General features: G+C 39.1%; 4 protein-coding genes across 7 annotated transcripts; 1 reads left to right on the top strand and 3 right to left on the bottom strand.

The window, feature by feature from the left end:
- Positions 1-6723: 6723 nt before the first annotated feature.
- On the bottom strand, positions 6724-28788 carry LOC149300797 (uncharacterized). Its single transcript, XM_089484807.1, has 17 exons — positions 28587-28788; positions 27049-27164; positions 24813-24914; positions 24184-24228; positions 23716-23742; positions 22534-22605; positions 22127-22180; positions 20485-20511; positions 19511-19555; positions 19316-19351; positions 18139-18219; positions 10894-11005; positions 10532-10662; positions 9566-9685; positions 8543-8645; positions 7474-7576; positions 6724-6793 (listed from the first exon to the last, which is right to left on the bottom strand). The coding sequence occupies exons 1-17, from the start codon at positions 28786-28788 to the stop codon at positions 6724-6726; spliced, it is 1446 nt and encodes a 481-aa protein (XP_089340933.1).
- Positions 28789-55605: 26817 nt separating this feature from the next.
- LOC149300796 (2-hydroxyacyl-CoA lyase 1-like) lies at positions 55606-67825 on the bottom strand. Its single transcript, XM_089484902.1, has 17 exons — positions 67748-67825; positions 65703-65807; positions 65430-65470; positions 65112-65192; positions 64090-64162; positions 63620-63697; positions 63197-63291; positions 62028-62140; positions 61576-61711; positions 60772-60877; positions 60140-60223; positions 59736-59837; positions 58545-58699; positions 58145-58303; positions 57072-57179; positions 56314-56500; positions 55606-55638 (listed from the first exon to the last, which is right to left on the bottom strand). Exons 1-17 carry the CDS (start codon positions 67823-67825, stop codon positions 55606-55608), a joined length of 1734 nt encoding a protein of 577 aa, XP_089341028.1.
- Positions 67826-73348: 5523 nt separating this feature from the next.
- LOC149300795 (biotinidase-like) lies at positions 73349-80287 on the top strand. The gene is made up of 4 exons (XM_089484806.1): positions 73349-73358; positions 75876-76108; positions 77487-77636; positions 79103-80287. Exons 1-4 carry the CDS (start codon positions 73349-73351, stop codon positions 80285-80287), a joined length of 1578 nt encoding a protein of 525 aa, XP_089340932.1.
- A 5675-nt stretch (positions 80288-85962) lies between these two features.
- LOC149300794 (serine/threonine-protein phosphatase 6 regulatory ankyrin repeat subunit A-like) lies at positions 85963-121905 on the bottom strand. 4 transcript variants are annotated; one of them, XM_089484951.1, is made up of 29 exons: positions 121792-121905; positions 121129-121137; positions 120087-120170; positions 110071-110149; positions 107020-107090; positions 106298-106498; positions 105743-105830; positions 103865-104007; positions 102792-103004; positions 101108-101186; positions 100671-100785; positions 100203-100285; positions 99389-99452; positions 96831-96899; positions 96377-96517; positions 95058-95169; positions 93974-94000; positions 93577-93651; positions 93162-93363; positions 92825-92912; positions 91808-91925; positions 90745-90964; positions 90125-90212; positions 89958-90041; positions 89533-89678; positions 89021-89103; positions 87137-87219; positions 86687-86778; positions 85963-86249 (listed from the first exon to the last, which is right to left on the bottom strand). In XM_089484951.1, the coding sequence occupies exons 1-29, from the start codon at positions 121903-121905 to the stop codon at positions 85963-85965; spliced, it is 3258 nt and encodes a 1085-aa protein (XP_089341077.1). The 4 variants fall into 4 exon arrangements, with proteins under 4 accessions (XP_089341077.1, XP_089341076.1, XP_089341078.1 ...); XM_089484950.1 differs by lacking the exon at positions 121129-121137 and adding an exon at positions 109403-109417 and having other exon boundaries at positions 107020-107096; XM_089484952.1 differs by lacking the exon at positions 121129-121137.
- Between the last annotated feature and the right edge of the window lie 18414 nt (positions 121906-140319).

The following is a 140319-nucleotide window of genomic DNA, read 5'->3' as shown; positions in this document are numbered from 1 at the left end:
ATTAGTTGGTATAATTTGGGTGGAAATTCACACTCGTAGCTTACTTCTCAGCAATATAGATCAATATGACACAAGTAAAGTTCTTTTGTTGTTTTACAACTGTTAATCCCACTGGGGCTATATTTATATTGCTTTGGATAATACTTCCATTCCATCAATGGATTGTAGCTGTAAACTATAAAACTTACAATAGAAGCAAATGAAGAATGACTACATAAAGAAACCTTTCTAACCAATCTATACGTCATAGTCATAACTTTACTTTATAATAATGCCTCTCTAAAGCCCACTAGGACACTGAGGGGGTCCAGGGCACAACTCATAGCTGAGCCGCCATTATTTTGGAGTAAAGTGGGATGTATGGTCATTCTCAGCAAAAAGCCTAATGATGAATCACTCATTGGGGCTGCAAATATGCATTACATGGTTCCTAACACCGAGGTCTGCCCTTGGTTTTCTATTTTCTTATGTCTCTGATTTCCTCTCTCCTGAATGCACTGGATTGCAGTGACCCTAATAACAATAACTTTTTTTTGTAACAAGTGTCGCCTATTCATCTCATCTACACCTAATATTATACTTTATTCATGTAGCGCCAACAATTTAGGCAGCGCCTCATAGAGTACATACATTCAAAGGATCTGACAAAACTAGAAGCGCTAAGATTAACCATTACATTAGATAAAGCGTACAACCTAGAGGGACTACTAGTGATAAACAGAAACTTGACAGGTACATATTTTCTCTATAAAAATGATTATTTAGCTGTATACATTCTTTCAGTTTTATACCAAAAATCGACTGTAACATGACTTCTTAAAAAGATTACATTACTTTTCATTTCCTGCAATGTATATCTTTTATTTTTATCCTGCTGTTTGGCTAAGGTAAACAATCATGATGAGTTGAACTACTTTTTATAGCCAGACAATCTATTTTAAACTCACTCAGAGTACATGGGTCACATTCTTCAGTACCACTTGTGCCCAGCAGGTGGCGGATATGTGCTGACTGACAAGTACAATAATTAAGCAGAGGTTAGAAAAACATGGATGGGAATGGAAAGAACAATCTCTTCCCCTCTGGAAAAAAAAGTTTGCTGTGTAGGCATCAAAAATAGCACATAGGAAATGTAATAACACATTATCCAACATATAACTAATATATTGTATTCATTAGAATATATATATATATATATATATATATATATATATATATATATATATATATATATATATATATATATATACATATATATATACACACAGTACTTCTATGGGATACAAATATCTCTCTTCCCGCTAAAGGGAGCCAATTAGTCAGTTATACATCTTCCATATTGCATATGGGCTAGTCAGCAATATGTGAATATTATACATGTGTGCAGGAAAACATGGCTGATGTGGTCAGCCTAATGTATGGGTCCCTGGGTGCCCAAAGTGGGTTTGCAGGGTTCAGTCTTTGATGGAGCCTACATCAGGTGCTGGACATTAAAACCCCCTGGAAACTCTCAATCACAGAGGCTTTTGTGGGAAGAGGAAGTTCCCCAGTGCTCCCAGCACAAGAAAAAGATCCCAGAGCCAAGCATGGCAAGCCTGCCTGGTCTCGTGCATTTTGTGTGTCGGGGGGTGTCCAGAGCCTGGCTTAACTCGGTCAGGCAGGGAAATGAGTAGTTGGGCTGGCCAGCCTGGGCCAGATAAGCATGACTGGGAACTCTCTGGGTTTGGCCCAGAGAACTCTGAGAGAAGCGCTGCTTCCTTCGGTCAACACCTGAATCCTCCGGGTTACGGGGTCTTGACATGCTCCGCTCCCTGCCCATTTCCCCTTTAAATGGGGGTGTTTCCTGACATGTCAGTGGGAACGTCGGCAGGATAGCCCACTAACATCAGCGGTAACACCTCCAATGTAAGCAAGAACACCCACTGATATCATCAGAACTGGCCACTAACATCAGTGGGCAGTCCTGGCCGCGTCCCGCAAGGGAAGGCTCCGGGTATCGAATCAGGTTTGCAAAGCTTTTTGTTTTGGGGTGTTTGCACTTGCAAATAAATCACACAGTTTGCTGCAAATCAGTGTTCCTGAGCTTTATTGCCCTACAGGACCTTGCTTAAGATCCCTAAAAGTGAGATTTATGACCCTCAGCTACGTGGTTTGTCACACAATATATAAGTGATATTGAATTAATTGACTATCAATGTAGTTGCCAAATATCTGAGTGGGTAAAATGATATAGGCAGAGTACGACATAATACTACAATGCAGCAACATATCCACAATCTTTTCCAAAAGAAGAGAATGTTAACAACCATGTCCATGTTAATTATAAAATTACCTAAAAGTGTCCCTGGATATCATCACCTTTTTAAATGCAGAACCGAGGGTAACGATAAAGAATACGTCAGAAAGCTTATATTTCTAGGTATCTTCCTGCATGGGTATTTTAACATTTAAAATAAAGGACAACTACCACCATGCAAGGAATTAACAATACACCAGAAATGAAAACTTCTACCAAGGGTTTCTTCACCAAACATCACCAAGTTGTAATGTGAAGAAATCATATGGTTAAAGGTTATATCTATTCACTATACTCTATGAAGATATTAAGCTGATGGTAAAAAAAAATATCGTCTCCGGGGTATTTTTGGGCCAACTCCTCACTTCGTGAATATACCCCTATGTGAACACAGCTGCTTTTCTCTGTGTCTAGTGTACTAATTCGGTGGTTCTGACAGCACATTACAGCACTGGGCAAAGTTGGGTTTGCAAGTTGCAGCTAGACTACAACTCCCATTATTCCCAGACAATTCTATGGTGGGGGATGTATTCGTAAATTGGCCTGAGAACCTCAGGTGGCCTTTCCCTTGATCAATATGACGAGAAGGTTAATGTTTCTTCATGGGAGGACACATTCTTAAGTATGGAATGCAATAGCATTTCCTAATTAGTTTAATGTTGCGGCACATTTTACTAACATCATCTGAACAGGTTAATGTTCTTCTGCATATTGGCTGCCGATCATTCTTTCAGACTCGGAAACTGCAAATGCAATCACAAATGCCCCAATCTTGCTTTTCCTCTGGCCCAGTCCACCCTGGATCCCAGCCAGCCGTCAATATCTAAATTAAAGGAGGAGTAAGGACCCTTCTAGAAATTAGACAATAATTGAAAGCATTAAGGTCTCAGTCGAGGAAGAGGACCTGTGGTGTTCCTGACAAGGATTAGTTAGTATCACTGAGCTAGATCTATTTGGATACTCTGTAGCCCCTAATGGATTTACCGGTCCACGACTATTTTGATTTAGGAAGCTTGGCAGTTGGTTTACCTGTTCTTTTACATTTGCCGTAAAATGCTCCATTTAATTTGCGTGTGTTGCCAGCAGTGCCTTTAACTAGCCCTAGATCAGAATAGTCAATAAGCCATAACTCAATGCCATTAGCATGATTAAATGGATCTCTGGGAAGTGGACAATCACTTTATATAATGACTCCTTAAAAGTGCTGTCATAGCTTTAATTTCTTAAGGCAGTGAAGAGAAGCCTTGCAACAGAGGGATTTGGCAATGTGGGTTAATGCTCTGGCCATCTTTTGGCTACAGAACATTACAGGAAAATTTTAACAGGAACTATAGTTCTGTTAGTTAGAAACATAGATTTTGATAGCATTTTTGACTATTGAACTGCTTTGACCGTTATCCTGGCTGATGTTTCTACTTTCTTCTCATTTATGATTGATGGTGATACATTTGTATCCAGCGAGTACCTACTCCTCTGTTTCCCCTGTCTCTCTCACTGAGACCTTTTTTGTATATTTATTGTTGACCTACAGAGTGGTGTTCACATTTATAAGCAGCTCCAGAGATTCTTTGCTATATATGAATATCTTGTATATTACCTTATATATACCTTAAATAACATTTACTGAACAGATATGGTACAGCATAACTCCTATTACAATATACTGAGCCAGACATTGACGGTAGTGCAGCATAACCTCTATAACTATATGGTAAGCCTGACTTTAACGTGTCCCTCTGCCCCTAAAGCAGCCTCCCGGTGCCACAGCTGCCCCTACAAGAGCCTCCTCCTGCCACCACTGCCCCTAAAACAGCCTGCCTGTGCCACCACTGCCCCTAAAAAAGCATGCCTGTTCCACCGCTGCCCCTGAAACAGCCTGGCTGTGGCACCGCTGGCCCTGAAACAGCCTGGCTATGCCACCACTGCCACTGTAGCAGCCTGGCTGTGCCACTGCTGCCCTTGAAGCAGCCTGTATGTGCCACCTCTGCCCCTGATACAGTGTGCCAGTGCCAACTCTGCCCCTGCCTAGTCCCCTCCTATTCTGTTCAATCACTGTCTACTTCCTGTCTGCACAGTCCTCACCAATTTCATATGGTCCGGGTAGGGAAATAGAAAAATAGAATGTGATTGGGAAGAGCTAAGGCCTCTTTTTCTGCAATCCTTTGCTTTTGATGCAAGTATATGTTATTGACGTAAAGCGTTTCCCCACCATTATCACCTTCGTAACACAATACTGTTCCAATGAAGTAGATATAATGACTACAGATACGATAGGAAGAGAGCAGACATTACTTGTTTATTGTCATCTGTGAATTCCAGGGTCAGGGCATGCAGAGGGAAAGGAAAATTCTAGTGTCACACTAAAATACATACATATTCGTACATTAAAGTATTCATTATGTCATGGCATATCAAATTTTTGTCTTTTAAGGCGTGTACTACTAAATCTGATGGGAAAGGTAAGTCATGCATATCAAATCTTTATCTGCTATTATTTAAGAACATGTACAAAATAATTTCAAACATTCTCGTTACCATCTGTGATTCATTGTTTTTCAGAATTAGAAAGTGATTAACATACCGCTTGGTTAACAAACAATAATAGACTAAACATCATCAACATTACATCTGTTAAAAGCATATGCATAATACATATAGAGCTTGCAGTCCATATACTTGTTGGTATTAAATAAATAAAAAGTATTTTTATGCTGAACAAGCAGCACATACATCAAAACACTTAATGCAAAATACAAATATATTTGGAACCTGCCCAAACAGACGCGGAACCAGGACAGCTACCGACACTGAACAGTCTAAACGCCAGAACATCAATGTAGGTATGTCAGATTTTTATGGGAGTTAAGATCAAGAGGAAAAACAGGTATTTGAGAAGGTAAAGAGGTAAAAAAATAGAATTGAATAGAAGTCCCTTGCCACCATTCTTTTTTTTATGTAAACTCTTGTTATCATTTATCATTTCTTTATAATTATATTGCGATAGCACTGCATGAAAATGGTCATTTTAACAGGTTTACCATTGTTATAATGTAAATATCCATCTGCAAAATACCTCCATGCAATTGTATTATAGAATGGATGAGCATTTTCTCAATTGAGAACCGTGCTGGTGCCAGAAAACCAAGATGGCTGCCCCCCTAAACTCATTTGATCACACGGTGGAACTGCATGAAGAAAAAGGATAATCATATGAGAATCTATATATATTTTTGTTATAAAAGAACCCACTTATTCATAGTTTGCTATCTATTGAGAAAGGGCTAAAATATTTAATGGCAGATAATGTTGCTATTCGCTCCCTACATGTCGAAAGAAGGTTTGAGTTTTAAAACGTAGACAAGAAGGTTGTGTTCACAATATGTTATCTGCTTTTTTTGTCATATATCTTCTAGTGACTTGGATATCTCCTTCCTTTTCAAAGCCTATCTGCAATGTTAAAGCATATTTCATTATCACAACACAGTGCCAGAGTTTGTTTTAGTTTAGGTCGTGTTTTCAATATATAAGATATTGACTGCCTTATCCAAATATCAGTACTCCCCCTCTAAATGTGTTCTCTCCGCTCAAACACTTGGAATAATTTATGATAGGATTTCATAGCATCTTTAAGCCATCCTGAAAATGTTCACAGAATCATGCCATTAGATTTATTAAAAAGGTTAAGAAAACATTCACATCAGCACAATTGTTTTTAAACTTATGTTCCACTTATTACAGTCTTTGGTCGGCAACATTATCATCAACTTAGATTGTGTATATTTGTAAATAGTAAAATTCTGTGTTCTTCCTTGTTTGATGTTGATTTTTCCATAGATTTCCTGGCTGCTTGCACTTGATCAATAGAATTCACAGACAGAACCACTTAGTAGAACGTTTTTCATAACGCTGAAGCTATAATAAAACGCAGGTACAATACAGTACATTAACTTTTCACATTGTATTAAGAAGTTAAACTTTCTTGGAAAACACCACAACCCAGCATTCGCTAGGTGCTTAGTTAGTAAAAGTCTACAGAAAACCAAAATAATAAACCTGAAGAGTTTCATTTGCATGTATAACAGTGCTAAGTCGAGGTAATGTTGTCTTGTTAACACAATTTTCCTGTAGAGTGAAAATCTTATTTTGTGATGGTTTTGCGTTTGCCCTGTAAGAAATCTCCATACATCGGCATATAAAGACCGCGAGTCGCTGGCAAATACTGATCAGCGCGGTTTGTTAAGACAGGATGCAGTGGTCCTATTTCTTCCAGTTGGACATTAAAACAATTCTCAAAAAGCCATCAGCGGCATAGAGTCACATCTTTCACCCGTACATTAATTTTAGTATATTGCCCAATCTTGTTGAACATTGTTACGATAGCACCTGGTGTTAATTGTGACATCGCGTTTCACATGTCGGCTGACTTCTCATGTGAAATATCGACACTGTGTAGAGTCAATGTAGCAATAGGTAGTGCATCGTAATTGTCCATAAGACCTATTATAGAAAAACACATAATTAGTTTGTACACATGGCCTCTCTCTGAGTGCTATTTAAAGAAGAGGGCAATATTACAAGGCTAACTAATGTAACTGGAGCTCTGTTGGTTAGCAATTACCCATGACTGCCAAGAAATGGTAGGTGCTACTAAAGACTAGATGTTCATGATAGTAAAGGGCTAACACATTTGGCCAACTCCAATTATCTAGGATCTGACAATGATAAAAAAAATGTAGTCCAACACAAGCTGCCATTCAAATAAAAATCTGAAGGGGTGAATGTAACATTTCCAACGTCAGCATTACACACGCTCAAATACTATGAATTATTATTATTATTAATATATTTTATTTAAATAGTGCCAAAAATTACGCAGCACTTCTTTCAATACAAATATTCAAGGGGTATGACAAGACTAAAATTGACAGACTAAGACAAACCCATACATTAGGTACTAAAGAGGTCCCTGTCTGCAAGCTTAAAATCTAGAGATAATACATAATATGTTTTGTATGTATTGTGACATCCATTAAGTAGAATCATCTTTGTTATTACTAGTTCCCACTGACACAGAGTCAAGTAAGGTTGATGCAGAAATTCTAGTTTTATCTGAAAATACCTGATATAAATAACTCTGATACAAACCATAATCTTCCGAATTAGTCTTTGGTACATACCCTGGAAGATATGTCCTACATGACTGGAATCCAAAGTCTTCTCCATCGCATTCTTCAACCCCTTCATGCCGGTAGCCATCTCCGCAGTAGGCTCGCTTGCATTCTAGCAGTAAACATGGTTATTATATGTTATTATACAGCTTTTCCTAGTCCAGTGCAAAAACCTGACATGTTTATACGCGATTCTTAAAAAAACAAAAAATGGTATGTCAAATTACGAAATATTAATGGAGATTTTTACTGTGAATTTGTTCCATATTATTTGTAATAATACCAATATATTTTTAAAATGTTCTTGGCTTTTGGTTGGTGGTGGTCTATAGCTACCATCATTAGGTTTTATTTGCCACCATGAATTATTACAACAAGAAGCAGCATGGCAATCAAAGACAAGATATGTCCTTGAATGTCCATTCTTCAGCTAAAGTTGAAAATATGATGAAGAATTCAGAACTAAAATCAGGGTTGGATACTCTACAATGCAGATTAGACATTTAAACTTAATTTCAGTGTTAATTTAATACTACCAAGGTAAATTATCATTCCAAAATTTGAAACGGCCAAAGAGGGACACTTTTGTTTAGGCTGTGTTTTTGGAGGTTTGGTGAGTTAGATGTAGCAAGAGCACTGAGATTTTTCATGGGCATCAATACACATTTGCTAGCGATTGGGCTTACGTGTTACTGCCAGGAGCTTTCACAGAATGTGATTAGCTAATCTTTCTTTGTATTTTAAACACAGCACCCACTTTACGCTCCACATCGAGTTGCCATATATCAGCTTCCCTTGACAAGTACGTTTTCCTTCTTTTATTTATAACTAGCTGTTGAGTTATCAGCACTACACACCAATTCAATGTTGTTATTTTACAACATAAGCTTTCAGAACCTCAGAGGCCTCTTCTACTTTTCCAACTGAAAAAGATACCTCTTAGGTCATTTATGTGACATATTTTTTCTATATCGACCCAAAAAAAATTACTAGATTCTATTGTATTAAAATGGCTGGATTCCTTAATAACAAGATTAAGGCATGAGTATTCCAGGGAATCAGTAAGGCACAAACTTACTTATACAGTTATCAGTGAAGATTTTATTGCCATCATCACATTCCTCCCCAGGCTGGACAATTCCATCCCCACAAGTGCTGCTGGGGTGAATAAATGGTGTGAGCTGTAAAGAAACATGGTAGGTTTTAATGCCACTCTGTGCATTTCATGAACTGCTGGTCTACAACATCAAAAGCATATGAGCATCCAAAGTTGTCTAATCACCGCAGGATTAGCCCTTGTTTTACTTGGACTGTATGTTGGACGCATAAAACATAAGTGAAGGTGTTTGCTGTGCAGTAGCTGTAGATGCGAGTTATCATATGATGAGAAGAATGGGAGGCTTTTGTGGACATACTCTACCAGATGACCAAGTGAGGGCCAATATAGAAAGATCTATGAACTGGCTAGCAGTTCACAGTTCCTGCACCCTAGTTTAGGAGATAATTTTTTGGGAGAGACCCAACTGTCATAGATAATTACTGTATATTCAAGATTGGTTGCTCAAAAGCATTTTTGCTGACCTCTTTTAGCAAAAGCAATTAAAACATGATTTTGACCTGTTTTTCTTAAAAATTAAATGAATTGAATACTAATGATGCTATAACCTATGTAGTCACTTCCAGAACATAAATGAAAACATTTTATTTGTGCGGACCAGCTCTCATGAAGTTTTATGTCTACCTCTCACGGAGCCTATTCATGTACTTCCATAGGCATGTGGTACCCAAAACATTTTATTATGACCTTCTACAATAAAATATTATTGCACACCATCCAAAGTAGTAATCAACTCTACTGCTTGGCAGCCAAATATGTTCTGGCATAGAAAAAAAAGAGTTATCTATAAAGTAATGTAACCAATGAATAGATCGTACCGTTCGCTCCACTTTTCAACCACCTGTTCTGCATACATAGTTTAATTAACCAAATGCCTACCCACTTCATTTTGTTATGTGCGGAGGTCATTCCAAGTTGATATTTTACATCAATAAGATATATGTCTGCGTGTGTGTGGCCTGCCATGATTTATAAACTGCTTACCTGAATAGGAAGCCATCCATTTGTGTCCTTGTAATACAGAGACTTAAGGTCTTTCCGAAAAGCTAATGCATTGTCAGCATTCAATCCATCCAGCTCCTCCTGGCTATCAACCAAGAATATCTTGGAAGACAAATATCACGTTAGTGCCAATAAAAAAAGTACTGGAAAACAATATATTTTTCTGACTTACACTAAATTTGTGTGATAATACCTAAAACACAGTATAAATAATATAAATTCTATTGTTTAAAGCAATTCATTTTTAATTTGGCTTTAGCTACTTAAAAAGAAATGAACCTTTAAATATTGAATGCTTATGTGGCATTACACCTTACTCATCCACTAAAAGGCATCATAAACATCCTTAGACAGGCTATAAAAAGCAAAGCATATTTCTCGTAGTGTCTTTATGTGGACGGATGGAATGTCTTCAGATGATTTGGCTATTTCAAAACTACAGGGACATTTGTGTTAATCTCAATGCAAGTTTCAATGTTTGATCCAATTAAGTAGTAAAAGTCACAATTTAAGCCTTTTGCTCTATGAGAGCTACCTGTCCAGCCTCACCACACCTTAGGAATTATTACTGCCCAAGCCAACTCCCCACCAGGCACTGTCCTCAAAGCATTTCACATTAACACAAAGCATTAGTATTCCAATATGCATAGCCATCATTCCACGTGCGTCAGTGTATCATGTATAACATGGTTTTAAGGTTATTTTCTTTAAAGGTGTTTTTTGTTTCCCTCTTTTTGTCTGCGAGACGAGTGTTCAGAGATCATGTTTATGTAAAATGTGCTATTTATGTCTTAGGTCAAATAATCCATAGAATATAAGGAAATAAGATACTTAATTATTGACTGAATAAATACAATGTTGTTTTCAAATGTCAGTAGTTGAGCATATCAGATATATAACCTGTATAACCCAACGTACCTGGGGGGGGGGGGAAGTCACCATTCTTACCTTGGCATAATTGTATCCATTGAAAGATTCATCATAATGCGGGTTATACCCAGTCTGTGGGTGTTTACAAAGACATCTTCCTGGAGGACCAGGAACACCTCTTTCTCCTTTTTGTCCAGACATTAGATGTGCTGTCAATGGAACAGGTTATCACAACACATTCTTTCTGCACTATTATATCAAGCTTACTGATTGGACAATGAGAAACAAAAAAGCCTTAATTGGTACAAATTAAATTTGGTTTGTGAGCAGGGTCTCATTGCAGAAATACGATTCTGAATTATGATAACCTCAACCAACTCCAAATTACATTATAACGTAAGAAGCACATTGTTTGTACCCATTTAAAATGTGATTGTTACCTTCTGCATTTGATGACATCATACCTGGTCCTGGGGGTCCTGGAGCTCCAGTGGCACCTGGTCTTCCAGGGGGTCCCATAATCCCCATTGGACCTGTTGCCCCATTTTCTCCCTAAAGTTGAGTAAGAAGCAATGTCATTTACACATATCACCGACTGCAGATATAAATAGACTTGCCCATTGTGCCTGTTATCAATATAAATCGTTACAGTATAACGGAACCTATGGTTAGTTAGATTAAAGGTTGGAATTAAGTAAAATGGGTAGATTTACTTGGGTTTTTTGTATTAGCTATGATGATCTTAGTGTTATCTTAAACATCTGTTTAGAACGGGCTCTTTATATTCAAATAATGATAGAAAGAAACAGGAGAGAAAAAACACAAACAGGTATATATATATATATATATATATATATATATATATATATATATATATATACACATTTAATATAATCTATACATCAGAAACTCTTGTTCTGAAAATACTAATTCTGTGTTATATCACTGTGGGTCAATATATAGTTAAATATAAATAAAAAAATATTCATCTTTGTAGAAGCCAACAATGAATGTGACACAGACACATGCATACTGAATATAAATAACATATTGGCATGAACATTGAAGTGCCCTCTTGATGCCTATGGGCTTGGTAAGGAATTCACTCTTACCATGTTATTTGGGCACCTACACACAAAGATAGTTCGCAGCAACCACTGTATCAACCAAGGCAGAGCACAACACTAACCGGCAGATACTAAATACCCAATGGCGATGAAAAATGTACTTTTTACCCTATAGCTTGTTGCTAATATGTTCTATGATCCATACCATCTGACTTTCCCAATGGCCAAGGAGATACATTTTGCTTTAAAAGTGTGGTTCAGAGGCAGGACTAGGTTCAAAGTTGTGCCAAGACATTTTATGTGACTTTATGACCTATTTATACACGTTTATGTTACTGTGTAAGGCATTGAGAAGAATATATCTACATTATACATTAGCATTTTTAAACAGATTTTCTATTGTTTTTATGCACATTACTATGACTTTTAGGGTTAAAGAACACTGATACACTCATACCCAGCAAACATTTCGAGCTGCTAGAAAAAAGAGACATCGAGGGGGGGCAACGGGATTGGGTCCCAAGGAGTGACCTAAACAGGAATACCTGGGAGAGTATAATATATAAAATCTCATCTGTTAGATTTAAGGTATATGTTATTGAAGGTATATAAATGAAAGAACTGCCAAATTAGTCAATATATGGAACTTATATGGAAAAAAGTTAATTAGAGACATGTATTAAGTTGTTTTACCTACCTATAATATATATAATTCTAGAATGTTTTCCATAATTTTCACAGAATTCTAGAATGCCGCAGTACTTTTACACCAAATACAATCAGTCGGTAATGGGAAAATGACCCTTGCTGTAGTTTGATGTACATACACGGCATTGGTATTATGTTGCCCTCACAAAATATGTCCTAAATAATAAGGAAGGTACTCTACGTACTGATGAATTCGATTTCAGTCCATCCTGCTCTTATGTGGTAATTAATATGTGTCATCAACAAGATACTTAACAACCTGAAGTGCATAGTGTGGTGTTTCATTCATCACTTGAGCAATCCTGTTTGCAAACAGCGAACAAACCCAAGAGAATGATGAAACGTTGTACCATATATCTCCAAAAACACTGTCTGAATCTATTGATTCCTCTATTGGTCGTCCTCCCCCAAGAGAAGCGAGGCAGTATTCCCATGGACCACCTTATCCCCACTCTGGAGGGATACAGTACATTCATAGTTATTACCACAAGACCATTGGGAGTCAATAAGTGACAAAACTACACATTTGTCTTATTAATGAAAGACTACAATCAGTTTTCGATACATCTCAATACTTAAAGCATCATCTGTAAAAATGAAGAAATAGACAGCTATGTCTACAGGGAAAAACAAGTATAAAAAAGTTATTGTTTGGATCTGCATGAGTTGGACATTGTATTAGGTATAAGGATCAATGTTCACCTGCCATTTCTGTTTCTCCCCAGCTGTCTTCACTTGGCCAGAAGAGAATTCTATAGGATTAAAATGTGGCTGAAAAAGCCAGATCTAAAAATATGATCTGATATTACACCATAACGTGTGATTTTCAGGGACTCAATTCTTAAGAAAACCTTTATGAAAATAAAGGTTTTTACATGATCTCATGTTGAGTAGTTAAGTAAAATAACATGCCCATGCAGGAAAGAATTTCACCATTCTTAATAAATTTGCTATAACAGAAAAAAAATCTACTTGCGCTGGATAAAAATCCACAGAAAGGCACCTTTATTTGGAACTGGGCCACTTTCCAGTTTAAAAAGCGGCTAGATGTCGCATAAGATGATTCTTAAAGTGGAAAAGGAAGTAGCACCTTCTTAATTTAGATGGCGTTTCAGAAGGGATATTTATATAGGGATGTCTGCTGCTGATACACAGCAAGTGGTAATTTGCACAGTAAGAGAAAAAGCCAGTCGCTACACTGATAAAACATGTAAAGACCTACAAAAAACACAATAATCACACAGAAACATATGTGCTTACTCAACGTATGTGTAAACTGCAGCCACTTTTTGTGGATTTTATCCCAGTTCCTAGATCCAGAAATGTTCCTCATGGGCTATAGAAGCAAATGATCTCATCAGCAGCTTTGAAGATGCACTTTACTTCTGCCCTCAGCATACCTAGGAGATATCTGATTTGCCTGGCTGTATCCATAAATCACTGCTAATTGGGCCTTTGGTGGTATTTGGAATGCCCTACTTCCTTCTGCCCACTCCATGCCACTTTGCCAGTTCAACTAGCCCTATCCTCATGCATGGATAGACCCACCTCAATGCATGTGCCATAAAGACCAGGAGTGGGAGGCTTTAGAATACCATCCCTGAGAAATCTCCAGCAATGTTCATGAAAATAACTTCATAGAGAAGCAGCGAGGACATCAGCAATCTCCAGTAGACTTGTGCATTCGTCTTCGGGCGAACATGGAAACGAACACGAAGAGTGCGTTTTCGTGTTCGTTCCGAAGACACGCCGAAGAGAAGACGGCGGCGGTAAAACGTAGGCGAAGACGAAGACACACACCACGAAGATCTTCGTGATTGTCTTCGTCTTCGTCTACCATTCCCCCCCTTCATCTTACCTTGTCTTGGCTTCGCGGCATCGCGGCAGTTCCCGGAAGTGGAAATCCGCAGGTTCGCCGTCACGGGTTACAGGGCAGTGCGAATGAGCCTATTGGTCGCCTACAGGGACCTCCTCTGGCATCAACCAATTGGTTGATGCCAGAGAAAGACCCTGCAGGTGACCAATAGGCTCACTCGCACGGTCTTTGTAGCCCCTGACAGCGAACCTATGGATTTCCGCTCCCGTTAACCCCTTCGATGCTGCGTTAACACAGCATCGAAGGGGTTAACGGGAGCAGAAATCCATAGGTTAAAGGGCCGTGCAAGCGACCAATAGGCTCACTTGCACGGCCCCTTAACCCTTTAAAAAAAAGTTAACCCCTAACTAATTGAACAGGGATGGAGACCAGTGGCATCGGCAGTGCCGATGCCACTGGTCTCCCTCCCTGTTCAATTAGTTAAATGTCCGTACGAGCGACTTTATTGGTCGCTCGTACTGACATTTAACCCGGCACAGACTAACTAATTGAACAGGGAGGGAGACCAGTGGCATCGGTCTCCCTCCCTGTTCAATTAGTTAAAGACCAGTGGCATCGGCAGGGCAAGTTGCAGCATTGGGGTTTTAAAACCCCAATGCTGCAACTTACCCTGCCGATGCCACTGGTCTCCCTCCCTGTACAGAGTTAAATGTCCATACGAGCGACTTTATTGGTCGCTCGTACGGACATTTAACCCGGCACGGACTAACTAATTGAACAGGGAGGGAGACCAGTGGCATCGGTCTCCCTCCCTGTTCAATTAGTTAAAGACCAGTGGCATCGGCAGGGCAAGTTGCAGCATTGGGGTTTTAAAACCCCAATGCTGCAACTTACCCTGCCGATGCCACTGGTCTCCCTCCCTGTACAGAGTTAAATGTCCGTACGAGCGACTTTATTGGTCGCTCGTACGGACATTTAACCCGGCACGGACTAACTAATTGAACAGGGAGGGAGACCAGTGGCATCGGTCTCCCTCCCTGTTCAATTAGTTAAAGACCAGTGGCATCGGCAGGGCAAGTTGCAGCATTGGGGTTTTAAAACCCCAATGCTGCAACTTACCCTGCCGATGCCACTGGTCTCCCTCCCTGTACAGAGTTAAATGTCCGTACGAGCGACTTTATTGGTCGCTCGTACGGACATTTAACCCGGCACGGACTAACTAATTGAACAGGGAGGGAGACCAGTGGCATCGGTCTCCCTCCCTGTTCAATTAGTTAAAGACCAGTGGCATCGGCAGGGCAAGTTGCAGCATTGGGGTTTTAAAACCCCAATGCTGCAACTTACCCTGCCGATGCCACTGGTCTCCCTCCCTGTACAGAGTTAAATGTCCGTACGAGCGACTTTATTGTTCGCTCGTACGGACATTTAATTAATTGAACAGGGAGGGAGACCAGTGGGATGTGCCGGGTAAGTTGTAGCATTGGGGTTTTAAAAGTCTGCACGAGCGACCAACAGAGTCGCTCGTGCAGACTTTTAAAACCCCAATGCTGTAACTTACCCGGCAGATCCCACTGGTCTCCCTGTTCTATCAGTTAATAAATTATAGAACAGGGAGACCAGCGGGATCTGCCGGACAATTACGGCACCAGGAGTATAACAGTCTGTACGAGCGACCCTATTGGTCGCCAGCAGGGGGCTCGTCTGCCATCAACCAATGGCAGACGAGCCCCCTGCTGACGACCAATAGAGTTGCTCATACGGACATTTAAACTCCTGGCGCCAGAGCGGCTTTAACCCCGTTTTAACCCCTTAACCGGGGAAAACGAAGAAAACCCGAGCACGAAGAATGTCCGCGAATATTCACCCGAAGAGAAGACAGGACCAGGCGAATATTCGCGGAATACGAAGTTTTTTTTTTTGCCGAAGACGAGCACGAAGACGAACACGAAGAGCCCCCTGGTGCCCAAGTCTAATCTCCAGTGCTTAAGGCTCACTTGGAGGAACCACTTCCCAACTTAGTACTTGATTAGACAAAAGTATCCTAAAGGATCAAGAGGGACCATATAAAATGAAAGAAAATTGGCATGAAGTGCCCTGGCTAATCCTTTGAATGATATCAGAGGAAGAACATATACATATGAATAACTCAAACAAAGGAACATTAACAACCTATACAGTTGCTGAATTGTATGAGGGCTCCTATATAATGAAAGATTGTTGGATGATGGAATAGATGATGAAATGAACTCCATGGCAGGGAACCACTAGTAGCTTATGCACCCTTGTACTAATAATTACATGAGACGTGCTTATATAATATATCATGGATGATATCTACTACAATGCTGTTTCACTAGTCTCATGGAGTCAGACAATTGCTGGTGTAAGCACATGGATTTATATAAAGACCAAAAAACAATTGGGTAGTAAGGCTATAGTCTATAAGAAAGCCTAAATAAATCAGCTTCACAAAAGATCTGAGAACAAAAGGCAAAGACGGCTGCTCCCAGTGGGTTACTGATAGGTATACATTGATTTTCTTTTAATGTAAACACAATTTACTGAACTTCAACCTGCAATGTTTGAGAAAGGGACAGATTATTTTACTCACATAACCTGTATGGGAACTAAACACTCCCCACTGCCTCTGACTGCGGGCTATGATGTCATATTTAGCTTGTGCTGAACCAGCAGAGTCACAAGTGCGCATATAAATCAGCTGACATTGGTAAGTATATCATTTTACTAGTTTGGAACATCAGAATAGCAAGTTACACAGTTGACTGAATTTTTTTATGGACGAAGTACGTCATATAAGACTCCCGAGAGGCTCGACCACTGGCAAACATTGATTTAGTAACATAATGAGCCTGTTTATCTTTTAATCCAACGCACTACAACAACTGCACATTCAGCACATTAATACAATGTACATAAATCATTGTATAAAACAATAAATTTTCACCTATTAGTCCCTATGTCCTATTTATAATTATTTGCGGTTATGTAGACCATCAAACTATAATCCTCCTTTTCAGATATAATTGCAAATATCACTAGAACAAAACAATACCAGTCTGTAGACACTCTTCATTCTCTAGTAACTGGAGTATGAGGCCTGTTGACAGTACTGTGTTGACCTAGAACCTTTTAATGAAGTTTATTGAAGCTGTCCTGAGCCGGCATAGCGTCCAAAGCGTAAATAGGCCAGCCCTTGTAATCAGCCCACTGTCTGGAGGGTTTGATCGCTGGAGAGGGAGATTTGTGCCAAGGAGACTGCGGCCCCCCTTGGCCTAGTCGGCTTAGGCCAGAATATGTCACTGCCCATCCAGGCACAACTCAAAAGAGGGGAGCATGTATTTTTGGATACCTTATCTTGACTACAGGCATCTCAATTAAACGATACTAATGCAATATTTGTTTTCAGGCAAGGATACACAGGCAATCCCCACATATTTCCTAAGTGATCTACTCTTTGCTTAACCTGAAAGTGTGAGATGGCAGACTAAAGACAGTGATCCTCCACAGCACAGACCAAGATCAATCCCGTGTAATGAGAGAACACAATATCATTTGCATCTGGAGCATCTCACCTTTCTAGAATGAATGTACCACTGTAGCAATATAGCTAATATTTTACCAACATACTGCATGTAGATAGATGATAGAAGGGAAATGTACTCAAAACCACACAGGACATTTCAACCCAAGATGCCTAAACAGAGAATTTCTTTGAGTGCGACACTTACTGTTTTTTGCCTATCCTTCATATTGTGTGCCGATTTTCATAAAAAGAAAATTAAAGATAAAACTTTGTATCAAACTTTTAATAGGCTTTTGTTTGCCATCAGTCTGAATGCAATATGGTTCAGAAAGTCCCAACAACAACAGAATGGAAGGGGAGGACTGGAGAGTGACATGATGGGGTCATGTTCCTACTGGTGGGTCTTTCCATTGGTGACAATCCACATGGATTGCTCTTTAAAAATAACTATAAAGTGTACCATGTAGTATAGTTAATTAACCCTATACTTGATACCCACTTTTATTTCAGCAGACATTTCCAAATACTTAAAGGATCTTTATTTATGTACCTGTTTTCCACGCTTTCCTGGCCTCCCAGTTGGTCCCCTGTTACCGGGAGTTCCTGGCTCTCCTTTTGGACCCATTTCTCCCTTTTGCAAAAATTGAGGAAATGCATATTAATACAGCCTAAATATACACAATGTAAAGCAGGTATTCACAGTTGTCCCAGGAACAGAAAATACTTCTTAAAAGTGGAACAGCACCTTTAATATATTTCCCCACAGACTTAACTTATTCCTATTGAAGTAACAACAGAACCAAAGTGACTGTCCCCGGGTATTTTTTTCTAGTGTATTCCTTTGATTTTTATGACTATGTGAACAAACCTACTATCTGATTTCTGTCTCTAGAGACAATATTAATTACATTCTATTAATTGCATGATGTTTACCTCTAAGGGCTTTCTCTAAATTAAAAATAAAAAAATACAAAAGAAAAAATGTTCAGTACTATTCTTATTTAAAAATGATATGATTATCACCGCTAGGAAAATTGCTTCCAGAAAGCATTGCTATATTTAGCCTGGATAATAAGAATTATAAGACAGCTGATTCCAATACAAGGGTCATTCTCCAGTACAAGGCCAAAAATAAATACAACGCAGCCTACAAAGGTAACATCAGTTGATTCAGCAATCGTGACCTAATCTAACATGATAATAGAAAGCAGACCTACAATTGTCTAAATAATAATATTCACTGTATGTTTAAAAATTCAAAAGCAATGTCAATAAAAAATTTTCAGCTCTATATATACGAAATTTAGGAGACTGATAAAAACTGCATGGACCTTTGATTCCATTGAATAACTATCAATTATCTTTTTAATTATTTATGTGCCTCTGTGTAATATTTGCATTTTATTTCTCACGCAGTCAGATCTGCATACATGGGAACTTGTCTGCTCTGGCTACCCGGAGCCTATCCTTACAGGACGTGCCAAGGACTGCCCACTGATGCCCACTGGCCTCAGGGGGCATTCCCGCTGATGTCGGGGGACGTTTCCACCGATGTTGGGGGGAGTTCCTGCTGACATTGTGGGAAACACCCCCACTTAAAGGGGTACATGGGCGTGGAGTGGGGGCGTGTCAGGACCCCGCTCCCGCGACCCAGAGGATTCGGGTGTTGACCCGGAGAAGAGGTGCTTAAATGGTGAATACTTGATCCAATATCATATCAACCTTACCTTTTGGCCAAGCATTCCTGGCAGCCCCATAAAACCCTGAAAAAAAAAACAAAAACCAGTGATTTAGGATAAATATGCTAAGGATATCTGTTGCTGACGGTATATTATTTACAGGAAAACATTTGGACTGATCACCAATAATTTAGAATCTTAGAGAAACTGAATAATAATAACCCGGGCAAGCAGGATACCTACCTGTTCGCCCTTGGGACCCCTTTCACCCATGTCTCCTTTCATTCCCTGGCAAGAAGGGAATAAGGAAGAAAAATTAGTTTGTTAGTTTAGCTATCTTTACTGAGAATTATATATTCCAGTAGATTAAGGGAAATGCGCATTTTTCAAATAGTTTTCATAGAATTGCAATCTCCATTCGCTCAGAAAACAAGTTATTTATTGAAATCTTTATATATGTTTTAAGGATAATAAACGTAAATATGACATTGTACTGTAACATCAGCAGAATGCATATCTCTGATCTATAGAGTAATAAGAACTATAATCTTACACGATCTATTCCACATATACCGGTTGCTAGCCACCTAGAAACCATTGTCAAATACAGATAGGCTATGAATGAAAATGTAAGCTATGTAAATGGCATAAAGTCATAAAATTTCATATTTGCAAATGGTAATGTTGCCTTAACCTCGATTACACACATTCTCAAAAAAAAATGTACTAATAAGTTGTTGCTCGTCTCGTAATGGTATGGCTTCCAAAAACTGATATAAAACAGGCTTAATAAAATGCCGGTTGAGTGTTGAGAATTCAATGATTTCTCATTATAAATATCTTTATACACAGAACTATGAGGTGATCATAAAAGATGGCTCTGATAAGATGTGCTACAAAGAGCTTTCCGCCTCAATAGATTATAAACTCCTCTCCTCATCCTCTCCTCACCATTACAAATTGTGTGGCCATTTTGCATTTTGTCGTTTCTTCCAGGTTATTTGTCAGTGGGAAAATTCTCAGTGAAATGTATTGTTTCAGACAGACAAACCGAATATGAAATGATGTCACAAGACTGCCAAGTAACAATTTCTATCATTGAATGTAACCATCAAGATTGACACAGCAATTATTTTGTAGGCCACAAACCCTAAAACTCCACTTCAATCTTTATCACAGCATTCTGTGGTTAGTACAAACGAGCCAGATCTACTGACCTTTTCTCCTTTAGTGCCAGGGAAACCCTTAAAAAAATTGCAGAAATATTAACTAAATGTCCTGAGCAGTGTAAAACGGTGAAATTCAGTAGGGCATCAAAAGCTCAATTTTTAAGTCACATCAATATCAGACTTAAATATATCTGGCATCTGTAACAGCCATAAAAATATGTTCTTATTCTACTCAAAGCCAACTGTACTAAATGACATTCAGGTAATTAGCCAGTTGATATATAGGGCTGCTACTATAACGTTGGCTCTGGCATCTAACTCTCTAATTAATACTCCCACAAGGATGCTATTAGTGAATAACAACATGATAAATGAATGTTTCTAAAGAATCACACAAGACATCTAAGCCGCTCCGGCTAAGTTATTCTACATCGGGCTATGTTAGATTTACCCTTAGAATGCCGTCTATGTCCGAGTAGGTTGTTAAATAAAAACAACCATAGCAACCCTACAACTCCAATGGTGGGAGGATGTAGGCTAACAAAGGACCTCTAAGAGGCCCAGAATTACTACTGCCTTAGTAGTAAAGACATTACTGGATGAGCAGATCATCAAGGCAATATTCTTAAATCTTGGTTTGTCTGTAGGACCTTATGTTTATATACTGGTGCCAGTTGGTTAACTGAAGGGGTGCCTGTTAACCAAAGTTCCAAACTATGGGTACAGTTAACAAAAAGTTTTAACAAGGACTACAGGGTAAGGAATGATCTGGAATGACATGATTAAAATGGCTTGATAATGACATGCAAGAATGGCTGTTTGGGTTTGAAATGGAAACCTGAGTGTAATTTCTCTGGTAAAGGTAATGTGTAACATCCAGCTGTTTTATGAGTTTTGGTTCCAGAAAAATTCCACAAGCCATATTATGATTGATAATATAAAAAATAGCTAAAAAACATACTAAAACAGAAAATTGTTAACAAGTAACTGACACTCAACTAAATAAAAACAACAAAAAAATAGCTTTTCTCATGTTTCTCCTTTAAAACTATTTCTATATTTGTAATATTTGGTTAAAATTATTATTACTACATTTTATTTATATAGCTCTTTCAGTTTATGCAGCACTGAAAATAAGTGATTAATTAATAACATCACAAGATCAATATTTTAAAAAATCTTTCCGCATTAAGCCAAGTGTATATTTTCAATTACATAGTTAATGAGGTGATACATTTTTAACCCTAAAATGTAAGATTTGGGAAAGCGCCCACTCTAAACAGCAATCTTACAATTTCATACATGGTTGTTGAGATTAAACACTAACAACATATTATACACCAAATAAAGAAAGGTACCAGTGATTTTGATAAAAGCAATGCTTGCATGCAAATTATTATTATTTTCTTTTGCAAAATTATAATAATGCTAGCATATTTTAAAGCTATGCCAAGAAATAGTGTTGCATTTCACTTGGTAGTTTGTGATATAATTTCAACCCCAAAATAATCAATTTTAGTGAAAAGTATAGTGCATTCACTCAATTACATTTGACAATTGGTCATTTAAAGTTCTCATGTCCTTTTCAAATGCGTTATGGACCCTACTAGGTTGAAACGATTTATAGAATAAAAATCTGATAACGGAAAAAAACAAAAAACTAAAGCGTGCAGTAGCCATGTTTACAAACCTTGGAGCCCATTGGTCCTCTTAAGCCAAAAGCTGCTGAATCCCCCTTTTCTCCCTAAAATATATAACAAGGAAGTCACAAGATGAGTGATCAAAATTAAACATGATTATCAACAATGGTTAGACAAATGTTTTATCTGCCTTTGGCCTGAAGATCATGACAGGCAGGACTGTATCCTGGAGCTTAGGGGCCTAACACCACCAACCACCGATGGTCCTCTTTCATGTGGCGGCATCCTTATTTAAACTCATTAGGTGTGTAGTCTTTACCCAGCAGTCTGCATGAAGTAATGCAGTTTGGGACAGTGGGCCATAAAGTTGGCTTATAGACAGCTGACATACAGATGCTAATGGGTCTTCTTCTGAGGCTGAAAGGATTAACAGGTCTACAAGCTAATTGACTCCTACCTTTTGTCCCATTGGTCCTAGAGGCCCTATAGGCCCTGGCATTCCAGGAACACCAGGAGGACCAGGCCTTCCCTGGGAAATGAACACAACAGTTAGCTTCATACCTGTACATCAATATGTAATAACATGCAACACGAAAGCAATATTTTGTGTGTATGCATGAGACCTTTTCCTCTATAATTGGAACTGTAGATTTTCCACAGTCTGTTGAAACATTCGTAGGCATGTATGCATAAATCCTATGTTTTCTCCCTTGCTCTGATTCAGAGAACTTCCGAGGCAGGATGTGTATGATGTTCTAGTGTCTTCGGCCTCAAGATTAAATGCTTAGCATGTGCTGGGCCCATGCTATTTGTAGCTTGTTGGTATGGGAATCGCCATGTGAACTTCTAGAATCCAGACAGACTTGCAGAGCTTGCACAGAGTATTTTTATGGTAGACTGAAACAAAATGACATCTTGCTTAGTGGTGCCATAAAGTCTTGGATATTTTGTGTTCCTTTACATGTGACGAGAGGCACAAACCACTGCAAGAATAGAATCCACGAGATTCCCACGTAGAAGACACGCTTTAACCTACTTTGTGGCTCAAGGTGTAGAAAAATAACACAAAATGCGTAGGCTTCCCTGTAACTTTACCAACAGAACTATTCTAGAAGACAGCTCAAACTCCTTTTGTAAAAGATCGGTTAAGACAAGACCTAAATAAAAATATGAAATTTACTATAGCTGATTTTTAAAATGTATATTAAATTATAAAGAGGCCACGTATAAATAAAACATAGCCCTAATTTTAATTTTTACTCCATTTTCTTGTCCGATCTGATAATATGTTACAATGGTCCTTTGCATTGAATTATTGACTTAACTAAGAAATTTGAAGATATTGGACTACCGTTTTTACCTGAACAGGCTGAATACAATAAATAAATTAGGATTGAAAATGAATAATGGAATGACCCTTAGGATTATCAGACAGGTTGGCACACCACAGGTGCTTGGGCTGTACAACTCCATTTTAATATTAAAGTGGGATATGCAAAAATTGTAGCATGTTTGTACACTTTTCTTCCAGATTACATCAGTGAAAAAAAAAAAAGAATTCCCTATTTTGTAGAGTCTGACATTAAACAAACAACCATGCAGACAAACTGGTTTTAATAAAAGCATAATCATACCATACCTTCCTCCCTGGCCTGCCGATTTCACCCTGTGAGATCAAAGAACGTTTAGTCGCATTTTAGGACAGGCACATATACATTCAAAATATTAACTCTAAACAGTCAAAATCAGATTGACATTTGCAAGGTGTCCTCCTGTGGGATGACATTGTAGGAGCTCCCAGATGTGATATCATGTTCACTTTGACTAGATTAGCCACCACCGCAGTGCAGCTATACGGGTTCTGGTGCATAAATGAAGGATTGAGGTTGATGGTCCTTGTCAGGAGGATTCATTACTAATGACTGCACAGCCAGTACCGTGGATGCATAAAGGGAGCACTTAATTATAGTCTGCAGAGAACACATGCACACCAAAACTCAGGAATATGAATTAAACAGGTCACCATGCATTCCTAAATACAAAAAAATTAATAATTTAACGAGTTCTCTAAATACAGTAGCTGTAAAAGTGCTCACAAGAAACATACTTTATCTCCTTTTGGTCCAGCTGTCCCTGGAAAGCCTTGAGAACCCTAATAAAAAAGACAAAAGGTAAGGTACATGCATACTCCACATTAACGTACACAATGGGGTCCACACCATGTATGTAAAATAAAAATGTACTTAAAGTGAAGCACTACCTTCTTTTACTTATCAATGCATGTACTGCACTGCAATTGTCAGGTCATTTCCGACATGAAAAGCTTAAGACCCTCAAAAAACGCCCGAAGAACTGACTGGTGCACTGGCGTCATGCAGTTATTTGTCCGTTCTCATGAAGCAAGTGTACATAAACAAGGCAATGGTTGTGCTGCCACTATGTCCTTACTCGCCTTAAAGTGTTTTACAACACATCTTAATACTTAGGGGAAAATGTATCAAAATGCGAACATTTGGAGAGTAAGCACCCTGGCCATTCTTGGGAGCCTATTTGTCTTCTAAAATTGGGTTCTCTAGAATATATTCATAAAGATCTAGACTCTACTATATTACAACCTAAACTCCTCTAACGTAACTTCTTGTATTACTCACCATTAGGTGGAACAGCACATTGACCATGAGGCAGGGTACATTCCGCATGGACTGTTTGAGCCATTGTTATCAATGAGGCACTAACCTGTGGACCAGGAGGTCCCTCCGGTCCTGGTGGGCCAGGTACACATATAGGTATTGTTGGGTTATACTCCAGTGGTGAGTTTTTATAATCCTCATCATATTCCTTTTTAGAAATAAACATAAGAAACAGTATACATTGGTGAATATAGGCAGTGGCTGTGCATGGTGATAATTCATTCAATTATTCAAAAATATTCTTATCATTGGCTTATTTATTCCCCTGCCATGAGCTATGACACATCTGTGATGACCAAATAATAAAAAAATTCAGATTTTCTGTATTTATATATTTATGATTAGAATTACTTGTATTTTTCAATTGCTGTTGATATTATTTGATATTAATTATATATATATATATATTATGAATATGGTTTACACGGTTTAAACGTTATCTTCTTAACCAAGAAGAGATGTGGCTAAGGCAGAGGCATCACCACAGGGGGGGCCATGACTTTTTGCTGCCCTGGGGTATGTTTTTAGGTAAAAGGGGGACTTTAAAAATTCAGCAAATAGAGATAGATGATAGATCGAAAAATACATTTTAGATAGCTGGTTTAATAGATAGATAGGTAGACCGACAGACAGTAAGATATAGTGAAGAGCTGTATTATTTTAGTATAAATCTCTCGGTGTTGCCTGTACAATAATCAGTAACCATAGCACGTTCACTTAATGAAATTCAGTCGTTTATATTAGGCAGTGGTCTTATGCTTCAAGGGCAAGTTCCCCTGAGTAATTGTTTTGAAGAATAGAACGAATATTCTATAAAAAGAAGACTTACTGACTCCAAGTGTCATTGACTGAAATGATGATGGTTACTCTTGATGTTTTCCATGAATTATTTTAAACCTCTCTGTGCCAATGACTATTGGGTTTGTTTTCTACATGTTATTTATCTTGTAGTAAAAAATGCAGTTTGCCATAATTAAACAATAAGTGATACAAATGTTAATACAGACATTGGAGAACTAACAAATGTCCCTTTTCTGACATGTTTATGTTCAATGGTAAAGATATGAACTGTTTTCTGAAAAGACGAGGGAACCATTTCCCTTTGACTCTTTAAACTGTTCTTCCACCTAAAAGAGGGATTGTCTAAAAACCCCTTTTTCAGCCCTGTTGACTTATTTTTAACCCTTTTGAATGGTAGACCTCTGCAAGTTTCATTCAAACAGGTTACATTTATAAATAATATATCATTTTCTTTCACTCCTCGGGATACAAATGTCATCACAATGTTCTGTTTCACCACAGTATTTGTAGATGCCTAGAGGAGCATAATATCTAAATTTATTAAGAGGCATGAAGTTGGACAATAAAAATTCATGTTACTCTACAGCGTACTTGATGGCCATTCTTGGAGGCCTCCCCCCTAAGGACATTTATGCATCTACATCTAATTCTTATGTGCATCTGCAGACAGTGCCCACAGTGTAGGATGGAGAATGAGGCATTCTTTCACTTGGTCCTGGAGATCAAAATCTCGGGAGAAATCAACTATGTTACCACCCTGTACTTTAAGGACTCGTTACAGGTTAATTATTGTAAATGCTTGGCACCTTATGCACAACAGAGTGCACTACCGGATTTCTTTCATACTTCAGATCAGTTCCCAGTAAATTTTAATATTTTAGTCCAGTGGTAGCTACGAAAAAAGTTACATGTTCTGCAATCAGTAGTTGTTCTTTGTATGTAGGAGGAGTCTTTTAAGTATAAACCCGTAAAAATCTTCAATATAAAAAGAGAAAAGGTTATAAAAAAAGCAGAGGCTGGAGGCACATTTTGAACTTATTGTGGTCAATTACCAACTTACAACAATGTATCTGGAATGCTAAAGGTGTGACATATCTGTGGCTACACTCATATGGACAGTGTAAAGGAGAACGACTATGCCCACTGGCCTCTTGGCCCACTGGCCTCTTCTTAATTACCCCATCTCGCCCAAAGCCCACACCCCATACCTACCCCTGTGACAGCCTCCCCCCATTTCCCCAGGTCTGTCTCTAACATGTCAAACTACAGTATATCTACAGCATTGCCTGGAAATGTAATTGTAATATGGTATAACTGTAATTTTGACTTTAACATAAAAAATGGAGTTTGTACTGCACATGAAAATATTTTCAATACCAGTTTTAGTGTTGTCTTTCGTAATGAGGTAATACTCCATAGCATTAACTTTGGAATGTTCCTTATATAATTAATCTCCCCTCCATAGGATTTTAGATACTCACTGAATTTCTCCGCTCTCTGTAGAATGGTGGCGGTGGGAATATAGGTGGGGGAGGAGGTGTAAAAATGCAGCATCCCCGGCTACTGCTCCGTTTCTTCTGCTCAAACGATGGAAACGCTGTTAAAGTAAATTTCAAATTGTATGAAGTGAATTCTGGACAGGACATTCTGCTTCTGAATGAAAATGTTTATCATCATCTAAAACAAGATAAGTAATTTGTCTTCTTTTTACAAAAAAAGTTTAGACAAAAACTCCCATATAGCTTATTAAATATCATGGACATTGCTGTTCAGTAATGCAAGGAAAGTCAAGGTTGCCTATTTCTATGTATGTATCCTAAACATGACATCAAACTGATATCAAATGTATCAATATTCTCAACAAACATACTAACATAACATCATTACAAATGCTCTTTGTGAAGTCTTAATCTTTAAGCCATTGCTCCAGACGCGCTTAGATATTTAGATATTTGGATATTTGGGAGGAATGTCACAGTGTTATGGAGCCAGGAACATGTGGGCAGCTTATTACCCATATGCTGCTGTCTATGACTATATTTTTTATTGTTTGATATAGCGTCATGATATTTAGCAGCGCTAGAAAACCTCTGGATGATGGTGGTCATTGGCCGTAGATACATACTACCAAAAGCTACAGTAAACTTCTAGATATCATGCCTTACTGTTTCACATATCAATATAAAATGTATATCTTTCCTATAAACTAATTAATATTCATTAAGGTCTGAGTTAGGTAAAAGTCAAGAAACCTTGTCAGACTAGTTGGGCTGAATGGTTCTTACCCCCTTTCATGGGGAAATGATTCTTCTCTTAGACTTATTAAAGCCTGATACTTAAGTCTGCCTACAAGTGCCCCATCACAAAAAAGCAAAGATTCTTAGTTTCTTTATCAAGGAACACAAGAGCCTCTAGACTACTGCCCATGCTCTCTTAGGCACTAAGCAACCCCTAACATTTGCTTTATACAATGAGCCGTTGCCCTTCTAAGCTATACTTGTTCTAGCTTAAGCAAGCTACCTCTAAATGTATCCTATACTAGAGGGAAAACTGGGTTGCTTCAGCACTTAAACTTACACAACAAATACTCTTTTTGAATAGATAAGCCTCACATACAGCACACCATCTCAACCAACCGAGCCTCATCACCTGGTTTAACATTCAACTCCTTTAGGACATAGGACATTAGTAAGAAACTGTGTCTCTTCTACCACTGACAACATGACTATTGATTTATGACACTTAAATACATTTTAGTGGCTAGTTAAATACATATTTTCCTATATCATTACAAAATATTAAACAACAAAGACCACATTCCTTTTACCCTATAAAGCATTAGGCAACAACCCCCATGGCTTTGTGTTCATGGAACCGATGGAAGCTTTTGTGTCATCCTTATGAACATTTGATATCTCCATTTTCCAAAAGGTGCCTTTCAGGTATAACACTGTTTGTGACCAAAATAGATAAGGCCACAAAACAGTTGTGACACTTGTGCAGTGTCATTTGAACCCACAGAGAGTAAGTGCTTTATCAAGTACTCTGTCATTGATAGCAATAGCAAACACCCCAAATGCATTGCATTTATTCAGCAAACTGGTGCTGTTGTTCCGATGACCATCATATGTAGATAGGTATACCAAATAAATGCTGTTTGTTCTGGAAATTGTGGTAATTCCACAGCATGTGGAGACAAGGCTCTGAAGGGGAATGAACATTGCGTGTTATAGTGTTATAGTGAGTGTTTGTGTGTAAGTGTTTGAATGTGTGTTTGTTACAGTTGGCTTTACATATGCCGTAGGCCAAAAGGGGTCCGTCCTGCCTAGGTCATCAGACTGTCCCTTGAATTGTATGCAACTCGTTTCCACAATATTTCAAAATTATCACTGATATTACTCCTGTTATTCATAATCTTATTAAAGATAAGTAAATAACGGTGCCCCCAAAGTGGTTCAAAGCCTATCACATTTTTTCAGCGTATTTACTTATTCAAACTAAATCAATTTCCATCACAGATAAAGCTTTTCATTTGTAGATTAGGCCATGGAGAAACAGAGGAAATTAGTTGGATTTTAGGTCCCTGGGTTATTAAGACTTTTGGCAGAGAATGTAAATAGAATATTTCTTATGTTACATCTTTTCAACTTCGGGTAATCATTCTGTAGGGCTCTGCAGTGCTGTGTCTGACATGAATGAATTATTTAATCAAGTCTGAAATTTATGGCTGTGAAAATCCACCTCCATTATTCAGTCTTGTTTACTGTGAAGAATTAACAGAGATTCTAATACAATTTGTTTATTGCATGCAGTATATTATTCTGTATAATTGCAGTCTGTATGGAGCTCCAGGATAATATATGTCAAATAATTTTTCCTTTAATTTGCTCCTTTTATTAGATAGAGTCTGAAAGACCTCCTCGTTTATATGAGACGCTAACTAAAAAAGATTCTAGCGTCATACTTTCAAAGTATGTAAGTTACAGTGTTTACATGGAAAATAATATAATTATATATATTTAAAAACATAGCATTACGTTGTTTTGTATTTTGAAACTTATTTTTTAAATATTGTATTATTTCAGACAGCTTCATTTGTCATGCGTTTATGGGTTAGCCCAATCTACTAAACAAACACACTGACTCCTAACTGACATACTAATGGAAAACAATAGAATGCCTCAGCCCTAATCACCCAGCCAGATAATCTGACTAATATAGGTCTATGCAAGAGCGGACTTGATTAGCATTGTCAAAAATAATCAGGGCAGTGTGCTGTTTGAGTAGGAAAAGCTACCTAAAATATCAGATAAAGGAAGTTTTTTGGAATAAAATAAAAAACACCATGTTTTCTTCAATGCTGAACTACGCTTCTGTACACAGCACTGTATCTATGGCTCAACTCAAATATTTATTTTTCCATGAGATTTTTCCATCAATTTGAACTGAATAAATTAAAATGTGTGAATGAATGTGCAAATTCTACTTGTAAGGCCATTACAACGCTCCATAGGAGCATTCCATATTATATGATTTATGACATTACAATAGTGCAGATATAGATTATAAAGGCGACTGTCCTGTATTTGCAAATTGCATCAACTTAGTTCTTACATTTATGATAAATAGAATATGCCTAAACACCAATAAGCAGTTGTGTCTTCATGAAGCCAATATTAGGGAAAGACAGAGAAAACTCATCTGATGGCTAAATTATCAGGCGGTAGAATAGCCCCAACATATGTGATAACACACTTATTGATTAGTATTCAATCCTATGCAACACAAACCCCTTAAAGGAGCACAGGGAGGATGCAGACAGGGAATCAAAAGTCTACATTCCTTGTTATTGGAGATACCTCAGTAGTTATGTCCATTCTTAGGATGCCCATGCTTTTGGTAATGGGCCTAAACCTTAAAACAAATCAGAAAAGCATAGGGCCCCAGTCTCCCTATGGAGCCTCAGCCCCAACCCCTAAGGATTCTAGGGTGTTGCAATATTATATATAAGCATTATTTGTTTTACATTCTACAGCCCTGTGTCAGATGTCTTATTTAGTAAGCTAAGGAAGCACTAGGCCTGAATATGAGTTTCAGTCTGCTAATCAGTCACGGCCCCATGTAGGTAGGTAAAGAGTATGATCTTTTTCAGCAACACTTCATAAAACATTTGTACAGTTTGAAATTAATGTATTTTTAATGAAATACAGTATTTTAAGATTTAAATTTACACATATAAGGACCAATAAAATTATGATGCATTTACACAATATCTGCAACATTTCTGTGCGTGTGATCATGAAACCAGCATGTATGACTAGCAATATCTTCACTTGTTTCTTAAGAGCGTACAACATGTACCCCAGAAAGACAAACAATTATGTCTCCACGTTTTTTACATCCCCCCCAAAAATATACCACAAACATTTAAACAATGAAACACTAAAGTAAAATTAACTTTTAAAAGTTTCTAAGTACACAAACTATAAAACAAGTTATAGGACTAACGTTCTTTTGTATTTTATCTACAACAGTCTTAGGGGACGCACAAAGAGGAATTGTGGTACAAAATAGTAAAACTGGTGAAATTACCATAACAACCAAGTAGATGGCCTTGCTGATTTTTTGGCAACTTTGCACCAAAAAAAATCTGTCTGTCTCTTCAAAAAACATGTACGTTTCAGTCTTTGGCTAAGGTCAAGTGAGTACCTGTGAGAAGGTGAAAACCTGATGCTCTGCCCATAAGGCTGAGGATGCAGTAAACCCAAGGTGATTTCGGAGCCCCCCAGTAAAGCTCCAATCTGTGCGTGCATCACATGAGTGCAAATGCACTTTTTATGTTTTGTGCACATGTTCACCATTTGGAAAAAAAAATTGACACACTATACAACAATCCAAAGTATATGTATTTTTTCAGTACACTGAAAATGTCACAGTGGGCATTTTATCCAACAGCTGCTCACTTAAAATGCCAGAATCTAAATAATCCATAGTCCACAAACTGGGCACTTTGATACAATCTAAGAAAATAATCTTTGGTGGTTATATTATGACTTTAACAAAGTTCTTTAGATCAGCTTGTTTGATTTTTCGAGTTCAGTGCCCGTTCTTTGTTTGTTTATACCGAGGGGTTCATACTCGGAGCAGACACAAATCACTGGCATAATCATGTGCCCTGCACCAGCTGTCCTGAAGGCTTGCCCTGAATCCAAGTGACTCATTGGCTTCTGTAAGTATTGATTGACTGGTACAAGCCATGCTAAGGAACAGTCTCTGACATATCATCACAGGTGTTTCTCCTACTAAGGAGTAAATCAAAACTAATAAACAAGCAGCATGATACACATTACGCATTTTATACTAACACTGCCCAAGTGTGTCCATTCATCATTTTCTCACGCTCCCATGAATTAAATCACTCTGCTTCCGCTAAGATCTTATTACTGTTAAACTACTGGAGAAACTGTGAAATGTATTAAAGAAATGTATTATCTGTAATAATATTACATAGAATAGTTTAGAAGATTCAAATTAATTATGATTTTAAGTTAGCCTCTTCTTTTATTTAAAACAGGGTTTTTGATTAAGTTTTTTCCCTACATTTATACATATCATTTTATTTAATTAACGTTTAATCCGCAGAATAAAACATGTTGAAATTGAGCACTTGTTAACACACCAAAACACTACTAACATTTCTTTATATACATACCTGGGAACTTCTGGGCTCCGGCTACCCAGAGCCTTCCCTTGCGGGACGTGGCCAAGACCTCCCACCGATGGCACGGGACCTCCCACTGACATCACGGGACCGCCCGCTGACATCAGTGGGAGGTCCCGTGCCGTCGGTGGGAGGTCCAGCTGACATTAGGGGTATTCCCGTCAACGTCAGTGGGAAACACCCCCATTTAAATGAAAAAAGGGGGGGCGGGGTGTGTCATACCTGGGAGAGTTCCTAGGTATGTTTATATAGCATGAAAACCATTCATCTTTACTGCTTGGATTAGGAGAGGAGCTGTCACTCATAATACGGTTCAATGCAATTAGATGTTTTATTTTCTTAACGTTCTGCAAAATGTAACGTGTAGAGAGAGAGAGGTAAAAGAAACCTATGTGTCTTTCTTTGGCTCCTTAGTGTTCCCTGTAACTTAAAAAGAGTGCTTAAAAGTAGACTTGGGCACCAGGGGGCTCTTCGTGTTCGTCTTCGTGCTCGTCTTCGGCAAAAAAAACAACTTTGTATTCCGCGAATATTCGCCTGGTCCTGTCTTCTCTTCGGGTGAATATTCGCGGACATTCTTCGTGTTCGGGTTTTCTTCGTTTTCCCCGGTTAAGGGGTTAAAACGGGGTTAAAGCCGCTCTGGCGCCAGGAGTTTAAACGTCCGTATGAGCAACTCTATTGGTCGTCAGCAGGGGGCTCGTCTGCCATTTGTTGATGGCAGACGAGCCCCCTGCTGGCGACCAATAGGGTCGCTCGTTCAGACTGTTAAACTCCTGGTGCCGTAATTGTCCGGCAGATCCCGTTGGTCTCCCTGTTCTATAATTTATTAACTGATAGAACAGGGAGACCAGTGGGATCTGCCGGGTAAGTTGCAGCATTGAGGTTTTAAAACCCCAATGCTGCAACTTGCCCTGCAGATGCCACTGGTCTTTAACTAATTGAACAGGCAGGGAGACCAGTGGCATCTGCAGGGTAAGTTGCAGCATTGGGATTTTAAAACCCCAATGCTGCAACTTACCCGGCACATCCCACTGGTCTCCCTCCCTGTTTAATTCATTAAATGTCCGTACGAGCGAACAATAAAGTCGCTCGTACGGACATTTAACTAATTGAACAGGGAGGGAGATCAGTGGCATCGGCAGGGTAAGTTGCAGCATTGGGGTTTTAAAACCCCAATGCTGCAACTTACCCGGCACATCCCACTGGTCTCCCTCCTTGTTCAATTAATTAAATGTCCGTACGAGCGAACAATAAAGTCGCTCGTACGGACATTTAACTAATTGAACAGGGAGGGAGATCAGTGGCATCGGCAGGGTAAGTTGCAGCATTGGGGTTTTAAAACCTCAATGCTGCAACTTACCCGGCAGATCCCACTGGTCTCCCTCCCTGTTCAATTAGTTAGGGGTTAACTTTGTTTTTTAAAGGGTTAAGGGGCCGTGCAAGTGAGCCTATTGGTCGCTTGCACGGCCCTTTAACCTATGGATTTCCGCTCCCGTTAACCCCTTCGATGCTGTGTTAGATAACGCAGCATCGAAGGGGTTAACGGGAGCGGAAATCCATAGGTTCGCTGTCAGGGGTTACAAAGACCGTGCGAGTGAGCCTATTGGTCACCTGCAGGGTCTTCCTCTGGCATCAACCAATTGGTTGATGCCAGAGGAGGTCCCTGTAGGCGACCAATAAGCTCATTCGCACTGCCCTGTAACCCGTGACGGCGAACCTGCGGATTTCCACTTCCGGGAACTGCCGCGAAGCCGCGAAGACAAGGTAAGTTAGAAGAGGGGGGGAGAATGGTAGACGAAGACGAAGACAATCACGAAGATCTTCGTGGTGTGTGTCTTCGTCTTCGCCTACGTTTTACCGCCGCCGTCTTCTCTTCGGCGTGTCTTCGGAACGAACACGAAAACGTACTCTTCGTGTTCGTTTCCATGTTCGCCCGAAGACGAATGCACAAGTCTACTTAAAAGTTTATTGACATACCACAGTTGCCTAGAAACAGAGTCTTGTCATTCCTCCAAGCCCTCCTCCATGTATTACGTCACAGCAGTCTGACCACCTGCAGCCACGCCCACCTGCCATTTCATGCCCATGCACGTACAACAGCAAAGCTTTACAGATCCTAATACACAGAAACTGCCACAATGGGAAGTGACTGTTATTGAGTGAGGTGTTTTGTGTTATAGGTGTGATGGGAATAATGTGTGAGATATGTAATGGGAGTGATGTGTGATAGCTGTGAGGTGTTTTGCGTGATTGGTGTGATGGGTGTGGTAGGTGTGACTTTTGTGTGATAAGTGTGATGGGAGTGCAGTGTGATAGGTGTGATGGCAGTGATGCCCCTATAAACTAGAAAACCTTAGGTTTATGTGATGTCAGAGATGGGCAGGCTGAGCAGTAAAGACAGACAGGATTTAAGTGGCTTCAATGAAATGTTTTCAACAAGAAAATGAGAGAGAGGGCAAAAAAGAGAGAAATCTAACTAGGAGAGGTGAGAGAAGCCAAGAAACATTACTGCCCCAAGGCATCTTACAATCTCATTAGATTGCTGCAGCACATGGAATTTTGAAAGTTTAATGGTAAATAATTTGCAAAAACATTGCCTTGTTATTTGGTTGCAAATATTTGTATATTATTCTGTAGAAAAAGTGTAGAAATATATTAGTTATAGCTCTTAAAATATGAATATGATAATATAAAGCCACAAAACTGTGGGCATTCTACATGGAACATTGCACATAGCAATGTGATTTCATTTAATTTGGATAGCGAATATGATTTGAGCAATATTTCTAAATGTTCTATGGGAAAAGGAATGCCATTCTAATAGATATTGAATACTAGATGGCATTTGCCTGCAGCTGGTCTGTTGAAAAAGTGCTAAATGGCAAATTCTCTGAATAGCATAGTATATGGAATAACGTGGGACACAATACGCATAGAATAAGCAGTAAGCATACTTTTTATAGCGAAGTACACCAAATTCTAAAAAATTAGTAACTGCAGCAACGGCTGGCTAGGATCAGCCGATTACATTAAACGATTCTCTTAATTAAAAATAAACTGTATATAATCATATATTTTATGTAAGCATTCCTGATAAATATGTTTAGAACAATTAGACGTTCCCCATTAACTTTGCGTTAATCAACACTTTATAAATTAAAAAGGTAACATATTTAGGCATGATATACATAGTAAAGGTTAATATACATTTGTGTATTATAAAATTGAATCATAATTTTGTACATAATACATTTTAGTATATAGCACTGAATATAATGTAAAGCAAATGTAATCTGGAATGATGAATGGATGATGAATAAGAAATACAGATGCATTAAAGCATTGTGTATGTATATCATTGTACGTAGGAACAAGAAAACTCCACAAAAGTGATAAAAAGTAATATAAAACTCACCATTTTATGCCTAAAAATTTGTCTCATTTTATATTAGTTAATATTTGCAAATCATATCATTAGTAGTGCCACATAATAAAATTCATATATCTTGTTTAAGAATTAGATAACAAATTTGTTCCCACATAAACTAACTTTAGTTACATACTGAAAAGATAAAGAATACGGTACAATTGTTAGTCACTAAGGATATTTAATCATGATCTTAACTGGCAGCCCTGAAAAAAATCATTACATTTGGAGGTTTGGTTATTGGGTTAATAATGACTAAACTAAGAAAATACAGTTCAAATGAAACATTGAGAAAAAAATAAAAAAAATGTAAAATGCACCAACTGTAGCAATTGACACAAGTATAATAAACAACCACAATGTGTTTAACTATCGAGGACTGATTACAAAGGACGTAGAACAAACTGCATATTTTTTCCTTTACTGTGTCATGTACACAATCTATTTTACTTAAAAATACATAACATTCATTAAACACCATAATTACAGCATACATTTATTTTAAGATGTATTATAGCTATATATATATGCATAAACATATTAAATTGCATTATTAATAATGTTTAATTACCAAGAATTTAAAAAGATATTTCCATCAACCAAATAGTTTGGGGTTATTTATTTTTGCATTGTAAAAAAAAGTGCAAAATTAATAGCATGACTACTTTTTTTTTTTTGAAAAAAAATATACTATTATTACATTTTAATGGATTATGCTACCTTACTAAAATGTGAAGAATAAAAAAGTATATGGATGAAATAAACCTATGCCTTACACCCGTATTAATTAACCCAAATTAGCGATAGTTACTTAAATTGCTCCTAAGCATTGAATCATTTGAAATTCGTAAAACTATTTCTCGCCACAATGTTTATCTCTGATTCCTAGTTACTGTCTTGTGACCCTGTAACACCTATACAATATTTGTATACATATGTTGCCATGGAAAGACATGTGATGACATAAATAAAAGGTGTCCTAAGGCCACAGAATTTCAAGCAGAATTGGATATAATCCAAATGTATTTTTATATAATGGAAAAACAAGTCATCATTCAAGAATGGTATCACTATTAGATTAATGCTTTACAAGACAGGAGTTTTCCTTTCATAAAATATGTTGCTTACTTTATAGAGGCATAACTGTCTAAAAATAATAGCACTGATACTCTGTGAGTTCAAATGGAGTCACCAGCCCCCAAGAGATTGCAATTACTGGATTTCCGAGCATGCACCGCATTTTAAAAGGCAGCTGTCTCCTTCATTGTTTTTAATAAAGAATAATATATCAAAATTGCCTACATTTTTTTTCTTTGGCAACCAGATTATCTTTTTTTCTGAGTTATTTGGTTTACAAATAGGATGCTGTTTTAACCTATGGAAATTATGAAATGTGGCAAAAGGTGGCAAAACTAGCACATCGAATGAATTTCCTATATTGAAGTGATCTTCCTGAGATAGGTTTCAAATATATTTATATATTGCTTAATTTCATGTGTAAACACCATTCCATGGGTTAATTTAGTGTATACAACTGTAAAATGTAGGATTTTGAAAAAGTGACTGATCCACTTTTTTCCTAAATGAGACGACAAAATTATTAAAAACTGTTAAAAATAGTATTCTCTTTTATGTACATAACATTGATAAAAATAAAACTTCATTAAAATAAAAGAAACTTTGTCCAGGTGGAGGATATTAATGAAATTCCTCACATATAAATTAGGTATATTTTTAAAGCATGGGTCCTTACATCAGAACATATATTTCCCATGGAGTCAAAACACTTACCCTAAATGCTATATGGGAATAATTACGGGATTCCAGCTATAATTTCACTACCTCTATGAAATGGTTAAAACCACAAAAGTAGATGTTCTTGCTCTAATATAAATCTGTATCAATTAAATATTGTAAATTAAATTTGCTTAGTTTCTGAGGTTCTGTATAATTAAGGTAAACATACATGTTGACTGATGATTTCTTGATGAATGTGTCTGACATTTTTCTAATTAACCCATTAGAAAAGAACACAATTAATCATTGTTTTCACAATCTCATGGCAATTGTATTCAACTTTCCAAAATTCCAGTTTCAACCCTGCAATATTATAGGGTATTATGAACTATAGTCAAGGTTAACCTTGCATTAAGGTCAACCAGGTCCCTTTCCCACCAAGGGCTTTAGAATTCTTTGCTGGAGCTTGGTAAGGGATATAGAGAAAAAAAAAATGAAAAGCAGAAAAACGAAAAGTGGCTTAAAAGGGTAGCAGCTTACTCAGTGAACGTTGTGGGGGGGTTGTCTAAGGATATCAATGGGATGGCTATGTTGCCATTTGTTGGCTACTTGAAGTAGCCAATCAGTGGTAAGAATCATTGGCTAAAGCATGGTCTACAGCTTCTACCTCAGTTAAGTCCTTTTTTTGATTATTTTTTTTACGTTTTTAAAGAATGCATATTAAAGTACTCACAAAGTACTCTAATTTGCATTCTCTGTGGTAAGGCTGTCAGGGACACTGAACTGTCTCTTTTACATGCGAGAATGGTGATAAAACGTGACTAGCAGACAAAAACCTACTCTACTTAGACTCAGAGAGGATAGCAACTGTAATGAAATATAATGCAACTGAGAACGATAGCAAGTATAATGGACGGAAAGCACCCACTACATTTTGCTAATTCAAATTACCTTTACTGCAATCTGAGAGTTGCTGGCTATAAAATCTCACATATAATATTCACAAAGTTTCCCTTTCTATAACCTTTAGAGACTGTACATTATACCCAACTACAGAAACAAGTATTACCCATGTTACCCAAGTGCTGTCTTACTGCATTGTGAGCAGCTAAACTACTGGAATAAGATTAAGTTAAGGAGAAAGACTAGACCAAAATGGCATACATGCGTCCAATTACTTAACATAAATATATTCATGTTCAATACAAATTATGTGTGTGTCTTTGGTTGAAAATAATTACAGAAGACACAAGGTCATCATTGAGATAGGACAAAATTAAGTTTTAGTGCTTAAGAGAAGCAGGGTCTTCTCCATACAACCACTACTGACATGTAATTTATTTTTTCCCTTAATTATATTTATTATTGATTTAGGGTGTGCTCGTTGTTGTGGATGGATTGCTTTACCTTTTTTACATAACAAAGACATACAAGGCTATACAGTTAATTGAAGAGGCTAATTTAGTGATGAAATGTAAACATGCATGGGATAGGTATAAAGCTACCCTGAAACTAAGGTAAAACCAAGGACTGAAGGTCTGATTCTTTACATCAGGAAAAAAACGGAATGGTTTTCACGTACCAGTTTTCACGTATCAGTGTAATAGGAGTAACTTATAATGTTGGCGAAAAAATCCTACTGCCATATAGATGGGGAAAGTTAGCAGATCTTTGAGAAACAAATGTGAGTGTCATAATCGGACATGTGTCCCAATGGCCAGCTATCTCCACCAGAGTTCTCAGCTGGCTTTTCCCAACAAAACACACATCTACTTTGATAAAATACGTACTTCTATCTTTAATCGAGGAGGCACTTTAATGTGTACTGGTGTGTTTGTGCAACACAACAGCATCCACAAGGAGCATGCAGACTCTACATGTTGCGTCAAAACCAGTATGCATGTCCACGGTATGAATGTGATCCAGTAAGTACACATCTGCTTCTCTGCAATTATTTCAGAATGCTTAAGCAAGATGGACCAGTGGAATGTTATCTAATTTCAAGGTCTATGGTTCTGTGTAGAGCTTTGTAGACGATAGATCATGGCGCGCATAAACATATGGGAAAAATAAAAATAAACAACAATAGTGTAATATGTACACACAAGTAGTGTATTGATATGGTAGCGTATCAACTCACAAACGGGCTGAATAAACCAGGCTCATCAAAGGAATCAGTGGAAAAGGTCCTTTAATATTCTCTTGATGAGCCTGGTTTATTCAGCCCGTTTGTGAGTTGATACGCTACCATATCAATACACTACTTGTGTGTACATATTACACTATTGTTGTTTATTTTTCTTTTTCCCATATGTTTATGCGCGCCATGATCTATCGTCTATTTGTTTAAAAAACTTGAAGGAAGAGTGTTGTTGGCTGCTGCTTTTCATTTGGGTATTATTATCATCTTTATTTATTTATTTCACGTAGAAATCCAGTATTCTATATTTCCACTTCTAGAGCTTTGTAAACTATACAACTTTCAGCCAAAAAAAATTTGTTTATTTTGCCTTTTGCTTTTTCAATAAGGGCAACAAACTATTTTACGGTAGTGAAGTTAAGCTCAGACGCAGATGGTGGTCTGTAATGAATTAATTCCCTGAACTAAACTCACCTTTTTCATTACGCTAACCTTCTGAGGCTGATCGAGCCAATCAGCTTCCACCAAAGAAGGAGAACATTTATAGGGAGGAATAATCATAAAGATCCAACGAGTTAAGATGACTGTCTTTCAATGGTTTCAAAGGCAAATTCTTTATATTGATCTACAAATGTTGATATAAATATCAGTTTTGCTGAAATAGTTTGGGATAATATGTACATCTCTATATTTCTCTTGTATTTTAAACTAAAATAACAAAACATGCAATTTGTAAGACTATATCTGCCAAGGTATAGATACTTTCAAACACATGTGAAGGTTACAAAATGCTATATAATAATAATGAATAAACATAGCTGTAATTTTAATTTATATACTTCTTCTTCTTCTATAGCGTCTTTGCACACAGGAAATGTATAAAAATATATAAAATAATGTCAGGTATGGTTTTTTTTAATGATTCTCATTTTTATGAAAGTAACTGTTTTAAATATCAAAACAACCTTTCTAATGTGCAAAAAGGCACTGCAGTGTGACCAATTATGTAAAAACTTCATGTTCTAGCACAGTGATATGACAGCGTGTGAGCTATCCTATATTAACAAAGGCTTAATAATCCAGACATTTTAATTGTACCACTCAACCACACTGATCATAACCAGCCTCACTAAGAACATATAAAAAACATTCACCGATGCATGGAACCAACATATAAAAACCTTTAGTTGATTTCTCAAGCCAGTGAAGGCCTATGCTCTGCAGTCTAAAAAAAATCAATGCTGCCAGTCTAAATTAAACTAATATAATGACCATCAACCCATTCCCTGCCAATGTTCAAAAGGATATTGTACACCAACGTGAATTATATCTATCTATCTATCTATCTATCTATCTATCTATCTATCTATCTATCTATATCTACCTACCTATCTATACACCAATCCATTGAGTGCCAGAGAAATGACCAATTCATATTTATACATTCAGTTCATATATATGATATATTTGGTGGTATGATATATATAACACACCGCCAAATATTATATATATATATATATTTCATATATGAATAGGGCACTTCTCTTACACTTAATGGATTGGTGTGTATATATACACCGTATATATACACCGTATATATATATATATATATATATATATGTTTATATATATATTAATATATATAATATATTTGGTGGTATGTTTGTTATATGTTTTTTTTCATTCATAGAATTATACTAAATCATACAGAGTTCAGTATCAGTATACTGCTATTTATCGACTGGAGGAGAAGCTTTAAAAATAATGAAACTGTTTCAGGGCAGCCCGTTAATTTAATGTAAAAACTCCAGCTGTTTGATGTGTCATAAATATCTTTGATGAACGGTTAATGTCAAATTCCAGATTCTTTTAAAATCACTGGTGAATGTTTCCATTTATCAAAGTCATCAGCTGGAGATGAAGAAATCCTGCAGTGATCAAGCCACACCTATCAGTGCCTTCATTCAGGCAAAAGAAGCATAATGGATTGCATATTACTGGTATCTTCACTGATGTATACAAACGTAATAAAATGTACACAGATTCCATGAACAAATATACTTATATTTATAATGGCATTTAAAAAAAATGATAGGTTTCATGTTAAGAACCAACTATTGTCTAATATCAATAGAGTATGTGCACACACGCCAACATGGTGCACTGCATTTAATATCTGGAAAAGCAGAGATAATGTGTTTTAATATGTGGCTGAATCTTTTTTGTGATTTTTTTTTTTAGTAATTGTAGATAACTATTGATTGTACTAAACCACGACTCAGCACCCTGTACTGCACTATACAAAAACTCTTTCATTTTATATATTTAAATGACCTAACTGGAAAACAAAACAAAACAAACAAAATAATACATAATTAAATAATACATTTAAAAAATGAGACTAGAGAATGAATAATGAAACAACCATTGACTATCATAAATTGTTTTTAATCTAGTGTATATTTTAATTTCAAATATTTACATCTAAGAGACATGGTGAAATATTATATAGGTGGAAAGTCAGGGTAAAATCTGAAAACTTTAGGGAAAACTGCTATGGAGAAGTGGCTTTGGAGAAAATTACAGAATAGACAACCTTAATTATCTGGATGCTTGGTCTTATGATGCATTGCTAAGAAATGGCTTTTAACACAACATTATTACAAATCGGGGCATTTACATATATTTCGGATAGATACTGGATATATATTAAACACCCATGTTACTTGGAGTAGTTGGGTTTTCTTGATCCATTGATTATCACCACCCAAACAAGATATTACATTATTGTTTAAATCATTGGTACAGTAAATAAATATTCCATATTACACAATATAAATTGTACATTTTCAGAATATGCATATCATTATTTACTGTTAATAATACATAATCCACGATGATCCATAAAACAAAGTTTATCATATATGTAATATGGTATATATTTGAAAAATGTAGGGTTGTGACACTTTAAACTTAAACACATTAGGTATTATACTAATTATGTCACTTAAAAAATATTATATAGATACAAATTAGTGCAATAAAAAGCGTGATAAACATTTTGGATTTTTTTGGTTTGTATTGTGTCACCTCAAAAATAAAATACATTGTTTCCCACCATTATCATTGCATAAGCTATACTTGGGCTTACTACAAAATCAAAGCACACCACTGAGTATATGATAAATATTAAGGGCTCTGAGTTCCCCTAAAGTCCCAGACAAGGGAGGATTTTTGGACTATATTTAATAATAATTTAGAATAATCAGCACCATGTTTACTTCACTGGGATCCAGAGTCCTGCTTGCAGGAATGAATGAGGTCAGTCAAGGGTGTATTAATAGACTCACATTTACAATTTGGTACTGACTTTCTAGTCTCTTTCTCAGCTTCTACACCCTGGCTATCCCCTGACCAAAATAGAAAGAAACATGCAGGGCAAGTGCTGCAGCTCCTGGTGCCAGGAGCAGGAAATCCCAAAAGGAAATGGAGAAAGCTCTAGGGGGATGCCACTGACCATGCTATCCACACAGTCCCACCATATATGCACAGCATGTACATGGGTCAGCAGATAGAATGACTGCAGCCCCTGCACAACCTGTACCAACCATGCAGCTGGTGTAGCATTGACACAAAAATGCAGCATTTACCTGCAGGGATTGGGAAGACACTGTCCAGGAAGGAAGCCTGAGAAAGGACAAGACAGAAAAAGAGCTGGAGGTAAAATCCCATTGCGATCAGGTTGAAGGCAATCATGTTAGCAGCAGTGAGGGAAGCCCCCTGACTCAGTGTGTGCTAGTGCATGTGTAAACGTGTGTGTGTGTGTCAGTGAGAGCACCCTCCCATTGCCACCACCCAGAGGGTGGGTGTGTGTGTCTGAATGCTGGCTTCTGTGTCTGCCACCTTGAGTGTGCCTGTGTCCACCCTCTATGTGTGGTATCTGCCCCCTCCTATACTCTCTCTGCCAGGCTGCAGTGTGTCTGTGTGCTCCCAGTCCATTTTCCTGGGCTTTAAGTCGATTTGACTCTTTCTTTTTCCCACTGTAAGAATTTCTCTTCCATGCTGTGTCCTTAAGCAATGAGAAATTCTAATCATTCTCAATAGCTGTGCTCCTTGCTGCAGACCAGTTATATTTAACTCTGACTGCACAGAGCATGTTATTACACTGAGCAGAGAAAAAGGAGCATTTCAATGCATCCATATCTTATATATGTGTATATATACAAACACTCACATTATATATATACATTAGACACACACTGTATGGACAAAAATATTGGGACACCTGACCATTACAGCATCAGGGACTTTTATGACACTGCATTCTAACTACATAGACATTCATTTGTAGTTGGTCACCTTTTGCACCTATAAAAGCTCCCACTCTTCTGGGAAGACTTTCCACAACATTTTGGAGTGTTTCTGTGGGAATCCCAAAGGTGGTCGATGGGGTTGAGGTAAGGGCTCTGTGCGGCCAGTCAAGTTCTTCCACACCAAACTCATCCAACCATGTCTTTCTGGACCTTGCTTTGCACCCTGTGGCACAGTCATACTGGAATAGAAAGGGGCCTTCTTCAAACTATTCACGCAAAGTTGGAAACAGCATTGCTCAAAATGTCTTAGTATGTCCCCTTTTGGGGGCAAAATGGGAAAGATAAGGGCAATTTATTTTCAGAATAGGAACTGTAGACATTGAATCACCCTTTCCTCCTGTAGCAGCCTTAAATCAGTGCAAAACATAGGTGCAATTAATTTGACCTTCTTAATAGCTTGTAGCCCCTTGGAAGTATCTGAGAATTTTTTTGCTTACAAAACATTATGGAGGACCACATCCATCAGTACGTCTAAATGATCCTCAACAAAGAGATGGACCGCAGGACAGGTTTCTCAGCAGTTGGCATACTTTGACAAAAATGTACAAAAAGAATGGACAATGCTTATAGGGACAGTCCAGTGTTCCAGGCAGTATCCTCAACAAAGAATGTATATAAAAGTTCTTTGTAATATGTATTCCCTAAAGAATAAAAAATTAAATCAGTGACTTACCTTTAGGAGAAGCTACAGCTCCAGAGGCCCATTGTGATGTTTCACATTTATATATTGCACCTATGAGGCAAACGACAGCAGGAACTAATGGTTGTGTCCTCATTTTTGGAGATGAGTGAAAGATTTTGTCAATCTCCAATTCTAAGGCTTTATGTACAGCAAGATATAAAGCATTGCCCGTTCTCAGTCAAACTGCTTTTCTGCATCCATAAAAAGGGCATATTATGCCTTGTATGAAATTCAAATGGACATTTACCTATGAAAAAATGCTTGCATGGATTGATAACATATTAAATGTTACGGTACTATTTTAATTTTTGTAGGTGAACGAAGCAGGCAGGAAACTGGCAATAGAGTCATAGAGTATAAAATGATTCCAGGGAAAAAGCGGGAAGAAATAGCTAATGAGGGCAATTTTTTCCAATTAGTTTTTGGTATCGAGGCAGCATTTAGCTGTCAAGCAAAGCTGGCTGATTATCTTCTGGCTGGCCTTATTAATCTGTATGTTCAAGGCTCACGCTTGTACTTACAAGTGAAAAAGGAATACAGAAGAGCTCTCTCCAAAAGCTAAACGAATTAACAAACTCCCACCATGTATGGAAGGAGGTGCGCTTGTCACTGCAGGAAAAAAAATGTCAATGTTAAAGGGTGTATGAATCATCTGAAATAAAACCCTGACTGAGACTTACTGAAAGCTATTTAGCATTTGCATTATTATCGATCAGTTTTATCATTGTGTTTTTAAGTCGGAATTATTTTTTTGAACTCTGACGCCCATCAAAAAGCATAGCAAGGGCACTTCAAGCAAATGTAAATTTATTTCCTATATTCCCACAGCAAAGATGGCAATAGAATCCTATTGTCAGCTGGACTGTACCTGCGTTATTTACATAATAGCGCGAGTCTCTAGTGTTTGAACCTGTGACCTCCAAGCATACTACAGCGAATCAGCAATATAAAATGTAATCCTGGAACAAAATGGCTGTCCTTATATTACTCAAATTGGGAAAGAAACAAAGAATGGAAGATATCTTTATGATCCCATATTATATCAACATGTCACAATATGATATTGTGGCTAATATGAAAGTACTTTAGACTACCCATGCATTGATTCAACTGTTTGCTAAGCTCAACAATCAGAGCCTCCAGCCATCATATTTCTGTTCCTCCCTTACATTTACCTTGCTAAAGGGGGGTTCATGGCCTAAAATGGGAGATTCTAGAATTATTTTCTAGAATTGGCTTCTATGGTGTGTGCTTCTTCTTCTGCACAGTACAAAGCTCAGCAGCATGATAGAGCAAAAAAGTTCTCAGACTGGAGAATTTGATGTTTATTTTCCAAACTGGTGTGTTTTTCACTGTAATATTAAAGTTTAAATCTAATTTGAGAACATTTTTAACATCCATCAGGATTGTATTTTTTCATAAGGCCAATTGTTAGAATCATTGTTTTCCACCATTATTAGCAAATCACTACAATATAATGTCTTTGATTTTATATTCCCTGGCATACACCTGGTCTATTTACACAGAGACCGAAAAACATATTTGCCCCAAAGAACTTCTGACAATGTACCATGGCAAGCATGTTTTGATATACACTATGATATATAAAAATGGGATACATAAAGGGAATATACAATGTAACCGGTATTGGACAAAATGGTGCCTGAAACCTGTGAACATAATGCAATTGGGGGAAATGCAAATTAGGGACTCTAAATGTTTGAAACCAGGGCATTGCAGTGGATCACTGGCATTAGGTCAGAGCTCTAGCCTGGATGATATGACTTAAAGCCTTTCCAGAAGTCTTTTCTCTGTTTTCTAGAAAACCAAGCTGACCAAAAAGATAGAGGTCATCTTAGAAAATGTGCTGAGAGTTGTCTGTTCCAGAGGCTGTAAATAGGTCTTTTATTAAAAGACACATTGTTTTCTCATGGTATGAGTCAGAGATATCTATTTTAGTGAATAAATTCCACAACATGGGAATTAAATCTAGAGAGGTTAAATATAAAGCAGACTACACAGGGATGCATTATACCATTAAATATAAAAGGACAGAGCTTCCCTGTTTAGTCATGTAAACCACTATTTATGATTATTTATGGAACAAAAGGTCTGTAAGTGGGAAATCTGTGTTGAAAGTCTCTTATTGTAAAATCAATTTCTAAATATGTTAATTATAGATACATATCGTGTTAAAAATCCGCCAGAAATGAAAAATCAGGGATACATTTTGACTTTGTCACAGGCTGAGTGGCTAATTGTCATACTTAAGTAAAAAAAAAAGTGTTGGGTGTATGCACAGTGTACCAAGTTACAAGTAACTTTATTATGGGTGATATGACCACTTCAAGTGAAGGTTCTGCATGGTACTCAGGGGCACAAATGCGTGACCCCTGTACATATGTTCAGGCGGTGTACTTTTGCACAAGTGCAAAGTACAAGTTACGGCTTTACACATCGGCTAGATCCACCCTTCCTATATTTTTATCGTAGTCAATGATGCACTGGGCCTTGTTGACTTGTGAATCACCCTTTCCTCTGACATGCACTGGCCTACCCGCTAGTCCCTATTGCGATACACCAACTGCTTGGGAAATCGTCTCCTATTTTTTATTTTGGTGCCAGAGGCTAGGGTGTCAAACATGTATGAACACCTAAATAGTTCTGGGCTGCTGTAGTATTTGTCTACCTAGAGGCGGTGGTCCTTGTTTACAAAGAGCAAGGAGAGGTCTCAAAAAAGCTTTAGCTAACTCTTCTTTCCTTCATAGATTCCAAAAGACAATCTATGTATTCTGTACTGCTTTCACACAGTTTATGTAATTTGACCCCATAAGGTGACCGCTTAGAAGGGATATTTGTGGCTGAAGAGCAAAAGGGACTTATCTATGCAGACATTTTGTTCTGGGGTATATATATATATATATAAGAAAAAAAATAGCCTATCAAATTGTGGGTCATCTTTGGGGGGGCATCACTGAAATGCAGGAATCTAAGCAGGTCCAGTGAACACGCTCATGATTCAGTCGAAAAGGGGGGTTGAAAGTATGGGGTTTGTGCTCCAGTATGACTAAATTGTGTTTTTTTTTCTATAATACCCATCATTACGTTCAATGCTCCAAATGGTTTATTTTCATATGGGTCAGTAACCCAGCTTTGATGTTTGGGTAAGCTGGAGTAGGCAGCCAAATACTGGGCAGCATAAATATTTGTCTTCAAAATATCTTTTGAGAAAGTAAGGTAAACAAAATTCACTGGCATCAATATTGCTTGTGATCCCAGGAGTCTCCACAAATAGGGGTATTTCAGGGACCACCATGTTTGGAGGTAACCAGCAATCCTCCACAACAGGCACAGTGCACCTCATTTTGTGGGGTGGACTATATGGACCTTGTGTGACGGATTAATGTCAGAAATAAATAATCATTATCTGATGCCACTAAGTGTGGCATCATCTGAATTTGATGCCAAAATAGTGTAAGCTTCTTTGGCAGTGAATGAATGAAGTGTTTTTAGTTTTTTTTTATGCCCCTCTGTCGACCCACCAAACTAAGTTAAAATGCAATGCTGCATGTACACCGTGTAATGCACTGTGCGTAGGCAATGCTTAATGCCGGGACAGACCCGAATTTGATAGGAGAAGACCCAAAAAATGGGACAGTCCCAGGACATTTGGGACTGTTGGCATGTATGTTATCACAATACTCAAATTGCCTTGCTGATTGCCTCTCGCAGAACTGCTTTGTATGGGAGGCAGCATCGTTTTGTTCAGGACGTACCGGTTTGTCTCAATGTTTGTGCTCTGTGATGTGACGCAGCATGCATTGTAAATTCTATGTGCATTCTTTCTTTGAATAAACTCCACCAAGCGCGCTCTTGACCTGCCTTCTAACTCATAAATGGAGAATACAAGTGAGGTTTCTGGATCCACTTTAACATAACTCACATAGAAGGTTGTGGGGTTGCATAATTATTCTTGGAACACTCTTCAACAATCATACCTAAAATAACAAAAGTATTTTACATTCACCATTTAATATGTTGAAAGGTATATGGTAACATTCTGTAGTTGTAAAGACAGCAGTGTGTTCTCCCATTTGTAGGATCACTATAGCACCATTTGAATGAGGTCCATCAAAGAATCCAAATACCACAAGCTTGTGGAATGTAACTATGCAATTTGCAGATATTGTTTATTACAGAATGGAGAGTACATACAGAAGAACCGTATGCTTTGGGTACTTCCTGGAATTTTTAAGAACATGTGTTTCTATGTAAAACGAGAACATCCTAATAGGTTAAAAATTGGTACACCATTAGTGACGGCGGGCAGCAATGCAATGCTTGAAAAACAAATGTTACATAAGGAGAACTGTATTAAAGGTACTGCTCTACCTGCCCTTCTGAATTTAGCACTGTGAATGAATCAGAAACATCATTCATGGTTTTGTGTAATGCAAAACCCCTTCGCGATGTCAATCATTTAAAGAGTGGAAATACATGTGTAATTTAACTTAATATGGAATCATTTTCTTATGGGTTGTACGGTTGGGATCTTCTGCTTTTTCAGTTCTAGGAGAATTAGACAGCGAGCTTCTATGGGTAATTTGTTATATGTTGAGTTTGTCCCAAGTGTGCCTTTTTTTGGTGGGACCATGCCTCCTTGAAACCTAAACCCTTCTGTTCTGCTTTCCTCTCCTGATGGCCTATTTAACGCCGTGGCCATGCTTTTAAGTTCTTCTTTAAAATGAAATCTGACTCTTTTGGACTGATATTGGTTAATATGTAAACTTTTATGTATTTCTGAATGTTACAATAGGTTCTTTCATGTGGGAGAAATTCATATTCAACTGCAATTCTTACTTCCTGCTCTGATTTGAACGTTTTGGGCCACTTCCAGCTGCCTTTTTTGTGTGTTTCACCCGTAGCGCAACACAGAATGGTCTAGAGACACAAGGGATTTAATGCAGCATTTACATCATGTCTGGGCCTTTTTCAGGCTTCTGTTGTGGGACCCCCATTTTGTGCAGCCAACATTTTGTGCATTTGTATTCACTGTGTTGGGCCTTTTAGCTGGGTTTCCTCCCAGCCAAATGATCAGCCCTACTTCCCCCTACTTCCTCAGAATAAGAGAGCGGTGTGTGAGGCTATGCTTACTCCATGTCTCTGTCGCGCCTACTTACCACCCACTACCCTCTGCTCCCTGCCCAGTTCCCTGGGGCTAGTCCTGCCCCTATGTGTGGTTAGCCCCTGAAGATAGCACTGCCCCTATATAAAGGCAATCGCCATGGAGAGGGAGAGTACCGGCTGGTCTACTTTGAGGAGTGTGCCAGGTATGTGAATGATGGCCGCCATCCTCTTTCTCTTTAACAGCCAACTAGTAGACTAGTTTTTGAGTTGGATGCTTCAACAGAACCAATAGCCGTAAACAATAACTTTGTTGCTACAATTATTTCATTCTAAGAAGCTTAAATGCATGCAAATTATGGTTAAAGATTTGCTCTTCACCGTTCTGCAATCCTAACCTATAGGTACTGAAAATAGTTTCTCCCCACCAGCGACACAAATATGAACCCTTGGCGACTAGCAGGTTAAACAGATGTATATTTATTTTCCACTGGGACTTATTAAAAGATTATAAAAGTAATACACGCTATTAAAAATAACATAATGTGCCCCTCATTGTGAAGAGCCCTGGAAAATACCAAAATGAAGCCGGATTAGCGTCAGCTGTTCTCCTCTACTTGGCGTGCAAGCACGAGTAGCCAACTGCAGTCCACTTCTAAATACCTTTACAATAGGAGCTGTCCTGAAAATGTCTAAAAGGTTCTAAAAAAAAGAGGTTCCTACAACGTTTTACTATGTTTTTGTACAAGGGATGCTTTCCTAAAGGAGTCATTCAGTCACCCTAATGAAATGAGTTTAATACTTGGCGAGTGAGAACTCTAAATTCACTTCATGGTGATCACATGACTCTTCTAACTGGGGACGTATTAAAAGTGTAGCAATGTGTAAAACATGTTAACACCCCGATCTTACATGTGGCCCTCAAGCTGCTTTATCTAAATCTAATTTCAAATATAATAACATGCACCCAGAGCTCTTTCTCTTCAGGCGTGTGGCTTGGCGAGGGGCAGGATAGTTATGTACGCTGGGTGCTAGCTGCGCGAGAGGTGGGGCTAGTCATCTATAAGGGTGGGGTCAGCCTCAGATAGCTTACATTTCTATTGGAGTCTGCAGGGGAAAGGGGCTGGGAGTGGGTGTGTCTAATTGCGTCTCCTGTGACCTGAAGACTAAGTACCGTGACCTGGAGAACCAAAGAAGTGTAGCTTCACCCAGAGACACCCAGGAGTGTCCCCAGGTGTAATACGAGACATTTACATGTTTTCATATGTGTGGAAAATTAATCATTAGTTAAAATGTACACCGGGTGAGGCTAGTTTTTGTAAAATGCTAAATATTTTATAAAATATTAACTGTATTTCATATTCACTAATAAATTGATGCCATGAGATCACATGTTGGCACCAAGACAAGACTATTCATCTATGGAAGAATACAACTGACTGAATTTAAGATGGAATTTTCCCATTTATTGATAAAACTCCAGAAAAAAACTGGCAGAATAGACAGACTGATTGTTTCATATTTGACTTCAAATGATTTGCTTCTAATTTATGTTAATAGTCTTAGATCCAACTGTATCATGAAACAGAGATGTTTAGAAGCCTGGACCATGGATCTTTATATACATTATACATTTTTCAGCAGTGAATCATTATTTTTCCTTCTTACTAAAATATATGATCTACAAAGAAGAGATCTGGTAGATGTTTGAAGGACAACTGAGCTCAGTGCATTATGATGTCATCAGAATCCAGCAATGTCATAATACAGCACTAGTAAAACACTGTCACTTACTGGGTACTGGGGACAATCTATTTTAAAATGTTAACCGCAATACAGTAACAAGAAAAATCAGCTTGAGTTAAAGCATTTTTAGATACATATAATGAATGGTCAAGCAAAAGATTGATTATTTAATTATTTATTAGTAGTTGGTACCAGTTATTAACCACACAAAGCTCCTTTCTTCTTGCTTAAGGGGATCACGTTGATTCATAAATACAAAATATATTTGATTAAAATGATTGTTATAATTTTGAATTTTATTTTCATAGAAATAGCTGTACTGAGAGAACGAGGCCTTAGCATCACCCTCTAAAACACGTACCATGCACTGGGTTTTTTCCTCTGTTCCAGTACATGAGTTTCGGTAAGAAGCTGAACACATGGCTAGTAATAGATAGGAATAAATAAGCTAATCTAACCACATTATCACTGTCAATTACATGCTCTCTATTGATGTGAAAACAACGGCGTGGGCTCGGGAAGACAATGTAAAGCACGCAATGCTTTTGGATCACTGCTTGTAATGGCACGTCAGTGGTTAAAGAATAGGCACATCACATTATTTAATACAAAGCAGGACTGGCAAACTGGTTCACTTCTCCAAATGCATGTATGTTGTGCCAACGTTGGGAACCGTGCAGGCACCAAGATTAAGGGGGCCCCATGCTCTTGTTTTTAGGGGCTCGCCTACCGATTCAGACTCCTTTCGTCTCTGGAATTTTTCCCTGAAAACTTCCTACATCAAAGATGATTTATCAATAACGTAAAGTGGACCTCTTCTCCCAAGATCAAATTGTTAGGATTACCCTTTATTTATAATGGATAGATCTTTTCCTTTCCACTAATTACAGCGCATAGTTTCTGCTGCTTTGCGTGTTGCTGAATAAAGCATTAAATATATTTTGTGTTTAAAATAGTTGGCTTACGCTGAAAAAAGTATTGCTAGGACAGAACACCACAACATTCTCACATAATGTAGATGGGGTGTTACATGATGTCATACGTGTTCTTGTAATGTATTAATTTGGATTAAGGACAAACAATTTAGTAGAGACTGGGGGAAGAAAGGGGTAACATGGGGTAGAAACGTGGTATGCTGCATCCTGCGTAGCAGGGTGAGACCTGATATTAGTTAAGATCAGCTGACATGTAAAAGAGTATGCGTGTGTCATGCCTTCCGCAATAAAAAAATGGCCACTAAGCTGAGTTTCCGAAAGTAACCAACAGATGCCAGCCATCCTCTGGACTGAATTCAGTTTCCATCTGTTTTAGCTTCAAATTTACATACAAAAAGGTTTGAGAACAACTTCCACTGCTCAAAGGAACCAACAACTTCAGATGTACGTCTCAATCTTCATGGGCCTCATAAGTAAGGTGAAGTTTCTATCCACAAAAAGGTGTGGGAAAAACTCAACAGATAACGGTCAGCAGCTTAATAGCCCGAGACGCTCCCAAACTGGGGCGATTTCTCAATTGTTCTCAAACCTATCTGTAAGTAATTTCACCCTTCTGAGATCTCTTGACATACACCTAAACCATAAAAGTGAGTCCAGACATCCTCCTTGCTCACTAGTGCCCAGAAGGGATACAAACTGCACTCCACTAACAACCCACTAAAATGTGCAACTGGGGTTGTTGGTTTCCTCGTACCGAGGAGATTTGCCTAGCGTTTTGGTTCTGGTCCGCCATTATAGACTGGATCAGACTGACATGTTGATGGAGATTTTTGCCCTGCAATGATACAAGTGAGCTAAAACATGAGATGCCCGAGTGCAAATACACCATAGGGCAGGCTATTAAGCCTGCTGCTGTCCCTTCTTGGTTGTGTTCCCAATCCTTTTATTATGTAATTGACGATGATTGTCCATTCCAACCACATAATAGTTTCCAAATGTGACCTAATGTGCTCTGAGCTGTGATGTGACTCGGGGATCTTTGACTTCAATAATAGCTGTATGGATCTAGTGAACTCTGGTGGCCTCTCTAATTACCTTCCAACCCTTTTATCTCTTTCTTCTAATACCTCTTCGTGACTGGTCGATTTCACCTTTCTATTCTTTCAAAGCCAAATCCTACACATCTGAATAAAAACCAAAATGCCTTGTCAGATTGTATTTATATATTTTATGACCTCTTTGTGATTTTTTTGTCTAAATCCTACATGCTGGAATAAACAAGAATTCACAAAAAAGGTTACTTTAATTTATTGCTATTTTTATTATATATTTTTTTTTACCTTTTGGTGTGGGAAGCAAAAAGTCCTGTTAAAGTTCTGGAATCAGTTACAAATATTTGCAACATCAAGGAGACTTATTTCCCCGATAAAACTGATCTGAACACTGATGTTTAGCCAGCATAGAACAGAAACCAAGGATATTCTAAAAGTTGTTAAAGCCCTTTAGGAAAGTGATATATATATATATATACACACCGTATTGGCTCAAATATAGGCCGCACTTTTTTCCCCCACTTTAAGTCTTTAAAGTGGGGGTGCGGCCTATATTCGAGGTCTAGCGCCCGACGCCCGGGACATGCAGTTCCGGGCGCCGGGCAGGCAGCAGGGTTAGGATGCAGATCCCCCGCAGCGGTGCAGGGGACCTGCATCCTACTCTCTGATACACTCGGACAGCCTCCCCTGCCAGCACTTTCAATGGGGGGAGTGCCGGCACGGGATGTTTTCTAAGCGCATCGCGCAGATGTTCACCGGCAGCGGCGATGTGCGTAAACTGCCCCCGCTGCCGGCACATCTGCACGATGTGCTTTAACAATCTCCCTTGCCGGGAATTCCCACGGGGGGGTCCCGGCAAGGGAGATTGTTAAAGCACATCGTGCAGACGTGCCAGCAGCGAGAGGTTGTTAACGCTTGCATTGCCGCAGCCGGTGAACGTCTGCGCGATGTACGCTAACAATCTTCCTTGCCGGCTCTTCCCACGGCGGAAGTGCCAGCACCGGAAGTTAAATATGCGTACTGCGTAGCTGTCCCCCCCCGGCCCTGCAAGACCCCGGGAAGTCTGCACCGGTAAGTCTAGGGGGGGGGACAGAGTGGCAACATATCTCAGGGGGGCAGAGTGGCAGCATATCTGTTCCACTAAGTGTTGTGTTTTTTTTTTTTTAAAAAGCACCTAACTTTTAGGGTGCGGCCTATATTCGGGTGCGGCCTATATCCGAGCCAATACGGTATATATATATATATATATATATATATATATATATATATATATATCCACAGATAAATATATATATATATATCCACAGATAAAGCTTATATCCATTTCTGTTGCTATGCAATATTATTTGGCTTGTTATGCATTTAGTACAATAAAAAGAAAAATATTTAAAACAGTTTTTTCGACTCGGAGTTGCATGACATTTAAATTTAAGCTGTTTAGTACTGACCTCTAGTGGCCACCTTTAATACAGCAGAAATATAGCAAATCTATTTTGAAGATTTTTTCATCCCTACTTTGGAAAATGTTTTGGATTTTTCCTCATGAACCAATGTCCTCAAACAGGTTTTGGGATGCAAAAAAAGCTTTTTTTATGACCCCTGACTTGAGAAACGTTTCCCAAGGGGCAAAAACAAATGGAGCAGATCCTCCATTTCTAGCTTTAAAGCACATTTTGTATACTAGCATACCGAATCGTCATGTTCAGCACACATTTGCACTCCCGAAATATTACTGCATAGGTACAACGTGATGGCATTTACTCCACATTCTAGAGAAACACGTGCATCCTAAAACATAGCAGCAACGCTGCAAGACACTTAAGTAAAAAGAAAAATCCACACGCATTGTTTCGAATTTACAAAAAATTTAATTAATTTTGTTCCATAATTTTCTAAAAGCTAATGTTATCAGCTTGGAGGTTCAGCATGAGAAATCACCGTTAAAACATTGTGTGGTTACTTGTCGCTCCGAAGACAAAGTTATTTACATTTTGAAAACAAAAAGCAAGTGCGCCGCCAAATTTCTTTCTTGGTTTTGTAATTCAGCAATGGATTATCTAATATCTTCTTGTGTTACAGAAATTCTTTTTGGAGATATCGTCAATTACAGATTGGAACGAGTCAGCCAGTGGAATTCCTGATAAAAAAGAACACGTGTACAATATAAATCCTGTTAAGAAGAGAAATCCTTAATATAACACTGTAAAAAGCATGCCACATGCAGACGGGCCACACTGTGATATATCATCACTTATAGCACATAGGAAAGCAGAAATATATATATATATCTTATAGCCTTGTCACTGTGGAAATTGTCTTACATTACATCTAAACCTCCGAGGTTGGAGGTTCAGCACGTGAAATCACAGTCAAACATTGTGTTACTTGTTTGCTCTGATAATAACAACTTATTTGTAGAGAGAAGGGGAGAAAAAGAGTAGCAGGAGAGAAAGAAGGGGGAAAGAGAAAGATTTTTGGCCATATTATTCCAATGATGTGCACATACACTATATAAATATATATATATATATATATATATATATATATATATATATATATATATATACACATATTACACACACACATACATACATACACACACACATATAATAAAGTGTAGTAATATAACTTGAAGAATGGATGTACGTATTTAATTTTTTTTTTTTTTTTAAATAACTAGGAAGATTTGAGTAATCTACAAATTATTCCACAACTAAAATATTTGTAACTTGAACTTATATTATAAAACTGTTTACACGATAAACACAAAGCACAAAAAGTGTTATATCTTGCAGTCCAATTTTAAAATTACCTGCTTCTTTCTATCTGACTGCGGGTCGATCATGACATTGATGAGCGACGGTAAACGCTTTTCCGCAAAGCTGGCTTTTAGCGCTTGCTGTAACTCTTCAGGGGTACGAACAAAGTATCCCTTTCCTCCAAAGGCAGTCATCACCTGCTCATAGCGAGCGTTCGGTTTAAGAGACAAAGGAGGCGCACTGGAAAGAAGCGAATGGAAAAGTAAACGAGAGGCTATGGCTGTCGCGGAAAAGCACACGTGAAGCAGCGATGCATCAATATTTCAAAGCTGAAAATGTTCTAAATGAGTTATTCCCTGCCTGTCAGCGGCGACATTTCTGACTGTATATAGTCGAACTACGAAGTCCCATGGAAAATTGATGAATTCCTTACAAAAATGGACATTTAACCGGTCAGCGTGATCTCAAATGTCCTGTCTGTTCCTTTCATTATGGAGTGGGGTGTTTCCCCCATGCGTCTTCACCTATTCACGTACCAATTACAGCCCAATTCTGCTGCTAAACCATTGCACATTCAATGTTATTATTATTGGTGTTATTATTACGCTAGTAGATATGCGCTCTGCTATAAAAATACATTTAAGCTGTGGGTTTAAGTTGAAAATGTATATAGCGGTGTACATTCTGACAAAACATGTTTTTAGTGAATACATCTAGTAGTTCAATGCAGACTTTGTTAATTGTTTAAGAGCTGTGGGGGGAAAAAAAGGATTCTTAACATTTTTCCAAACCGAGAATGTTAAGTACTTACATTGATGCCGGATCCCCTGATTTTAACATTTCTGCCCACGTATCCTCATCATATCCATTGTAAATTCCATTGTTATTGACAACGATGATAATGATGGGCAGGTTATGCCTGGAAGGCAAAGATCTCTTTAGAAGCACTGTGATCAGTAGCATCAGTGGGTAAATACACAGCAAAAACATTTTCTTGCGATGACTATTCCTATGAGCAGGTCTACATTTACAGCAGGGAAAAAGGAGCAGGTGCCCAGGGCAAACGTTTCATGGGGGCCCACAAGAGCCGATCCTTGTAGCCAACTAAAGCGGTCGGAGCGAAGGCACAGGGGAACAACAGGGAGATGATAGGCTATAACAGAGTGGGAGAAGGCCTTACTTCATTGCAAAAGGCAACCAAGGTCGGAAAATTGTCTGTAAATCTTATTTATTACAGGCTCTCTAGATTTATATAGCATCTGTCCAGCTATTCCTCCCCCATTGGTTTTAAGCAATGACAGATTTTCCCGTACCAAGCTGTTATACTTCATTTCTGGGAATAATTATGGAATTACCATAAAAGTGCTATTTCCACCATCAATACCAGCTACCTACTTTGTACATTTTTTAAATCTGCATCTTCCAAGTTTATTTTTTAACCGCTTTTCTAACCAGTCTTCTAATTTCCTGCAGATACTAATATCTACCTACAATATTGCCAAGTGTGTAACTAAAACAGGTCATCTATTGTGCGACTGTAATAAGTTGATGTTTTGTATAAATCCTCCTGCAAAGAAATACAAAGTTGTGCCCAGGCAAGAATATCCAACTGGTTTATTTGGGGGTTTCCACCAGAATGACTTTTTGCAATTTCAGTTATTACATTTTGGTAATTAAGATGTTTTTTCTATTACATTTTAAATTGCATTTTTAGGTAATATGTATTAATATTATATATATATATATATATATATATATATATATATATATATATATATATATATACTCAGTTTCTAACTGAGTGGTGTACATGGCTTTTACCATGTACACCACACTTGTAACAGTAAAAGCAACTATATAAAATTACTTATAAAGGACTCTTACCTGCATATGGTTTCCACTTCCATGCCAGAAAAGCCAAAAGCACTGTCCCCTTCCACGCAGACCACTCTCTGGTCAGGGCTCTGCTCCCTGGCTACCATCGCTGCTGCTATGGCAAACCCCAGGCCAACTCCCATCGTGCCAAATGTGCCAGCATCTAATCTGTAGAGCATCACAATATACAAAACTAAACAAGCGAAATAGCATTCACAATGCGCCAAGAAATCAGATAAAGGAGGGTTTTTTAAACTTTTTTCATTAAAAAAATGTAATAATCGTTATAGAGTCATCACTGTCAGATTAAAATACTTTGACATTATATGTATGGGTAATTAGATTAATTATTAGAATATGGGATATTTTGTGCAAATCAAACAGGAATAGCCATGAAAACACTGTTTACCGGTGACGTGGATAATAGTTCTGTAGCACGGTCCGGCCAATGTCCATCGTGTTGGCTCCTTCACTCACGATGATGCAGTTATTAGGCAGGGACTCTTTCACATAGCCAAACACGGTGTAATAATTCATTGGAAGCTTTGTCTGAGCAGCCAAAACCTGGTGTCAAATAGGATTGTTGTATATGTTAATCAATCGGATTATATTTTACCAATCTTTTTTCACAGCAGCCATGAGCTGAGCCAAATTAGTACAAAAATGCCTTTTTGTGAATCCTCTGATTAGAATTTGAACCATTATGATGGCAGGGTCCTTCTTAACAAAGTTGGCTTTTAAAGATTAAAGTTCCCCTACATGAAGGGGTAATAACATCAGAACTCTGGGTGCCACCAAAAAAACCCCAAAAAAATGGGTATATTTCTGGGGACAAGTATTAACCAATGACATGTATGGTTTGTATGTTTGGATTAGTATCTTGAAAACAAGGACTAAAAGAAATGTGGGACCCCAAAAAACTATGACAATAGATAAACGTATGCCAATCAACAGTTCTCCCTATGGAAACCAGTGAAGTTAACAGAGGTAGCCTTATGAGATAAAGAGAAGAAAAAAAAAAAACTTGTTCCAGTTCAACTAGATGTGTTTTTTTTAATTGAGTCCTTTCTTGATCACGAACAAGGATAACTAGTTGGCCCCTTTCACACATGGGTTTCTACCTCCCTAAGGGATGCTCCAGGCAAATGCCTTATGGATGCAGTTCCCAAACTACACCCGGTCAATCTCTTTATGGGCAAGGGAGAAACCAAAAGGTTTGGTGGCTAATGGTGTCTGTGATGTAGATATGGTCCCGGACTCTAGGATATTTTTTTTTTCTAAATACAAGACACAAGCCTTTAATCATCGGCGTGTTCTGTTCTAGAGCGGCAGCTCTTGGACTGCTCTACCAGGTGCTGATCACCTCTTTAAGAGATTGACCTTTCTAGTGCTCTGCAGCCCCAGATGAGATGGTTGGGGGTATCAAAGATCTCCCTTGAAATAGTAACATTTATACAGCAGAGGTCTGTGGATCAGAGTATAAGGTCTGGGTGCAACAACACAAAAAAGAAATAATAATAGTTATTTTATATATGCAACACAATACTTTCCCCTTTGATATTTCTTAAGAAATGCAGGATATTGGTGGTGTATCCATTACCTTTGTGTTTTCCTCATTGGATTTAATCTTCGCCCTGAGTTTTTCCCACCAAGCAGAATTGGATGGGTACTTCCAGGAAGTTTTTCTCGTGTGTTCCAAAAGCTAAAGGAAAGAATACAGTTTTGTGTCTAGCTCTCCTTCAGACAGAAATATCTAACCAAGAGCCAACTCTCGTTAAAGAACAAAAAAAGTTCCAAATTGGTTCCAAATGTGATTATTTGCCCTAGAATTGTTATTTTTTTATATGAACCCCTTTACTAAAGTTAGATTACTCCTCTGTTTAAGAATAGCCACATTTATTGCCTTTCAGATCTGGCTGTGATGAGTTATTACGTGCAAAAAAGTGGTGTTACAATATATTACTATACAATGCTATTTACTATTCTCACGCCATTCCTTATTACCTGTTGAGTCACTGCATCAATATCACCCAGAAGGGAAGCTGCAGGCCTGACATTATTACCGAGCTCTTCTGCACAAATATCAACCTGTGGGAGAAAATAAAAAATCGCTAACACAGAACGGACTGCTAAGGAACATTATACTAATTATTATTTATTCATTTGTATAGCACCATCATATTCCGCAGTGCTGTACAATGGGTAAACAAGACCCAACAAGTATTGCATCACATTACAATTTAAAAAGTGAGATGGGACCTGCTCATACAAGCTTACAATCGAGAATTCCTCCAGGGTGTTCTGCAATAGTTTATTCTCCACATTAGGAAGATACTAAGGGCTGAGAACTAGTTTTACAACTATATTTAGGAAGTTGGTGCTTGCTTTTAAAATGTCAATGTTTCTATGCAAAAACACCAAATACTTTGAAAGGCAGAATAAAAGGTATAGCAAACTACGCACTAAACATTTATGTAAAAGCAACACATACCTTATGTGTGGGGTTTTTTATGTAAAATTAATATAAAACATAAATTAAAAATGTTACTATGTTTTCTTAATGGTTTCCTACGTGGTAAATGATGCAGGCAGTTTTTTGTCTCTGTCCATCGAATGCATGTTATAATAAATCGTACCTGAATAATCTTCACATCTGGATGAAACCGAGGTGGGAGACCGAAGTGCAAAATCCAGTTGAGCCGCGCACCCAGCAACAATATAACATCTGCATGCTGCAGAGCACTGGTGAGACAAGATCAGTCTTTGTCATATAATTTCTCCCCAAAAACGTGTTCAAAAGGAGTTACACCATAGGTTTGTGTAATGCAAAAGAGGGCGACAAAACTAAAGGGGATTGGAAGATCTTAGTTAGAGACTAAAAAAGTTGCATCTATATCCGCTACAAAAATGGTGTCTTAGAGGGGATATTATAACATATTATAACATTGAATAACTATGCGCAGGGCCGATATAAAGTGCTCTCCGGTGACCTGTTCATTAACAAAAATGTACAAAGAACAAGCAAGTTCACCCTGAAATATGGGCTAAGCTGGCTCCACATTCCAAATCCCATCCTGTTATCAAAGCATTGTGCAGGGTCAACACAGCTCACTCTCACAGAAGGAATAATAATAATAATAAATAACGGGCAACTATAAATCATGGAGGGTCAACTCAAATCCTCCATGCATTGTTAAGTCAGTTAACTGAAACCATCAGAAGAAACTTGTCCCTTTGTATCAAGTTGAATCAAGTTGGCCCTAAAGAGGCTCTAGTGAACACCACAAGATAATAATCCTTAGAAAAATGTGATCCCTGGGTTTATCGATCCTTACTCTATACATACCTTAACCTACATTCTAGAGTGTTTCATCTTTCATTTTATTTACAATGACCAGAACACAATTTAAGAGCTAAAGAAAACAGGTTATTAATAATACCTGGACCTTGCTGCCGCGGCACAGTTCGGATGGTTGTCGGGCACAACCCCTTTACCCATAGGAGTTGGCAGAAACGGAAGCCCACATTCTTCCACAAACTGCCCGATGCTGTTTTCTGCTCGTGCAAAGGCCGCACCTTTAAAAATAACGTAAAAATGTAAATACTCAATTATAGGAGATAAACATATTAAGTTACATAAAACAATGCTAGAGTGTGTTCAGGGGTGTACTAAGGCCGGTAACCAAGGCAATCAGCGGGCATGTTTATATGTTAGTGTGAGTGTGTATATGCTTAAGAATATGGCATTAGCCCCAGTGTGTGTTACTGTATGATGTTAGTGTATGTTTTTACCCTGTGTCAGTTTATTTGGGAAGCATCTCTACTAGGGTCTTAACTGGACATATCCTTAAACACTTACATATAACATCGATAGCTGCATACAGTAACTGACCTTTTCCTATAATTACAAGCGGTTGGCGAGCATTCTTTAACACTGACACGGCTTTGTGTACTTCAGATGGATTCGCCAAACTGACTGGAGGCGGCAGACAGGACTCAATGTACCTGGAATTCAGACCATGCTCATGTAATGCAATAAGTAAGGGCCATTAACATGTAATATCATAAAAAAACACGTTTGAGATGAACATACTGAGGACAGGCTGCATAATAGCCTATCCTACAGTGCATCCCCCACTGAGATCATCTCGGGTTTTAACTCTCTTGTACCATTACAGAGAAAAAATGCCAGTCCAGAATAGAAACGCGAGACAAACTTCCCTGCATAAGAGAACCAGATGTACTTTTCAGCAATCATGGGCTTTGTCAGTGGGGTCCACTTGGTATCCCTCTAGGCACAAGAAAGCAAGGCGCTCCATGTCAGGACTCACATAGGAGATGCTCCTGTGTGTATATGCACCACAGGACAGGCTATGAAGCAGCTTTCCGTCGTTGGCGAGTTCATCTAAAACTTTGTACGCCATATGTGGACCTCCCTGCTTTATTGCGCCTAGAGGGATATCAACTGGACCCCACTGACGAGGCCCATGAGGGCTGAAACGTGTGTCAGCCTTAGTGCAGGGGAAATTTTTTGTTCTGGACTGCCCTAGTAGCAGGATGAGACTTTCTCCTCTGTAATGGTACAAGAGACCTAAATACACTGTAGGACAGCGGCTGTGTGGCCCTGGTGAATTCATCTCAAACCTGTTTTGTATGCCATTAACATGTAACCAACAAACAATGCACAGAAAGACACATATAGCCAATGCAGCCAACATATAGTGCTGTCACATAATATGCATTGTTTTGTTTTGTTTTTTACTTTTATTAAACATACAATAACAAGTTTATTTGGCTAATTTAAGCTCAACTTTTTTACCCAACAGCAAAAGGCTCACATTTAAAAGGATGATACGCTACTTAAAGACACAATGCAATATATAGCAGTTCTAAATATATTTATTGCAGCGTATCTGAACATTAGGCACTAAAAATGTTATACTAGCAAAAGGTTCAGTTGCATTTCAAGTTAAGTAATATATCAACACTTTCTGATTACACTACCCCTCCTAATCAGTTTAATTCTTAAGGAAATATCCCGTTTTGAAAATGTTAATTTACCGAACATCACTCTTCTCAATAAGCTTGTTTACAAAGTCTCCAGGTATATCTACATAACACGCTCCAGGTCGGCCATACATACTTGTCCTTACAGCCTACGTTAAAGAAAAGAAATAGTCAATTAAAAAAAATGGTACCATAAAAATATCAGATGTTATTCTCTATGAAGGGCAGTCTTTCTTTGAGATCCTAATTCTCCTTATTTTTTTATTAGGAGTGTGTATCAGGACATGGCCCTAAGAGTCACAATAATAGTGTATATAAACAGTAGAAAATGTTTTATATAGTGTTATATATATATATATATATATATCTATGTACACACCGATCAGCCATAACATTATGACCACCTGCCTAATATTGTGTAGGTCCCCTTTTGCTGCATACTTTTAATAAATATAGTGTAATTTCATTAGAAAATACCTTTTCGATGACGGCGGGAATAGCTTCCAAGCTACCTGGTCTGGCTGAAAATTTACTGTATAGTCTACAGGCTTCAACCTAAAACATCAAATTCCAATATTTGATTGCATCACACGTTAGTCATTATGCTTCAAGTTCACCTACGTGCGAATAAGAGGAGGTTACCATGTGTTCAAACATCCTAAAGGGATATAACAAGGTTTCTGTATGCATTTAATAGGAAAACAGGGCTGGAGAGGACCTTTAATAAAATGGAAAAATGTGTTTATTGAAGAGTGTGTGTTAATTCATATCATTTTTTAAATAAAATAAAACACCATCATTACATGTTTCTGTGAGTTGAACTGAAAAGATGTCATATGTGATTTCAATGCACAGGAGATCACATTAGTAGACAATTATCTATATACTTTATATAAACACACTACATGCATACATACAGGAATTTGTTATGAAAGCACATGCCGTACCTGCGGAAACTCTTGAAAAGCCCCCATCGTTTCTTGATTGGTGTCAGAAGATCCTCCCAACACTATGAGTGGCCTACAAAAAAAAATACATGAATTTGGCCATTTGCAAATCATGATTGTGCCCATAAACTCTTTGGTGTGCCTCAAGCCTGGTTATAGGCATTGTTATTGCATATTATTACATATACAACAATTTAGAATCTAGAAACATCTCCAGAGTAATCTCTTAGAAAAATCTACAGTTTGGGGTGATTATGTGAAGCATACACATGCTGCAGACACTATTTTTTATGTTTTGGCTAATTAAAGTCAAAATATTGTCAATTCTACCTCTACTATATTCAAAAAGAAGAACAGCACAGTAAGCAAGCAACTAAGACCATTTCAGCAACAACCACAGTTAGCGTACAAAATGATAAGATGAAAAATATGTTGGATGTGAACTTTCCATACGAAACATCACACTAAAAAATATGTTTGCTGGCACAAACTTTGTAACACGTTAATGCCATACTCATGCCAAAATCTGGATTTATTGGTTCTGCCTTATTATATCTTATTCTAGCTACTTGGGGGGCCAAGATGGCACAGGCGAGCTGTTTGGGGGGCCAAGATGGCACAGGCGAGCTGTTTGGGGGGGCCAAGATGGCACAGGCGAGCTGTTTGGGGAAGCCAAGTTGGCACAGGCGAGCTGTTTGGGGGGGCCAAGATGGCACAGGCAAGCTGTTTGGGGGGGCCAAGATGGCACAGGCAAGCTGTTTGGGGGGCCAAGATGGCACAGGCAAGCTGTTTGGGGGGGCAAGATGGCACAGGCAAGCTGTTTGGTGGCAAGGCTGGCACTGTGTGACATAATGCTTGGTGAAGTAGGGGAGGATCAATTTTTGCACCTGAGCCCTGTGGTATCTAGTTACACCCCTGATTTTAAGAACCAATTCTTATATCCATTCACGAAAAAGGGTACTAAATTTGAATGCACAATTTTTAAAGATAGATAGCCCATCAAGACAATCTAAAAGAATTACCAGCAGTTCATATTAGAGTTTGCCATGCCACTGAGAGCATTGATGAGGCCTGGTCCTGATACCGCAAGACATGCACCTGGTCTAAAAACAAAATAAAAACAAATTCATTTAATCACGGAATACATTTTAAAAAGTGCTCAAAGCAAGGGATTAGTAGAATGTTGGGTACCACACAGTTATTTACACCACTCATATACAATCTATTCTCCACTGTGGTCTTTGTGACAGGTGGTTTATTTATCGAGTTAGACCGTTCTGTCCTCTTTGTGCTCCTTCCAAAAAAGTAATTTTTTAAGTTAAGTGGCCCTTTTTACTTACCTGCCTGTCAGAAATCCCACGGCAGAGGCAGCATAGCAGGCCTACAAGAAAGAGTTTTGCTATTTACTTCTGTAGTAGAAGACTACTTCAAACTCAATGCTGGCTTTCATCATTAACGTCCAACTGGAGGTCCACAGCCTGAAGCTTCCAGCTGGGGTTTGTGCTGAGCACTTTATGATTATGACATAATTAGCCCATATTACCCCCCCCCCCCAAAAAAAGGGGAAAACAGAAGTTAGGTTACCCTTATTAGCTTTGGTTTTGGGTACTCACGGCTTGTTCATTCCTCATGCCCACATACTTGATTCCAGCTACCTGAGCAGCGATAGCCACTTCAATAATTGGGATGCCAACGATACCAAACATATACTTTACATTCTGAAAAGAAAAAGAAGGATCAAAACAGGAATCTAACTGTGCCAGATTCCCGTTAAGGCATTTATTCGTATTATCAGAGATGCAAACAATGTTTGTTCATAAGGATAGCAGGTAAATATGGAGCCACTCTAGTCTCACTCTCTGATCATCCTACATTGAAGGATAGAGTGCCAGGGTATGGAGGAGGGAGAGCATGGCACAGATATGCCATAGCAATGCCCATATGTCTTTAAGTGGCTTCTGAAATTGAATTGCTGTGTAGGATATATTCATTTTAAAATGAAAAAAAATCACAGCTGCTAGATTAAATAATAAACTACTACTGTAGAATGAGTGAATATATATATATATATATATAACTCCGGGCACCAGGTCGCCATGGAGACTATAAATCACTTGGCTCCCGAGAAGCAGGGAAACTGCCCCCTGCTTGGTTACAGAGAGTGCTAAGGTGGGTGCCACGGGTGCATGGCATTCATGTGCCACGTTATGTGACCCCGCAGCGGTAGAGAGGCAGCAGCAGGCAGCTCGGGCGCTGGGCAGAGAGGTCTCTAGAAGATAGTGTGAGTAGTGTGTGTGAGTATAGGGATAGAGTCAACGCGTATGTGTCTTTATATATAGTGCTAGAGTCCCCAATATGTATGCCTTATTTTTTTTTTTTATAATATCCACTGAATTCATGGTCTGATTTGTGTACTTGTTTGTCATTGTTATTCTAGAAGCGACCTGGGAATCTGAATTTTTTTTTTTTGGTGCTAGGCATATTTGCAGGTTCTGACTTAAGGTTGAGCAGCCTTCCTGGCATATGGGTGCCTCATTAATGGTGCCCAGAGAAGCCTTTAAATTGGTTGAGAGTATCTTTTGGGTTAAAATGCAGTGAAATCCCACTGACACAGCTCCTTGGTAACCAATATAGCCCCAAAATTAGAAAAGACTCACCGAATTTGGGGTACATTGACATAGTGGCAGGCTAGCCAACATATGGCCGTGTAGTGTGCCGGAATCCCCAATATTTATGCCTCGGATAGGTTTTTTTTGAATGGACTTCACTGGGCATGCGCTGAATTCTTGCTTTTTTGTGTAGTGTTAGAGTCAGTGTGTATGTTTGTGTATGTATAGCGCCAAAGTGTGCGCGTGTATGTATTTTGTCACAGTCAGTGTGTGTACTGTAGTGATAGTCAATGTGTGTGTATACTGTTAGACAGCCCGTATGTGTGTATGCATAGTGTATGTTGATAGATACTGTGTGCATGTGTGTAACAGTGTGGTGTTAGCATATGGTGTCATGTGTGCTACTGTATGGCACTAGTGTGAGTGTATGCCAGCATATGGTGTTAGTGTGTGTATATTAGTGCATGGTGTTGGCATGCGTGTGCACAAGCGTATGATTTAGCATGTGACTGTGCGGTGTGTGTTTGTTTAACGTCTGTGCTGTGTTTCTGATCAATTTCATGTGACATTTTCTTTAAAATACAAGGACATTTCTAAGAGACCCAGACACAGATTATGAGAATATGTAATTATACAATAGTAATGTATTATTTCATCTAACAGGGGTGATTATGAGATAACTCTAGTGAGAATCACATGTCGTATAACGAAATCACTAGTGGGATTATCACTGATAGGTGGGTTAGTTGCCTTGGTGGGCAAATTGCTACTGGGCTGGTATGATTCGAGTTATAGGAGCACATTTGGCCATGATCGAGGACAACGTTAAAGAACCAGGACATTGCCAACAGCAAGATAAGAGCTGTCAATCCCTTATTTTCAACAGCAGCCAAGACTCTATACCGTGCCAACTGGACCAATGGCTGAGATCAAGTAAGTGAAAAGGTTATTTACACTCCATACCCTCCGCCCCTGACATGTGTACTCAGTCTTACAGACAGGAGGGACCTGGTACGGCAATCCTATGACACAATCACAAGCCCCCTTACTTGTTCCACCAAAGCTTCTGCAATGATCTGTGCCCCAGTAATGGGCTCCCTGGCATCGATGTCCCGCTCAGATGCCATCTCTCATCCAGTCTGGACTCTAACCCAGACTTCAGCACCAGCGAACACTTCCTGACCAGCCCCCAGCCGTGCCCACCGTGACGTCACTACAGCAGGGATTTGTTCAACGTTAGGAGAACTTTGCCAGGAGGCGTGGTCGAGTTTCCTGGCCACGAATCACATGCTGAGCTGGGCGATGCCCCGCCTCTCCGTGTGCCCGTAGCAGGAGGGGGGCGGTGTGTGGGTAAGGGCAGTAAAAGCGTTACTGTATCAGAGGTGAGTTGTTTTCATGTTCGATCTGTCGCGCGCTGCAATATGTTCATGAGTGATTCTTTTAGTAAATCCCTCGATCAGCAAACTATTAACGGCTGCAACCTTTAGTCATGTGACCTTATACAGGACAGTATCATTATCGTGTGTTATCTGAACTTCTGATTATTTAATTGCTATTTAATACACCATACATGTGAGGGGGGAGGGGCTAATGTATCCTGGGCCACTCTGATTCTGGGCTGCTACATGCAGTTCAACACATGAGTGTCTTGATTCAATAGGATTTTCTGCAGCACCATGTCTGGATCCTTTCTGTGCTTCCTCTGTTCTATTGAGCTGCCCTTTGGTGATCTGACGGTGTTCCCACTTGGCTGGGTTTCCCCGTAGGCCAGATGATACATGACACATATATGATACCCCTTCCTACCAGCGTATACTATGATTAATGGGCTGCTCACCCAACTGGCGCTGGATGGGTTAAGCCCCTTAATGGCGTAGATTGCATTCTGGAGTTCTGGTTCCTTTCGCCTGTTTCTAGAAATCATTCAGACCGTTACAATTCTATAAACGGCGTAAAAGAAGCCAGTGTCCCGGTCATATAAAGCGCTGGAGACCCGCAGCCGTTCCCGTTATCTTATGCTCAAAGTGCAAAGAGAGGCTGCAGAGTCCAGTGTTTTATGCTGATGGCAGAATTCCGGCTCTGTATCTTAAGATCATTGGAACGAGCTACTGAAAAAGGTTTCCCTGTCCCCTTTGGCACAAATGCAAGCGCTATACTGTAATTACGTTTTTGGTGACAAGAGGACATAATCTACAGCTAGAGGATCAGAGGCTTAAATGCAATGTAAGGAAGATTTACTGAGATGGTGGTAGATAAGTGGAACAGCTTCCCAGCACAAGAGATTAACACATTAAGTAAATGTACACATACATGGCGCAGGTATATGGTGACCCTATATCTATACGCTGCTTAGTGCCATGAGTGCCGCGGCGTTCTCCTCTAGGAAATTAACTATAATTACGCCGGGTCACGGCAGAACGTTTCACACAGAGATGATCTGCAGGGTGCTGGGTGAGCATTAATTTATCATGTAAGACAAATGGTGTGATTGCACCAAAGATCTCTTTCGCCGCTTATTAATACCCCGCTGATTAATTTAAGATATTTCAGGTTTTTTCTTCTGCCACAATACCTGATTTTAATTCAATCTGATGCCTCTGCTTTCTGGGAATCACTTTTTCGAGATTATTTTGCTATTGCTGAGCGCTTTAACCCTGACAGGAACAAACAAATGACGCGAATAGGAAAATCCAGACCATACCAACTAAACACATGCATACATACATACATAAATTATTCGTTATTTTTTATATATATATATAGCGCCATCATATTCTGTGGCGCTGTACAATGTATATACATTTACTGAGGTTTTATTAACAATTCAAAACAAAACTTATCAAAGCACTACATATAATAATTGACAATGTGTATAAAATAAGACAAATAAAACAACATAAATAGCTTGGATTTTTACACAGGGACGTTTTTGCCACCTAATGCCACACATCAGAGCTTAACAGTTATATGTCCGCAATCTCATTGTTGTCCATAAGTTGCTGAAGGTTGCTGTACTTGGAGTCTGCGTTGGTTCTCGGGTCATTGACAAGCTTATCCTTGGGGCCGGGGTTAATCATGTGAGTGCCTCTCCCAGTGATGTAAGATTTCAAAAACTTGAAAAACTAAATAAAAACAACATTTAAAATTTTTTTTCAAAAAAAGTAAACCTTTATAGACAAATAGCAGACAATCTGTATCTCAGTTGAGTGGCATACTGTCCATCGATTACATTGAATAAGCAATAACAATAAGCAACACCGTTATTCAGCGTACCTAGACCTGAAACAATAGAAGAAAGAAAGGTGCAAAAAAGTTCCATAGAATGGAATCATCCAAAACATTCCATTGGTTGCTATGGTGATAAGACCAGCTTTTACAATTTTGAAACATACCGTATTTGCTCGATTATAAGACGAGGTTTTTTTCAGAGCAAATGCTCTGAAAAATACCCCTCGTCTTCTAATCGGGGTCGTCTTCTAATCAGACCTCAAATAGAGGTCTGATTATGAGACTAAGATCCAGATCCCCCGCACCGCTGCAGGGGACCTGGATCCTCCTGTCTCCCCCCCCCCACACTTACTTACCGGTGCTTCCTGCTGTATTGCCGGGGCAGCGGGTTGACGTCTACGCGATCCGCGTAGACAACGTCCGCTGCAGCCGGAAGGAGGTGTGGCTAGCAGCGGGGGTTGTCTGCGTCCGTCGCGGATACCTTCCCCGACTGTCAGAAATCAGAGTTCCCCGCACAGGTGCCGGAACTCTGATCTCTGACAGCCGGGAAAGGTATCCGCGACGGACGCAGACAAACCCCCGCTGCCAACTCCACCTCCTTCCGGCTGCAGCGGAAGGAGACGTCAACCCGCTGCCCCGGCAATACAGCAGGAATTTGGAAGCACCGGTAAGTGTGTGTGCGTGTGTGTGTTAAATGGGGGACATAGGGCATTTCTGGAATGCCTTATACCCCTATATGCCACTCTGGCACTTAGGGGGTTAAAAGGCATATTATGGGGCAGAGTGGCATATAGGGAGTTATAAGGCATTTCAGGAAGCAGAGTGGCGTTAAGGGGGCATTTAATAGAGCACTCTGCCTCCTGAAATGCCTTATAGAGTGCTCTATACAATGCCTTTTAACTCCCTTAATGCCACTGCCTCCTGGAATGCCTTATACCTCCCTATATGCCACTCTGCCCCATAATATGCATTTTAACCCCCTAAATGCCAGAATGGGATATAGGGGTATAAGGCATTTCTGGAGGCAGAGTGGCACATAGGGGGTCAAAAGGCATACCATGGGGCACAGTGGCATATAGAGGGTTAAAAGGCATATCATGGGCCACAGTGCCATATTGGTGTGGCAAGCCTGGGGGCAGATGTGCGTAACTGGGGGACAGGTTGGAAAATACAAGGAAATAAAAACAAAAAAAATATTTTTCTCAATCATAGCTTTTATTTAAAAAAATAGTTTACATGAATTAACATTTACTGGTAAAACTTTTTTCCTTTAGGGTCGTCTTATATTCAGGCTTTTTCTTTTTTTCCTAAGTTAATATTCAGATTTTGGGGGGTCGTCTTATAATCAGGGTCGTCTTATAATCGAGCAAATACGGTAATTGCCCAGGCCAGTGGAAGCCTGGATGGCCATTGCCCTATTTGTGGCTATGATGTGAAGAATTTGGACCACTAGCTTTGCACGCATGAGTGAGTGACAGAGCTTTTTTATGCTTCAGGACCAATTTTCTGTGTACTGTGTGTATATATATATATATATATATATATATATATATATATATATATATATATATATATATATATATATATATATATATATATATATATACATATATTAAACCATATTCGCATGTGTAAGACATTACCGTATATTGTTATTTGTTTATGAGTTAAATTAAAAACAATTGGATTTTTTTAAAGAACTGATGTATTCACAATTTTAAAGGTATATGAATCATTCACTAGCTAGGGTAAATGTGAAAAAATACCAAAAATATATTTAACTTCACTGATAAATAAACATATATTCATATAGAATTTTTATTTTGAGTTTTCATTTTTTAAGGATTTATTTTAACCCCTACCTAACCCAAACCCTATCTCACTGATTTGCCACAATCCTTACCACACTAATTACCCACTATACATTAAAAAATACACCTTTAAAAAATGAAAAGTTTATTTTTCATAAAACCCAGGGAATTACTGTTTTTTACTCTTCTCTGTCCGGCTCACGATCACAGAGGGAGAGAGACAAAAGCAGTGCTTGCAAGCATTACCTTTGTTATTTAACTGTTTCTGTGCATGAGATTTGGCTGTATAAGCGATCAAATGCATGGAAGTGCAGTGGATCTGCCCTGGTCATGGAGCGGTCAGCAACAGTGTTGACTCCATGATGGCAGCGACGTGGGACCGTTTTTATTTTTTACCAATGACGTGATCGTACGTCATTGGTCGTGAAGAGGGTAATTATTCTTGTACTAAAAAAGAATATCTAACTTGTTGTACTTATAAATAGCTTTTCATTTTTACAAATTTAAATTGCATTTTATCTACATGATATGTGATGCCCCCTGAAACAAACTCTTGGCTCACCAGATCTGATTCAGTATTTTTTACTGAGATGATAAAATGTTTCACAGGTTGCTAGCAATTATTTTTGAACATTATATTTATACCTTTTTAACAGTGTGTTAAGAGTACCTTATGATGAATATACGGTTTCTTTTTGCACATCAGGGTAGATGTTTATCAGAAAATTAAAAAAAATGCAATTTTTGGCAGAAATGTATAGTTGGGATGTCTTGCTTTTTAAAGTTTACTTTAGTCCACTGAATAAATCAGTATACACCAGCTGATTTTCTCTCCAAAATATGAACATTAAGAAATAAGTAAATGTGCAATAAAAAAAGAAATTGGAACAAAAATCTCAGGAAGAATATTGGTAATAAACATTTGGGGTAAAATTAAATTATTTAATTTAATTAGTAACATTTATGATTGCTTAAACAAATAAAACATAATTACAATTTACATGAGAAAGCACAAATCTTATTAAATTGCATTTAATATTTTAGTAAACCTTGCTTTTCCTATATAATGCTATTCATTTCTCTCCCCCATTCAATTAACGGAGTAGGGTTAAGACTTAACTTCTACAACACTGAGCATATACTGTCCGTGCAGAATTCAGGGGGGTTAAGATTAAACATACCCCGGCCACACGGGTGCCAATCACAATATGAAAGGAAAGAAGTGGAAGAAGTTACCAGGTCTCTGTTGTATGGGTTTCCCAAAGACTTCCATTCTCCTTCTCTTGAGGATTGTGCAGCCACACATGCAATAAATAGGGATATTATAGCAGCTACTGCAAACTGTGTCTCTTTCATCCTGGCAAAAAGCAAGGCAGATGTCTGTAAATAAGTACACACTACATACAGACCTTAATATGTAACACGTGAGAAGAGTCCCCTGTTTGGTTGTTTCCAACGTCAAACGATTTCTTACCTTGAGAATAATAATTGTTCGTTGGCAGCTCTGTCCACCGCTGTGTTCTTGTCATCCGATAAGCAGAGTGACAGCCAGGTTTCGGCTTCAATTTATACATCTTAATGACAATACACTTCCCACACTGAGTTCGTGCGATGATGAGCGGTATGAATTGACCTGCTTTGTTCACCCACAAATGGAGAAGCAATTAGAGTCCTTCTGAGGTTGTCGTGAGTAAGAGTGTGCTCAAAAAAGGCTGAGCATGAAAAGAAGTTTCATGAAATTCCTTGTTTGATGAAACTTGAAGAGGCCCTTGTGCTTGGAGAGATGCTTCGCTCCTACGTCATAGATGATGTCCCCTGAGATCTTCTCTCTTTGTTTTATACCCTTAGGATTTAAAGTGTAGTTATAATTTCAGTAATTTTCCTGTAGAGGAAATGTCTACCCATGTACTTAACCCCCACGGGGCAGTAAATGAAAAGGGAGGAATACATAGAATACAGAGGGAGACATGTCTGTGTAGGGTAATGTTGGGTGGCTAAGAAGCTCTTTGATAACGGGACATTCCAGTGCTCTACCAACTTATGGTTTTGTCCTAAATATGTTGATGAGGCCGTTAAATAAAAACACTTTAAGCTAATGTGTTGTCTAAAAAGAAACAATGTAAAAAAAAATATGTAGTGTCAGCATTTTTGGAAACGCCACGTACTAGTTTTGAAGATATTAGTAATAGATCTCCGTTTCCCATTGGGGAATTCAGTAGGCTTTGGGCATTTTGAGAACTCATCCAAATCACCTCCCATTTCCGGTTTTCTCAAACAGTTTCTATACTGAGAAAACATGTCAGTATGGGGGAAGAGGAGCCAAAATATTTATTTATATAATATTTCTTTATATTACACAGCCTGGGAGAAGGGGGCAAATTTAACATCCAATTCCAATAGATACGATATAATAATAAAATACAGACAATAAAAAGAAAGGAGGACTGTTGTAATAAGTATGTGTATAAGCTGTCGTTATTCACACAAAGTAACATACTATTGCTATGTTCCTCAACCTAGGGCATGTGTTTAGCAGCTTATGTGCCACAAGGTTTTGGGACCCCCTAGGACCTGGGACCACCCATGCAACATAGGGGCTGTTGGGACCTATGTTATTCCTCTGATATCATAATGTTGAACGCTTGGGTAATGTGCTTGCCTCTTACACGCAGTCAGAAAACTACTCTGAAAAGTGTGTGGGGCTCTTATATAACAGATACATTCGAACCATTTCTATTCTTGCTGTATTAACACAGTGGAAATGTTGAACTGTATAAAGATAACTGCCTTTTTTAAAGGCCATTCTGACATTTTCCATCAGAATATGGTGAATGTGATTCTGATTGCACTGTGATTATGAGCAATAAGATAAATCACTTAATAATGGAAGCCACATAATGGGCAATTCTAGCTTATTGTGTTGGGAAAGTGGCTTTCAGGTCATATTAATTCAGACCTCTTTATACGATAGACAGGCGTTTCCAGACCAAGTTTCATTCATCATAGAAAATGCCCCTGTGTCTCATTCAAACAGCTAAATAAATGGAACAATTACAGTAATGATCAACATATTGGGGCTAATGTGTTTTCATGCACCATAACCTGGGCCTTTCTGACACCCAACACTGTTTGTTTCTTCTATGTTTTGTATTTTAACCTTAGTTCTTAAGAAAAAGACACACAATAGTATATCAAACAGAAAAGCCTTTTATTTGCTTAATATGTAATTATTAGTATTGAGGAACAAAGCACCATAAATATGAGCTACATCATTTACATTATACACTCTCAAAACAATGTGTTATTCTGTCTGGCATGCACAGAGGACCTGTTTACCATGTTATATGTTTCTGAGTTTAACACTTTTTTTGGGGGGGGGAAAGGCAACTTTAGAAACATCTCTAGTACTGTTGAACGCTCCAACCCTTCCCAAAAATACCTTCGTAATCATGTATCATTTTGCATCATTCATATTTTTTGTTGGACACTTAATTAATAGACATACGATAGTGTACCTGTTACTTTCCCAAATCCTACATTTTATAGCTTAGTGTACTTAGTATGTAGGGTAATTGTTGAAGATAATTATATGTTATATATGAAATATATATTATATCTGTAGGTCAGTAAGAGCAGCCAACATACCTAAATGTTATATGTTTTTATTATTAACCTGGCATTCTCACGTGATGGAAACTGGTTCTGATAGTTTGATGAAGAGTCTGGGATGGGTAATTATTTATGAAGGCTTTATCGTGTGCACAAAAATAGCCCTATAACCCTAAATAATTATGGACAATACAACAAGTATGGCTTTGATGTGTCTTGGGTAACCAGTAACATATAAGTTGGCACCACCAGTCCATGCAGCATTGTTACTACATCATATCCCAGAGCGACGTCTCTTAAACACGTGGTGCTGGGCAGAAGTAAACTAGGCAGGCTGTTCCAACTCAGCACAGTCTAACATTAGTGTTAGTGGGCTGGTTGGGAGATCAATGGTCGTCTTTTTATTAACTGGCACATTGAGCTGTGGCACTACAGGAAGCCTGATAGCCCAGTGGGGGTGGTATCATTTAATCTTCATTTGAATTTGCTTCTTCTAAAGTCAGTTAACATTGTCCTTCTTCTCATTCAGTTACAGTGCTTAAGATGTTACCAACAAGTTACAATCTCATCATTTGGATTCTGTGCAGCAACTTTCTATCCTGTAAAGTCCGTGGAATGGAATATTATGTGGCAGCTGTCTATGAACACCATGTGTTCCTGAATCCCAATGCTACAGCTCTGTCTGACCGTAACTCTGCGTTAGAATTTATGTCCAAAAATCTAGATATTTATGAAAAACAAGTGAAGACTGCTGCAAAAAAAGTAAGAAAACATTTATCAGCAGGGATCATACAAGGGGAATCAGGGATCACTTTAAAACGATAAAACAAGATATTTTTCTGCCATAGTTTACAGCAGGTAAAATGGAATTATGTTTTGTTGATGTTGACATCACATTTCTATGGAGACTTTGCTTTAATCATCAAATGTCGTATAGCTGAAACTCAGGGGTAGAACACGGATGTCTCACAGCGACACTCGAATTGGTGCTTGGAGGGGGTTGGCAATGTTGCATTTTACGCATGGAATTGGCTCTCATTAAAAGTTAGAATATAGAAAATGTCTTGTTTTCTCAACTGAAGAAACAACTAATATGCTGGTGACTACACGTCAAAGTGGAACATAAAGTAGGCGGCTGCAGCCCTTATGGGCCAAAGTCTTCTTGGTGCACTAGTGGGTCCTTTAATGTTGGTATTAATGATATCTGCTGCTAATGATTTTTTGATTACAATGGCATGTGCACGGTGAAGTGCTTCATTGAAAAAAAGGTCCATAGGTAAATGGTAAATAGGTGAAAAACTGTTCAGTAGAGTTTCTTAGAGAGGTGGGCCTGCTCTCAGTGGCGGGTAAATAGCTGAATTTAGCCTAGCCAGACTAGTGCTTGGGTTACCAAGCCTACACAAAGCAGAGCCAAGCAGATATTCGGCTCAGCGTGTGTTTCTGGGTACAGGGAAGGACCCAAAATCTGAGGGGGACAAGTAATTTTTAGCAAGCAAACACACTCAGCTCTAGTTTAATGTACTTCAAGAAAATAGGATCAGTCAATTTTTGTCAGACCCAAAATAATTAGACATTTAAGCTCAAGTCAGGAGAAATTTAAAAAACTCTGTGTGTTGTAGACCTGGATCTTTCAGCGCTAGTTTCTCTAGCTCAGTGAAAGCCTGTACTGCCAACTTTTGAGACATGCAACATATCCACATTTGACTCATGTGCTGACATTTTCTGGCTCCAGCTGTGTTTTCTTGGCTGTTGCATACATACACATAGCACAAGATTATGACAAAGCTAAAATATTTGTCATCAAGAGATGTTCTGTACGGTTATGAAATGAATCCTAACTATAATACAACACTGTAGAAAAACAGAATCCAGGTTCTGCTAATACTGTTTGACTTGAGAAAAAGTGTAAATTCTAATAAATCCTTAAAGTAACAGACACCATATTGTGCAGTTACCAAGTGCTAGTGAAGTCCAAGAAAGTCCTGCCTTGTGTCCAGTAGACTTGCTTTACATGGTGAAAGCTTAGCATACATTTTTACTTAATATGCTTAAAGGGACAGTCATGTCCTTTTTTCAGGCACTAGTGTTTCATGATGTGACTTTCATTAATTTGTAAAATTGTGCTTTCTCTTTTATTAAGGGAGCCCAGATTATTGTCTTTCCGGAAGATGGGATACATGGATTTAACTATACGAGACAATCTATTTACCCCTACTTGGACTATGTTCCTCCTCCACATTTACTGCCATGGAATCCATGTCTGGAGCCTCACAAGTTCCCTGATACAGAGGTAAGAACCTGAGTCCCGACAACTCCATAATGCGGGAAACCTGATCTCGGTGTTATGGTTTAGATCCGATGGTCAGTAGCTAAGCTCCTTCACAGCATCTAAATTGTGTACTGGAATGTAGCTATTCCATAGTTTATTCTGACACTATCCATTAAAACTAGTTCTGGAGGAAGAATAGAATAAGATGTTCAGGCAGACATAAATGGCACTGAAATTACTGAGATATCTGTTCAGTAACAGAGTTCAATGTGATATGCATATAATATTATTTTTTTAGATCACTAGGCTTTACTAGCCGGACCTCGTGTTAGGTCTATGTAAATCCAGACCTGTTTCTCTAATTTACTGGATTTTAAATATGTAGCAATAGGATACTAATTGTTTACCCATGTTAACAATTATTGTGGTTTCTTGGAGGATGGTACTACAGTTTTTTAGTAGTTGAATAATATTAAAGATGAAAGATTGTGATCTAAAGATATGAGATACTTGCCTGTTACTAACATCAAAAGAGAACAAAGCACTCTGTTACCAGTATGCTAAATAGCACGCTCTGCTTATGTCCTTAGCTCTGTATGTCTAAGCGAAGATGAAAGTTAAGTAAAAAGTCCTACGATAGCTATTTTGTTGATCAAGTGGATATTTAGAGCTTCCCATAACATTTATTCCAAAATTTGTATTATGTGAACACCTCTGACGGGTCCAAACACCAATTCTTTGGAATTGATAATTAATAGCTACCAGTTCTTGGTATCATTTTGCAAATCTGCAATTTTGTTTTTCTTTTACAATAATTGCTTTATTTAATTTCTTTAATAGCGGGTTGATGGATTTGTATTGCTGTTGATTTGATTTTGCATATGGATGCTGTACTACGAACCTACATTTTATATTAGACTGTTAAAGTACAAGCGGTCATTTGGAGAGGGAATATTGACCCAGCTCATTAGCTGCACAGAGTTCTGATTTGAAACACTGGCACGCAGAGACAGATTCTTCCTACCCTTTACTATGTACGTTTTTATACCAGAACGTCCCCTATTGTTGTAGTTCAAATTATATATCGTGACAATAACCAACAAACCTTCACCTGTTACAGCATTATAAATTCTATCATCTCAAGCTGATCATTGGGCTTTTTTATTTTCCGAAGTGATAGCTGTAGTGCAACTGTATGCAAAATAATAAATAAATCTGTCCCTCCCGAGAAACGTTAATGCATTCTGTCTGTATATGGGTTAGGTACTAAAATATAGGCTATTTTTATCTTTAGGTTAAGCACAGAATTGAAATAATGACAGCGTTGCTATTATTACAGCCTAAGAAGTATAACGTACATGAGTGATGCAGTATGTAATGTGCACTTAGTTGATAATAACGAAGAAGAAGAAGAAAAGAATACTAATGGATGACTTTGTGCTGTTCATGTACTTAAAGCCTGTTGATGTATCATACCACTATTTTAGGTTCTGCAGCGACTGAGCTGTATGGCAAAAGAGGGCAGAATGTATCTGACTGCCAACTTAGGAACCAAGATGCCTTGTCAGCCTCTGATCGCTCAGTGTCCATCAGATGGAAGATTCCAGTTTAATACAAACGTTGTGTTTGATGACAATGGCCAGCTGGTAGCCACTTACTTCAAACAAAATTTGTATTTCGAATTTGGTTTTGACACACCTCCTGAGGTCCAGCATGTAGTATTTGATACACCTTTTGCCAACAAATTTGCCCTGTTTACATGCTTTGATATCCTCTTCCACGAGCCTACGGTGAGTCTGGTCGAGAAGTATAAGGTGAAGCACGTGTTGTATCCGACAGCATGGATGAATCAATTACCACTCTTGTCAGCCATTCAGATACAAAGAGGCTTTGCAACAGCCTTCAACATTAACGTGTTGGCAGCAAACATTCACCACACAACTCTTGGTATGACTGGCAGTGGGATATTTAGTCCTTCAACGTCTTCATATCACTATGACATGACAAATGAACATGGGACACTTATTATAGCAAAGGTACCTGTGGACCCATCTGAGGATGCTTCCACATACCATGATGGCCAGAATTTATTGTTGAACAGTGAGATGGGTCCAACCATTCTACTAAATGAGCTTCAAAATTCACAGGTTTGTGAAAAAGATGAGAGAGCTGTTCTCTGTAAGTCATCTGTGACAACTAAGCAGATGCCAACTTCTTTCTTCTACTCTGAGATGATGTATGATAATTTCACTTTCACTCCACTCACATCGAGTGAAGGGATTGCAGAAGTATGCGCCGGAACCTTATGCTGCTTTTTAAACTACAGGAAAGCCATTTTATCTGATGAGTTTTATGCTCTGGGTGTATTTGATGGGCTTCACACAGTACACGGAACATACTCTTTACAGATATGTGCATTGGTAAAATGTGGTGGCCTGGAGCCCCAAACCTGTGGACATGAAGTAACTGATGCCGAAAGTGTCATACATTTCCAACTGCGGGGGAATTTCACTACTAGGCACATATTTCCTTTGTTGCTAACATCAGGTGTAACATTACAATTACCTGACTCCTGGGGCTGGAAAAGCAATTACTGCGATATGAATGCAAGCAACATGTCATCTGGCTTAGTGACTGCTGCTTTGTATGGCAGGTACTACGACCGGGACTAACAACAATCAAGTCATTTGTAAAGTGAGCACCCTTGGTCGCAACGGAAAGTTTGTCCTCGGGACAACTGCTAGAGATGTCCTGTAGAAGTTGAGAGTTCTTTTTTATATTCACAAATTAGTCCTTTATACTATAGAGGAATACAACTCAATGTGTTGCCTCCTTACTCATCTTGGGAGAATGATTTAGTGGGTAGATACAATTCTAAACAGAATTTATCATTTTCCTATTTGGTACTTGAATAATGTTCTTTGCAGTATGTACTTCTCCACTACAATTAAATAATCCATTTAAAGTGGATTTACCTACCAATCATAACTTTAGAAAAATGACCCCCCCCCTCACTTAAGTGAATAATATGCAAATAGAATATGGCACCCAAATGATGTACTAATGGATATTTTTGTCTACATTTCTATATTATTTCTTTAAAAAGTGATGTAATATTTTCATTACTGTACTTAAGTTATGATCATCTACCATTTTACAGCGGTTTTGTAAATTGTTTTTTTTATATGTTGTTTACAAAATAGAGTGGTAAAATATTGTAACCTAATTGTATATATATACATTTTACTGCCTTTGCTAATATTAATAATTATGATTAACCTAATCCTAGATTGTCTTTCCCCTAATTGGGGCACACATTTTCTTAACAATTCTACCTAATCGAGCACTGGCTTCCTTTCTTTCAGTTTTATCCAATGTCCAAATTAAAAAAAGTAACAGACTTCATTGGTTTATAATAAAATTGTATCATATTTTGAGTAACTATGTTCTTAATTAGTATGAGAATAATTAGGTTAAAAATAACACTGGAGATGTCTGCCGCTCTTGAAGATGGAGGAGAGTGCTTCAGAACTACATCTAATAGTTATAGTATGTGTGGGCAAAAATTATAATTAGAAATAGTTTGCAGCCAAACAACATAAATTTGATAATTATCAATTAATGGTGAATATAATTCTTATAATAATATAATAATGATGTGCGTAAGTGTAAGCACTTCAACTCATTGGAAAGTAAGTAACCTACGCAATTAACATTAATAGTACAAGCAACCTACCTCTCTTCTGTGTTAAGATGTTTTGGAATAAAATATTTGCTCTGACATTTTCTGTCTCTTCTGCTAGGAAAATGATCCATCCCAGCATGCAACGGACCTCACTTTCATGGTTAGCTTTTGATTTTTTGTAGGCTTGTGAACCTAGTCATATTTAAAAAAAAAAAAAAAAAAAAGACATTACCAACCTTCAAATCCATACATTTACAATGCTGTTCAGGTCATCATTTTAATATAAGAATGTGAAAAATGTAAAATGCAGCTTTTAAATGATTTCATTTATTGAAGGTAAAGAGTTCATCTTAACCTATATCGCCCATTTGAGAAAGTAATTGCCCCTTAACTTAACTGGTTGTACCAGCCTTGGCAGCAAAACTGCAATCAAACATTTTTAATAACAGTTAAAGAGCCTTTTACATCGCTGTGAAGGAATTTTGCCCCACTCTTCTTGGCAGAATTGTTTTAATTCAGCCACATAGGAGAGTTTTTGAGCATGGACTTCCTTTGTAAAGTCATGCCACAGCATGTCAATCCGAAGCCTATCCGAAACCTTACCACTCTTCCATGGATGTCATTTTGCAGTCTTTTTGTGGAATTGTAAACACTGACCTTAACTAAGGCAAGTGAGGCCAAGTATGAATGTCAGAATGAGAATGTATGTGTATATGAGCTTGAATTAGCACGTGTACTTGGGTAGGCGGTTTTTTGTGAGTAAGCATGAATCTAAGTTTATGGGTGCAAATATGTCACAGGAAGGCTGTTTGGGGCACTGGCAAGCTTTTTTCATAGCAAAGATGGCAATGACAGGCTCTTTGGAGTCAAAGGTGGCACATCCAGATTGTAAGCCTGTTTGAGCAGGGCCCTCTTTACTCCTTGTTTCTGTAGAATTATGTTAAATACTACTTATGTCCTGTTTACTCACTGTAGAGTGCAGCGGGATACAATGGCACTATATAAAACAATAATTATAATGTTGCTTGTTAAGTCTCGAGTGGGCCCTGTGGGTTCTAGTAACACCCTTGTGACGGTCTCTTCAGCACCTGGCAGCCCTGCTCCAGGAGTGTATGGAGGTTACCGTTTGGTGGCTGATGCTACTACTAAACGTTTGAACTTTATAATAACAGCACTTCCAGCGGACTGTGGCAGATACTGCAGGACAAACTTCACAAACTGACTTGCGGCAAAGCTCTTTTTTACGACCCAGTCTGCTGGCAATGTTTGTCTATCGAGACCGCCTATGTGTTTGATTTTATACACCTGTTAGCAATGGGTGTCTGAAACACCTAAACTCAATAATTAGAAGGGGTGTCCCAATACTTTTGTACATATGGTATATGTTTCTATAGCAGTCCATTACAATTCTATTTAGTTGATCTCTTAGTGCTTAACTCAGGGAACATTACCGGCCAGTTAGAGTAGCAATGTAGGCGTTTGTTCGAAGGCCGATGTTTTGGTTTGCTTTAAACTCACAAGCTGTTGCAATCATGTTGCAATCACTTAGGGAGATTACTAACTCATCAAATCATAATATATGCCATGCTGATTGAGTCACTATTTTTAAATTTGCATTAAATATCACGATACAAAGACTTTGGGTTTTTTCACTAAACGGGGAGCTGACGTAAGAGCTTGGTTGGCCCTATGTAATGTATAGTGAAATTAAATTTATTAAAAGCCTCCCAATTCATTGAATTATGCATTATCCAGGGCCTGCTCACACCTTCTTGCCTGAGAAACTTGCCCGTGTTGGCCCTGACAATGGATTGTTAAATGAGGGCATTTAAACCACAACACCTCTGATCTTAGCAAATAAAACAGGATGTCATCCTCAAGAACAAAAACAAAAGCTTGTGGGAAGTACGTCAGCACAACATGGCAAATCCATTTAAGCCATATTCACTTGTTTCTCACGGTACCCCTGAAGAGACGAGGATGCGATGGCTTTGGACACTATTACATTTTTTGGAGGATTTGGTGCTAATTACCGTTACCACCAACTAACAAGCAACTCATCAGTTGGGCCAATCAGCAAGAACAATCCAAGTTCGCTATGGTGAAAAGACTCTTTTTGTGTTGGCTTTAGTTAAAGAATTGTTGACGGTTTCAGTGATGGTTTACTTCTAAGAAATACCATTACCAACAATACATATCTCGTACCTTTTTTATGTTTAATTTGTTATCCCTTTACACATTAGTCATCACGTCATGCAGAAAGATGGATTTTAAAATAACCACACGTGTGTGAAGCATCTTCTCTATGACATTAAGTGTAATCTTTATTGTGCCTGTTTATGGAGACATTTTAACATAACTGTCCCTATTGCAATTCCTACTTGTGCTTCATGCAAAAATGTCCTGTATGAAAGTACTAGGAAAGCATAGGGAGCCAGGTTTCAGTGTTTGCCGATGACCAACTTAAGTAGGGTAATAAAGGCTGAACTAGAAGTGTCTTCACTGCAAGAGGATTTGGATAAATTGGGTAACTGGGCTGATAAATGGCAAATGAGATTTAATGTAGACAAATATATAATTATGCATTTTGGGCATAATAAAAATACAAAGTATAATTTAAATGGTGTTCCCTTGGGGAAATCTACTAATGAAGAAGATTTGGAAGTAATTGTAGACAATAGACTTAGCAGTAGTGCACAGTGCCAGCTAGCAGATGCAAAGGCAAATAAGATATTGGCATGTATTAAAAGGAGTATTGATTCACGGGAGGAAGATTGGATTCCTGGTCAGATATTGAGTTTGTGTTCAAAATCAGAAGCCCCATTTAACTCTGTCACAATAAAACCTTGGTGTGCGTGTGTGGGCATTGGCAATTATCACAATGGATGCAACGATTAATTAAACATAACTCACATTTTTATTATACTCCATAAAATATACAGGAATTTCAACGTACTTAAAGAGTGCAGGTAGATACAGTATCCAAGCAGTCACTATTCCTATGTACATGCCGATATGGTCTTAGAAAACTCACAAAATAATCAAATAGATCAGAATACTGTCCTGTCTTCTCAAAACCAGTAGATCATTTTTCAAGATTTCCAGTTTCACAATTTAAAGAAAAAAAAAGAAATCAATGTTTCACCAAGACACTAATTTTAGTGTTAAAAGTAAGCAATTTCACTTGAAAAGGAAGAGAGAAAACTGGTCATTGAGGGCAAAGCTAAGAAACGTACAAGTCTTAGGACTAGAATCTCCTTACCTGCTCTGCCTCATCACTGATATGGGAAGGCTCTTAATACAGTTTTGATGTCTTGAACACCTTCTCTTCAATAATAATATATAGATATATATATATAAAAAAAGTATGTTTTCTGCTCTGCAGGAAACCTTTGCCAATTTGGGTATAAATATATAACATAACAAAAAAAGTATCTGCATGGGCTTTAAAAATGCACCAGGAACATTTTAAATATCATTGTCTGCCCCCCCCCCCCATAGAGTGAATTCTGTGGTTATCGGTTGACGTAAATCTATAAATAAGCATTGACAGATTTTACATTTTTGTGCTGTGCAGTCTTAGTGAAAGTGTTTTATAACCCAGAGGACATTATTACTAATATATTAAAAGCCAACTCTATAGGAACCCAAATGTAGCTTTTACAGACTGCCACTTTTTCAGCAATTCACAATCAAGCCTTCATTTCGTTTAATCAGATTATTCATAAAGATGAACAAATAGGTAAAAATGAAGGAAGCCCTCTTTATCCCTAGTGTTATGTTGGAAATGGCAAGACACCATTTCTGCAGGAAAAATGCCATTTGGGCCCTGGTTACTGTATGAGAATTTTGTTCGATACCAAAAAGGTATCCAGAATGAATACAGGGAGGAGAAAAACAACCCTTTTCTCCCAGAAATTGCATGCAAAAATTAAAAATGATAATTCTTTATGCAACAATGGGATGAATGCCATACAGTACTCTTTCGAACGTGTCTAGAAAGGAAGATTCAAAAGGTCTAGATTTAGCTCAGTTTTCCAGTTTTTCACATTAAAAGAAAACAATAGAAAAAAAAAAAAGGAAATCCTATTTGGTCCTTTGGCAAATTGATACACACAATGCCAGATGTACTAAATTAATTTATTGCCACCAAAAATGTTCCATTTTATTTATACAATTTTCACTATACTGTTTGCTGTACAATGGTTTGAGTTCTCAGCTGAACTAAATTTCTGTGCCCTGCCATATAAAAATTCTCTTGACACAGACAATAAAATATTAAATAAAACAGTATGGACTGCTTAAATGCTCTTTGACAGATATCAATATATCTCTTTCCCATGAAGACGTCATGCCACGGGCATAAAATCTCTACTGAACACTGAAATTCAGCAGTAGAAAAGTTAGGAAATAAGAGCTTCTTATCCAACAAAAGTGGTCAAATTTAAAACTTTTCTAAAGTCATTCGATAAATCAGTGTAATCAGTTTAAAAAGGGGAAAAACAAACAAAACAAGATTAGACAAAAAAAACAAACTACTTCTTCTTTGAACTTGACAAAGAAACCTCTGCGTGTCCAGCCGTTCGGACAGCACAGAGATAGGATTCCAATTTTTCATTTTCACAAACTGAAACTACTTAAAACCAGGGCTGTTACAGAACGTCAGTAGGTCTCGGAGTCAGAGTCATTAAGCTCGTCGTCTTCGTTATACGGGTATCCATCTTCCCTGCCGATGTTGTTGAAACTGCAGTAAGAACTGTGCTCATTTCTCACGAGGGGCAAGGAGTCAAACGTGACAGTTTTTGAGGTGTTGGTGTAGTGGTTAATGGAATTTAAAGTCAGGGATGGCAATGAGCTGCTGGATGACACCGGCATCATCGTTGCCAATATAAGAGCCAGACAGTCAGCAACGTCTTTATTTGGGGCGCATGCCAGCGCTGGAGTATAACCTGCGGGTAATTACAGAAGAACTCTTGTTAAATTAAACACACACAAAAAGATTGTTATTTTTTGCAAAGTCATTTGTGGAAGAAGATAAGTAGAACATGGAACAAACAAGTTGAGTAACTACATAAAATGTCGGGGGTAGCAGAGGCATTATTATCTACACCCACCAGACAAGCCAGAAGGCTGCCACAGCCACAAGGGATTCTGGGTAGGCACATGCAAATGCAGTTAACAATGATCACCTTTTGCCTCTATCTCCACTTTATACATGGATTCCTTGAGAGCAAAATGCCCGCTTGTACACAGCCTTTAGACAAAGCTCAAGAAAGGTGCAGTAGCCAGATCACCACTCATGACAACTGCTTCGGCAGCATGAGGTTGTGATACTGGCTTAATACGCGAGGCATAAAATGTCTACACGACACTGAAAAGGTCTTACCATTTGCATCCACAGCCAATACGCTGGCACCCTTTCCTAAAAGTTCCTGAACTACAACTGTAAGTCCGTTTCGAGCAGCGACATGAAGAGGTCTGCAAAACAAAGACAACTACGTGATTGCAGACAATGGACCGGAGGACAGCTCTGCTTTATGCTGGACAAAGATAAAAGCTTCAGAGGAAAAGAGAAGAGAAGAGAGGCTGGTTAAGAGCCAAGCTCTTTTACAGATTCCATGTCCCCCAAAAAAAAAATAAAAAACAAAAAAAAAAAAAGAATATAGTTTCTGTGTTTGCACAGACCAGCAGTATATGAGATTTCCGAGCAGGTTCTTTATCCCTTATTCTCTGTGTCTGTTACTGTAGTGTCTACAATATATATATATATATATATATATATATATATATATATATATATATTCTATTTTTCAGATATTCTCAACAAGGAACTTACGTCTGTAACGCTGTGTTTGTTGCATTTATGAGGTTCCGATCCGTGATTTGCTCTAATATTAACAAGGCACTGGTTTCGTGACCCTAGGGAGGAAATACAAATAAATGAGCTCTACTGTGTAAAACACCATCTTCTAAAAGGTTTTACACAAGCTATATTTATATGAAATTATGAGCACATAATGAAATCTTAGGCACACTGGACACTTTTCCCAAACAGTAGAGGGAAGGCTGTGCATTGCTAAATAGTAACTATTCTGTTCCACCATCCTCCTTCACCATGTTTCACCTATACCAAGCCATTGTCCCAACCAGGCCAGGACTCGCCATCGGGCCAGGCCGTGGCCGGATTGACTTAGGTGCCTGGAGCTGCAGCTCCATCAGCCCCTACCTTAAAATAGGCCCAGTCAGAACCGGACTGACTGGGCCTATGCGGCCTCTACGGCCGCATTAACGCAGGGCATAAGGGGCACCTGCCCCTTCAGCCCGCCACAACTGCGACCGGTTAGCCCCCCCGCCAGGGCCGGCCTTACGGGTGTGCAGCCGCACAGGGTTTGAATTAAAACATCGGGCGTTTTTTGTTTTTACTTTATTTAACATCCTCCATGTTAAATAAAGTTTTTTTTAACTTTATTTAACATGGAGGATGTTAAATAAAGTTAAAAAACCCCCCCGATGTTTTAATTTAAGCCCTGTGCGGCCGCAGACCCCTAAGGCCGGCCCTGGTGGGGGCTTCCCAGCCCCTTGGAGTGGCGGACACGGTCGCAGTTGCGGCGGGCTTAAGGGGCCCTGCATAGAGGCCGCATTTTAAGGTAGAGGCCGCATTTTAAGGTAGGGGCCTGGAGCTGCAGCTCCATCAGCCCCTAAGTCAATCTGGCCCTGCCGCGGGCCCGGTCGCAGTTGGTGCTTGCTCCGGCAAAAAGGTAAGTAGGGTGAGGGAGGGGGTGCAGTGAGAAGGGGGAGAGGGGGGTTAGATAGTGAAAGGGGGTACATAGTGAAAAGGGAGTACATAGTGAGAAGAGGCAGATAAGATGGGGAGAGGGGGTAGTGTGAATGCGTATGAGAATGAATGAATAAATGTGTAGATGAATTGTGTGAATGCGTATGACAATGAATTCATGTGTGGATGAATTGCTTGAATGATTTGTGAGACTGCATTAATGAATGTGTTAATGATTTGTGTGAATGAGTAAATGCAAAGATGGTACATGAAGGGTGGGCTTTAACAATAAATAAATAAAAATGGGCTGCTCAGGCTTAAATGCCCGGGCCTATTTTTTGTCCCAGTCCGAGCCTGGTCCCAACTATGCCATAACCTCCATGCCATCATATGTGGCTGAGTGGGTTTTACCTTGGTACATTGGGGTAAAAAAATGCCTTTGCATAAAGATGTTCATCACGATAGAAAATGTCCGGCTTTGTTTGTTGTGATATGAGTATGTATATACTGTGTAAGAATGCACTCATTGGAGTGAAGGCTCAGAACTGTAGGAAGATTACAGAAGTGGCACACCAAAAAAATTTAGTTAACAGCCTGACAATCGCATTGTAGACATTCATCTTGCCAAAGCCCACTGCATTATTATTGGGGTGTGAGGTAAAGGCATGGGTGTTAGAAAGCAGAGCGAGCCTAACTGAAGTAGGTGTAGAGCCTAAGCCCTTTGCCAAAAAATAATTTGATATCTTCAGACCCTGGTTAGTCTAAGTAAAACTCAGTGGCAGCCCTGGCGTGTTTGAGGCCCAAGACAAACAGTATGGATATTGTCCTCCATACTGTATAGCTACAATTAACATGTGTCATTTGGCTGAAACGCCCAAGAAAATTTAAATTCAACTCTGCTGCATGAATATCCAAAAGAAGATGGCATGCACAAATGCAACTTACCTTACTGCATGCCAAATGTAGTGCAGTATTTTTATTGTTATCTTGCAATGTCAAATCTGCTTTCGCACTGCTAACCAACACCTCTGAAAAAGCCAAAATAAACAAAAATGACATAAGAAAAGCAGATTATCTTTGCAGAATTCATGTTAATGTAATATTACTTAGCATGTAATCAAACTAAATGTACGGCTGCACAAGGCATTCTGGGCTCAGATGCACAACTATATGCTTCAACACCGGCATTTTAAAATGCCTGGCCAAGAGCATTTAGGTGAAAACTGCAAATTTTAACATAAAATCACTCACAAAAGTCCCCGAACAAAGTGGATTTGGAGAATGGACTCCAAACCCCTGGTTGCTCTTTGGAGAGCACAGGTAGACCCCCTTGCTGCAGAGGTACTGAAAACCTCAAATGCTGATGGGCCATGAGGGCTAGATTTAGGTGCACACTGCTGTATGGCAATAAATAAGTAAAGGAAAAAAACTATAAAAAGCACTACCGTCTACCGTACCTACTGCATTAGTTTGGCCGTTTTCAGCAGCCATCATTAGTGGTGTCTTCCCAGAAGAGTCTACAGCATTGACTTGTGCGTTGTGACTGAGCAACAACTGCAAACATTCGACGTGGTCTGTAAAAGCAGCTGCGTGGAGCGGCGTCCTGCAAACAAGTACATTATTCTTTAAGCACGCTGGTTGTTGTACATTTACATTTCAGTTTCTTGTGCTGTTACAGAAGGTCCCCTTGAAAAGCAAGCATGGAAGATCGTATGTCTCATGAAACCACACTGCAAGCGTCTTCCTTTGGCTCCAGATTATTATTGATTTCCAAAGCACCGTCTTCCCACAACAGGATACATAATTCAGTCTTATACCACAGGACAAGCGCAATTTCCAAATTCAAAATGTAAATTGCTAGATATATCGGTTGTATTCATACCTTCCTTTTGAGTCCACTGAGTTCACAATACTGGTACCAAGTGTATCTATTAACATTTCGGCAGCACCTTCATTGTCATTTATACTAGAAAGAAAAAAAGGAACTGTCAAAACCAGAAAGGAGCATCGGCCACAGAAAAAAACCCAACATCTTTGTCATTTACTTACACTGCACAATGCAGAGGACTAAAGGAATTTCCCTCCATCTTCTGGAAAACCTCCTGTTCCAACAGCAGCTCTACACACGCATCATGACCTTCACAAGGGCACGAAACACAAAGATTCCCGGTCATTCACAGCAAACAACACTTTAGAAAATGCCAATAAACAAAAGGGAGGTATCGGGAACAGTATTTTTTTTTTTGGAAAGTACTACATTTCATAAATACTTCTCGAACATACGGTATCTTGAATAAGTAGAAAGAAAGAAAGAGGGAGGCTGGCTCTAACGTTTGAATGTTTAAATTATTTGAAGAGCGGAGGATTATTTTATTTTTTTAACTCCGTAAACCCAGTTTGGTGAGGGAGATCATGCAGCCCATGGGATGAGGATAGAATGCTGCACCTTTATTGTATACAATCATTTTTTATTATTTGCTTCTGGAGGAAAAACCAAGCAGCAAACATCTAGAAAAGCAATTTACCAGTCTGATTGTGCAAGTCCAGAAGATACAGTAGCCTCTGTCAGAAATAACTAATGCAGACATCTAAACTGTATTCATTTAAGACACACTTTGACCTGGGGTCAAACATGTAGAACATGGGAACAATTCAGGAATAAAGCCCACCATTGTAGCAGGCCCAGTGAAGAGACGTGTATCCGTGATTGTCTGCTATTGCTGGGACAACATCAACCGACACTGCCGTCTGAAGGAGAGCCCCCAGAACACCTATGTGGCCACAGGCGGCTGCTAAATGAATGGGGGTCCGGCCTCTGCAGTCCCGGAGCAAGAAGTTAGCGTTGTGCTGTAACAAGGCTTCTACACACTCCTCGTGCCCAGTCACTGCCTAAAAGATAAAAAAAATGCTACAGTTAACCATTTCGTTTTATGGGAATGTTGCTTTGTTAGAGACCTGTGGCAGGAGACAGTCAATCTATTGTCAGGTATATTTCAGGCCCCATTACCACAAACGTAGCCCTATCAACAACCCCTGGTGTTAGGCTCTGAAAGTACCTATCTAGTCACTGTATCTACACTAAGAAGAGGGACAACATCCATGGGACTTCTGTAGTGACATAATGAGGCAATCTAATTTAATTTACAATAGGTTTCAGATTATGAAACACGGGTCCTGGTATTACAGTTACAGGGTAGCCCTAGTGTGATGCATCAGTGGCCACACAATTAAGCTTAAAGTAGTATCAAACAGGCACGCTATATATATATTATATACACACATACATATATACATACACACACATAACTACTGTCATGTACATAATATATAGGTCCAAGACACATATCGGTGCTTTACAACATCAACATTTCCGTATTACTATGCACATTCAGAAAATCTTTTTTTGGGCAATAAAACTGCAATATCAGTTATTAATTTTTCCTTCAACGTTTGCGATGTACATTTTATTTAACGCATAAAGAAATAGCAGTTATTAATAAGGACGACTTTACATTAAAAGCTTAGCACATAATCTTGCGTAACGGTGCAGAGAAGCCCCACCTAATCTATGCAGGCTGTGGGATAAACTTCCTAACAGTAGTAGGTGACTTCTTGCTTCTACCAACGGTCTAAATTGAACATCACTTACTAAACAAAGTCCTATACATAGCAGATGAAATACGCACGACTGGACCGGCTTGGAAAGAAGGGCATATTAGAGGAAATGCTTACCCCTCTGTGTAATGCAGTCCTTCCCCATTTATCTTTGGCATCTACGTTGGCTCCTTTGTTTAGCAGTGAATAAACACATTCTGTATGCCCGTTCAGAACAGAGAGCATCAGCGGAGTCCTAAGAACGCGCAGAGCAAGAATGGACACGTTTTACTGGAAACTGCATCAGCCAGCTCAGTTATTCTCTTGTGGCTATTATCCAGAAAGGCACTTAAACAGCGAACGGAAGTGCATCGCAGGCCCTAGACAGACAACTTACAAGGCAAGTATCGGAAAGAGCAGAAAACGGCTACGGAAACACTTGGAATACAAAATCACAAACTCTTAGTCTGACATATTTTAGTCTAATGCATGCAGCATGTGCCATACCACTATCCACGTTCTTTGTAGTAGCCCAAAGGCAACATGTAGCAAGGTGAACCATTTTGCAGCCAGAGATAGACTTTAATTTAGATTCAAGTTATTTTGTACTTGTGCTTAATACCAAGCCCTTCTAAAACAGGAACAATTTCATTTCACAGGGATATGTACAGTATGTCAATGCTCCCTGGTTCCTGGGGTATGTCAAGCCTCAATTACTAGCCACTAAGTATCTCAGCATGCAGGAGGTGCCGTCTTCAGATAAAAATACAGTCCATATATCTGTACCGTCTGAAGTGGAGATGGTCACTCCTATGACCATATAGTCCTCCATGTCCCCATATAGAACTTTACCACATATCAGCATTAAAATGTTAGCAAATTATTAATATATTAGAAATGCTAATATTTAATATCACAGGTGTACAATCTTAACTATTTTCATGCTAAACAGCCTATTAACTATAATGGACTATACTATAGTCCCCCCCGTTTACTTTTAAAATAGCCAAGACGCAGAATAAGACAAATACAGCAATTTCATGTATGATCCCCCCTACTATAAGCACTAAAAACGTATACTAATGAGATGGAAAGCATAATCCGAATGCTTGTGTGCTCTTGAGAAGAAAAGTGCTACTTGAGCAATTCACGTACTGTCCATTCCCATCGTGAATATCCACCGCTGTCTGTACATCTGCATTACCAATAAGAAGCCTCAAGCACTCCGAATGGCCATTAATAGCTGTGAAATGAAAAAGAAAATACAAGGCTCAATTATAACTCGCTATCTGGCAGATGCATAGGAAGCCTCTGAAGACTAACTAGTTCATGCGGTGTACAATGTAGCCAATTAGTGGACTCTTCCTTGTGTAATTAAATCAGATAAATCAAAATAGGTGCATACATCCCATCTTTCATACCAGGGATTTACAGAGAAGGCTCAGATTTATTCATCAAACGACTAATTCCCAACATCAGCCGCGAGACATACCTGCAGAATGAATGGGTGTTCTCTTGACTACGTAATCCTTAACTAGTATGGATGCTCCTTGGTTGATGAGAACATCTACACATTCAACGTGTCCTTTGTAAGCAGCAAGGTCCAAGGGTGTCCTTCCAGTACTGTTCCTTACGTCAAGGTCCAGTAAAGACTGCACCAGCACTTCCAGTGCTTGGTGATGCCCATGATATGCCTGGTAAACAGGAGCATAACTTTAAAATACATAAGGATTAATATGACCATGTAATTACTATGTAGAAATCGGGTTGTATTAAAAAAAAAAAAACTATTTTGAAAGCTCAACTGTTATGGCACCTGAAAGTGCCAAGAATGCTGGTGGATTTGAATATGGTTGGCATGTTAATCAAAATAATTGCATTAATAAAAACAATCCCAAGGTACTTACTGCTAAGTGCAGCGGACTTATTGGTGCCCGGGTATCGGCATCATTCAGCATGTCAGTACCTGAAGTTTCCATGAGCTACAACAAGAATGCTTGGTGTTACACAAGATTAGAAATGTCCATTATTATAACAGGTGGAACATCACCTACACCTAAATATACACAGCAAGTATATCTGACGGCCTTCATGTATTTTACTGAAACACACATTCGATATTGTTAAAACTTTAGATTTTGTTAAGTAAACAAGAGAAATCCCTCCCTCCTGATTTCATTATATACATATTAGCAAATCCTTATAATTTCCACCGGTACAGCGGAATTCCTGCAGAAGTTACAAAAGTTCCGGACAATAGAAACAATAGAACAATCTAGAAACTTCTGAAGGGAAAGCACTTACGACATCGAGGGGGGTTTCTCTTGCAATCTGCAAAAATAAAGAAAAGCATAACAGGACTAAGTCTAGGAAAGTATTTTAAAAAGTTCAAACAGTCCAACATAGCTACACGTCAATATTGATTTTTATGAGGTTAGCCGAAAGGGCCTAGGTAAAGAGTGCACATTTCACAACAGTTACCATAACTGAACGAGAATATCACACGCAGGCAAGTGGTTAATTAACGGCAGAAAGAACTATTCGGAACAGCCACGCCGGACCATTATGAAAAATATTTTTAACGATAATTTTTATGCGTCTGGAATTATACTGGCTGGATAAAAAAAAAAAACCTCAAAAACCACATTTCATAGCTATTAGTGCCTCAGTAAGAAGATTGCATATATTGTCACGTATTAAAAGATGCTTACTTTGCCCTTATGTCAGAGGCATAACAGAGTCTATTCACTAAAGAGGAAGTTTGCAAGAGTGTTTCGGATTTGAATTGCAGGCATCTTCTCTAAAATAAATATATGGGGGGTGATAAAGTCCTGTGTAATGCACAGGTAGATTAGTAAGTAGTGTTAAAAAAACACTTTTGCATTACACAGGGCCAACTCAGACCATTTGTTGTTGAAGCTCACTAGGGTTTGCCTACTAACTTCATCTTTAGTAAGTAAGAGGCAGCTCAAATGTTTGTCAACACATAGTTTTACGTGACAGTTAACATTCGTCCTACCACACATAAGATCTCACCTTACATAGTTACATATAGTCACATAGTACATAAGGTTAAAAAAAGACCCAAGTCCATCAAGTTCAAGCCTTCTACCTAACCTTCCTACTCTTGATCCAAAAGAAGGCAAAAAAACACTAATTAAGCCACTTTGAATTCTGCCATCAGGGGGAAAAATTCCTTCTTGACTCCCAAAGGCAATCTAAATTCTCCTTGGATCAAGAAGCTCTAAAATATTAATATTATATTTATAGCCCTGTATGTCGTCTTTCTAGAAATAATATATCCAGACCCCTTTTGAAGGCATCTAATGTAAAACCTTGAATATAACATACAGCTAATCCTATAGGCACGGTTTCAGGTAACACTTACCAATTCAAGACACAAACGGTGACCGTAGGCAGCTGCATAATGAACTGCGTTGTATCCGTGTCTGTCCCTGATCCCTGGGTTTGCATCATTTCTGAGTAAGTATTCCAGACACCTGTCGGAAAAGGTATGGTCAGACATGAATAGGTCAATTAATTCACAGCATAAAATGATTGAAAAATATATAAATAGCCCTTCTAGGGAGATTCTTTGTACAAAACATTTATTTATACTGTTACCCATCTTTAAACGTCACTGCATTTAACCTAACCGCCGATGTCCTTCACAGATGTTCATCAGTATTTAAGAATGCTCATATCGGCTATAAAGGGAACACGGCTTTGACCTCATCTCATTGTTGGCTTGGGCCTATGCACAAAAAACGCCATCATTACCCTAGTTGGTTCCCATTTTTTTCAGAGACGTGTATAATACACACTAAATTACACGTTCTTCCCACTAGGAGGCACGGCAGTCCCGTTTATGGATGAGCTCTGGCGCGTGACTGATAATTATCTACAAAGTACAACAGTTGGGTAGTGTTGACAGGAGGGTTATGGTCTCAGCTCCCTGACCAATATATTATGGTGGGTCAAACCCCAGCGAGCTTGGCTGGCCCTGCATAGATATATCTGCAAGGTTTCTTTTAAGTCTCATTACCCTTAGAATTATGCATTACACAGGGTCGGCTCAGCTCCTGATCTGACGAATGCACATCATAATGAATAGTGACGTGAGGAAGAGCTCTCTCTTTAGTAAATAAACCCTATCATTGTATAATACAAATTTTGTACAGACAACCCTGCAGCTGACAATATACATCCACAGTGGGTTTAAACAGGATCACACTAACAAAACCACTTCCCCTTAATAAAAAAATGAAGAAAAAAATCCAGTTGCATTAGAAAATTAAGAGCCATACATAGCAAAGCCCCTGAAACACAGAACTTCAGTATTTTCTAAATGTTCATTCCATTCCAGATGATCAGTGTTCGTTATACTCCCCCCACCCAAAAAAAAAAAAAAAAAAAAAAAAAGGATAATTATTTGACATAGGAAACTTCAATTATTTTCTTCTGGAATGCATTGGCACCACCCTTTTAATTAGATACTAACTACTCGAGTCATAAAAAAATGGATCTAAAAAGAGGGGCGTATGTGCGGAAATAAATGGGCCCTTTGTGTAGACCGTAGACTGCGTGGCAATCAGCAGTGCTCTGTGGAATCTTAAGAGAACATTTTCCCCCAATCGTTTTTTGGTGATCTAAGGGGGTTTTTGTGTGTGAAGAATTCCAGAAGTGTAGGATATGCACACAACTTACTTGCCGTCGGTATCTGAAGTAGCTGCGTAGTGCAATGGTGAACAGCCCCTCTCATCCAGGTCATTTACACTAGCACCAGATCCCACCAGTGCAAACAGGCACTGATAATTACAATTCGCTGCAGCATAGTGGAGCGGAGTCCTTCATCACGTGTAGTAAACGGGAAAAAGAAAGATTTACACACACATTATTTATGTTATTTCCACTTATAAAATACTTTGACATTACGGATTCATTAAATGGAAGCATGATATTCTGCACAGCTAGTCATCATTTTAACGTAGAAGTGGCTTAATTCATCAACTAAGTATTCCTGAGATATTTATCTGTAAGCGCCAGTGCTTGCCGATATCACATGCCGTAAACATTAAGTGGCCAACAAGGAAGGCAGGGCTGTCTAAACCCTCCTTAAAATAAAGCCATGCCGGTTTATCGGTGCCGGCCTCTGTCGTACCTTCCAAACTTGTCTTTTTTGTTGAAGTCTGCACCTGTGTTTAGCAACAAGTTTAGACACTCCAGGTTCCTAGAAAGAGACAAGATATCAAACAGGCAGCATTTGGACTGAGATTTAAATTTCAAAACCACTTTTAGAATCACAATATGCGATCAGTCTGTATACCTGGGGTGTGGGAACTAACAAAAAAAACTACTCGTCCAAGGGACTAAAATGGTAGCCCAATCTACTTGTCCTGATACAAAAACTAATTTTAATCAAACAATTGTATTTAAAAAGAATCTATGTATTAAATAAATTAAATAAGGCATAAGTATTTATTATTAGTTATATTAACACCACGTCAGCAGATGTCAACCAGCATGACCTCATGAGTTTCTCCTCACATCCACTAAAATGCATAAGATCTGCTCCCCGGACTACCTCCTCCTCCAAGCTCCGGTGCCCGCAGCCAGAAACAATCATGGCTGCGTGATGACATCGTGCCGCATGTGAAATGACATCATATCCAGCGCAGCCACAACACATGCATGTTCCAACATTTGATCTTGTGACTTTATATTGCTGTGCCATATAATCAAATAGTTTGATACATGGGAATATTTTGCCAGTAGTCTATGAATTAACAAATGACATCCAAAAGACAGCACGGTCTCGGAGGGATTTATTATTTATAAAATGGCCCGTCATCCAACGTTTTATTAAACCCGGCATGAAGCAATTCTATCTTAAAGTAAATGGCTTCAGATTGATTTTGAGCTGTTTTAACGCATAAACAGATTAAATGATTTCCAGACATTCTATGCAACACGATTCTAAAAGTTTTTAGTAGTTATTAGTTTCCCCTACTGTAGGGAGATATATGGAGAAATAGTTTCATGGGAATTGGACACTTTCACTTCTATAGAAGAGATGTGCATTTTGTAGCCAGAGGGATATTTAGGGGTTTAAAAATAAACATTTAGATCTATTTTGGGTGTCAGAGCTGCACTGGGATCTTCCGTCTCATCACACGCTGTCACTTGGAGGGTATTTCTGTACCGTGACAAACTCACAGCTAAAGTACATTGGAATTATGTAAATCAAAGTACCATTGTTGGATGCAGTTAACATAAGTAGGATGAAATTAAACTCTAAAATGTTTGGATCGCTATTTAAAGTAGCATGGGCGCATGTTTACAGAAATGAATGCAGCTCCGGTTGATACTTAACCCCTTAATGGCAAAGTACATGTACGGGCTCAAAATGCATTGCTTTCAATGGGTTTAGGGACTGCCCATTGTCCTTAAGGGGTTAAAGCCGTTTTATTTTTTCCTATTTTTGTACCCTTTGTGACAATGGCTGTTTTAACATTATTGCGGGGTTTGTGTTTAGATCTAACTTTCTTCTTTCTGATCGCCTCTTAAGCTCTTTTAAAGCAGACAGCCGCAGCATTGAATATGGCTCATGTTGCCGCTCCAGGAGCGATCAGATAGGGCCCTTGGAGCAGTTTTCGGTGTTGCTGAACGAGCCACATTTTGGGAGAAGAAAGCGAACCTGCTTCCTAAACCCCAAAGCAGCCCCAACATTTGCATTCATGTGTTATATACATTCCAAGGAATTGGAATTACGCACCCTTTGGGTTAAGCAAGAATAGCATTTTATGAACATAAACAATGTAAAAGAACAATACCGTATTGGCTCGAATATAGGCCGCACTTTTCCCCCCCACTTTAAGTCTTTAAAGTGGGGGTGCGGCCTATATTCGGGGTCTAGCGCCGGGCAGGGTTAGGATACAGATCCCCCGCAGCGGTGCAGGGGACCTGCATCCTACTCCCCGATACGCTCAGACAGCCTCCCCTGCCAGCACGGGAGGTTGTCTAAGCGCATCGTGCGGATGGTCACCGGCTGCGGAGGTTGTTTACCCGCATCGCCGCAGCCGGTGACCGTCCGCACGATGCGTTTTACCTCTGCCCAAGACTTACCAGAGGAGACTCCCGGGTGTCTTGCGGGGGACATCTACGCAATACGCGGAAGTTGTGTACACGTATTGCGTAGATGTCCCCCGCATGACACCCGGGAGTCTCCTCTGGTAAGTCGGGGGGGGGGGGGCACAGTGGCAGCATATCCCGGGGGGGGGAGACAGAGTGGCAGCATATCTCGGGGGGGGGGGGGGGGGGGATGGAGACAGAGTGCCAGCATGTTTTTTTGGGGGCGGCCTATATACGGGGGCGGCCTATATCCGAGCCAATACGGTATTAACAAACCAGCCAATAATTATACTGCCCATAAACGGTTCTCTCTCATCCTGGACACGTCGTGCTGTAAATCCGATAGTGGGAACATAACATTTATATATATATATATTTATATATGTTATAACATTTATCTCTCTGATAATTCTCTCTAGTCCCACATAGTGTGTGTGTATTTATATATATATATATATATATATATATATATATATATATATATATATAAATAAAATGTGGAACTAAATACGTTGAATTCACTACCCAACATTAAGCGGTTAAGCTATGTTTAGATATAAATTCTCTAGTAACGCAGAGAATGCATACCCTCCAGCTGCTGCTGCATGAAGACAGGTCCTGCCGAAATCATCTGGGGTATCGACATCAAAACCTATAATACAAAATGGAAACACAAGGTGATTTAATCCTCCTCTAATATGGGCTTAAAGACACAATCTTAAGGAGTCTAAACTTTGCGTTTGGATGGTTTTGCACACAACATTTGCAATGCACAATGGCCTAAACGTTCCCCGAGAAAACTATTTTGCCTGACTGACTATATATATATATATATATATATATATATATATACACAAAATCACAGGGAGTTGCGGATTACAACAACAAGATCACATGCGTTGCTGTGGAAAGAAAACTGATGTTACTGAACATTTGGTTTACATATCTACACTGCTGGCCATCAATTGTTAAACAATATTTCTTAATATTTATGTGCACAGCGTAACACAGGGACAATATAGTTTTCTATTGATGTAAAAATCACTGTTTAAGCATGTTTTGCATTCTTGTGCCTCAGGTGACCGTCAATCATAACTCCCCCAACCGCTAGACAAGAGGGAGCCACTTGTAATCCAACAAGGATCGACAGATCAAGGGTGACTTCTGCACTGAGCTATGTCTAGTACTCGGTGCAAGCTCATAAATTACCACGATCAGGGCCTTTTTCCTGCTAAACAGTTAATGATCTCATCTACAGCAGCCAAATGCTAGGAAAATATATTAGTAGGAAGTCTTGTTACATTCATACATCTTTCATTACTGCGGGGGCAATTCAATTTACATTTCACTTTGCTCAGAGACCACGTAATGACATAAATCATTTCTCAGTAACCTGACAAACCTGAAGATAGGAGTTTTCTGCAGCAATCCGAGAAGCCGCTCAAGGCAGCCAAATGAAGAGGAAACATTCCATGGATGCCTCTCCTAGGATACAGAACAGAGATCGGGTTATATGTTCTACGACAGCATAAAGATATTACAAGTAACGCAGACCAACTGCCAACTAAATTGCCGTATCTTTTTATAGGCAAAAACTAACTGCAACTAAGCAAAGGCTGGAGAAGACTGTTTACCATCACAGCCATATAGAGAAAAAGTGTGTTGATTTCATACAGCCTGGCGGCAATCTGATTCAAAGCTACTCTAGGCTGCATAAAGTGGTTCAAACACACAGTGCAGGTATTTCTAAAGATTACGTTTAAATAAGAATTCAGGGGAAGGCTGAAAGCAACCTTTAAATATAATTCTGATGCCATTATTACAAGGTTGCATTACAATGCTCAATGGCTGGGTAGTGCTGGGCACTTACTTTGCGGTGTCTGCACCACTGGTGATTAACGTGTTAATGAGAAGCTCATGGCCATATCTGGCAGCTATGTGCAATGGTGTGTTTCCATTCTTATCTTCACAATCGATCTCCGCTCCTGCGATAAGACAATTCCAGATAAGTACAAAAAACAGAAATAAAACTCACTTTTTACCTGTTTTGCCCTCTAGTTTTGCTGGAGGTAACATTTTGCCTATACACTGCAGTAGCCAACTGGCTAGCAAATGTAAGGATGAAAAGTTATCGAACACATATACAACCCCGACTAAACTAGAGCCGGAGGTTCATGTGCTTCTTATGACTGACAGAACTTGCTTCTCCAATCCCATTTCTTTTACCCACGGCTCTGCCAATCGGCTGATCAACAGAGCACAACATTGCTTATTACTAAGTTATTAGCATTCATAAGACGTATTTACCATTCTGGATTATTGTTTGGGATCTCGAGAAGCGACCATGGATAGCGGTCATGTGTAGCGGTGTCTTCCCGTCCTTACTCTAAACACACAAAAAAGAATCAAATCTGACGTTTAACACAATATGTGGCTAAACTTGTAAATTAACTTATCTTCAACACATAAAAACATTAACTGCAGACACATGTCCAAAACATAGTATGTTATTTTTCAAGAGACCATTTTTTATAGCACGATAACTTTTTCAGCTTGTTTAATGACTATAGGGATTGTTTGTATAAGGCGACATGTAGGACAGTGGTTCCCAAACCAGTACTCAAGGTGCTGAACATGATGGGATTTAGTAAATACTACAGTCTTTTCTGAGGAAGATTCACAGAAGCTGTTGGTGCGCCTCGGAAGGTGGATGGAGAACCACTCAGGTAGGATATGTACACTTCTTATCTCATCTCTTCATAATATGCAGAACACACAGAAATTGATGGTGATAAGACCATATAGTCATTCTTCCTGCTGTAAAACCTTATTTGGTTTTTGGGTCCAACTTACATTCAGCTTTATGTCTATTCCACAAGGGAGTAAACTCCCTTTTCTATAAACCTACATACACTCCTGTTCCTAGCATTTACCGATAGCCCAGATTTACAGATCTAAGGGATCTGTAAATCTGAGAATAAATGGGATTTTAATGTAGGTTTAGTTTACCTTTTATTTCACCATCTCTTTTACTTTTGCCTTACTCCGTTCTGCTGAATCCTCAATGACCCAGAAGACGACACATGCAACCATTTATTCGGTTGATCAAATGATAATAAAATTGGACGGATAATGGATGTACTAAAAGGCATGACCATCACGCATGAGTTTCATAATGGAATGGAGAAAGTGATTTGAAAACCCCCCAATATTCTGACATGCATATTACAGGCACTTAGCTACATAATACACTTCAAAATGTCCACAGACTGCCCCATGACTTCCAAAAGTACCACAATTGAAAAGTACTGACAATTGAAACTTGAGTATTCCTTTACCAAAAACTCCATTCAAAATCTAGACGTGACAGAGCAAGCAAATGGATGTCTGGTTAAGTTTTACCACTAAAACTGTGATAAGAAATACAGCCTCTGTGCTCATCAGTCAATCAACTTAACTAAAAAATCCTTATCTGTTTACCATGGGCCCAGAATGATGTTAAGCGATTTATTTTAATGTTTAAGATTTCTGTGGTGATCAAATAAACACATTTGTATGTGATGCGCAAGTCTTGATGCTGAACTAAATGAATGCCTTATAAGTGATCTGAAGACATCTTGTTGAACGGTAATAAATGTGTAATATTTTAAGACTTTCCAAATACATATTTAAGGCGGCGAACCGTGTGAGCTGCCAAGAAAGTAGGTCAGGCTGCTTTCATCTTAAACACATTCAGGATCAGACCCTACGCTTCAAAACCGATATGGTTATGTGTTGATGGAGATGGGAATTTCCATGAGCAATTGCAGAGACGGCAATCAAAAGGTTAAGTTTAGTGGAATATCAGCTTTAATATTTAATGAAGGATTAGGCTGAATATAGGGCTTTTTTGTCCTTTGAGGTCTCTCACGGCAATGAACAGACGTAAAAAAAATTACAGCTGTTAATAGTAAGGTAGCAATGAAAGGGGATGGAAGAAGTATAAATTTACCTTAATGTTCACATCTGCTCCATTACAGACAAGGAGCTCCAGGCAAAGCGCTCCATGAGTTGACGCGGCAGCAAAGTGCAATGGCGTAAACCCTCGCTCGTTTACTTGGTTCACATTAGCACCGCAGTCAATGAGTTCATTCACAACTACGTCTTGCCCGTTGTAGCAGGCCACGTGCAGAGGTGTGTTCCCGTAAGCGTTGGATTCATTCATCTATTTAAAGAGGGGAAAAAATATGGATTATTTGTAAGATTGTGTTGCATATATTGTGAATAGCAGGCTAACGCTTCTACGTGTGGCCTTTGTACCGTGGAAGAGTCTATACAGCAATGAAAAGGACAAACAAGCAACATGTATCATCTACACAATGGGGCAGTTTTATTATTGTAGCTGCAAAAACATCACTGATTGGCTGCTTAAAGCAACCAATGGCAGAAAAGGACTCCAGAAATCACAGCGCACAAGGGGGTCTCGTTAGACTCCCCCGGGACCCTCACTGAAACACTGGAGCTGACTGGATGCGGGAGGCAGCAGCAGAAATTTGAAGCTGAACACATTGTCTCGAAATCAAGTATCGGGGAGTGAGGAAAGAAATGAACAGAGGAGGATTCTGGAGAACCTCTCCATGCATTTACAAAGGGGACACCGAGACATTTAAAAGAGCCACCTGGTTATTATATGCATTAAAGAGCATATGATAGCTGGAGTGCACCTTTAAAACAAAGCATCAGAGGTTATTAAATAAAATGGGTAATCCATTACTGAAAGTCGGTGTGCTTTTCATAAAAAATACAGCATGATGCTCTGTATTCCTGTACTGTGAATATTCTCCTTGCCAATAAGCCTAAAACCGATAAAACAGACGGAAAAAAAAACAACAATTATATATATATATATATATATATATACTCCGTCATTACAAGGCTCATAATACATTTTAACTATTAAAAACCTTAGTCTGTCAATTCTCGTCTTGTCATACCCCTTGAATATATGTATTGTAAGAAGCGCTGCGTAAATTGTTGGCGTTATATAAATAAAATAAAGTACATTAACAACCAATTTTCACTTACATCAACCCCAAGGTCTAAGAGGTACTTCACTACGCTGATCATCCCGCTAGAGGCGGCTGCATGCAGCGGTGTGTACGATTTCTTGTCTTTGCACATGACTTCAGCTCCATGAGTCACAAGTAACTTAACAACTTCAATGTGACCTGAGAAAAGAAAAATACAGCTGATGTTTACCTTCTCAGCCACGTGAACTCCTGTATAGGGCTGAAACAAGAAAAGCCTTGGTGGCGATTCCAGCAGACACAGAGTACCCTTACAATTAATTATATTTAAAATGTTCCATTAAAAAAACACCAAAATGAAAGATCTTCGCTTGCGACACAAAGGAATCACTTTTTATAGATTCGCTTGAGATAATGCATTTAACAAGTAAGGAGCTTGTCACAAGGGGTTAATGTTTGCTGAAAAATAAAGCATCTGCACTACAACCTTTCAGTATTTACTTCCGGGGGTCTACCTGACCCAAACATTCTGTCTCAAAATTCGACACAATTCGGTTCAATTTTGTACATTAGCATTTCGTACTCTTATTTCACGGCATGATTAAACGTATTTTCATAACTTGATCACTGTGATGTGCGCACTGCTTAACAAATATCAACAGGTTTTTCATCTCCTTTGATGTAAAATCCAAACACAGTTGCCCAGCGTTACCAACATACCGTGTTTGAGCTAGCGATTCAGGGGGAGATTGGCTTCCTGGTACGGTAATGGAACATTATTCACCCCTCCTGGAAGGAACCTTTAGAATGTCTTATCCTAATCTGTCTCCCAGTACTAACTACCGGTGTTCTCATTAAAGAGGTAGAGGAGCCATCAAGGACAAAAGGCACACAATTCCCTGCCACCGCGGGGCACGGGCAGCTTAACTACCCTCTTTGCATCAAACCGAGCAATTAGAAAACAGAAACAAGTCTACGGATGGATCGAGGCTGCGACATGTGCTTTCATTTAACATAATTGAAAAAGGATGTGGCAGGCCAGTGTAAGGAAACGGCTGTATTCTCATGGAACAATCAGAACATGGAATGGTATTAACGTTGTGTGCCTGTGGGAATATATATTTTTAAAGTGTAGACACACGTATACATACACATAGCACTGCACGAAAGTTATATGCTATGCATATTTGCAGGTCCTGACCAAACCTTGAGCATCTCGTCTTGCCAGGCATATACCTCATTGATGGTGTGCAGAGAAGGCTTTAAATTGTTTATGTTAAAATGCAGTGCAGTCCCACTGATTCAGCTCCTTGGTAATCAATAAAGCCATGAAAGCTTAGATGGGACTTGCCAACTTTATTACGGTATTTAACGTAGCGGCAGGCTAAGCAGTATATGGCTACATAGTAGGGATGCACCGATATATTGGTGGCCAAAATATATCGGACAAAAAGGGCATTATCGGGAAAATACCGGAAAAAAAACAGGCTGCTTACCTGCGTTAGTCGCGCAGTGTGCGGCCAGGAGAAGCAGGAACCCAGCAGAACCATGTGAATGTATGTCACATGACTGCTCCGTTCCTTATCATGCTGGGCATGATAGGAGTGTGATTGCTGTTAGCAATATATATATATAAATAGTTATTTAATTTTTTTTTATGCTTTTATTAAAAGCAAGGGTTTTTTTTGTTTTGTTTTTTTAAACGTGGGGGGTCATTTTCGGTTTCGCCCCAGTGAATGCTGAATTTTCGGTTCATATTCTTCATTTAGATGCATCCCTACTACGGTATGTCAGAATTCCCAATATTTATGCCTCAGGCGTTTTCTGAATAGTATTAACTGAGCATGCAATGAATTCTTTTTGCTCAGTACTGCAGAAACTAATCATTTCACAGTGCCGATTCCCAAGAGCTATTAGCTGGTGAAGAAAAACTTACCCATATAAGCAGCCCAGTGTATTGCTCGTCTGTCTTTCTTGTCAAATGCATTAATGTTGGCACCTCGAGACAGAAGTAAACTGACCATCTGTGATTATACCAAAAGAAAAGCCATTAATGCTGCTGAAAGCTGTTGTAGCGTACCATATTTTGTAAGGTATGAGATGTGACTAAAGAGATGACACGTGCTCTTTTTTTCATTCCAAAGTGTTATTGCTGGCAAATTAAACTATTCCATCCTGTTAAATCTATCCAATTGGTAGCACAGCAGTGCAGAATATAATGGCGCCTTACACTCCGTAAAAGTATAATAGACAAACTTGTTGCCATTCACCTTTAAATGCTATGACATTGGGATAGTCAGCCTACCTATTAACGGTTTCCTTTACATACAATAGATTTCTGTAGTGCGCAGCAGAGTTTTAGCAGAGATTTGTTATGCTACATGGGTAAACCTTTATATTAGTTGCAGGTAGCTATCAGATATATCGGATGCCTCTAAAGCGCCTAAGAGCAGACGTTTGACAACTTTTCTGATACGTTTGCCTTCCGTACCTCAACATGGCCACTGAAGGCCGCATGGTGTAAGGCTGTTCTCCCTGCTCGGTCGGACACGTTAACATTGCTCAGCAGAGGCACCAGTGCTTCGGCACACTTCACAGCTTTGTTTGCCGCCGCTATGTGTAAAGGGGTCTGCCAATTTTTGTCACGAGCATTGACATCGGCTGAATGTTTCAGCAACACCTGAACAGCATCCTAGAAAAAGTCAAAAGAAAAGAGAAAATGCAGCAAAATAACATTACATTCGCCTTTAAGCACTCGAATCCCCGCTGTAATTGAACATCAGTGCCTACTAAAATACTTGTAACAGTTCATTTATGAAGAATACGCAGTTGTAAAAACCATGAATGTGATTTTCAAATATAGATTCAATAAAAATTCAACGCCAGAGGTAATGTGCCCAAAATTACAGCCCGAGATGAAAGGGAAAGCCGTAGAGCATAAAACTTCACACATCCATGTTACACAGAACATGTGGCATTTGAAAGCACTGGCTTTGTATCACTATTAATCCGTCCAGCGTGAGAAACACCACTGTGGCACGGAGCCCTCGACTGCCAGGCTTGTTAACCATTCACTTGTTTCTGTTTTAAAAGAATAGACAAGTTTTAAGCTTTGTGACATGTTGCATCACGGTGACCTAACCCACGTATCATGTATCGATATACATCGCACACGGAAGCACGCTAACCAGGTCATGAAATATTGATATATACCTCACTGCAGGATGCCACCGCTCGGTGCAGAGGGGTTAACCATTTGCCATCTTTGGCATTCACTCGAGCTCCTGAAAGAAAAGAGGGAAAGGGTAACAGTTTATAACAAAGAGCTGCAGCTTTAAAACACACCACAATATGATGGAGCGGAGCCTTTAACGGGTTATACTTACACCTACAAGATGATCAATAACCAAAATGAACACGTTATACAAATAGTAATCATCATACGCCGCTATTATTTCTAATAAAGGCAGCCTTTAGATTCCATGGTTTACTAAATAATTTCTTAAAATGCCTAGTATGGATGAATTATTTATTTTTGGACTCTTTTTACTATGAGACTTTTTTTTTTTATTTTATTTTTTTTTTAACTGAAGTGACCATTGAATGCATTCTGCAAAATAGTTTTGTGTTCTCTTAATCTTAATAAAGAAATCAAACCAGGATCCAAACCCCCATACTGGACAAGAGAGCGCGGAAATATCTAGTTTCCATGAAATAAATCTAAATTTGCCATACAATGCATGACTCATTGTTAACAGATAAAGCCATGAGATCGGGTAACCACAGCAACAAGCGGGATTGCGTACAATGGTATTAGTCACATTATTTTAGAAAATAAAAAAGGTACTAAGAAAAAAAAAAATAATATCGGGAAGTCTGTGGCCGTCTTCCGCCAGGCTGCCTTGTATAACCAGTCTGGCTCTAAAAACACTTCCTTCCTCAGAGAAAAGCACGCTTCCCGACGACCTTTAATCCGTTTCCAAACCCAGAACCGCATCAGAACTCTGAGCTGAAGCGTACCGTGCTTCTTAAGAGCTTCCAGGTAACTAAAGTCTGCAATCAACGTTTTATATTGAACACATACATCAGCGAATATGAATGTAAAAAGAACAGATATGTATTAGAAAGTGTGCTTGTGGGCGCCAGAGAACATTGTGTAGGATCCGGCGCAGCGCCGGTACACTGTAGGCTAGGTAAGAGTGCAGTGTTGTGCACAAAGGTGTAAAAAGATCAGATCCCTGCAGGGAAAATCAGGAAACGTAGGTTTAAGGTGAGGTGGGAGGCATTACTATAATGCGCCTAAAACAAGTTATACACAACCCACCTTAGAAACCTCATCCTCCATTTTACCGACAGCTCTGGATTGTTTATCCACCATTTCCTTCAAGACATAAATGTTAACATTTGTTTCCCTAATCCAGAAGTTGGTTCATGTTCCAAAGTGGCCAAGAAAGAGCAGCAGCTGGATTCCATCTCTGTAATACCAGTTTCACTACCCAGCGTACACATTTTCGTTACACGGATTACCAATCGCTTCAACAGCTATACTTGTACTTGGACGTGTTTAGGTTTTCACATGGATTCCACTTTCCCATCACCTCGGATACTGATTTCTTTAGGCAACAATCATGCAAATAAGCAAACCGGTCCAAAACTCCACTTCTAAAAAATAGTTATGTCGTTTTACAACAGTAACCGGATGATCAAGCAGGTTGCCCACATGTATGGGGGGGGGGGGGGGCGGATTTCTCAGAATACCCACTTGGTTCCATTCTATCTTGATAGAGTACTAATCAAACAAAAGGCATTGTCCCAAATCCATACCAGGCATTTCCTGAGTTCTTCTCACGTGTTGTGTGAATGTTACCATAGTGAGCTCTTCTATAGGAAACGTCTGCATCAGCTGTAACAAGTCAGCAATGCTTTAGCTAGAAAGGGGTTAGTGTGCTGATGCTGGAAAAGCAGAGCCTACTTAGTATTCAGGTGCTGCCAACAGAACCGAGAAGATCTAAAACAAACATCACTTTCAGACTGCCTCCTCTCTTCATCGTCTCCTTCCTCTCACAATTTAATAAAATGTGCTGCTCATTAGCCAGTGGAATAAAACAAAATCCTGAAACCTCCTGCAAGCAAAGCATGTACCCCAATATTATTGCACAGAAGTCAATAACATGTTAAACCCTTCGTGACCTTGGGACGTATTATATCCTATAGAAAGTGGTCTAGATGAACACAAGACTTAATATACCCTACTGTTTTGGCACCAGCGAGACGTTTCCTGACTGGTACATGGAAGATCAGGCCGTAAGTGTAACAGAACGGGTTCAACGCTGAATGCAGGCACTATTGGAACATACATGGGGAACATATGAATGCAGGCACTATTGGAACATACATGGGGAACATATGAATGCAGGCACTATTGGAACATACATGGGGAACATATGAATGCAGGCACTATTGGAATATAAATGGGTAACATATGAATGCAGGCACTATTGGAAGATACATTTGAGACATGATTGTTGGCAGATAAGTTCACACATAATATTTGTCATACGTGCGTGTTCTGCCTGTTATCTTGGTCTAATCTACTAGATAAACATACTGACTTACCATACCGACTTGGGGTAAACAGAATATCCCACACTTAAAACACATTACCGTTTATTAACAAAAACTAGTCTTATTTCATTTTGGTCCAATAACCTTTCATTTTTCAGACATGGAGGTTGCCCAATATTTTTGAGAACATATTTTTAATCTGATACTAGTAATAACAAAAAAATCTAATGTTGGCGGGAGATCTTATTACACAGAGGGACCTTCCCTCTCAAAGTCTTCATTAACTGAACAGGACTTTATTTGCATTGCTATTAAGAATTAACTCAAGGTATTACTTGAGCAGGGATAGTCTCCCAAAATACTGCCTACAATGGTCAGGTCAGGTCTGCAGACCAACAAATTGGAACAAAATTAAATGAAAGTTTTCTTCAATGCTAAGCATTATATGTATGGCACTGTTCAACGAAAGCGTAATTCATCTTTCTTTTACTATTTACTTACATTGACATATTATCTAAAATTACGCCACCTCAACCAAATAACGACCTTTAATAATCTCCTCTCCGCACGATTGTCCTTAATCCTCCTTCCATAACTTGTTATACTCATTTTGACAGCTCTTCCGTAGATGCCCTTCTACCCATTTATATTTAATATAAAACAATGTTATTCTGACATGACATGGACATGCCGACATACCAGATAAAATAAGAAGCTCAATTATTTCTGCATCTCCTAGATAGGCAGCAGCATGGAGCGGAGTTCTTTTTTCATTATCCTGAAATTATAAAACATACATAATTAGAATTTAGCTTTGAGAAAATGCATACAAACTCGAACTCTTTGGTATATTTACTACTAATAAATAAGCCACCTAAACATTATCTATGAAGGATAGAAAAATCCCAAGGAATATGTTGCATGGCAGAAACGCTCAATTATTCGTATTCATGCCCACATAAGAACCCAGCACTCACTTAACATTAAAAAGAAAACAAAAAAAAGAGATGCAAACTACAGTGATAAACATTTCATACACGTGCACACTGTGATAGACAACATGTTATCTTGAGTCATACCAACTCTTATCATGTCAGTACATGTGTTTATGAAATGAAAGAACCATACAAGAAAATGTGACAAACCCGATATGATTAGTCACAAAAAAAAAACAACAAACTTAAATATCAGGATCCGTATGCAAATTCAAAAGTTACAGCAAACACAACGTCTGTTCTGGCTAAGAGTGAAGAATCTGGTGCTTGTCAGCTTGGTTAAAACTAGCCAAAAAGGGCAATTTACTATTAATAAGCACTAATAAGGTTAAAGAAACATTTATTATACACATACATAAATATACACACACAAAAAACAAAAGTACACCCTCTTTTTAAATTCTTTAGTTTAACATATCAGGACATATTTTGTTCCTTAGCAGGTCTAAAAGTTAGGTAAATACAACCTCAGATGAACACATGACATATTACACCATGTCATGATTTAGTCAACAAAAATAAAGCCAAAATGGAGACGCCATTGCGTAAAAAACTAAGTACACTGTTACTGCTTCCAAAGGAATTAAGAAACTAGCATGCAGGTGCTGCTAATCAAATGCCCTTGATTAATGGATCATCAGCAAGCGTGGCCATCTCTACAGAAGCCGAAGCAAAGATCTTAGAGAAGCAAATGTTGCTGCCCACCAATCTGAGAAAGGTTATAAGGTAATTTTTTCAAACAATTGAAAGTCCATCATTCTACAGTGAGAAAGATTATTCAAAAGTGGAAAACATTCAATGGCAATCTTCCCAGGAGTATACGTCCCAGCAAACTCACCCCATGGTCAGAGAATTTGCAAAAAAAAGTTAAATCTCAGACTCTACAGCAGTGGTTCTCAACCTTTCTAATGCCGCGACCCTTTAATACAGTTCCTCATGTTGTGGTGACCCCCAACCATAGAATTATGCAATTATATATTGTGAAATGTGTTTTCAGATGGTCTTAGGCGCTTTACAGGCTTCAGTTAGCATGTTCAATTTTAAAGTTAATGGCGGTACAATTAGAAAAAGACTGAACAAGTATGGTTTGATTGGAACGGTTGCCAGGAGAAAGCCTCTTCTCTAAAAAAGAACATGGCAGCATGGGTTAGGTTTGCAAAGTTGCATCTGAGCAAACCACAAGACTTCTGGAATAATGTCCTTTGGACAGATAAGACCAAAGTGGAGATGTTTGGCCATAATGCAAAACACCACATTTTGGGAAAACCAAACAGTTTATTAGCACAAACACCTCATGCCAACTATCAAGCATGGTGGCGGAGGGGTGATTATTTGGGCTTGTTTTGCAGCCATAGGACCTGGAAACTTCGCAGTCATCGCGTTAACTGTAAACTAGAGTATTCTAAAGTCAAATGCGAGGCCATCTGTCCAACAGCTAAAGCTTGGCCGAAACTGGGTCATGCAACAGGACGATGATCCCAAGTATACCAGCAAATCTACAACAGAATGCCTGAAATAATTAAGGTGTTACAATGGCCCTGTCAAAGCCCAGACCTCAACCCTATTGAAATGCTGTGACGGGACCATAAAAGAGCTGTGCATAAAACAAATTCCTGCAAACCTCAATGAACTGAAGCAACATTGAAAAGACAATGTGGGAAACTGAAAAGGTCATACAGAACATGATCACTTCAAGCTATTGAATTATAAAGGTGTACTTGTGTTTTAGTTTAGTTTTTCACACATGGTTTCTTCATGTTGGCTTTATTGTTGTTGAATAAATCATGACACCGTCTAATATGTGGTGTTTATTTAGCAAATATATAGACCTGCAACGGAACAGATCATTGTTATATCTGTCCGTAGAATTAAGAGGGTTTTTACTTTTTTTTTTTGTTATATATTTATACACACACACACACACACACACACACACACACACACACCTTTTCATCTCATCTATAAAGAGAAGGCTGGACACAGATGTGTATGAAGTAAACACTTTAGGTGGCCAACAGAAGCAGGAAATCTAGGCATCTGACATCAGGCAATATAGTACTAGGCAGAACACCAAAATGTCCAATGTTGTATTCTTTATACAGAAACGAGTGACATTCAGCTGAGAGGGACCGCTTGAAAAACATACTGAGGATCTCTGCACTATGTCAAAACAGAACCTTCAAGTGATTGAGTTATAGAGGAAAAGGTTGTATGTGGTGGGCCAGAGAATCTGATGTAGGTAATCTGAGAAGGTCAGAACGGTTGAGTATTCTATGTAAAGAAGGCGGCATTGGAATGCGTATGAGGGCGCAGAAAAAAAACAGGTGAACGAGGGGGAAATGGTGTTTTTATGTTTTAAGTCATCATGAGACTTCTTGTATTAAATGTACACTGTGAAAAAGGGAAATTATTTTTTAGACATTTTTCGGTTTTAATTCAGAAGAATCAGAGCTCCTTGCTCCATCTGGGAAGAGGACAACACTGACCTTTCTCTAATTGCATGACAAAAATGTATAAGAAGCCATTATTTATTCTGTTTGGGATTACGCTGTGCTAACAATACAAATACTGTGTGTTCTCGTTAGAGAGGGAAAGCAAGAAAAATATATTTACGTCACTTCAATAGCTATGCCAGCAAAGTCATTACAAGTCTTCACTTTTTCAAAACAACTTGTGTGCACGTTTTTCTCTTACAAAATGTTAGATGTAAAAGCATATGAAAATACATTTTGCAAAAACATTGGGAAAAGACTAGAGCATCCACCTCATCCCGGATGGAATTGTTTATTCCTGTTATTGCTCAAGAAAGCACAATTCCAGTGAAATTAATGGCATATTTCCTGCAGTGACAAGAATGACCGATAAAAAGCAATGCTGAGTATGCATGGAAACAGAGGACTGGCAGAATGCGAAGAAGTGATGTGTAACAGCTTGTCTCTTCCCTAAAAGGCACCTTACGGTCATCCGCATGTGACACCAAATGTAAAAAAAAGCGTGCCGATGTGTCACACACATACATACACATATAATATTTGCAACATAATATGTATGCATTCTGAAGAGGTAAAAAAACTGGGTAGCAATTGGTGTTGTATGGGCAACAGAAAGACTTTGTTCGCAGATATTGTAATTTTATTTATAATATGGTACAATAAAGTATTTTTCTTATTATTCAAAGGAATTGTTCGATATAACAGTTGCCTTAACCCGTTTCGCCATTCACCTTCATCAGAGTAGATCATGTAAAATATGCAGTAACAGTTCAATGTATTGTAAATAACAAAATGTAAGGTGCATTGTACACCCTACTTTTAACTTGCCATGTAACTCCCCAAAAAAACAAAAACAAAAAAAAAACGGGGAAGCATTTTATTTTGTCTGAAAAATATTTTAATCATGTTCTATTTTTTATATATATAAATTAATACATTGCATATGATTGAAATACAAAACATATAATTTGTGTGGGTACAGTAAATGAGAAAGACAATTACAGCTTAAACACAAACACTGCAGAAATGTAAAAAAAAAGCCATTGCCACAGAGGGTATAACATTTTGAGAAAGAAAGGAGAGAAAGAAAAAAGTCTGCTCACAAAGCGGCTAAAACGGAACATACCGCTAAAGTCTTTATTCAGGAAACAGTTAATTGTTTGCAACTAAACCGAAAAGGCCTTTAATCTAAAACAGCAGGCAGACTATTATTCAAAGCAAAACCTGTTCCAGGACACGAAATACATTAACAACCGACAGGTATTTTTCCATAACATATGCTTCTTTTAATAAGTTAGCACTGTAGAGAAGATGCACCTGAGTGACCATGCTTCGGTAATGAGCTTGCAGGTCCTCAAGCAATTCCCAACAGTTTTTCCCGTAAAATCTTGGGTGTAATTCGAAAATATTAGGGTAAAAGGGAAAGCTATTAACCCTATACATGCCACAATAGTTGCATTTGAAGGGTTAACCATCAATGCTGTTCTCCCATGCACCAGAGTTAAAAATAAATATTCAACAGCTACTTCCAGGTCAACTGTGCCTCCCATTAGAGGTCATCCAGGTATTATAATAAAAAAAAAAACAAAAAAAAAAACAAACCGCACACATGAATACAAAATAAATATTTTATTATATGTACATCTTTATTATAACTGATTATTATTTTAGTTCACTGGTTATTGATTCACCAATGTAAGTGACCTAAACTTAAGATTTTTATTTGACTTATTTAAATATAATATTTAAAATACTTTAACTTATGTGATCAATGACATTTTAGGTCACTGGTCATTGATCAGCCAGTGACATGATCTGGTCTGGTGGGTGTGTATTATAGACAGGTACTTCATTTTTCCTATAAAATAGAGTATAAAGTTATACCTGTGTATTATGCACAGGCACATATTATACCTGAATATTTACGGTAAGTATATAATACAAATCAGCACAGACATCTACAGAGCTCATTGGCAGTGATGATTTTCCTCAAAGACACTCCAGCTTCCCAGCTGCCATCTGTGGTCTTAAGTTTCATTGCACGGATTGGCTGCTTGAAGCAACCAATCAGCGGCAGGAAAGTGTTGCACTAGAATCAATGGGAGCTGTTTCTGCACATGAGCATGGGGGTCTCACTAGAACCCCATCAAGTGCATTCGATGATCCAGAGCTAGGGTTGACTGGTATAGCCTGGGGGAGGGCAGAATTTCTACAGATGCCGAGTGCATTTCCAAGGGGGGGGGGGGGGAGACTTCACCAGGTGCAAACCCGCCTTAATCTTGAATTAGCCAACACAAGCGTGCCACTGGAACACAGGAGTGATGGTAAAAAATTTGAACAAATGCAGAAAGTCCCAGAAGAACTGTATTTTCCTTTTAAAACGGTGCCAAGAGGCACCGTGAACTTGGTATAATAATTCATATATATATATATATAGACACACAACTGGCAAAAACATTGCACGCAGAGGCATATTACAATATTTCCTTCTGAATTACGGAACAGATGAAAGCCACATGAGCAGAATTTCACCAATGTTAGCGGCTGTGAAAGGGCGCACAACAGAATGTACAGATCAATAAAGATTCCCATTATTCCCGGTGGCACTGGTGAGAAACGGCATTTGGAGCCACACAAACGGCCCCTGTCTTCTTAACGACCGCAGAAGGAAGGAATGAGTCACGGCTGTGCAGCCAGACAAAACCAACGCTTCATTTCACACCAACACCAGGCATTTCAGATTTAAAAGGCAAATGTTTGACATGGAAGCGGCTTCCATGCAGCCATGACTGATGTATCACAGTGGAATCCCACAGATAACTTCCTTGATATTACTGAATCACGTGGTAGTCCAACAAAAGGCTGGACGATGGCCATGTGAGTTGTTAAGGCAAAGTGAGAGCTACATTTTGTTCCTGGAACCTTATATTTCATCGAAGACGTTTCTAAAAGGTTTAGCAGGGAATATAATTCAATTGGTGTAAAATACTTTCAGGAACAAGATAGATTATTAGATCACCAGACATGCAAAGACTATCAACTCGTGGGTGCTATTCAAACTTACACGGCCATCAAAGCTCTGACTTTGACATTTTAAACTTGGGGTACTAGGTGCCCTTCTGGGCTCAAGAAAGAAAAAAGTGCATACATGTACACACACACACACACACTATTCGTGATACCTACAAGAACTGCACACAAACCGTACCAAATAAGTAAGGCAGGTATTCAAAGATTAGACTATAACAGCATTGCACCATAACTCCTGCTAGAAGTTAGAAGTTAACCGCCTTCTAAAGACATCTAACTTCCTCAAGCGTAACGGCAGTGAACTCTTCTTTTAAAAGTTGCTCTGTAAAGACATATGGCTCCATACGTGAATCACATTGGATTGATGTTTTGTTGAGTTTTGTACCACTGGCTGAATGTCAGGTTTTTAGTTGTGTTTTTAAGGGAATAGTTTTAATTTTTAATTATTTTTAGACTTCCATTATGAATGCTTAACAGATAGAAGTTCTCACAAGGAGAACTTCGACAAATAGATGTTTATGCCCAAAATATACGTTACGTAGGAAAAAAACGAAAGAAAAAAAAAACACCTTCCTTGAAGTATGCAAGCAGATCTACTATACTGTATTTAAACTATAATCTGATTGACAGGTGGTTGCGCAGGGAGTACATGATGTTCATTCACCGCATACAGTCCTGTAAAATTAATAATCCAGATTTAGAACAGCATGCTTTCAATCAACTGGACTTAACCCCTTCGCGACAATGGCTGTTGTAACATTTCTGCGGTGCTCGTGTTTAGCTGTAATTCTCTTCCTTCCCATATACTGAACACACACAAATTATGTATTGGGTTTTTTTCGGGACAAGAAGGGCTTAAAACTCTTAAAAACGGGTGTACGCCACCATAGAGTGTTATCACTCCCATGCAAACTTCATTTATAAACGTTTGCATAGCCAATGAAGGCATGATGCCTGAGTTTGCATGAAGTCTCCCACGGAATGTTTACTAACCATTTAAAAATAGAAGTGGCTTATGGCAGTGCCATTATACACACGCTCGTGGAAAACGAACTAATGCAGCCAAGCAAATTTAGTCGGGTATCAATGAGGAAATGCCACATGCAATCACATTTTAAACCGGCCATGAAAACCATCAGCCGCTTTAGTTTTTATAAACACTTCCCTTAACTGCTTTAAGGCGGAAGACGTCCCAGGTACATTACAAACCGACTGCTGCAGACAAATGGCTTACTTGGTACGTCTTAAACGGAAATTGTCCCTGCTTTGCGATGCAGGTTATAATTACACGGGGGGGGGGGGATGTGTGACAGCTCGGTAACCCTAGGGATCGCTCTAAATTTATATTTGTATAAGTGTGGGTGGTTAGTTAGTGGTGAATTTATTAGTTAAAGATTAGGTTGGGGCTAAAAAAAAAAAACCAACAACCCCTAACACACAAAGTTAGAGGTTATGAAGAGGTTTTACCGTGCCGGAGAGGAATACAATATTTTGTTGTCAGACTGATGCCACTGCGCCAGATTCTGATGTGAGTCAGTATAGCAGCAGCTCTCGCACCTCAATGAACATTTTATAGCAGATCGTGCAAACATCTAGTGCAAGAGACTGAAAGATTGTGGAATGCATTGCTTTCAGACCACAAAACTATAGCAACAGAGGAAAAAAACCATCTGAATGCAGAAATGTAGTCACGATGCTAAACATGGTTTTCAGAATTCCTCAAAAATGTAATCCATTCCCTCTATGATTTAGAACAGATATGTGTTTAGTAGCACAAGACTTTGTCAGACGATGCAGCTGAAGCTCTCAGCATTTGAAACTTTCCAGCTGGCATGAACACCCCAAGCTGTAACAGCTGGAAACTATTCAGACTTTCATTCACAAAGCCATTTTTGACTCACTACCACCAGAATACCTTCCACTACTAAGACATTCCATCTCAGATCTAAGTAGCTCCTTTCCCCAAAAACCTGAACTCTGAAGTGACTCAAGTGCTGGGCGACTCTATACTCATTTGTTCGCCTGCGTTCACATTTTCCATTTGCTTCCTAACTTTACCTCCCATACACTGAAGGATATGCCTAGGGAGTTGCTCATGCTTAGAAGGTCAACCAAGGCTAAATTAGCACTTGCTCCACATCATGACCAAGAACAAGTTAGAAACACCACCTGGATTCACAGGGCAAAAGGTGGCACTACATATTACATGTTTATGGATTACATGTTAGACATATTATTCCATTACTGATATGATGATCATTGTTAGATAGGAAGGACAATTCACCAAATGATCTAAATAACCGTCTATCAAATCATATCAGAAATATATAGGAATAACCTGAGGGCAGAAAGCCAATGCTGGGCAAGTACCGTCAGGGACGTGGGAAGATTTCACTAAGCCCCACTAAAACAAGTTACCACAAGTAGCCATGTATGCGAGACAGGTGACCAGTGTGACCTTGCATGTAAAATGGTGACATCTGTCAGAAACACAATTAAACAGCAGCAAGAACAAAACAAGTCTAGTCTCAAGCTAAGCTGGGGATGAAAATAGGACAGCTATAGAAAAGGGTCAGCATATGCCGTATAAAGGAGAAATACTGAATGCAAGTCGCCGTGTGCCCCCCCCAGCTAGATTTGCTGCCTTGTGCCTGTTGAGTTAAAGCAGTTTTCCCTTCTGGAAAGCGTTATTTTGATCCTTTGTTCAGGGCTGCCTTACGCCTACCCAATACATGCTTAAAGCCGCACAATGTATTAACCCCCAACACTTCTGCAGAAGGAACAATTTGGCAAACCATATGGCGATTCTTTGAAATAAGTCTACTGCTGTGTAAACAGGTCATGCACTATAAAAAGGGTACGTAAACACGTGATGGAGCTGGCTGAAACGTCCTGGTGGGTACAGCAAAACAAACAAGGATGGTGCAGGTATTAAAGTATCACGGATCTTTGTACCACAGAGCTCCTCTACTAAAGTTTTCACGAGGATAACGAGGAAGAATGGGAGACAAATCAGAACCTTGGGGAAAAGCCAAAGACAAAATTTGCAGATGCCCCACAGAAGAGACCTCAGCATGTCTAACTGGCAAACAATAGAGAAAATAAAACAGTGGTTGCGTTCCTTGTACTTTCTGTTATGTTACATTATAATTCTATTAAAAAGGTCCACTTCAGTCATATTTTCATGCTAAATGCACAATGGAGTCCATTTTGCATAAACCCAAATTATTTTTATCACATGAACATTGGTGCACGCATTCTAAATCTAACTCTCCCCCGCTACTAAAAGTGGGAAAAATAATTAAAGGTGCCAGCTTCCTCCGCATGCTCTAACACTGCTGTTGAAGTCAACCGGAGTAGAAGCAGTTAATGACGTGTATCCTAGCGAAACGCTATGAGAATTACATGCACGTGGCTACTCACAAGTAATGTCAAAGGAAGTTCAGGCACCGACTTAAAGAGAGGTGCTGCTCAGGTGTATTCAAGAAGTCCAGGAGAAGACGAAAAAAACAGAAGTCTCACAGTCTAGCTCCAATAAGTAAAGAAAGCAGACACGGAGCAAGAGAGAAATGTACTCCTAAAGGCTTTCGTGTGACTGTAGTCAGGCCCCCATGTCTATACGGCCAATGCAAAGCAGATAAGGGAACTGGATAGATGTCTGAAGTCTACACAATCACTTTGTGTCATCCCTGAAAAGATGGCAACATAGCAAGTTTAAGATAATTTCCCCACTACCTAGTTCCATATATCCCAAGTTTCCCAGTTTTTAAGCACTGTCCTACCAGGCTGCCCCACTTTTGAGTGCCGTGGAGGTCTGTAAAATAAAGGGGACTGCAGCTTCCACGTGTCCTCATTGCAACACTTTGAAGCTGAGGGCCACAAGGTGGCTCTTTAGGTATGGGGTGTGTGCAGCCCTGCCCCAATCAAGCCTGCTCCTAGACCCGGTCACAGAACATCTCAGGTGCCCCCCCAATTTGGACAACAAAAAAGGTTGGGAGGTATGTGGTTCCATATTATCCACAGAAACAAAATAAAAATATATATAATTGAAATAAAATATATATAGAAGTCAACAGCAGCGATATACGACTCTGGACGGAAGTTAGGGACTAGTATCTGATCGGATTCCTTGAAGACATGATTCCCACATAACATAAATGAACTTAAATGTAAAATTAATTCCACATTTCCCTTTTACCTGAAAATTAACATCTTCTTTCTTGAATATTAATGCCCGGACTTCATCAGGATCCCCATTAAAAATTGCTTGAACAAGGGGAGGCTGAAACAGAAAGAAGAGAATATAAATATTACGTTAAGAATCAAAAACAAAAAGCCTAAAAATACAATAGTGCACACAAACATGTAATTCTTTAAGTGCAGAGGAAACACGGGATACATAACGAGGAACACTGCAGCCATCATATGCAGTTTAATTCATTCCTTCAGTCTGCAAATGCTTTGAAGGATCCGTCAGGAAGTCCACATAGGCATTTGCGTCTTTCCCTGCCCCACACTCCTAGCCTTGACAAAGGACACACATGCAATATTCATCAACTCAAAAGTTCCAGGGGGTGTAACGAGGCCCCCACCGTGCAGAACGCACTCCTATTAATGTCAATGGGAGTTCTTTACAGCCGGATTGGTGGTTTTAAGCGAGCAAAAGTGGTAGGAAAATGGAAACACGGAGGGGGTTGGTGTGCCACCGCGTCTGTATGCGCTATCAATTTTTTATTATCCTTGTAATTCCACAGTAGTTACTAGAGAAACATTTAAAGGCACAATTTAAAGGCCAATGCTCCACAGCACCAGTTCCACACTCCAGAGTTAGACACCTTGGAACTCTTGAGCGTCAACAGCCAAGGAGCTAAAAGGCCCAAAAAGCTAATTCATAGATTCTCATGAATCCCTTTCGCGTATTTCCACTTGGGGGGTTACTAAAGAGGATATTCAGCTATCCAACAAATTAAAAACTGTTACGGATACAGACCTCCAAGACAATCCCCAATGATTAATGGAAACAGAATGTGCGGGTTGATGTGTTTCCTACAGCTGATGTCGTTGAACTCGACATCTTTATGTTTTTAACCAATAGCATTTTTCTTTCTACTCTGCAAATTATTCCTTTTAACAGCACTGTTTATTACAGCTCCACCTTACTATGCTCAAAGTTTTGTTGGGGCGAAAAAGACCATATAATTATGAGGAAAAATGTCTAGCATGCCAAGAATTTTTAACACATACTCAACCTGCCATATAAATGGCACATATAGACTACAGAGATTTCAGTTTACAGATAAAAAGCTTAGTACAGAAAGAGAAAGTTATAAACCAGATATATGTAGAAGGCCTTACTGTTAAGTAGCCATACAATTAGTTAATAAGGACATTATAAGGGTGGTAACTGTGGTGCAAACAGGGGGGGCACTCCATGGGTTGCACTTTATAAATAAGGCCCGGTGTATCTAAGAAAAGCATACAAGGTTTATATAATATTACAGCTTAATGACATTACGTAATACTGAACAATCTTTGCACGCCATTGAACATACAGCAAGCGCAATTCTAAGAAAAATGGTTTGTAATTCTTATGTCAAGGCATTTCTATTTAAAAGGAAGTATAATGAAGTGCCGGGAAGATCTTCATCTAAACAGGTCCATCATACATTTAAAAACACTTTTCAATAAAAAAAATTATCCATTTATTAAAAGAAAGTGCAGATTAATGACAATTTACAGGACTGTTTAGAATAACCCTAAACCAGCTCTACTGTGGCCATCATAAAGCATCATTAAATGAATCCACATTGAGCACGATCGCTCAGAGTTTCACTTTCCTACGTTTTGACGCCAAGCTCTTTGTATTAATCTTTTTTATCAAACCCCCTGTCAGTAGGTCTTACCGTTCCAGTTCCAGAGGGTGAATGTCGATACGCACTTCCCCGAGGTAATTTGGGAGTAAAAGTCGGAGAATCATCTTCTCCCTCCTCCAAAACCACAATGCATACGCGGCTCATTCGCACACCAACTTCGAGCAAAAGCTCTATACCATGCGATAATAAAACTACGGCGCAAAGCCAATAATATTCACTATTACGCAGTAAATATATTTACTCACAAGATACTTATAAAACAACTCAACGCTACACTACAAAAATACTCAAATCCCATGGGAGATATTCCACCGGCCATTATACTGGAAGTGCTTTATATTCCAAATAAAGCTCAAGGTAAAAGTTTGAGCATTCATTAATAATTTACCACCACCCAAATGTCTGCGCTTCCTTCATTCATAAATGGAAATAACGAGGTACGTGGCATTAGCGGGCAGTCCTAAAAGCGTTATCAGGTAAAAGATGGTGGCAAAAAACGAATCTACGCTCGGCAAGGTCAATGGCTAAAGACCAGACCAGTCAGCTTTTCTGTTTCTGTAAACACTTGCACTGAGCCGAATCAATACCGCGTTTCTAAGAGAATCTGAAATGGTTTTCCATTCATTGTGCGGCTTTCATCAGGCTTAATCCGGTATTGAGCTCCTACACGAAGCCTGAAAATCCAGCAAGGTCCACAGAAGCAGCAACAATAACATTCACATGTGATGACTCAGGCCGCAGGGGCCCGGGGCTCCGGGATGAACGTAGCCTTCTATGACCCAAATGGACCACATAACAGGAATGCAGAGGATGTGCTGATTTCATGAAGACCAAAGTGATGATCAGCAGCCATTCATCTTCTGCTACACAGGCATTAAAGGATTCCAGGTAAATAGATTAGTCCCGCTGCTGCAGCACCAAATAATGCGAAGGGGTTAAAAACTGTGCCAGGAACTAGTTTATCGGTCACCGTGAGAATCCTTATTTAACGAAGGCATCGACGTTTCCTTAAAAGAGTAACAGTCTTCATTTCAACAGCCTGATTCCCATCAACCCCGCGCTTAGTATTCGCTCTCTTGCTATTTCTGGATGGCTGCTTTGTTCGGTGGATGGCTGAGGAGCTGCAGAGCCCCGGGCAGAGAGGCTGTTTATAGGAAATCGCAGGCGAATTCACTCCCCCGGCAGAAGCATTCCATCGCAGCTGTTACGGAAAGAAGCAGACACACTGCAGAGCCGCAGAATGAAACATCTACCAACGCGAGCATGTTAACAAGCCACTGGAGAAACGGCACTGGGTGAACCAGTAACTTCCTGGAACGGGGAGGGGCCAAAGTCCCCTCCATAGCATTGGTGGTTTAGTGACTAATTTGCAAAGGGAAAAAAAATATGTACCCTGCTGAAGTTTTAATATTTTCCACTGTAAACCACATGGAAAATGGCTGTTCCAGAGCAAGGCAGGACGTATAACTACTTTCATGTGTACTCTTTGAAGTCAGCCACGCCAAGCGGTCCCTTCAACGTCAGCCCAAAGTTGGAATTTTGGGATGGAAGGACTCTTATAGCACAAGACAAGATCCTGGAAACGCTGCTTAAACACTGATCTGTGAGACTTCATTACTCTGCATGATATATATATATATATATATATATATATATATATATATATATATCTTACAGGCAGCAGAAACCAGTGCAAGCAAAGCGTAAAGCTGACGATTAGTGTTTGTATTTAGACTTGACGTGGCAGAAGCAGGAAAAGCCACATGTGTGAATTGAATGTGAATGTACTATATGCCAGGGCTTATCAAGGCTCTAGGTCGCTATGGTAACATGAAATGACTTCCTAGGTAGGGTTGCAAGAACTCTGTAGTTGCAGATCTCTAAACTATCCCTCACGCAGCAATTCGAGGTGATCAGACAGAGTTGCAAATACAATTGGGAAGCATGAGGCACAACTCGGGGGGGGGGGGGGGGGTCACAAATGCAAGGTCATGTGACCTATACTACTAGCAAACTAAGATGTAAGGAGAAGTGGAACAACAAGCCCCTGCCATAAACCGATCACTGGATGGGTGTGTGTACCCATAAACAGTAACCTAGAAACTAGCCAAACGTGCTCCCATATTACCCCCACAGTGCAGCTTGTATATGTAATATATGATTCCATACCAACTACTGCATTACCAATAGCAGACAATTACTGACCCAAATAGAAAAACACCCCTCCCAGCTTCCTACTAGTGTCAGTTGAACTGATCGGATATTAAACTAAAGGGGTAAAGCTAAAGAGAAATATGTTTTCACAACAACCACCCCCTCCCCCCTCTGCCCAAGTGATCATCTGACATCAAAAGGGAATCCCACAACCGCAGCTCTGCTTACAACGGAGGAAGAACGCGCATACGCGGGAGAATCCCTGCACACACAAGGGCAGAAAACGCTGATCGGACGCAGCAGCAGCCTCCTAGACAAAGTGTCCCCGTAAACACCAACATGCATCCAACGCATAATTTATTACTGGGAATGACCAACAACCTATAGTATGTTAAGGTAAACAATAAATCTGATTGCAGCTGTCCAGGTCATTTTGATTTTCCCGTCACACAAAGGAACAGACTGCCACTTGAAGCATTGAAATGGTGAATGGTCTGCAAGAGACACGATGCCAGGAAAGACCTAGTGACCTCCATACATGCAGCTTGGAGGAAAAAATAAATAAATAAAAATAATAAAAGGTGGAGAACTGTTCAAGGTCAATCTAAAAATGCGAGGGTCAGAGGTTTAGATGTAAATGTAGTAAATGTTTTACTTTACAGAGAGGGTGGTAGAGGTTAATACAGCGAGAGAATTTGAACATGCATGGGATTGGCATTCAGCTATCCTGCCTCCAAGAGGAGACCAAGGACTGACTAAGGTTTAAGTTCTGCAAAAAAAGCCACATCCTCCACAATATAATCCTTGTTTTTCCAAAGTTTTATTCAAAAGAATAATGTAGGGCCTACAATGACACCTTTAGAAAAATTAGAGTAAACCAGCTTTTTATTCACACATTTGGCCTAATGTCAAAGATTGGTAAGCTTGTTTGACTCTTTTCTCCTAGAAAAATCTATATAAATCTGTTCATATAACTACAAATGTAAAAAACTCCTTACCTATGTACTCAACATTTGAAGGTATCATATTTACACTGAAATGAAGGCTTAAAATCCAAGTACTGAATGAAGTTTAAAAAAATGTTTTAACCTCTATCTTGCAGTTATTCGCTACATGACAACAGAATATTGACATTTAAGGCTCAAAATGGATTGTTTTCAATGGGTTTAGGGAACATCCATTGTGCTTAAGGGGTTAAAAAGTTAAGGGTGGGGAACGAGTTAGTAACAGAGCCGTGTCGGCATTCGGGGCAAAATCATTGCACAGGAAAAGCGTCAATAAGCTTAATATCAGCATGTGCTCGAGAGCCAAGTAACCGAGTGGGACTTTGGGGAAAGCGTGGAGAATTCATCCCTGTTAAAATATTTACCATGTATTGATTTGAAGAATGGGAATAAGGTCTTACAGCTAAGAAAATGTTAGGTTTTCCTATTGATTGTGAATTCTGAGGATGCCCCTTGGGCGTATATTCAGTGGTTGGGAGAAGGACATTCACATCCAAGCTGCAGAGAGGAGGGCTGTGCGCACAACCCACCAACTGGGAAACACTGAGAAATGATTCACCACGTTTAAGGTCCTCGGAAGGGTGGTGGCAGACATTGGATGTAGTCTATTTAAAATGTGGGACGATGACTCACAAGAACACTAGGATTTCCTAAACACAACAGACAGAATAACAGAGCGTGTGACAGAAATTAACTTCACTGGGCAATCTTAAGACTCTTATTTGGTTACGGTCTGCAAAGAGGACATTTTACACGTTATATAAGCACACACGTAATATTTAGACAAATATATATATCTATATACACACACAGTAGAGTGCAAATGTTTTAGGCAAGTGCGAAAAAAAATGCAGTAAGTGCCTTCAAATTGTAATTTGGGGTCAATCAGATGCCTCCATGATGAATAAGTATCTGCCTGTATTTCTCAGCATCGGGGAGCCCATTAATTCTGACCAAAACCCAACTCCATTTGCAGAAACTCAACCCCAATCTGGCAAGGAACCTCCACCATGCTTCACTGTTGCCTGCAAATATGTATTCTTGTACTGCCCTCTAGCCCTTTGGTTAAACACCCTTCTGCTACAGGCAAAATTTCTAATTTTGATTCATCAGTCCAGAGCTCCATACCAGTTGAGTCGGCTGGTATGGCTTTTTTGGCCACAATTCTTTCAGGAAGACTGCTTCCAAACGGCCTCTCTGGACAGTAGATGGGTGTACCAGAGTCCCACTGTTTTCTGCCAATGCCGAGCAGATGGCTCTGCTCAACATCTTCTAAAAGCTAAGCATGGTGTGTCTCATCTGTTGCATGAAGCTTCCTTCACGTCCACTGGATCTATGGTCCAGTTTCCTTGTTCTTCAAAAGAGCTTGGATAAAACATCTGGAAAGCCTTGTCTGCCTTGAAATTTCTGCTTGGATGAGACCTTACTGCTGCAGTACAACTACCTTGTGTCTTGTTGCTGTGCTCAGTCTTGCCATGGTGTATGACTTTTCACACTAAACCTCACCTCGTCAGGCAGGTTTATTCCTCCTACACAGCGATTTCTGTTTCTGTTAATTATTTCAACCTACATATTAAATTGATGATCATTAGCAGCTGTTTGGTATAATCATATATGTCTACAAAATCCCTGACTGTGTGCAAGCATACCTACTATTTTGAAGGCAAAGAGTGGTCATACCCAATATTTACATTTTTCCACTGCACTCACTTTGCATTTTGTTCACTGATAAAGATTAACTATTAACGTGTCTATTTTTGAAGGCACTTACTTGACAGCATTTTTTTCATATCTGCCTTCCTAAGGTTTTAGCACAGTACTGAGCAATTATATAATATAAACATATACCGTATTGGCTCGAATATAGGCCGCACTTTTCCCCCCCACTTTAAGTCTTTAAAGTGGGGGTGCGGCCTATATTCGGGGTCTAGCGCCCGACGCCCGGGACATGCAGTTCCGGGCGCCGGGCAGGCAGCAGGGTTAGGATACAGATCCCCCGCAGCGTTGCAGGTGACCTGTATCCTACTCTCTGATACGCTCATACAGCTCCCCTGCCAGCACTTCCCACGGGGGGAGTGCCGGCACGGGAGATTGTCTAAGTCCATCGCGCAGACGTTCACCGGCAGCGGTGAACGTCCGCACTATGCGTTTTACCTCTGCCCCCAAGACTTACCAGAGCAGACTCCCTGGTGTCTTGCGGGGCCGGCGGGGGACACCTACGCAATAAGCGTATACAACTTCTGGTGCCGGCACATCCGCTGAGTTTGCTCTGGTAAGTCAGGAGGGGCAGAGTGGCAGCATATCTCGGGGGGGAGGAGGAGGACGACAGTGGCAGCATATCTCGGGGGGGGGGGCAGTGGCAGCATATCTCGGGGGGGGGGGAGACAGAGTGGCAGCATGTCTATTAAAAAAATGTTTTCTTTAAAAAAGCACCAAACTTTTAGGGTGCGGCCTATACACGGGGGCGGCCTATATCCGAGCCAATACGGTATTAACATTTAGCTTTAGACAATCAGCCTTCCCTTTTTTGAACTTGGGAAAACGTGCAAAGCAATTGGCCTCCTACCCCTAACTTAGCTACTTAGCTGACACTTTGCATTCAATAAACTCAGATAAATGACTTGGTACATATTTTCTTTTACACTTTTAAAATGCAAAACTATATCATTAGGCATCCTGAAAACCCAAGCTATTACTTGAATTTTACAAAACAGGTTATCATATCAATGTAATTTTCATATGATTTCAGGTCATGTATGCGTTGAAGATATTTCCAAAAAGCATCTAATATTGTCTGTAAATTGCATATGCAAAGTATGAGACTGGAGAGAATGATTATACAAATTAATACAAAAACCAAACCCACAAGCTATATTCAACCTGTATGCCACATAAATCTTGTAGGTGCAATGAGGAGATGAGCAGTTATTCAGAAACCAGATGCTAGTGTATGGATCTAGCCTACTGAGAAGGAATCTAATGTCAAAACACTTTTGACATCTTAGAAGTAGGCTTCTGTATGAAGAACTGTGGAAAGCAATATTGCTCAATACAGGGCAGACCAAAAAGGTTACGGAGAGGCAATCATGGAGAGTTGCTTAAAGGCAAACAGCAGTGCAAAGCATAAGCAATGAGCTGTATGGAAAGCATTCCCAATTCTAACACCGGTTTCTTACAGTGCCTTGCAAAAGTATTCTACCCCTTGACATTTTGTTGCATTAAAAATGGAATTAAAATGGATTTTTATTTGGATTTCATGTAATGAACATACACAAAATAGTCCAAATTGGTGAGGTGAAATCAAGAAATAACTTTAAAAAAAAAAAAAAATCTAAAAAGAAAAGAAATGGAAAAGTGGTGGATGCAGATGTATTCACCCTCTTTGCAATGAAGCCCTAAATAAGATCTGGTGGAACCAGTTACCAATTGCCTAGTCTTGTCCATCGGTGACCCTGTCAAAAATGGAAGGTATGCAGGGGGGACTAGGGCCCGGACAGTGTAAAGAACAAGAGATTTTTGTTGGTTAGTACAGACAAAGCCCTTTTTTTCCCCTTAAATATATGTTTGGAATGCAGAATTCAATAGGAAATGTCTAGGTTGGCTCCGTGGGAGAGGCATACATGAATTTGGTCTGGGAGACACGTGCCACGAGTTAACCCCTTAACGTCCATTGCCGGGTCAGGCACATCATGCAAAATGGTCACTTAACGACCTATGACGTGCCTGACACGTCATGAGACTTAAACAAGCTTAGAAAGTGATCAACGATCACTTTCTAAGCTTAAACGGTGTTGCTGTAATGCCTCGATGTCGAGGCATTCAGCAACACCGAGATCGACATCATGGGCCATGTCTGGCCCTTCCCCGGGGCGTCAACGCCCGTTTTAAAAGCGTTTAGGAGGCGATCAACGATCACCTCCTAAACTTCAATGGTGTCGCTGGAATGCCTCGATCAGGACCCCGATCACAGCCGCAGCTGCACGCAGTCTTCACCATTCGCAAGATGGTGGTGGCCCGGGAAAAAAAAATAATAAAGTTGAAAAAGTTCGCTAGATGGTCTTCAGACCCTCTAGAGAACTCTGGCTCCACTTGCAGGTTGAATACAGGTACTGCATTCAACCATACAAGTCAATGGAGCCCAGCTTTCTAATCACTATGTGATTAGTAAAATATTTAAAAAAATAAAAAAAAGGAAAAAAAACCAAAACATGGTAACATTTAAAAATTATTATGCATCGGAACTATCCAGTTCCAGCAAAATGTAAAAAAAAAAAGTCCAAAAAGAATAAAATAAAGTTTATTATTATGAGCAAGTGGTAAAATTAGCGCTGTATCTTTCCAAAAATCCTGACATGGAAGAATTTAAATAAAAGCATTTCAAATACCCAAGGGGTGTCTAATTTTAAAAAAGTAATGGTTTGATGGGGTAAATTGGAGTGGTTGGGCTCAAAGATAGGGCATAGGCACAGACTGACCGAAATGGGGGGAAAAAGCGCACTTCCAAAATGTGGCATTTTAACCCCAAATACCAGACAAACCCATACATGTGGGGTATGACTGCACTCGGGAGATGTTCCTGAACACACATTGGGGTGTTGTTTGATAGTGATGTATACCTGGAGCTATAAATTTATACCTAAAGTACAATTTGTGTGAAAAAAATACCAAAAAAAAAAACTACCACAAAGTGTGGCAAAGGCTGGTGGTAGAATCTGATGCATGGAAAGGGTTAAATACTACCAATTTTAAGTACCTTGGGGTGTCTAGTTTTCAAAAATATATGGCTTGATGGGGTAAATTGTAGTGGCCGGGCTCAAAGATAGGGCATTGGCACAGACTGACCAAAATAGGGGAAAAAAGCGCACTTCCCAAATGTGGCCTTTTAACCCCAAACAGCAGTAAAACCCATGCATGGGTGGTATCACTGTACTCGAGAGATGTTGTTGAACACATATTAGGGTGATGTTTGATAGTGACGTATACACGGAGCTATAAATTTATACCCAAATTACAACTTGTGTAAAAAAAAATACCAAAAAAATACTACCCCAAAGTGTGGCAAAGGCTGGTGGTAGAATTTCATGCATGGAAAGGGTTAAAATACTAGCATTTGAAATACCTTGGGGTGTCTCGTTTTCAAAAATATATGGTATGATGGGGTAAATTGAATTAGCCGGCTTCAAAGATGGTCCTATTAGGACATGGGGGCAGAATGACCAGATGTAAAAGTTCCAAGTTAAAAAATGTACACTTCCTAAATGTGGCGTTTTACCTCCCAAACAACCCAACAAACCCATGCATGGGGGGTATGACTGTACTCGGGAGATGTTGCTGAACACATATTGGGGTGTTGTTTGAAAGTGATGTATACCAGGAGCTGTAAATCCATACCTGAAGAGCAATTTTAGCGATAAAAAACACAAAATAAATTACTACCACAAAAGTTTGACAAAGACTGGTGGTAGAATTAGTGCATGGAAAGAGTTAAAATTCTAGCATTTGAAATACCTTGGGGTGTCTAGTTTTCAAAAATATATGATTTGATGGGGTAAATTGCGTTGGCCGGCTTCAACGATACCCGAAATGGCACATGGGGGGAAGAATTACCAGATTTGGAAAAAATGGTTTTGAAATAGCAAAATGCTACTTGTACTTAATGCTCCATAACGTGCAGAAAAAAGCAAAAAAACATAGTAAGTTTTTTCATTAGCTTTTTTGGATGAGTTAAAGGTTTTTGGGGTAAAAGTCAGAAAATGTGGGGGGTTTTTTTTAATTTTTCATCATATTTTATTATTTTTTTTATGGGAAATTAGATAATATGATCAAAACAATGGTGTCTGAAGAAAGCCCTTCTTGTCCTGAAAAAAACCAACATATAATTTGTGTGGATTCACTAAATGAGTGAGGAGAAAATTACATCTAAACATGAACACCGCAAAAGTGTTGAAACAGCCTCGGTCCCAATGGTACAAAAGGTAAAACAAAGCCTGGTCCTTAAGGGGTTAATGTCGTTTATTCGGTAAAGCAAGAGCTTACAGGAACCCTGTGGATGTAACTTGGCAACTCTACAGTGCATTATGAAGGACAAGCACTGGCACCGCATAGCGTATAGTGCAGGGGCGTCCAACGTGCAGCCTGCGGGCCAAATGCGGCCCACCGGACTTCAAGGTGCGGCCCACGTGAGTCGGTCCTGCTCACTCACATTCAAAGCGGCTGCGAAGTTCAAAGCAGAAGTTGTGCGGCTTTGAACACGTGACGTTCAAGGGGGTGGGCTCACAGAAGGTGTTCCTCATGGCAAGAAGGAGAGCAGGAAAAAAATATGTAAGTATTAACGGACATGAAGTGTAATTTCTGTTAGCTTTTGCTACTGTGGCTGCTTGTGCATGATAGGAGTGTTATTGCTATACTAACTATATATGATTACTAACAGCAATCACACTCCTATCATGCCCAGGCAGCCAGTACATGTTGGAACAGAGCAGAGTCACGTGAATGCACGTCCCCTCGACGCTGAACAAGAGACGCTGCTGAGCAACGCAGAGGGAAGCGGCAGGGCACCTGCGGATGATTATTTTCAGAGGGTTTTTTTTTTTTTTTTGCTTTGGCATTTTGCCAAATTAACCCTGTATAAATATGCATTATAAAGCTAAAAGGCCATATTTTCTCTCAGTGAAAAATGAGTGCGGCCCACTTCTGATGAAGTGGCCCACTGCAGAAAAAACTTGGACACGTCTGGTATAGTGTATAGTCCAAACGGTGAGGAGGCCTCAGAAAATTCTCATAGTTCTGCTCTTCATAAAGCTTAGTTAGCAGGTTTTAACCTTTCAGCAAGCTGCTACTTTAGAAAGAAAAATCTCAAAGAAAACTCAACATACAATGTATCAATTATTCATTAAAAAGATTGTGTGAAAAAGCTAACACACATTTTAGTAGCTTATTTACTGTAAGAAATGCTATATTTTTACCATAGGTAAATTTTGTTCTTAACAAAAAGAATATAAATTTGTAGTAAAGTAAAGAGCGAATAGTTTTTGCGCGAAGGAAGCCTTCCTGCTCCTGCATTTTGGCAGACATTACCAGCCGATCTACCGAGCATGCTCATTAAACGAACCCTTCATGCAGCTATGCTTATTAAAAAAAAAAAGCAAAAAAACTTAAGGGAGCATAACGAAGCAACTCTGCCGAGTGTCTCACAAACACTCTCAGGAGGGAGAGGCATATATCATTTAATAACGGTTGTAAATAAATACCACCACGCTTCTTCTTAATCCCTAAAATGACATTGTTTCATACATTTTCACAGCAGCTCAGTAATCTTCAGTAGTTCTCATTAAAGGAAAGGTTGGCTGTGACACACAGTAATTTGTGTTTAATGAGTTATACTATGTCCAGGCACAGTATAGAGCAGACCTGGGCAAAGCACGGTCCGCGGGCCACATCCGGCCCGCTGAATAGCTCGGACCGGCCCGCAAAGAGTGTCCTGGTGACTCACCAATGAGTCCGGTGTCAGCAACGGGAAGCAGCGAAACTATGCACTCCGAAGCCTTGTTCATTTTGTTCACTTCTGTGCTGTGCTAATAGTTATTCAGGCCTTACTTATTCAAGCACCTCTACCAATGACGTAGGCTTGAATAACTTTATTAAACAGCACATAAGTTAACAAAATGGACAAGGCTTCGGAGTAGGGCTGCAACTAACGATTATTTTAATAATCGATTAGTTGGCCGATTATTTTTTCGATTAATCGATTAATCGGATAAAAAAAACAATATGCAAATTTTTTGTTTATTTAAAATAATTTAATGAACTGGATGTTAAAAAACAACTTAAAATTTACATTAACATTCCTATTTTGTTATGATGTAATAAAAAAACAATATTTTCAAAGTACAAAAACCCAAACACAATATTTATGAAACAAAATAACCCCAAACATTCTGAAAAGAGGTGGACTATTACTGTTCAAGAAACTTTGCACCCGGCACTTTGCACCCGGCACTTTGCACCCAGCCCTGGCACTTTGCACCCAGCACTTTGCCCCACCCCTGGCACTTTGCACCCGGCACTTTGCCCCAGCCCTGGCACTTTGCACCCAGAACTTTGCACCCAGCACTTTGCACCCAGCCCTGGCACTTTGCACCCAGAACTTTGCACCCAGCCCTGGCACTTTGCACCCAGCCCTGGCACTTTGCACCCAGAACTTTGCACCCAGCCCTGGCACTTTGCACCCAGCCCTGGCACTTTGCACCCAGAACTTTGCACCCAGCCCTGGCACTTTGCACCCAGCCCTGGCACTTTGCACTGTGCCCCTGCACCCAGTCTCCAACTCTGCCCTGCACCCAGCCCTGCCCCCACATTCTGCCCTGCCCCCACACTCACAGCCTGCACCCACTCTGCTCTGCACCCACACTCACACTCTGCCCTGCACCCAGTCTCCAACTCTGCCCTGCACCCCCACCCCCACTCTGCCCTGCACCCAGTCTCCTGCCCTGCCCCCACACTCACACCCTGCCCTGCATCCCCACCCCCACCCTGCCCTGCACTCAGTCTCCTACCCTGGCCTGCCCCCCCCCACTCTGCCCTGCATCCCCTGAAACCCCACCCCCGCGAATCGCTCTGTGCGAACGGAGCCACTCGCACAGAGCGAACCGCAACTAAAAGAAGGCGCGTGTAGCGGAAGCGGGGAACGCTCGCGGAGGTAAGTAAAAGGAGCCGAGTGCTCCAACAACTAATCGATCACTCGATTAATCGATAACGGAAATCGTCGACAACGATTTCCGTTATCGATTATTATCGATTTTATCGATTCGTTGTTTCAGCCCTACTTCGGAGTTTGTAGTTTCACTGCTTCCCGATGCTGAGTAAGTGATGCCACTGTAACTTCTGAGTGCCAGGATGCTCGTTGCGGACCTTGGGGAGTGCCAGGACAATCGTTCCACGCTCGTCATTAACCATTTTTTTAAGAAGGGATAGTATATGTATGCAGTATACAGGTATTGGTAGAATGAAGTTAAGGGCTCATGCACACTGCTGTAGTTTCGCCCGGGCCGTAACCCAGGCGAAACTACGGCGTGCTGCTGCGGAGAGGAGATGGGAGTGCTCCTTACCGCTCCCCTCTCCATTGGCAGACACGGGGGCCGCGCCGTAAAACGGGGTGAAACACCGGTTGCTCACCGCGCCGTATTACAGCGCCATTCATTTTCAATGGCGGCCGTATTCTGGCCGCAAATCGGGCGGCTGGAATACGGCCCCATTACGGCAATGTGCATGGAGCCTTCGTATGTTGGTCTGGCCCTCTAAAACCATTCCAATTTCTCATGTGGCCCCATGGGAAAATTAATTGCCCACCCCTGGTATAGAGTATCTGGAACATAGGGAGGATATGTAGAAGGGTTAAACTTGAGTGACTTATTAGTTATTATTAAATTACTACGTTACTACGGCAGCATAATTTCTGCCATTGTATAAGGTCGTTGTGCAACTGGAAATGGGATAGACCGCTAAACAGAAATGGTACTTTTCCCCTAAAATTTTCCAGATTCTCCTTAATACATAAAGACCACACTGATACAAAGTCATCATCCATCACTCACTGACAGACACCATAGACGGAAGATATCATTTCATGGTAGTATACTCATATGAAATAGCGAAGGTTTGTGCTTTACTTACTCCTAGGCTTACACCACAGGGCCTGTAATTTACATTTACAGAGCAGAACCTTCCAAATAGTAAGGACATTTTATAAGCATGCTTCACCGACACATACACATTAACAACTCTTCAACATACTGACGCAATCTTATCATACTGACCACTCTCAGCCACACTAACATATACTCAAAAAACACAACCATTCACAGCCAAATTAACCAACACCGCACTCTAAATCAATCACATAGCAATATGTTGTGCACACCATCCTTCCCATGGCGCCTGGCCCAGGGAGAAGTCACCGCTCACCCATGGTACTAGCCGTTTTATCAGAACCGGTGCCAAAATACTTGCAGCTATGACGGCTACAGTCAGGCGATAAAGCCACAGCAAACACGGGCCATTTTGCTAAGTTCTAAGTAGGGTATTCTTTTATTTGAAATGGATGTCACTCTGGACCTCAAGGGGGACCACTAAAATATATTACTATCTTCCCTAGACCTATGGTGATTTTATCTTTCTAGTGTTAAGTTAATTTGAGATTTTCCAAATGACCTTAGGAGACAAAAAATGAATTAGCAATTTAGGGGGAGAGCGGCAACGAGAAATCATTTTCAAAGTCATAACTAAAACTGATTAAAAGGTATAAAAGAGTCCAATAATTGATTGTTATTGTGCTAAAGCTCATATTTTATCAAGTCTACCAATCCCCATATTATCCTTTCAAAACATATTTAATATTTACCTTTAAAAACACTTTAAGTAGCCATTGCTAGTCATCCTAAAAACTCATAACGAATGTCTAATACTATTATAACCAATGACAGAGGAAACATGAATGTGTGAAGAGAGAAGGTAAGGGGGCTATATAGCACAAATATTTAATATAATTTATACACATTTTATATTGGATAAACTCAGCTCAGCTATTGGATAAACTCAGCTAGTTCCCAAGATCAAGCAATCCTGCCATCTCCTGGAGAACCGGGTGTACAGCAAGAATCAAACGTTTATTTATTTTTTTTAGAAATTGGGTTAGAAAAAAAAATTTTTTCGGAGACACCAACGATAATGTATTTAAAAAATCCCCATGTAGTTACAATAAAGAATAATAATATTAAAAAAAATTTAAGTACACACTTCCCCTCAGAGGCCTTAACCATTGAATCGTAAAATTTAGGACTATTCTGTATTAATAGCACTGTACACAGCTATATGTGACATACAACAGAATTTGCATATTAAGAACCCAAGCTTAGCACAAAACCCAACACCCGGATCGAAATCATTTCAAATAGTGACACAAATAGGATATTATAGTAGGTTCTACAAACCTCAGGCAATAGGTCACTATGGCGACCAGAAATTCCTTCCCAGAACCAAGAGTTTTAGTGAACGCCATCACAAGAAACTCACATGCTTTCTTGAAACCACTCCCGTCAAACCCTTACCCACACAGCTGCATACGAGCAGGCCATGGTCAGTCAGTTGTCATACTCTGGTCCCGAGCGCGAGTATATGATGTGTGTGTTCGCTTGTGTGTAAGTATGTTACTGTTTGATCACTTTTAAGCTTGTTTAATGAAATGACATGTCAGGCACGTCATAGGTTGTTAAGTGACAGTTTTTCATCGACGTGCCTGACCCGCCAGGACATTAAGGTGTTAAAAACGTTATTAGTCCTTGGTCTTGTCAAGCCATATCCCTATCCTATACATGTTCAAATACCCTCACTATATTAGCCTCTAAAACTTCTGCTGGGAGGCTGTTTGACTTATCTATGTACCTTTAACATGTTTTACATTTTAGAGAATAAAAGCTGTTACAGTTACGGTTATAGAGATCTCCTTTGTAAGGTTAGTAGCTAAATTATGTGACTGGGGAAAAATGTCCCCTTACCATAAGATGCAAAGCTTCTTCCACTGACCTCCGCTGATACCAGACATATCAAACACCCTTTGAGCTGAGACAACAGACCCTACCCTAGTCATACATGATGTTCTTTGATCTACTCTTTTAGGAGGTGGTTTGTTTTGTTGAGAACTTAGTATCTATTGCATTAAGACTTGAGAAAACATACATATTTTGTGTTATTGGTAACAACTTAAAATCTGATCATTATATTGATCACATTGAATTTAAAGAAGGGTTAAGCCACAATAATAAGCATAAAAGGTAACAAAAAGTGTACAACAAAGAAAAAAGGTGTCTATAAAACTTGGAACAAACTCCACTCTGTAACAAAAGGAAATTCGTTTCCAGATGGCGGGTCGCCGTATTGTTGTATTTGGGAAGCTTTCCCAAAGTCAAAATAGTAGCCGAAGGAGAGTGTATTCCAAACATAACAAATATGCAGAGCAGGTCCTTAAGGGAAGCACTTCAGCAATAGATCACTTTGAAAAGCAGAATATGGTGCCAAACCCTTCACCAGGATTACATATTAACTACAGAGGCTCATAAATTCTTTAACCTTCTTTAACCTTCGTCATCGTAAAAAAAAAAAGATATGCCAAAAAAAAAAAAAAATAGAAAGGCATGATGCTAATAAACAAGTATAGGTACACCGAGAAAATGAAGCGGGTCACTAACGGTGGAGACTGACGATTACATAAATAGCTATCAATCGTTCACAGGGTCTCAGTAAAGACATTTGGTAATTGCATTAGGATGAAAGCGTCGGGGTTAGAGGAGGCAGGCGGTCACCTGGCGAGAATGCTTGCTACGCACCACCACGTCTAAAATACATTTAAAACGGGACAACCCTGTGAAGAAAATCAGCCAGAGAACACACCTTCCAAACAAGGAAGGAACGTATCCATAGACTTCTCAGGAGACAACTAGGAGTTTTGTGAGTAGAAACCTTTCATCTTTCAAAAAAAGTGAGATAGCTGGCTATTTAGTGAATAAACGCCTCTCACTCGCACTCCGTTCTGTTCCACTTCACTGCATTTATAGCCAGTTTCTAACAGGTTGAATAACATTTCCAACGTGGCAGCTAAGAGCAACTTTCTGTATGTTCAAACGTCATTATTTGGGAATCTAGATCAGTGCTGGGCATAACTGCATAAAACTTTGGAGCCAGACAGGCGAACCTATAAGCCCACTTGATGGATTTTTTTTTTAAATTAATTTATTTCTTGGAAGCATGCGCCCTGAGCTGAATACAGCTTAGTACTTCCGTGGGCCTCTGAGTAGAAGTACACTTGGGGTAGCATTTCATAATAAGAATTAAATCAGCTGAAAAGTTTAATCACACCGCAACTCACCTACAAATTTAATCAACTCATAAGAGGTTATACAGACATAAACGGAGTAAAAAAGCCCCCCCCCCCAGGTTTTGTGTTGCGGATACGTACGATATATACTGAACATGTCGTAGGATTGTAATATGATATAGTAAAATGCATGCATAATGGACAGGCTTCTTAAAACATCTGAGATCTTTATTATCTGCTTACTTTTATTAAATGTTTATCACATAATTACAACATCACATTGTCTTTATTGACTTAACATTTACCCTTGGTTCTGGCACAAGCAATCACCTATACAGGTAAAAAGTCATCAGAACGACATTCATTACACAGCCTCGTAATACAAATATATCTTTTATCTGCGGTATAATCACATTTCTACTCCAATAAAGTCAGCCGGTTTTTAATGAGAATTTAACACTTTCAGCGGCTATAAGTAATCAAACAGCTTATTACTCTCAGCAGCTGCAACAAAGTAAACGGGCACTATCTATATGTGGCCCGGAGAGATAAGAAGTGCAGTCTGTCACATATGGAAGTCAAAACGCAGAACATTACCTGACCCAGATCCTATAAAAACAAAAAAAACATGCACTGCTCTGTTCACATGCATGTGGGATTTCACTTATATGTCGCTAGTTAGGAAATATGTATCGATTTCCTATGCACATGTAAAGTGAATCGCAAGCTGTCAGAACAAGACAAGTAGTCAACGTAAACTTTTTTTTTTTTTAACTTGGTCAGTAAAGTGGGGGGGGGGGTCTCATGGACCACTAAATATTTAAGGAGCAAGAAACAGGTGCAGCACCAACAATAAACGTGAGGCAGCCAGTGCTACGTTCCTTGGAGATTTAATATTGATGGCTCTTTGTAAATGCAAATCATCCACCACCCTGTGAATATAATACTTTTGCTTCAATTTCCAACATTCATAACAGTGGTGGGACCACTTTTAATGTACGCTAGTGATTCCACAGGAGATCCTCTGCCTAATAATTAGGATAACAGAAGCCTCAATCTGTCACAGATACGCAACAAAGAAAATTTACATCCACTGAAAGAGGCCAAAGAAGAGTCATAAGAGAAAGTTGGCTTCCACTCCACTGATCTTAAATCAGGCAGCTCCCTGTAACAAGCATCAAATAGTCAGTGGCTACTAACTTCAAGTTGTTTAAAATGATTTACCTTGTTATAATAGTTAAGCCGCAAGTTAACACTGAACACGGGCAATGACGAGCGTGTCCATACACACGTATTTGAAGATATTTGATATTGCAGGCACTATTTTAAAGCAGACTAAGAGACTACGCACATTAGCATGTACAATGTATAACAGCAAACTAAACGAAGACGTGACAAAATGTGTGGAAGTGCTGCAAAATGTACCCGCGCACACACATGTACAAATTGATTTACACACACACACATTACATATATAAATTAACACACAAAAGGCAATAAGACAGGAACTTCAATGGTAATCCAATATAACTCAGTGTGCGGTGTAAGTGTTTAATTCCACTTGATATTTGTGTTCTGTTTTCTGCATAAAACCCATATATTTCAGTGCAGTAATGTATGTATGTATGATGTTGTGCAGATAGCGTGATAACAGCCGTTGCTGGGTATATACATCTCGCCACTGCTGCCATCTTAACAGCTTCCTGAAGCATCCGGCTTAATAAAAGGACCTTAGAGGAGTAATTTTGCGCACAGTAATGCAGTTTTAGGTATAGTTATGTTGCTATTGTAAACTAAAGGTAATGGGGTATTATAAACCTGTCTGTGAAACAGCAGGTATATCAACCACATATGACTGCGATTCATTTTGGGAATATTACTATCGTCCCTTGTGTCACAGGAGAAACAGATGGATCCATCTTAAAAGACGCTCTTCTAAACAGAACATGGATATCTTATAAATGAATCAGAATTCCTCCATTCATACATTCTCACCAAAGAATGCACATTAACATATTTTCTAGGTGTATTGTATGCTTTATACAATAACTTACTTGTCCCGTCTCCTCCATGGCCCGATGATTCTCACCACTGATTACGTAGCGAGTTTTTAAAATTAGGTTTATAAAAGTCACCGCTCAATCAAGTTCAACAGCGCAAACCCGCCGAGATCAATGGGAAGGCTTTCAGAACAGAGGTCCTGTGACATCCACCAAGCTGACGGGGGCGAAGTAAACCATGTGAAAGGAAAACAGCATTTGCAACGGAGAAAGCCACGTACATTTAAAGGGTGGAATGTACATTAGAGAGCGTTATCATGGCTGGATTGTCCCCTTAAATGTCTAAAGGGCTAAACAAGTACTTGCATTAAAACTATCCACAGTTTAAGAGATATTAAGTTAAAAGCTAGCCTACTACTGTGCCTAACGGAAGCGGAGAAACGAGAAAGGTGGTAAAACTACCGGATGCAACCAATTTTCTATAACCAAGTCATTCCTTTTTTCCGCAACACTTTTCAGATGCAATCAGCAG

Source organism: Sceloporus occidentalis, unplaced genomic scaffold (assembly GCF_023333645.1).
Source record: "Sceloporus occidentalis isolate IW3139 unplaced genomic scaffold, rSceOcc1.0.p SCAF_23, whole genome shotgun sequence".
In the NCBI taxonomy this organism is placed as follows: Eukaryota; Metazoa; Chordata; class Lepidosauria; order Squamata; family Phrynosomatidae; genus Sceloporus; species Sceloporus occidentalis.
This window is presented reverse-complemented; position numbering and strand designations above follow the sequence as displayed.

Coding starts and splice junctions, on each gene's coding strand:
- LOC149300797 (XM_089484807.1), bottom strand. CDS start 28,788: ATGTTCATTCCCCTTCAGAGCCTTGTCTCCACATGCTGTGGAATTACC. Junction 24,229..24,812: donor AGGGACCTCCTGGTCCACAG/GTTAGTGCCTCA, acceptor CTTTTTTATTAG/GGTTCTCAAGGCTTTCCAGG. Junction 7,577..8,542: donor CTTCACTGATAACTGTATAA/GTAAGTTTGTGC, acceptor GTTTACTGCTAG/AATGCAAGCGAGCCTACTGC.
- LOC149300796 (XM_089484902.1), bottom strand. CDS start 67,825: ATGGCATCTGAGCGGGACATCGATGCCAGGGAGCCCATTACTGGGGCA. Junction 60,224..60,771: donor CAGATGTGAAGATTATTCAG/GTACGATTTATT, acceptor TTTCTCCCACAG/GTTGATATTTGTGCAGAAGA. Junction 57,180..58,144: donor GAAGTGGAAACCATATGCAG/GTAAGAGTCCTT, acceptor TTTGCCTTCCAG/GCATAACCTGCCCATCATTA.
- LOC149300794 (XM_089484950.1), bottom strand. CDS start 121,905: ATGAGCCGCGTATGCATTGTGGTTTTGGAGGAGGGAGAAGATGATTCT. Junction 120,171..121,791: donor CACCCTCTGGAACTGGAACG/GTAAGACCTACT, acceptor TTTCTGTTTCAG/CCTCCCCTTGTTCAAGCAAT. Junction 95,170..96,376: donor ACTTCAGATACCGACGGCAA/GTAAGTTGTGTG, acceptor CTTTTCCGACAG/GTGTCTGGAATACTTACTCA.
- LOC149300795 (XM_089484806.1), top strand. Junction 76,109..77,486: donor TGAAGACTGCTGCAAAAAAA/GTAAGAAAACAT, acceptor TCTTTTATTAAG/GGAGCCCAGATTATTGTCTT. Junction 77,637..79,102: donor ACAAGTTCCCTGATACAGAG/GTAAGAACCTGA, acceptor CCACTATTTTAG/GTTCTGCAGCGACTGAGCTG.